This window comes from Schistocerca serialis, chromosome 7 (genome assembly GCF_023864345.2).
Source record: "Schistocerca serialis cubense isolate TAMUIC-IGC-003099 chromosome 7, iqSchSeri2.2, whole genome shotgun sequence".
In the NCBI taxonomy this organism is placed as follows: Eukaryota; Metazoa; Arthropoda; class Insecta; order Orthoptera; family Acrididae; genus Schistocerca; species Schistocerca serialis.
Window position 1 is genome coordinate 207,950,946 of NC_064644.1, and position 144,179 is coordinate 208,095,124.

The following is a 144,179-nucleotide window of genomic DNA, read 5'->3' on the forward strand; positions in this document are numbered from 1 at the left end:
GAATCGAGAAAGGCCCGTAGAGGACCTCCAACACGCGATCGTGCATTATCCTGCTGAAATGTAGGGTTTCATAGGGATCGAATGAAGGGTAGAGCCACAGGTCATAACACAACTTAAATGTAACGTCCACTGTTCAAAGTGCCGTCAATGCGAACAAGAGGTGACCGAGATGTGTAACCAATGGCACCCCATACCACCACGCCGGGTGATACGCCAGTATGGCGATGACGAATACGTGCCTCCAATGTGCGTTCACCACGAAGTCGCCAAACACGGATGCGATCATCATGATGCTGTACACAGAACCTGAATTCATCCGAAAAAATGACGTTTTGCCATTTGTGCACCCAGGTTCGTTGTTGAGAACACCATCGAAGGCGCTCCTGTCTGTAATGGAGCATCAAGGATAACCGCAGCCATGGTCTCCGAGCTGATTGATCATGCTGCTGCAAACGTCGTCGAACTGTTCGTACAGATGGTTGTTGTCCTGCAAATGTCCCTATCTGTTGACTCAGGGATCGAGACGTGGCTGTACGATCCGTTAGAGCCATGCGGATGAGATGCCTGTCATCTCGACTGCTAGTGACACGAGGCCGTTGGGATCCAGCACGGCGTTCCGTATTACCCTCCTGAACCCACCGATTCCATATTCTGCTAACAATCATTGGATCTCGACCAACGCGAGCAGCAATGTCGCGATACGATAAACCGCAATCGCGATAGGCTACAATCCGACCTTTATTAAGTCGGAAACGTGCTGGTACACATTTCTCCTCCTTACACGAAGCATCACAACAACAATTCACCAGGCAACGCCGGTCAACTGCTGTTTGTGTATGAGAAATTGGCTGGAAACGTTCCTCATGTCTGCACGTTGTAGGTGCCGCCACCGTCGCCAACCTGTGTGAATGCTCTGAAAAGCTAATGATTTGCATATCACAGCATCTTCTTCCTGTCGGTTAAATTTCGCGTCTGTAGCACGTCATCTTCGTGGTGTAGCAATTTTAATGGCCAGTAGAGTAGTTCGATCCGACTGGAAATACCAGTAGCTCTGCACGGCTTAAGGGTTGGCACAATACGTAACCTTCCACGTACCACTCGAACTTATTTTCAAGCATATCGTCGGTCACAATATGAATTAACAAAGATGGAACTAATTATGGAGTGGAGCTCTATTATACGTACACTCGGGAAAGTTAAAAGTTGCTAATATTTCTCTGGTACCCTTGCCACATCCAAACTACCATTTAGACGCAGTTTTTTCATCATCAGTAGATTGTAGGTCGACGTTCTGTGCCCCATAATTCAGAAATCAGTTGCGTTGTAAAGTTACTATTTATTTGACAAGAATGAAATCTCAGCCAACAGTTGAAGTCCGCTTTCATAGTTATTATTACATCTTTAACTGAGACTTGTGCAATTCTGGTTTATTACCAAATACAAACTAGCTAACCTTTCATCTAGATGTAGATTCCTCACGCTGTTGTTACCCTTCATTGCTTGAGTCACACTCATTCACAAACGAACTTTTTAATAACTTCCTATCACAATCTCTTCAGATGTATTAGCAATTAAGTTCCTCGCCTTTCATCACCAGTCATCTACATTACTGTCACACTTCATTTCAGTTATTGCTCACTACCATTGCTCGACTCTGATACGTAATTGATGACGACTGAATCAAATTGAAGATACACATGATTTCGAATGGAAAACGTGCATTGTCAAAACTACAATGTTCAAGGAATATCGGCATGAGTACCATGAGTGCTTGACTCAGCAGATATGCTACGCTTATAAACTTCGGCTTCAATGGAATAATTTCTGCATAAGATCTAAAAAGAATGAAGGAACGGTATACATGGGCTGTGCACTGAAATGAACTAGGAGGTAGAAAGGGCGCAGGAATGAAAAGAAGACGAGGTGGAGATAGGGTACTGCGAGAAGAGTTGGACAGGGTAATGAAGGACCTAAGTCGGAACAAGACCCTTAGACTGGATGACTTTTTCTCACAATTATTTAGGTCGTTGGGAGAATGAGCCACGAGAAAAATATCCCGTCTGGAATGCGAACTCGTATTATACGCGTAAGAATGGAAATACTGGTAAAAACCGACCTCTGCGAAGATCATACTGAGTTCCTGAAAAATGTGGGAACACTAAGACTTATTTTAAAAAACAGACTTAGAAATATTATTCTACATTTACAGCATCTGATGGTTTAGAGAAAGCTTTTCAGAACGTTGGCTGGAATAAGCTCTTTGGAATTCTGAAGGCACTAGGAATAAAATTAAGAAGAGTAAAAGTTGTCTACAGGTTTAACAAAAAACTACGCTGAAGGTAAAACAGTTAAAGAACAGAAAACAGAAGCAAGGCTTGAGAAAGGAGAAAAGCAAAACTAGAGCCTCTGCCCGACGTTATTTAATCTGTATATTCGGCGAGCGGTAAAGAAAACCAAGGAGATGGAATGAAAGTTGCGCGAGAAAGAATAAAAAATTAAGGTTAATTCTTAACTTGAAACAACTGGTGAAAGGACGACAAGGCAAAGTACAGTGCATACAGATAACTCTGTATGCATTGTAAATGTTCATTGCATAGTTTTGACATCTGTGGAAATGCCATTTTCGACTTCGTTATGATGATTTGAAAATGGATCTCGGCCTGAAACTACTCATCGAGTGAATAAAAGTAAAGATTTGCAATTTGGACTTGTTTTTTTCTACTCATTAACGTAAGTTACCGATCCAAGCTACTCCAGCTTGCTGGAAGTTCGTAAACGAGGCAAAAGTGTGAGTTTGAATTTTGAAGTGCCTCTGGGCTGTGCCAGTCTGACTTCATAATGGCCTTGGAGTTCAAGAAAATGGAGACTGGACATGTCTGGGTGTGTTTTATGCAAATGACTGTGTTTGTGTGTGTTATTACTGCCTAAAATGGCGCGTAAGTGTTAATTTTGGTCTTTTATGAGAAGTTTCAGGTGGTTCTTGGCCTAAATGTTATGAGGCTGTGGGGTGATGTCTGTGTTTTTTCGTAGAATTTGACGGATCTATTTTTCATAAGCATGTAATAGGGAAGCTAGTCCATAGGTCTCGTAAGTGGGTGATTGGGACGTATCTGGCAGAACCTGAAGATAATCAGGAAAATTTTATTCTGGATACCAACGTTGTAGGCTTAGGAGGATTGTGTGTGGTAAATAATTGGCAACCAATGCTGTACAATCGCAATAATGTCATGAGCTGTTCAGTTGACTCTTTTATTAGAACATGTTACTTGTTTCGGGATTACACCCATCTTTAGACTTCGCAAACTTCAACTCCTTCCTAACCAATCAGGCGTACAGCCTTGACAACTCAAAGAAAGTGTAGAATAACATATGACTGCGACACAGGCAGTCTTGAAGCAGAACTCTGCTTGGTTAGGAAGGAGTTGTAGTTTATGATGTCTGAAGATGGGTGTAATCCCGAAACGCGTAACATGTTCTAATAAAAGAGTCAATTGAACATCTCATGACTTTATTGCGATTGTACAGCATTGGTAGCCAATTATTAATATAAAAATGATCGCAGGCCTCAGACGGAATTTTATGTCGTGTATATCATTGTGTCTGGTGCCACATACCATACTTCCGAGCCATACAGGATGACCGGAAGAATGACCTGTCACCAGAGGATGAGTTTGCACTGCATATACAATCCTACACCCTCCAAGAGAGGATACAACCGGTACATGAGAGCGCCAACTTCATTTGTTGTTTTAGTTATGTCCTTGAGTCATGCGAGTTGCCTGTCAGTTTCGACTCCCATTTACGTGATTAAGTCACGCCAGGGTAGGTCGCGTTCGTCAGTCGTGAGTTATCTGTCGGTAAGACTGAGTTTTGTTGTAAAACGAAAGGCATGGCATTTTGAAGAATTAATTTTTACTTTTCAAACATTACAACATTGTGTGATTCTGTTTCCTGTTCCTGTATTTCGCGGTGTGTGAATGATAGGTTTCGGCTGTTCTTGTACATGGCAGTGTCATCCGCGTATGGAGCTATTTCACCACTGTCTTCCTCCGGTATGTCGGTGAGTGAAGGAACAGATTTCTATGTAATTTGGACAAACAAATGCATGTGGTGAACAGTCCGAAAAAAGTAGGGGCAAAGTAGAGAATGGAAGCTATGGAATGTGGTGTGGAACAAGCATATTATTTAAAGTTGAGAAAGATACTGTCTGCTGAAATTTTAGTAAGGGTGAATAATGAAACTCTGTTTGGTCTTGGCCAAAAGTAGTGTTACTTCTCTATCTTCCTTTCCTCTACGGGAGACGTAGTTTTTTCAGTCTCCAAGTCATTTAATGACCAGTTTCTCTAGCAGTAATAGCCATACAAGATTGACCAACATATGATTTGCCACCCACAGTGCAGGAAATCCTATAAACTGCACTCTGTTATAAATCTGGAATCTTATATTTACTGTTGAACAGAATGTGGGCAACAGTAGTCATAGTATAAAAACCTGGTGTATATTTTCTGGATTTTAGTTTTCAGGTAAGTGCTGTGAATTTCTACCTACATATTGAGTGGTGCCCCATTTGTTGTCAGTGAAGACCAATGCTTTTTGAAGAGGATACAGAAGTGCTATTACCTTCTTTATCTGCTTTCCACTTAGTATGTTATCAATTAGAGTGGACGGCTGTATGCAGTTTCTTTAATTATTTTCCATGATTTTTCAAACCCTGGTTTGATTTGTGTTATAGTTAGTAGGTTTTGCTCCATGGAATGAAAGGCTGCATGTTTTGTGTGTGTAGAAATTTCTTTCCTGTGTGTCTTTAACAAATGTTGTTGTTTACTAATGTCCACAGTAAGGTCTAGAAAGTTGTCTCGGAACTCCATTGTAAACGGGATTTCACTGCGATGTGAATTCAAATTTTGAAACAGAAAGATATTTAATTGTCTAGTAGTACCTGTCCAAAAGCGCAGTACTTCATCCACATACCTATTCCAGCATTTCACTTTAGAACTTAAGGGCACTTCGTCTAAAAGTTTTTGTTGAAAATCATCCGCAACATTTCAGCTGATACTGGTCTCAGGGCACCTCATTGCTAAACGATCTGACTGACTGTACAGAAGCTTTTTAAATTTCAAATAATTTTGCCTTAAGCATGTCTCAGTTGCTAATTGTATATCCACTGTCTCCACTGGATTTTATACAGCAATTCCGTTAAAATTTCCGCATCCAGTCCAACAGGAATATTTAAAAATAGGTTGCTGACACCAAACGAGATTAGCACAGCACTGGGTGGAATGGGTACATCTTTTAATTTTTTCACTAATAAAGGGGGAATTAGGTGTACCAAAATTTGGTAGAAATTTATTCCCCGTTTTAATTCGTGAATCTAGTTCTTCGGTTAATTTATGGCGAGGAGCTGGAGCTTAAGACACTACAGGTCTTATTGCAATACCTTGTTTGTGAAGCTTAGGTAGCTCATACAATCTGGTTGTTATTGGATTCATGTCTGTGAGATATTTGGAATCACTATCAGAATAAATCAGCTGGTTTTAATACGGTTCTTCAGTTTCAAATCATTCCTAACAACTTCACAATGAAATATAATATGGACTGAAGAACTTGTTAAAACTCGCAAATTCATATTATAACTTAGAACAAAGTGGAATTTTTAGGATTTCCAGCAATATGTGTGGAAAATTACGTGTATTCAGTAAGGTAGGGCTGCAACTACTAGCCTAACTGAGCATGTTGGGCTTTGGAGACTGAAGAAGAAAGATAACACTTGTACTGAATGTGCTCTGAATGGATGTCATTCTTATGATAATATGTGTGATGTCTTCCTTAATGATGTAGACGTAGAAAATTAGCATTACTCACCTGGTCATTAATAACCAAACACAGTTTCATTATTCATCCTTACTTATATAGCAGCAGACATTTAATATTTTTCTCACCATTAGATAATATGCTTGTTCCCACGCACATGTTCCCTACACTACTATCTCCCTTCTGTCCCTCTTTTTTCGTTCCGTTCATCACATTCACCAGTTTGACCATACAACACAATAATCTGAACGGTGACTCACTTTTACAATGTTTTTGGATTATGTATTCATATACTGTTAATCTTCGAGTATACTGTGATATAAGATTTATATGTCAGAGTTTCTGCTAGTATTACATCATAGATGGATTTTTATATCGATATATAGTCGTAAAATTCCAAGTATATTTGAAAAATAATTTTTTTATGGCGATAAACTCTCGGTAGAATTGTGTGACGTTTGGTATTAGATATCTCCCGAAGCCTAGGAAGCCGAAAACTTCGTCATAAGGGACTATTAAACAAAAATATTGAGGAACATCAATATTATGTATTCAAGTTCTTAGTAAGTATGTGTTTCTGCAAGTACCGACGGATATTCCGTAAATAAATGGAACTTTTTATCATAGAACGTAACTTTACTGCTTAGGAAGTAATTTTTGAAGGTATTTGTCTGGAGTTCAGCCTTGAACAGAAACAGAGACGCAAGATAGTTCAACAAGAAGAGAAAACAAGTGTATGTTTTTGTTGCAGTCGCAGTTTATTTACTTTGTCTGCTGCCTACCGATTTCGGTATACAGTTCCATCCTCAGGCATTCAAAAAAATGGTTCAAATGGCTCTGAGCACTATGCGACTTAACTTCTGAGGTCATCAGTCGCCTAGAACTTAGAACCACTTAAACCTAACTACCTTAAGGACATCACACACATCCATGCCCGAGGCAGGATTCGAACCGCGACCGTAGCGGTCGCTCGGCTCCAGACTGTAGCGCCTAGAACCGCACGGCCACTCCGGCCGGCCCCTCAGGCATTCCCCAGGTATGCAGTAGTCATGCTCGCTTCCGAAGTAGGCCGGTCAAATACTATTTACCCAAATACTTTCCAATGGAGTACGACGATAGTGTGCAAGGAGTTTGCCTGAGAATTTTACTGTGTACAGAAGCCGGTAGCTAGTAGACAAAATAATTAAATTGCGACTATAGACAAAAGCACATACTTTTTCAGTATTGTACTGGTCGCTGTACCATCGGACGGAGGTCGAGACTATGTAAGAAGAGAACAGAAGCTTCTGAAATGTGATACTGTAGAGGGATGCTCAACATTACGTGCGTAGCTGATTAATTAATGACAAGGTGGTGAATCGAATTGGTGGAAAAATAGATCTGTGGCAGAACTTGAGTGAAAGAAGGGCTCTATTGATTGGACATGTCCTCAGGTACCAATGAATTGAGGGTTTAGTGATGGAGAGGTGTGAAGGGTTTAAAAATTGTAGAGGAAGACCGATCCATGAGTACAGTAAGCATGTTCAAATATTAGCGTATATTGAAGCTGTTATGCAGAGAGGAAAAGGCTTCCACGGGATAGCCTAGCTGGGTCAAACCAATCTTAAGACTGAGGACCACAGTAGCACCAAAGTATTCACTTACACTATCGGATCAAAAGCATCCAGATACCCCTATGTAGCGTGGCATTGAGCACTAGATGACAGAAAATTGGGAATGGCCAGTATAAATGAAGGTGGAGGGAACATTGTCAGTAGAGAAACAGTAACAGCAGATTGAGTCGCTCAGGAGGGATCAATGGCTTCAAATGTGGCTTAGTTATTAGACGCCGTCTTAGTGACAAATCCACAGGGAACATCTGTATCCGTCGGAATCTGTCCAAGGCGAATGTTCGTAAAGTGATGCTATGCGGAAAGCAAAAGAATAGCCACGACCAAATGAAGACCAGGAAGAACTCATGTACCGACGAACATACTTTACAACACTGTTGACTACGTGTATTAGAAGAAGAGTCTGGACAATGACATTGCATCGTGTCATAAAGCAGCTTTGAGGTAATAGTCTTTGAACATAAGATCCCTAAAATGGGCGAGCATGCCCAGGCATGAGTTGGAAGGTCGACTTACCTCCAGGTTCCACGTCGATCATCACAACTTACTTGGGTTTAGGTCCTTAAGGAAGAATGCTCTGCCATTTCATCACAGACAATCAGACACCTCATTACAAGTGATCCCAGTATAGTTCAAGCCGCTGTAAAGGGGAATGGTGGCCACATCTCTTATTAATGTCCACTGATAGATGTTCGGATACTTTTGATGAGATAACGTATGAAAAACTCTGACGAACTTAAAATTTTGATATCTTCAGTAAACTGCTTTTTGTTTACGTTTTCTTGTAAACTCTTTCACTATTTTGGTTGGGAATTTCTAAATTTCAGAAACGACGCACGTAGTCAGTGATGTGGGTTAGTGTCAGATATTTGGTGTTATGCAATCGAGGGAATAATAATGCGACCACATCTCAAAAAGGTCTGCCGTTGCTGCAGCCAGTGGAAGCGTGACATGATTGAGTATTGCAAACAGAAGGTCTCACGAAGGTGATGAGTATGCGAGACTAGCGCCACATCGGTTTCGCTCTCTGCTCATCAATGCGGGCGTCGTTTTGAGTAGTGTCGCCAACATGTCCACGGGACTGCATGTTAATGGATCGCAGATTCTCCACAGGAACTTCCAGTTTGGCTAGCAGAGGTATAGCGAACGTGTTTTGAATTGACGAGAATCACTCAGCATACACGTTACTGTGTGTGTGTGTGTGTGTGTGTGTGTGTGTCTAACATGCAGTCCTCCACGGTTTCTTCGTGTGTCAGTAACCTCTCACGTCCTTGAGGCTTCTGAAATACTTCTTCGGCACAATATTTCATGCTGTGCTCTTCATTAGAATAACGCCAGCCAGTTCCTTTCTGGCTCATAAATGACATACTTAACGGCAATGCAAATCATTTTAACTAGAATATAATGCTACGAAACATATACATCCGAATTTACTTATTTCATACTTGTTGCGTACTTCAAACGTTGTTTTTGAGTGAAAGAGCGTTTTTTAATGTTCTGATTATGTCATGTCACGTGTTGAAAACATTGACTATGTTTCATCGTAGTCGACTGCTATTTGTTTGACTCTGAATTTCGTATTTTTCTCTTTGTTTTTCGAAACCTATGTTACTAAAGATGACCACAGAAAGACTTGACACAATTTTTACGAAATGCATTTACAAGGTACAACGAAAAGTGTGCCGCATTGAACTAAATGTAAAAGATAGGGCAGTGTGACCTTCGTATACTTTCAAGCTTTCGTCTCTAGCCAGCCTTGTAATAGAAATTTAATATATTTCCCGATTCCATTTTTAAGTGATGGCATTAATTTTTTATGTACTGCTGTCTTTCTCTACAATTACCAAAATAACGCTGGCAAATTAAATTTCTTATTTTCAAATGTGAAAACATGTAGCAATGCACATCTTGGCCATACACCTAGAAACTTCTGAAGCTTACTTTTATTTTCATTATTGCTCCCTCGATGTACAGATTGAACAGTATGGGCTAAAGATTACATCTCTCTGTTACACCCTTTTAGTACAAGCACTTCGTTCTTAGTCGACCACTCTTATTATTCCCTCTTGACTCTTGTACACATTGTACATTACCGGTCTGACTCTACAGCCTACCCCTATTTTTCTCAGAATTTCAAACATCTTGCTCCAGTTTACATTGTCGAAGGTTTTTTCCAGGACGACAAATCCTATGAACGTGTCTTGATTTTTCTTTAGTCTTGCTCCCCTTATTAACTGCGACGTCAGAATTGCCTCTCTTGTGGCTTTACCTTTCCTAAGGCCAAACTGATCGTCATCTAGCATATGCTGAATTTTCTTTTCCATTCTTCGTTAAGTTATTCTTGTCAGCAACTTTGGTGCATGAGCTGTTAAGCTGATTGTGCGATAATTCTCGCACTCGTCAGCTCTTTCAGTCTTTGGAATTGTGTGGATGATATTTTTCCGAAAGTCAGATGGTATGTCGCCAGACTCCTACTGTCTGCATATCAACGTGAATAGTCGTTTTGTTGCTACTTCCCCCAGTGATTTTACAAATTCTCGTGGAATGTTATCTATCTCTACTGCCTTATTTGACTTAAGCCCTCCAAACCTCTTTCAAATTCTGATACTAATACTGGATCCCCTCTCTTCTAAATGGACAGCGGTTTCTTCTTCTATCACATCAGACAAATATTCGTATTCATAGAGGCTTCTTTCCACCATTCGCTCTCTCCTCTGCATTTAACAGTGGAATTCCCGTTGCACTGTTAATGTTACCACCCTTGCTTTTAATGTCATCGTAGGTTGATTTAACTTTCCTGTATGCTGAGTCTGTCCTTCCGACAATCATTTACTTTTCGATTTCTTCACATTTTTCATACAGTCATTTCGTCTTACCTTGCCTGCACTCCCCATTTATTTCATTCCTCTTCGACTTGTATTTCTGTATTCCTCAGTTTCCGGAACATTTTTGTACTTCCTCATTTCATCGATCAACTGAAGTATTTCTTCCGTTATCCATCGTGTCTTCGAAGTTACATTCCTTGTTTCTATGTATTTCTTTCCAACATCTGCGATGGCCCATTTTAGAGATGTCCATTCCCCTTCCTTATTGCCGTATCTATAGCCTTAGAGAACTTAAAGCGTAGCTCATGATTACCTAGTACTTCTGTTTCCCTCTTCTTTGCATATTGATTCTTCCTTACTAATGTCTTAAACTTCAGCCTACTCTTCATACTACTCTATCGTGATCTGAGTCTATGGCTGCTCCTGAATACGCCTTGCAATCCAATATCTGATTTCGGAATATCTGTCTGACCATGTTATAATCTAACTGCAGTCTTCCCCTATCACTCTGCCTTTTACAAGTAAACTAAAGGTGTGTGAATTCCTAACGGACCATATTGCTAAGGTAATCGGTCCATAGACTTATACATTACTTAAACTAACTTACGCTAAGGACAACACGCACATTCTACATAGTACTTTTTTCTAGGCGTTATTTGGATCTGGTTTCATTGCATTTCTACATTGTATTCATCAGTTATATATTTGATTTCATCGGCTGCTAACGATTACCTACTTTGATTTTTAATGGTCATTAATTTCACAACGTTTAGTTGCCCATGCTGATTGTTTACAAATTTTATTCTTCTAGTTCGGGAACTTTTGCTCTATTGAAAACGTCCTTGACGATTCTGAGTGCTCCATTGTAGTTTTGTACTTTAAACATTAGGCACACTGGATAAAAATATTAATCACCTGCAGGAGACTTCAGGTCAAAGGGGCCCTCACACGCTCAGTATTCTTTGCTTAAGACTGAATAATGCACAGTAACATTGATCACCTGAGAGCGGTGGTCACGGTTTACGCAACAGGGTAAGGAGACTATAGCTTTAAAAATTTTTACCTTCGCTCAATATAGTGTAACGTGTAAGGGTAGTATTACAAAATAGTCGGCAGTTCCTGCTCTGAGCAAATTTCCGCAAAGAACTGAAAAATGTAAATAACAAAAGATCAGGGAGTGCCCTGGAGGATGTATATTAAAGCATTTTGCAGTACTTTAAGAAATTAAATTAATGACTGTAACGGGAACAATAGATACTTAGTTGCCCGTAAGAGCACAGGAAACCGTTGACCGTACTATAAAGAAAATAAACATAAATGCTTATTTTACTTGTAACAGTTTTCAGTTTTCAAAATTGCAAATAAGATAGGATCCGCTGTCCAGTGAACATTTCTGTTTCTTTCCCTTGTAACAGTTGTCACACAACAGACATAAAATCGTGTAAGGTCTCAATTTAGAACCGGGAAATAATTGTTTTATTTCGTGCGCAAGAGCTGTTACACCAGAGAAACATATAGAAAACAGCACGTGTACACGATAAGTTACGTAGTCCACTTGTTTAATTCGTTCATTAGTTGTTATTGAGCTTTTCAGAATTATTTCGTCCGTTCTACTTAAGTTCAGCTTGTGTTTTCAAATGCTAGCAACTCAGTCGCAGTATATACGAGGTCCACTTCCTCGAGTGCCGATATGTTCTTTCTGATAGCAGAGTTCCGGGCATACATCTTGTGCAATAATATTGTGCCTTTGTTGGCCTAGCACTTTTGCGCACTATATTGAGAGAATATTATTGTACAATAAATAATGAACTCCTTAACATAAAATATAACCACCTCTAGTCTTGATAATAGCCTCAGTTCAGTGAGAAAGAGAGTACATAAATTTCTTTATGCATACCATATCCGTTTGAAGCCCCTTACTGATGACTGGATCCCTCAGAGGTAACAAATTATGAGAATGCTGACTGCTACGTTCACACACTATTTCAAATACACTCCTGGAAATTGAAATAAGAACACCGTGAATTCATTGTCCCAGGAAGGGGAAACTTTATTGACACATTCCTGGGGTCAGATACATCACATGATCACACTGACAGAACCACAGGCACATAGACACAGGCAACAGAGCATGCACAATGTCGGCACTAGTACAGTGTATATCCACCTTTCGCAGCAATGCAGGCTGCTATTCTCCCATGGAGACGATCGTAGAGATGCTGGATGTAGTCCTGTGGAACGGCTTGCCATGCCATTTCCACCTGGCGCCTCAGTTGGACCAGTGTTCGAGCTGGACGTGCAGACCGCGTGAGACGACGCTTCATCCAGTCCCAAACATGCTCAATGGGGGACAGATCCGGAGATCTTGCTGGCCAGGGTAGTTGACGTACACCTTCTAGAGCACGTTGGGTGGCACGGGATACATGCGGACGTGCATTGCCCTGTTGGAACAGCAAGTTCCCTTGCCGGTCTAGGAATGGTAGAACGATGGGTTCGTTGACGGTTTGGATGTACCGTGCACTATTAGTGTCCCCTCGACGATCACCAGTGGTGTACGGCCAGTGTAGGAGATCGCTCCCCACACCATGATGCCGGGTGTTGGCCCTGTGTGCCTCGGTCGTATGCAGTCCTGATTGTGGCGCTCACCTGCACGGCGCCAAACACGCATACGACCATCATTGGCACCAAGGCAGAAGCGACTCTCATCGCTGAAGACGACACGTCTCCATTCGTCCCTCCATTCACGCCTGTCGCGACACCACTGGAGGCGGGCTGCACGATGTTGGGGCGTGAGCGGAAGACGGCCTAACGGTGTGCGGGACCGTAGCCCAGCTTCATGGAGACGGTTGCGAATGGTCCTCGCCGATACCCCAGGAGCAACAGTGTCCCTAATTTGCTGGGAAGTGGCGGTGCGGTCCCCTACGGCACTGCGTAGGATCCTACGGTCTTGGCGTGCATCCGTGCGTCGCTGCGGTCCGGTCCCAGGTCGAAGGGCACGTGCACCTTCCGCCGACCACTGGCGACAACATCGATGTACTGTGGAGACCTCACGCCCCACGTGTTGAGCAATTCGGCGGTACGTCCACCCGGCCTCCTGCATGCCCACAATACGCCCTCGCTCAAAGTCCGTCAACTGCACATACGGTTCACGTCCACGCTGTCGCGGCATGCTACCAGTGTTAAAGACTGCGATGGAGCTCCGTATGCCACGGCAAACTGGCTGACACTGACGGCGGCGGTGCACAAATGCTGCGCAGCTAGCGCCATTCGACGGCCAACACCGCGGTTCCTGGTGTGTCCGCTGTGCCGTGCGTGTGATCATTGCTTGTACAGCCCTCTCGCAGTGTCCGGAGCAAGTATGGTGGGTCTGACACACCGGTGTCAATGTGTTCTTTTTTCCATTTCCATGAGTGTAGTAACACTTACGTGTTACAAATCAACAGTTTTCCAATGAAACCTGAATTAAATATTGACAGTTTCAATTTTGCTGTAAATAGTTTTTACTTTTAAGCAACAGACATGAAGACAACTATGTAGAACAAAAATGTTCTTTAAGTTATCCGGTCCTTTATATACATCTTCACTAGGTTTCTAGACAGTTCCCCGCTTCCAATTTTTAATTGAATGTAGTAAGACACTGGCCGCATATGTGAGGAAAGCGATCGTTATGAGGTAAAGCCCGACATTTGTGCAACGAACCTAACCTTAAGTGCCGAAAGATACTGGGAAAACTGTCCTATTCATGATTGCGGGAGCCTTCGGTAGTGTTACAACTCTAAGTCATAACTCGACCAATTTTGACGAATAATTTATAAATTATACAGGTTGCTTCATCGATAGTGAGCGAGCCAAATATCTCACGAAATAAGCATCAAACGAAAAAACTACAAGGAACGAAACTCGTCTAGCTTGAAGGGAGAAAACAGATGACGCTACGGTAGGCCCGCTAGATGGCGCTGCCATAGGTCAAACGGATATCAACTGCGTTGTTTAAAAATAGAAACCATCATTTTTTATTACGTATTCGTGTAGTGCGTAAAGAAATATGAATGTTTTAGTTGGACAACTTTCTTCGCTTTGTGGTAGATGGCGCTGTACTAGTCATAAACATATAAGTACGTCGTATCACGTAACATTCTGCTAGTGCGGACTGTATTTGCTTCGTGATACATTACCTGTGTTAAAATGGACCGTTTACCAACTGCGGGAAAAGTCGATATCGTGTTGATGTATGGCTATTGTGATCAAAATGCCCAACGGGCGTGTGCAATGTATGCTGCTCGGTATCCTGGACGACATCATTCAAGTGTCCGGACCGTTCGCAGGATAGTTACGTTATATAAGGAAAGAGGAAGTGTTCAGCCACGTGTGAAACGTCAACCACGGCCTGCAACAAATGATGATGGTCAAGTAGGTGGTTTAGCTGCTGTCGTGGCTAATGCGCACATTAGTAGCAGACAAATTGCGCGAGAATCGGGAATCTCAAAGACGTCGGTGTTGAGAATGCTACATGAACATCGATTGCACCCGTACCATATCTCTATGCACTAGGAATTGCATGGCGACGACTTTGAACGTCGTGTACAGTTCTGCCACTGGGCACAAGAGAAATTACGGGACGATGACAGATTTTTTTCAAGCGTTCTATTTTGCGACGAAGCGTCATTCACCAGCAGCGGTATCGTAAACCGGCATAATATGCACTATTGGGCAACGGAAAATCCACGATGGCTGCGACAAGTGAAACATCAGTGACCTTGGCGGGTTAATGTATGGTGCGGCATTATGAGAGGAGGGAAAATTGGCCCCCATTTTCTCGATGACAATCTAAATGGTGCAATGTATGCTGATTTCACACGTAATGTTCTACCGATGTTAGTACAACATGTTTCACTGCATAACAGAATGGCGATGTACTTCCCACATGATGGATGTCCGATACATTGCTCACGTGCGGTTGAAGCGGTACTGAATAGCTTATTTCATGACAGGTGAATTGGTCTTTGATGTACCATACCATGGCCCGCACGTTCACCGGATCTGACATCCCCGGATTTCTTTCTGTGTGGAAAGTTGAAGGATATTTGCTATCGTGATCCACCGACAACGCCTGACAACATGCGTCAGCGCACTGTCAATGCATGTTTGAACATTACGGAAGGCGAACTATTCCCTGTTGAGAGGAATGTCGTTACACCAATTGCCAAATGCATTGAGGTTGACGGACATCATTTTGAGCATTTATTGCATTAATGTGGTATCTTCAGGTAATCACTCTGTAACAGCATGCGTTCTCAGAAATGATAAGTTCACAGAGGTACATGTATCACATTGGAACAACCGAAATAAAATGTTCAAACGTACCTACGTTCTGTATTTTAATTTAAATAACCTACCTGTTACCAACTGTTCGTCTAAAATTGTGAGCCATATGTTTGTGACTATTACAGTGCCATCTGTCACAAAGCGAAAAAAGTGGTCCAACTAAAACATTCATATGTCTTTACGTACTACACGAGGATGTAATAAAAAACGGGGGTTCCTATTTTTAAAAAAAACAGTTGATATCCGTTTGACCTATGCAGCGCTATCTAGCGGGCGAACCATAGCGCCATCTGGTTTCCCCCTGCAAGCTAGACAAGTTTCGTTCTTTGTAGTTTCTTCGTTTGACGCTTATTTCGTGAGATATTTGGCCCGGCCACTATCAATGGACCACCCTGTATATACAGTGTTCCTCGTGAATCAGTCTGTTTCATAGTATCGTATCAAAATCACTAGTTCCTGATCTTAGCCTTAAAATACAGACAGAAAGACGCGGCGGTGGACCATCATTTAGTATAGTACGTATAGATGTGTGTGGTGGCAGAATATTAGCGCGAGTTACTGCGCGCGGATGAGGGGCATCGCTTTGTGTCGGTACGTAAAGGGCAAGTGGCGCTTCCTCAGAACTACAGAGGCGCGGTTAGCGGCCGTGTTTGTTGCCACACAGAGATTCGAGGCGGCCTTTGACGCGGCCGCCTTCCGCCGGACGCACTCTTTGCGCGTCTGTGCGCGCCACGTTTGCCGCTCATTAGGCAGACCGGCGCACAAAGCGGCGACCGTGGGGCGGACGGCGCGGCTTCGCCAACTTGGACCGCACGGCGGGAACGGCCCGTTGTCTGCGCCTCTGCTTCGCCGTTGTCACAGGCGGAATTCGGTAATTAATTAGTGCCTCGCCGTATTCCGCACATTTAATAAGCGCTAGAAAGGGGATAACGTAGTTGACTGGCGTTTTGTGAAATTATGTTACACATTTCCCGAGATTACGTCACGTTTTGTACCCGGAAAAACGTCACAGAGTTTCTGAAACGTGCTGCGTGACAACTCTGAGAATTACACGGTGGTCCACATTACTTGGAGACGCTTCATATTTTACGAACTGTGCAACTTACAGAATGAAATAAGCGTTTCTACAAGTGGTGCACTCTTGATTTAAATTTGTTGACAACTGACGTTTAAGGTCCAAAGTTGCCGCGACAAATACTCTCCGCAGCACTGCCGTCTCCTCGGCGATATTAAATCGCATTAAACTCTCGCTCACACACAAAAATCACATAAAAATTACTTGTAGTACGGAGCTCTATACTGTGTGTTAGCCTTTCAGCTACCTCTTCTCAGTTCTAATTAGTGGCGGAGCTCATATGCGAAGTAGTTTCTTTTTGTTTCATATCAGAGACTAACAGGACTATTTGAAATCTAGTATAGGGGAACTCATGACGTTTCCTGGCTGCTGGTTCAGTCGACAGACCGATTTTAGAAACAGATGAAGGAATGGGCACCACACACCACCATAACCATTGCCCGCCCAGTTGGCCGTGCGGTCTAACGCACGGCTTTCCAGACTGGGAAGGAGCGTCTGGTCTCCGGCACGAATCCGCCCAGCGGATTTGTGTCGAGGTCCGGTGAACAGGCCAGTCTGTGGATGGTTTTTAGGCGGTTTTCCATCTGCCTCGGCGAATGTGGGCTTGTTCCTCCTATTCTGCCTCAGTTACATTACGTCGGCGATTGCTGTGCAAACAAGTTCTCCCCGTACGCGAACACCACCATTACTCTACCACGCAAACATAGGGGGTTACACTCGGCTGGTGTGAGACGTTCCTTGGGGGGTCCACCGGGGGCCGAACCGCACAATAACCCTGGGTTCGGTGTGGGACGGCGAAGCGGTGAAGTGGACTGCGGTAGTCGTCGTGGGGTTGTGAACCACTGCGGCTACGGCGGGGACTGAGCCTCTCGGTCGTTTCTAGGTCGCCGCTTAACAAACAATACAATACCATAACCATTTCCTAACATTCTCCGCTGTTTCTGTTGTTATGAGACAAGACGTTGTGTTTTGTGCAGTCTTTTCAGACATTACGAGTTCTACATATTTTAGAGCTTTACTAGCTGACAAACCCGGCATGGCCCGAGTATTAGTTTCGATAATTTTCGATTAGAAACAAAAATAAGCAAAGAGCTGTACTTGTTGCGTAATATCCTGGACAGATTCTCTGCGCTGGGTACAGCCGCTTAGCGTATCTACAACGCAATTTTGTAAATGTCCCTACGGCAACGCCTCTTCAAAGTTTTGTTTACGCCTGTAGCTATCTGCATTCCACAGCTGTTAAAAGCGCTGCCAGGTGTCAGTGTTTTCCTTAAGCTGACTCGACTGTATGAGTGTCTAAGTAGTAAGGAATAAATGTATTAGAACTTAATGCATGATGCGACTTTTTAGCTCATCTCGGTATTTATGATGTCATAGCCCTTAAGCGATGTGTCAAACAATGATATATCTCTACAGGTACATTCTGTGGCTAAAGTGGACACTGTCTGTGAAATAATTTGCGAATACAGTTAGTAGCAAAGAAGTAATAAAATTAACCGTCACGCACAGTGCTTCAAATTTTCACCCACCTCAGTGTTTCTCACGTTATATCTTTTGAACTACCTGTAGAACTAAGATATAATTTTGTAGGTGCATCTAGCGAAATCTGTGGATACTGCCCGAAAAATTTATTGCGAAAGGTTTAGTAGCCCCGAAGTAATGAATTTAGACGTCAAGCATGATGCAGCAGTTTTCCACACATCTCATTGTTTACGAAACTACGTCTCCTGAACAATGATAGGCATACGTGTACCAATTTTTGTTGAAATTGGTGGACTCCCGAGGGTGAAACTACCACTCTGCAGCAGAGTGTGCGCTGATATGAAACTTTCCGGCAGATTAAAACCGTGTGCCGCACTGAAACTCAGACTAGGACCTTTACATTTCACGATCAAGTGTTCTACCTAGGTTTTTTTTTTTTTAAATACACTACCCATCATTTTTTCGTGGAGCCTCTAGAAATTACACTTTTTTGTGTAACACGAACATGATATGTAAATTTCATTTGCAAACAAAAAGTTGTGCCAAATCAGCAGATAACGTCAGAAGATAAAAACTGGGGAAGCTGACAATTCGTTGTAACCAGATGTAAGGTAGGGATGATGGGATAAGAGTACGTTAAGTCGTCTCTGGTTCAATGGCAGGGTACGGGGGTACGGGGAGGGGTATTGGGCAGGGTCGAGCACGAGATACTTAGTCTTGGCGTCTCCAACACCACGACCAACCGGAAGACGACAAGACGGGACAGTCAGGGAAGGAGGTACTTAATTGTAACCATGAAATTTCATCTTGTGACACGACAGTGGTAGGTAGGGCAGAGGGGAAGGGAAAACAAGGACAATGTAGCAGCAAGTACTGCTCCCGCCAGGGGCTTCAAATAACGTAAGGAGATGTTAGTGGTGCACCTCGACAGCAGTCGAGTCCACCACGCCAGACACATTCCAGCTGAGCGGGGGATAGCGCAATACCCCATTGAAGTAGTTCGGTAGCGAGTGAGACCCAGGGTAAGGATCGGGATTGATTCATCGAAAACACGTGGAGGTATGGCCCAGCTTTATGCATCATCTATCATTCTCAAAAAAAATATTTTTATTTTATAACAGTGCTATAATAAGCCAATTAACACACAAATAATTGAGGTTTTTAAATTCAAATCACGATGCTTAACCACTTCTTTCTTTTGCTTGTGCCTTTTTCCCACAGTGACGCAGGGTCGGCATGGTTAATCAGACTTGGCAAGGTTAAGGGGTGGCCGGATGCCCTTCCTGCCGCCAATCCGTACCCCTGGGACAGAATTAGTGTATCCCACCTGTCTGTGTCTAGTGTAATCCATAGAATAGTGTGAATGTGTCCAGATGTCTGCGAGCCTTGTAACTGAGGTGGGACGTGGGGACCAGCCCAGTATTCACCTAGTAGGATGTGGAAAACCGCTTAAAGACCACATCCAGACTGGCTGGCACTCCGGCCTCTATCGTTAATCCGCTGGGCGGTTTCGATACGGGGCCAGCGTGCCTACCCGAGTCCAGGAAGCAGCGCAATGGCGCTCTCGGCTAACATGGCGGGTCAAATCACAATGCATAACCACATTTGCATTATACATAAACTTACAAATAGTATCAGAAGAAGTTTTCAGCTTTGCAATACAATGGTGACCAATTACAAACAGTTAATTTATTAAATAAACCTGCGGCTGCACATCGCGCTACTAGCATCACAACTGTGCGCTAATCCCACAACAGGCCTTGAATATAAGTTCAACAAATGACAAATAAAAGTAATTAAAACGCAAGCCTCTCCACTGGTTATTCCGCTCTCATACTGAAAAGACAGGGCCAGGCTGGTCAAAAGCTACGCACGTACAAAAAGCAAAGAAAACAGTGGTACTTCACTAACTGACCACAAGCCTGTTTCACATAAATCAAGTTAAGTACTTAAATAAATTACTGGGCTCCTAAAACTCTATTAAAGTAATGATGACAAATAAACCAACTCATTTTAAGAAATCGAGTACATTGAATGTTCAGTTTACCCACAGGCTTTCGTCAATCGTCCACAAGGACCTTACGATAATAGAAACACTGTGTAAAATACTTCCTAATCCGGCGACACTCCCACCGCGGCACGATACCTAAAGAATGGCAATATACTACTCAACTTGAGGCTTGAATTAGAGATCGACAGAAGTGCGTGTGACCCGCCAACACCTAGGCCTCGTGGAATGATAGGAAAGCCCCCGAAGCAGAAGAAAAACGTGTCGCTGTCCCGGTCCAATAGCAACGAGTCAACCGCTGCCGATAAAAAGCTGTCAACAAATACCGAACAATAAACAGAACACAAGTTTGATACACAGCAATTCTTAAACGGTCAATTAAAGATTATTTTCAGGGAAAACCACTACTAAAACTTCAGTATAGGAGCGCCCTGCTCATAAACCTTGCGCTTTAACTTTTCAGGAAACAACAAGAAACAATGTGCAAAGTCATTAAAAAAACAATTACGTAATAATTCAAACAAGGTTAAATAAGTCAAGCTATACCTCTACTAGGGCCTGTTAGTGATTAACAGAAATTTAGATAGTCACCAAATGGCAGACGCCCGTTTAAAAAGTACACCTATAACCCGAAGGGCTCCTCAACACGGAGTAAGAGAGTGTGCAAATACACATACGCATACCTCTACGCTTAGTGCACACAACCTCAGTTACAGGCCAACTCTAATAACTCACTCAGGAAGGGCCATTAAGTCTACAACAAACATAAATTACAGCCAGTAGCATCAAATACTCAATGCTAATAATGATTACAAGTACCAGATTAAAAATAGAAAAATACTAACTTGTCGCTTACAAAAACATCAAGACTGACACACGCATCCCCGGCTCATTGATGGAGATTAACTAACCGGATTCCTGGCCAGCTCACACTGGAGCAGAATTAACAGTCTTTAAGTAAAGTCTTCATACAGAATTTCAAATAAATGCCAAGAAGGCCAATAGTTTCAGGACTCTAGGTAGGCGCCGCATAAGACTGCCCTCCTGCTCGTAGCTGCTAACAAGTTTTCCAATACATATCGGCGAATTTAGCATACCACAATCGACTGATGCACTCGTAACCAGGTTGCACGCGACGAGAGCCGCTGCTTGCCCACTTGAACACGCCGGTAGCAACGGTTAACGCTGCAGGAAAATACGGGTCCATATATCCCAACGGCTTCAACTCGGTGCAATTGCCAGGATGCGGAGTACTCAGACACACCGTTCTGCTACGCGTCCCACACGCCACTCACTACCACACAGGTCAAGAGGGAACACATAACGAAGTAAAGATGATACGGGGGCGGCCAGAATCTACGGAACGCGCGCGCAAGTGGCGCCAGTAGGACACCGCGCGCCCCGCAGAAGCCTCCACTTCTCAGAGAGGACGTCGTTCAATCATCTCATGCTGACGCTGTAGGAGTGTCCAAAGACTGAGCAGCGATTTGTCCCCGTCCGCCGAAAGGTAGGTGACTGTCCATAACTTGACCCAGACTATCACGTGAATCTTGCTGCAGAGAAACACACATCCTACAAGAGAACGAAAGTATACAGTTCGACCACGTATGGAGGGGTGTATAGCAAACAGGCGACCTTTTGCCGCTCTAGCGTCCAGACTTTCACGAATACCGGTGCAGGTCAGGCGGTCACCACAATCGTCTACTGAGTGACAAGTAGTAAATGAGTTTCCATTAAACCAAAGCGTGTAAACGTTGTTAGTGACTAATTTTCCACAAACGACGAGATATCACGTTGCTCCGACTGAGGCTGAGTGGTACAGCCGGTGAAGGTTGTGCCATACTGACGTCCACCTCGTTAATCGACACTTGATTTCAATGTAGTTACAAGGTACGTCACGCTGTAATTGAATGTAGAAATGTTTTGAAGTAGACGGTTGCGGACATCGAAGTCCAGCACGTACATTGCTAAGGTCCACAAAAAGACAGGCAGATGCACAACTAGAGGCGAAACCTTGTAATGTCGTTGCATTAATTTGAGGTGTAAGCGATGCTGATATTCATTACCATAAAAGTGGGTTAAAACCTGTGAGCTATCTGAGGAAGTTAACCTTGCATTACCGCGCAACTGTTTCACCGTATTCAGTCCAGCTAACCAAATTCCCAACCAGACTAACATTAATTATAATCTTTTAATAGTCATACGACAACCAGTGATATATATATATAAAAGAGAATTAAAATAAAAAGAAATAAATCAGTTTATATTTGGAAATTTGTTTTAACATTGATCATTGAAATTTCAGCATATTAAACTTGATTCATAACTAAACTGGTGCCTTATTTAGGATTGTGAAAATGTGAGATTGTAATCTTACGGAACACATCAAACATGGAGCCAAGATTGGGAGACTGCATACAACACTGCATTCATAAAATAACACACGAAGAACGTTGGAACATATGCAAGAGGAAATTAACCACAACCAACCGATTCAATTTTCACCCAAAGAAGTTACGTTCGCAGCGCAATCCTGTCCGTCATGTAATTACCACACACTGGTATACTAAATTCATACTAACTCTCTGTGAAATCTGCCCGAAAAGAATAGCTGAGGGCTAATTTGATGCTTTCACAACATGCTTCACGTGGTCAACTTGGTTTACACAAAGAGTGTAACTCAACAATAATTTTGATAAATAAAATAAATTAGATAGAAAAGCAATTTACAAGAGAAAAACCTCGAACTGGTTACTATCGTCTTACTATTAACCTGATGGGTCAAACAATTGTATAAGCACGTGGCACTGGTCTCACAAAGTACACCCCAAGTGGGTTGAACATAAAGAAAAGTTGCTATATTGAAAAATATTGTCAAGACGAGACGTTATAATCTCACGCACATTCGCATTTATGATTGATGATACTAGTTAGAGTTACTGATCAACACGTGGTTCCACTTTGCTCACAAAGTAATGACAAAGCAACTGCCGGAATATATTCTGAACTTTACGCTCGAATTACTCTGCGTTGCAATTTAAGATAACATTAGATATTTTAGAGCTAAACCCGAAATAAAGGTGATTAAATTTTCAGTTAGGCTGATCTTAAGAAATCCATTGTCCTACGGACTTAGCAGACACGCGCTTAGCCGGAGATCTTACCACTTCAGACACTTGCCGTGGACAGACTGACCTGGGCTCCTACCGAGCGTGCTTCCCAAATACAAACGAAAGTGACCAGAGAGGCAGCTTCCTATACCAACATGACAAAGGACAGACAGGACCATACTAAGAATAGAAACCTCTCTGCTTTTAGAATTCGTAGCTACCTGTTCCAATGTTGGTCCTACTGTTCTCTAGCAGACAGGCTTGTCTGCTACCATCCAGCATGCAACTAGAAATACATTTGCTCATTCATCCTCTCACACAGAAGGGAAGGGGGATGACAGTATCTTATCACATACAGTATATAAAAGAAAGCGGATGTAGGTTCCGTATGAGACTGTGTGACATGAATTACATATGAACTGTGTTTCAAAGTGTAGTAGTGTGACAGATCGTTCTTGTTTATGTGTAAAAGTAACACGTTTCACTGCTCAGTCTCCTCCCAGATAGTCAGAAACACCACAGTAAATTTAGAAGAGGAATTTATGCTGTAAATGACAACAGATTTAATAAATTAACATGAAAGGAATCCAACAGAGACCTTTCATAGCCCCAACGCTCCAGGAAAAGACTGGCCATTCTAGGACATTCCCTAGCAGGTTTCCCACACCCAACTTAAGCCAAAAATGTAAAGAAAAGGCAAAAGGTCACCAGCTACTTGCTAAAACACAATAATTGCAACACATCTTTAGAATCTACCAATTTCAAAGAGGAAAAAACAATGTGTGAACCTATTTAAAGATAATGTAGACCTAATTCGGTCAGCAAGTAAAAACAATGGTTCCTGTGTCATTAATATGAAAACAATTTCTGGTTGTTACCCTTATGGAGTTGACCAGTATTTGCTCATTGCAAGAGCCAACTGATCACAGGAAAATTTATGACTGTTTATTAACAAGTAAAATTTATGAAAATAGCAAAAGTGTCACAGCAATTTAAAAAAAAAACATGAAAATAACTTCAGTATTATAAAGCAGAACATTACAATGCACAATTCACAAAAGCAAAAAAATTAGAAGAGAAAAAAAACATGTTTTACAAAGTGGTTATTGCAAAAAAATTCTGTATCTTATAAAACTAATAATTTGTAGAATTTAAATAACTTTGTGGCACTAATTTAATCACTCTACTATATTTCAGTTAGTTAGCAAACAATGAGCACTGTGTCATTATACTGAAACTACAATTAATTATGTGATTGATATCCTTATGGGATTCCTCACTATAAATATGCCCCAAGCAAAGGCCAATCGATCACAGTACAACGAGAATGAATAGCTGTCTGACTGGTAAACGAAGCAATGCCACAGGAATGAATTTACGAAACAAAATATCACAAATCTGATACATCACACAAGAACAAACATTGATCAATAAAACAGCTCTGAAAGTACAATAGTCAACGTCTAAAAAAAACACCAATAAATTAAACACCTGCAAAATACAAGAGTCAGTCTAATAAACATCAATAAATCGAACCCCTGCAAAACACACAAGTCAAAATTTCTCTGACAGAAACACACGTATATGCATTGAATTAAGAACTGTATAAGCACTGTTCACTGACACACTCAGTAGTTCCACTGTTCTGAGGCACAATATAAGTGGATGGGGGGGGGGGGGGGGGGCTCGTCACCACAGCTGTCGGTAAGGTTTTTTTTTGTCCATCTGCTGCGTGAAATCTCGCCGTCTCTGCCCTCTCATGAAATTTCTCTTGGTGGCTCGTGTCACGTACATCTCGATTTGGTTCCATGTTTGTGTTGTCAAATTCGTGCGGTATCCTTGTTTCACCTGCCAGGTTGATATTCCTGGGCAAGGATGACACTTAATGGCTCTTCTTTGTGCCACCCTTAGCTACCAGAGAACATCGAACTATGATTTACTGTCGCTTGACAGTGGGCATCCGCCAGGAAATGTTGATAGGCGCCGTTGAAGTCTGCCAGTTTCTCTGGACAGTATGTGTCAAAAGGCTCCACGCCCCTTGTGTTGTTACATTCTTGAGTTCTCCTCAATTGGCTCGCCGGTTTGATATTCCTGGGCAAGGATGACACTTAATGGCTCTTGTTTGTGCCACCCTTAGCGACCAGAGAACATCGAACCATGATTTACTGTCGCTTGACAGTGGGCATCCGCCAGAAAATGTTGATAGGCGTCGTTGAAGTCTGCCACTTTCTCAGGACAGTACCTGTCAAAAGGCTCCACGCCCCTTTATCCCCTGTCTTCTGTCGTTTCAATGCGGCCGTCTCATCACGGTCGTGTGCGTGTGGTGCGTTTCCAGCAGATGTATTTCCGCGCAGTGGACCACTCAGCCATCTCAGGTCATCGCCTCCACGAAGGGTCGCATTGGTGCGTCCGGCCATTAGCTCCGGGTGCAAGGGAAAGTTTTTGCCCTGCAGCCCTTCTTTAGTTGGCGAGCATGCTCCAGAAGTGTCCCGGCTGACAGTGTGTCCTGCTGGGAAACCCGCCTGTTAACACCTAGTCCTCCTCCTCGCTGCTCCCGCTGTCTCGTAAGAGTTTAGCCGTTTCGTTTTCACGTTCTCAACTGCATTCACAGAAATTGTTCATCATAGTTATGTGATTACAAAATGTCATACATAATACCGCTTAGTATTGTCTTTCACAATTTTTAAGAACAAAAGTGAAACTTATTCTTTTCTTTTTTCAAATAAAAAAGTTACATGAATCGATAATATAAAAATAAAAGTTAAATGACTTGACAATATAAAAAAATAGTAGTGAAATGATTTGCCAGTATAAAAATAAAAATTAAGTGAACTGACAATATAATACCTAAATTCACATCACTAATGTGGTTCACTTGCGTTTTAATAAATCAAATGCTATTTATTAATTCACTAAAATGAATAAGATTATGCCTTGTGTAAGTATGGGTCAGCACAGCATAGGGTTCACATGTTATTTACACACACACATGCACACCTGTTGTCTATTCTACAAAATAACTACCCATAAACATGAATTATTCAAAATTCTACTTCAATCCACTACTACTTAATCCAACAGGCTACTTCAATGCTACGTCAACACAGTGTTTATACCACTACAACATTGTTCTAATTCGTCCTCCTCTTGGCGCTTGTGTCATATGTCTCGTCACATGATAAATATGGAGAAGCTTTCCTTAAACATACATAGTAAAGAGAACAATGGTTATTTACACGCCAAAACATTTATACCAATTGACACCTGATAAGAGACTCGCAATTATACATTTATCATACTCATATGTTTATACATAAAACAGTAAGAATTTCATCTAAAACTACGTTATCACAAGAATTAATAACATAGATGACTCTGAGAAGGGTAAAAATATTTTCATAATACAGGTTATACTACATTTTCTTACCCATTTTGCTGCAATTTCGTTCCTTTTTTAAGTTACCTTTCGCTTCCAAATCAGTTATTTCGCCTGTGGTGGTTATTCTGGATTCATTTCTCATGAATGGCAAAATTGTGGTCTCCTCTATTCCGTAAAACAGTTTCATCTTAACATCCTATTGAACTTACAACTGACGCAAAAGATCCGAATCCTCCCGTAGTTTAAATGACAAATGTTTTGCTTCATCCTTATTCCATTAAACCAAGCTTTCCTTCGGCCCCTTAGTCAAAATTATTTAATCTTACTCTACCGTCAAGAGGAAAATTTCCTCAGTGCAACTCATATAGGCTACAGTGCATCCCGCACCAGCGAAAACAGTAAGCTGTAATGCTCACAGCATCAGCAAAACACATAAACGTCACTTTTCTAGGACAAGTATTAACGCAGAGTAATTTTTCAGGCTCTGGCTCGACATCAATCAAGACTACAAAAAGGATCCATATTTCTGTTCAGTTCTCCATTTGCTGGCAAACTGCTCGTCATTTGACTACCATAATAATATTTCTGGGCCACGTAAATTACACAAACCACAACTCTTCTTTGACCTTTAAGCGAATCAATATACTGACGAAATCCACAGACAGCACTTTACATACTCAGCTATAAAGGACAAAAAAGACGTATATCATCAATATTAACATATCATCGCATATTGGGAAGCCACTGGTAAAACAATCGTATTATCGCATCCTGTTTTCAAGATTCCAAACTTACTCATTCCTTTCTCAGAGTTCTCCTATCTTAAAATATTCATACAGCACGCATACTATAGTAAGAGATCCTCATTTATACTGATGGATATAGAATAGTAATAGATAGATAGTAGCACTGAAAGCATAAAATCGGAAACAAGGCTACTAACAGCTGGGGACCCTATAATACCCACAGATCGGATATTCCCCTGAGTTTTGCATTAATTCAACACAGATCTTGCTTCTCTCAGGAGCGACTCTTTTCAACTTACACAAAAAAAACCATAAACAGCATTTCACTTGTTCACAAAGAAACCTTTTATCTTCACATTTGAACCAACCTAAATCCTAATGACACAAGGAAAAAAAAAACCGCGAACATCACTTCAATCAATCACACGGAAACATCTTTATCATTATTTTTACCAACATATTATTCAAAATGCATATGTCACAAATTTAAACTAATCAATTCTTTCTCCTCACCGTTCTCTCTACTCCTCACTGGTACTCATTTGCCACGTCGCCCAATTGTTCCGACTGGGCGCCTTCTGCGCTGATCATTTGTCATTGCCGGTTTTGTGCATTTCCATTTGCTGCATTATGTCTAGGGTTGGCCGGCCGAATTTCAACATCATGTGGTGCTCCGCCTACAATCCTATTCCCATCGTGTTCATCGTAGTATCGATTCTGGTTGTCGTACCTGTAGCGCTCACGATCCTGTCCACGTCCTCTATCATTTCCGTTGTTCCACCTGTGTTCGCGACTGTTACCCCAGTTTCTATACGGCCGGTCCCGATTATTGTTCCGTTCGCGTCGCGACGACCAGTCACGCCATTGATTTGTACTACGGCCACGACTGCGATCGCGCTGCTGTGCCCCGTAATAACTTTGTGCCTAATTAGGCGGGCATTCTCCTGTATTGGTGGGTGCTGATAACCTCGTTGTTGTGCGCCCTAAAACACTAATCATCATCATCATCATCATCACCATCCTGTATTGTATTCGAACTCTTGGAGAAGTGTCTTAAGCGTTTCCACGTCCTCTTTGCATCGTCCCGCAAGAATGACGTGGCGCAAGTGCATCGGCAATTTGGTGATGCATATCCTAATTAGTTCTGCAGGCCTGTATGGGTCGTATAAAAATTGATTTGCCTGCAGCATGTGGTCGAATAGGCGTGCTGGGCTGCCGAAACCAGACTGGTTCAAATTTGGCATCATAATTAGGCCATGATTGACCCTATCTTGTGCCGCTTCCGACCAATAGGTGGACAGAAAGGCTTGTCTAAACTCCCAAGTGGAGTTGCAGTGACGCGCTGCCGACCTCATGTGAATCACTGGTTCACCTTCCAAATAATCACACATATATTCTATCTTTTGTGAACTTGCCCAGTCAGGGGGAAGACATAATTCAAATTGCTCGAGCCATGCTCATGGATGTATTCCTTTTTGCGAATTTCGAAATATCTCAAACTTTCTCACCATAAGGAAATGTATGAAATCAAATCCCCGCATTTCCTCCCAGTGAGGCCCTTGAATGTTTCTATTTTTCTCATGTCTACCCATCAAAATACATTCTACCCTGTCGTCAAAATCTCCCTCGTGGCCGGAGTCCCTCTCTGCACTATTCGTATGGCTATTTTTAGTGCTATTGGCGAGTTCGGAATCACACCCAATGCGGCTTTCCAGATGCGCCACACGTTCTTGTAATTCGCCTGTTACAACTTTGTGCCGCCTGTTCACTTCGACCTGTCCCTTCTGAAATTTAAGAAGCGAACGCACTTCTTCAGTCTCTGCGACCGCTACCTGTGTAGTATTGTTGTCGCTCTCCATCACCTTCATCGTGCCTACGATGTCCGCTAATGCCGCAATGTTATCATGTATTTGTCTGTTGTCCTCCGCCCCAGTCTGCTTCAATTGTTCTACTTGCTGTTAGAGTGCGTGAATCGCTTGACTGTTGTCCGCTACTGAGTTGCTAACAGACGCGGGACAATGCGTTCCGCCTCCTGGACCCTCGAGAGTACCTGCTGGCGTTCCCTTTGGCATTCTTCTCTCAGCGCTTAGAAATTCCTAAGTAGCTGTTCCTCTCTCTCTTTCGATTCCGCAACGCGACTCTGCTTGCCCTGTTCTAAGGCTTGCAGATGGTCACCGATTTGTTCAAATGTATGGCCTAATCCTTTCATAATATCACTTTTTATTTCACTTGCCAGATTGTTTATTCTTTGTGAGATATCACCGGACACTCTCTGCATCGACTTGTCGACTTTGTCTGCTGGATGTTTTTTCGTCTATTTGTTCACCTAGCTCGCGGATCGATTTCTCAGATGATTCTTTTTGTTCTCGGAACGATTTTTCTGATTTCTCTACGTTTTCTTTATTTTGTTGCAATAAGGCTTTCATGAGTTCTGCCAAATCAATTTGGTAAGTAGGAGGCAAATTAATTTCTGGCTCTGCTGTGAGCTCGTTCGTCCTGTTCTGCATTTCGTCTGAAGTATTCCCCATTGCATTTTCGGAACCGTCCGACGCGTTAATATTCGAAAACAAATTATCCCCTTGGTCCATGTTCCTTAATTTGTTGGACCACCTACTTTTAGCTTGGTTACGTGTCTGCATTCGTTCAATTTATACCCAGTACGCAACACACTAATCACAATAAATGTATCCCCCAAAAATTACGACAGTTACACGAAAGGTACCCAACCTAGAACGCACTTTTTCACACGCAAAACAAATTTTTAACTTTGATCGAAAAAGTGCAATTTACAAGCGAGAAAAAAAACATACACACATATAAAACAAACAAATATAGAGAACAAAACAACAAGACAAACAACACAACGCCAGTCACCAACGCCGTGAATCACTTGAAAGTCTGCTCAGGAACAACGCAGAAGTTGTTTGAGCGCTGCAGGGAAAAAAAAAATTAAGATTATACAACGCTCGCAATCTAACGTTTCAGAGATTCCAGAGTCTAGCGTTATCACAAACCACTGCCACCATGTCTAATGTTGTTGCATTACTTTGTTCTTAAATCGGTGCTGATAGACAATAAAAGCGGGTTAAAACCTGTGAGATATCTGAGGAAGTTAACCTTGCATTACTGCGCAACTGTTTCACCAGGTATCCAGGGTAGCTTACCAAATTCTCAACCAGACTAACATTAATTATAATCTTTTATTAGTCACATGACAACAGGTGATATATATACAAAAAAGTGAATTAAAATAAAAGAAATGAATCAGTTTATATTTGGAATTTTTTTTAACATTGATCCTTGAAATTTCAGCATATTAAACTTGATTCATAACTAAACTGGTGCCTTATTTAGGATTGTGAAAATGTGAGATTGTAATCTTACGGAACACATCAAATATGGAGCCAAGATTGAGAGACTGCATACAACACTGCATTCATAAAATAACACACGAAGAACGTTGAAACATATGCAAGAGGAAATTAACCACAACCAACCAATTCAATTTTCACCCAAAGAAGTTACGTTCGTGGCGCAATCCTGTCCGTCATGTAATTACCACACACTGGTATACTAAATTCATACTAACTCTCTGTGAAATCTGCCCGAAAAGAATTGCTGAGGGCTACTTTGATGCTTTCACCACATGCTTCACGTGGTCAACTTGGTTTACACAAAGAGTGTAACTCAACAATAATTTTGATAATTAAAATAAACTAGTTCGAAAAGCAATTTGCAAAAGAAACACCTCGAACTGGTTACTATCGTCTTACTATTAACCTGATGGGTCAAACAATTGTATAAGCATGTGGTACTGGTCTCACAAAGTACACCCCAAGTGGGTTGAACATAAAGAAAAGTTACTATATTGAAAAATATTGTCTAGACGAGACATTATAATCTCACGCACAATCGCATTTAAGATTGATGATCTTATAGTTACTGATCAACACGTGGTTCCACTTTGCTCACAAAGTAATGACAAAGCAACTGCCGGAATATATTCTGAACTTGCCGCACTCAGAGTGGATCTTGGGTTAACCGTCTTATATAACGACCGCGCGACAAATACTGATGTTTAAATACGACATCATGTGACAACGAAGATCGAATGCGATCTGATGCAACTCGTTTCAAACGGGAAACGTACTGAACACCACCCAGAGTTCTGCGGTGTGACCGTGAACCACCCCGTAGGGCCGGAAAGCCGCTAAGACTTCTTCCACCGACAGCTCGAAAGGCAACTCAAACACGCGTGTGGTACGAACGCCCAAACCTACATGTGCCTGCGTGATCACGCAGACGTTTCCGTCAACGTGACAAAACCGGAATGCATACTGAGCATATTTCAAGAACCTACCGCACGCCGCATTGTCAACGACCCTGACCTATATGACACTTCAAAAAGTGGTAAGATGTATTCCCAGTATCTCCGAAGGTGATATCTTTCACTCACCACGGAGAAAGTGTTCTGCTTCCAGGGCTTTTGGTCGTGTATATTCATTGTTAAAAGTGAATCGAAGTGTTTCTACCCTGAAGCACGTTCTTGCTCAAAAGTAAGCGAAGTGTAAGTTCTCCAAATAAACAACGCGAACTGTGCGCTTCGCAGGCGGGATACAGCGCGAGTCCGCATTGCTCGGATTTTAAAGCCAAACTGTCCGACTTACCTGTCCAGGAAGACTGAAAACTTGTCCTTAAAGCTTATTCACCGGTTTCTGGCTTCCAAACTTCACAAACGTGCGAGGTGCCGGGGCTAGCAGTGTATTTAACACTAAATTCTTCTAGAATCTATATATGTAAATGATGCTCTAAGCCCCCCCCCCTATTCTAACTCCGACTTTTGTTGTTGCACAAGGATTAAAAAAAAAAAAAAAACGCGAACTGACTCTAATCAACCCTGCCAGTGGAGTAGAAGAGAGTTTGGCACCTGCAATAATTTAATTTGATAAATAAGTTGAATAAACGAAGGTTTCATTAACATAGTGAGGAATGATAGGGTTGCTCTACCGATTAACAGAATGAAAGTTCTGTCCAAAATAACAATATGATTTATTAAGACTAAACACAAAATAATAAACAAAAACACATGAAACATTTACAATACATCAAATTGGCTCAAATTGGATACTCAAACAAACGCTGTGAATGTGAAGTTGTCCCTAAACTAGATTGTGAGGATTATGACGAAGTGGTATGTGGAGCCAATTCCTTGCAAGTCAAATCTTAAGCGAAAACACATAGCCAACCCAACATTAATTGCTGCTACCCAAGACAGAACAATGTTAGAAAAAGACGAACAGGCACGCTCTGCTGAGCTCTGCTTATCACCTAGGAAAGTCCCTGTCTGCCGGTGCTGTGGACATACCTTACCAATCTGTCTTCTTAACTGCAAGAACACGATTTGGTGTACCGGAGGCGATGGCTGGTTGCTTCGACGTCCTCGACCGAAAAGCAAGAGCTGACTCCCTAGAGCACCCGTACAGGCCGAACACATAACATTCCCGCCCCCACGACAGTGGCCGTGGTTAAACGTTCCAATCAGCAACTCGAAAACCGGCGGAAAATTCCACTCTATTGCCAGAGCACTACCATTCCACCAATGGAGATTCTTGGCGCCAATTTCTGCGCTGATTTTGCTACGTCACGGACCTATGCCCTGAGCAAGCCAATCACAGTTACTATTTTGCAGAAAGCGCGGGAATTTTTCCGCCACAACTGCCTGGGTACACAAGTCATTGCCACGCCTCGCTGGTAGCCCGCCAGAAAGTGTTTTCGCTAAGTTTCTGCGAAGTAACGGAACCTCTAGCCCAGCCACTACTTCAGACCCCTCCGGGTGTGTCTTTTGACAATGTCGGCGTCTGCAAAGCATTCACTCGACTTCCTCACACCCGTCGGCTTAACCCTATCCAGATCAGCAGAACCCGCCTGTCACCGGACCACCCGGGTGACGAGAGACGCCGCGTGGGAAATCCGCGTGTGAAGGAATAGCGACTTTTCACTGCATGCAATTAGAGAGGATAATCGTAAGATAGAAATTGAGAAGTGGCTCATGCCCCCTCTCAAACGTTCTCCTCCGAAACTTGCAAGACTGGCACTACTGGACGAGAGGATATTGAGGACACATGGGTTAGCCACAGCCTGTGGGGTATTTCCAGAACTAGATCTTTCACTCTGCAGCTGAGTGTGCGCTGATATGAAACTTCCTGCAATTTTTATAATGTGTATGAACTGAAGCAGTTTTGAGGATATTGTTAATTCTAGTTACAGAGTTTTATGGTGAGTAAAATTTTTTCCATGCTTAAAACTATTTATATACACTGATTAGCCAAAACACTACGACCACCTGCTTAATAGCTTGTTTGTTCGTATTTGTAACAAAATACGCCACTGATTCAGCGTATCAGGGATCCAACAGTTTGTTGGTACGTTTATGGAGGGGTGTGGCATCAGAAGTCTATGCACAGGTCACGTAATTCGCGTAAATAATGGGCCAGTGATCTGCGTACGCGGCCACAGCGCCCCACAGCGACCTAGATGGGTTGCATAGTATACACAAGAGGTGAATTTCGTCAGTGTGACATCAACAAGAGTTCACTGTAATGCTCCTCGAACCACTGTAGCACGGTTCCGGCTCCAAGACACGAACAATTATACTACTGAAAGATGACATTGCCGTCGGGGAAGACATCAAGCATAAAGAGATGCAGGTGGTCCGTAGCTGTCAGAGTGTCATCGAGTACTACCACCGGACCCATGCAAGCGCAGGAGAATGTCTTCCGTAGAATAAAATTGCTCCCATCTGCCTGTGTCCCTGGCGTGCTGCACGTTTCCAGCCGCCGTTAACCTCGATGATGGCATTTGTAGAGACTACCATCTACCTAGCATACCAAAAATATGATTCAACAGAAGAGCTCGCAAATTTTCATTGATCGACGGTCGAATCCCAATGGCCCCGTGCTCACTGGAGTCGTAATTTTCGTTGAGTCAACATGTGAACGCGTAGCGGGAGGTTTCTGCTGCGGAGCTCCATGTTCAACAATATACAATGAATGGTGTGCTTCGAAACACTTGTACGTGCACCAGCATTGCGCTCTTTCGACAGAGATGCCATCCTACTTTATAGAGCAGGCAAGCCTCCGAACCAGACGTTCTGTGAAGAGTGGTGGAACTGCAGCATTTAGCACCTAGTGATAGTTTCACCGTCCTACCTCTTTGCGTAGGTAGTTACGACAGTAGTGAACATTCAATCATCTTAGCCGTTTTCGAGATACTGGTTCACAAGCTCTGCGTAGTAATAATTTGCCGTTTGTCTAAGTCGCGTATTACAAAGTATTTCCCCATTGGCAGCCCATATCTTTGCTATGGTGTCCCACGCCGTGTCTGCTCCGCTCACAAGTTTTTGTCATCGCTTCACGTGTCCGCAACGCCACCAGGTAGCACACAGCGTAGCTGTGGACAGTGGTCATAATGTTTTGGTTGATCAGTGTAACGTGTGGACGGTCGTGTACCACCCTGCAACCTGAAACGGAAGGTCTCCTTACGATGGAACGAATGAATCTCAGCGTCAAATTTCAATAGATTATTTGCTCCTAGATACACGAGAATGCTGCATCTTAGAACATATTTTCAAGTTTAGAAAACTCTTTCATTTTCTGGAGTAATTATTGAAATTTCAGAGAAAGACTTCAACACGTGAAATGAACGCTATCACTTCAGAATAGAATAAAAATGCATTAAGCTTCTACTACAGGGCTGGCAAGTCGGCCAATGCGAATTAATTACCATAAAAAGCAGTTGATACTTCATTGAACTCCAAAGACAGTAAATACAAAGCGTAATAACTACAAAGGCGTAGATTTATCTGCTGATCACATATGTTATGAGTCACACTCATACTGCTCCCAACTTAGTCAACTACTAAGTAGATTATCGGCTGAATGGGGCATTACATCACTAGGGCGCGTTTTTCCATCTCGTCCTTTCAGCGCCGGCCAATATGGCCGAGCGGTTCTAGGCGCTTCAGTCTGGAACCGCGCGTCAACTACGCTCGCAGGTTCGAATCTCGCCTCGGGCATGGATGCGTGTGTTGTCCTTTGGTTGGTTAGGTTTAAGTGGTTCTTATTTCTAGGGGACTGATGACCTCAGATGTTAAGTCTCATAGTGCTCAGAGCCAGTCGTCCTTTTAGCAACTGTTCAAAACGGGCTCATTTCCACAAGTGTCGTACACGGACTATCTTTGTGCAATACAGCTTCGTAACCATTTCTTCGCGCTGTGAATCTTTTCTTCTGTCTAGCTGCGTGATCGTAGCGATATAAGGGATTCCTTCACCCACCACTCTCTGAAGTTCTCCGTAAGTTCCTGCCTCTAACTGTAGCCTTGCATGACGTCTGTCACCATGTCAGGATTGCTCCAATAAGAAAGCCGGTGTAAAGGCGGTGTAGAGATTGCCATCACCCTGAGTGCAGATCATGACTTAGTCACAGCCTCGATGAAAACAATATTGTTGAGGCACATCTCTGTCACCTGGGAAACTTCCGTAGGCAGCACTTAACTGTTGCAATCATTCGCTCCCTGTCCTCCCCATAATGCTGCCCACGGAACGACGAACACCCATGAGACATTATTCTGGGCAAGGTATGTATATATGTGGACAGAATAGTTCGGCCAATTTTTGGGGGGCGGCGTAAAACGTCAGACGTTGTTCATATATATGGTTTGTGGCAGCCATCTCCTTCCCACAAACCACTCAAATGCCGACAGAAATTCGCTTGTAGAGTTATAGGTAGATAGCAGCGTCGGTAGCGCAGGCGAAAAGAGCGATGTAGCAGTGTTAATAATGCAGCCGTGCTTGGTGAATAATGCAACTACGAAATTTATTTCTGTAATAGCGAATAAATTTCGTATTAGTAAGCAACTCGCGGGGAGCGGGGCTTCCATTTGTTGAAAATATTTTTTTTTGTTTTCTTTGCTGAAATCGAGTGGCAGGCACATTGAAAGTTTCAAGAGTATGACGAGCAGTTGTAACTGATTAAACCTGGTATTTACAAACATGTTACTAATGTTCATTATTTGGAAGAACGCTTGCTGATACTGACTGCCTAAGCATATCTGTCTAAGCTTGGTATTTAAGAACAAGTGATGAATGCTGAATATACAAACGCAAAGCAACGATAGTGAATACGCACATAATCTGTCATAAACAAGGTCCGGTCCACGTAGTTACCAAAACTTAAAAAACCTTCTTGTGTAAACATATGTGACGAAATCTTCAAAAAAGAGCAACAAAACACAAGAGAAAATTACGAGAGCATAATATCAGTAAACGGCATAGTTTATACAAAACTAAAAGCACGCATGTTCTTTATATCTTGCGGGGAAAATCATTCAGGAACAAGAGAAATTTCTAACCAAATCTTATCAATTCTAGTTTCGCTTAGACCGTGTATCCAAAAAACCAATTAACAACAGAAATTATACGATACAGATACGCTAAGGCGACCCTCCCAGCTTTATCGCACGCTATCAGCAAGTCGTAAAGAAAAAAGTGTTTATACCAAACACACACACTCGCCACGAGGGAAACGGTTTATCATGATATCTATATACAAAAGCTAATGTACCGACTGACTGACTCACTCACTGTTTCGTCATATCCGAGCCCAAACCACTAAGTATATCAACTTGAAATTGCCAAAGGACTTTGCGTTTTTTAAATTTCAATAGGGGTACCACAGTAGGCGTCTTTCAAGAAGGGGTTTTTCGGTATTTCACACCTAAGGGGTGAAATAGGGGATGAAAGGCTTTTTGAAATTATGTCACTATTACGGAAATTTCGAAGCTAGACCTATGAAAATTGCAATTTGTTTTCTTGATAAGAAATAAAGAAATATGTGTTCCAACATTTTTTGAAAATTGAACACCTATGGGGAGACGAAAAAAGGGATGAACATTTTTATACAAAAATTTCGTAATGGAAGCATTTTTGAACCTAAATCAATGAAAATTTTTATTTGGCTTCTCTCTAAGACACTAAAAACAAACGCCTTTCACTGTTTTTTAAAATTCAAACCCTAAGGGGTTAAAACACGGAGCGAAATTTTTTATGAACATATTCCTTTATGAAAGTATTTTCCAAGCTAACTCTTTGAAAACTGTTATTTGGCTTCTCGCTTCGAAATGAATCAATACGTGTTTCACTGTTTTTGGAAATTCTACCCCTAAGGGGTTGAAACTTGGCAAATCTGAATCACTGACTCATCTTCACCCAGCCCTCACCCCTATCGATAAAACTTGAAATTGGAAGAGGCTGTTGATCTTAAACTGTCAATATCGTTTAAGAAGCGATTGTTCGATAATCTACTCCTAATATGATGAAACAAGGGATGAAAGGCTTTTTGAAAATGTGTCGCTATTAAGGTAGTTTTGAAGCTAGAACAATGAAAATTAGTGTCGGGTTTCTCAGACAGGAATAAAAAAAAAATAAGTAAAGACAACATGTTTCAGCGATTTCGGAAGTTCGACCACTAAAAGGGTAAAAGGGGGAAAGCTTTTTCAAAAATAAATCATTATTAAAGAGCTACTAAAGCATTTTAAAGGTACCTTCTATAAAAATTGGTACTTAACTTCCCCATTAGGCATAAAAAAGTACGTGTTTGAATATTTCTGCAAATTCAATCCCATCAGGAAGTGAAATAGGGGATACAAAGTTTTATGTAAGCATTTTTAAAGCAATATCTAAAAAAATTTGAATTTGGCTTCTCGGTTGGAAATAAAAAAATTACATGTTTCACTGTTTTTGGGACATCAACGCCTATGGGGATGAAATACGGGATGAAGTTTCTATGGAAATATTTTACCACATAAGTATTTTTGAAGCTAAATCGATGAAATGTATGGTTGGCTTCTGTGTTAGGATAAAAAATACGTTTTTGAAGGTTTTTTAGAAATTCAACCGAAAAGGGGTGAAAAAGCGGATGAAAATCCTTATGAAAACATTTCGTTCCGTTAAAAAATTAACGCTAAATCTACGAAAACTGATATTTTACCCCTCTGTTATGTATGAGGAAATATGTGTTGGGGGATGAAAATCTCTGAGGAAACATCACAACAGGAACGCAAAATGTATGATTACAAACGCCCTGGTCAAAAGTTACCACAATCGCTTTTTGGTCAGAAATACATTCGGAGAAGACCACGTTTCTAAGGTCTTAACTAGCCGAAAAATTTAGAATGTATTCCATTTTGCAAACAACAAAGAGATTAAAGAAAAGAAAATCTGTGCAGATCGTACAGTCTACACGAGCGAAGTAGCGGGATCTAAGCTAGTTAAAAAAATGAAAAGCATCTCGGCCTCAAGTAATAATAACTGGCGATGTCAGGTGAGAGAACATTATTATCTCATAAAAGCCACACGGATACTGGCCTCTTTAATCACTATCTAATACTACAAAGGACTCAGGTTGACCAGCCAACATGTGTTGCGCAAAACCGCGAATTTACTATTAATTTTCTCCGCACGAAGTAACTAACTAAACACAAATTTCAGCGTAGCAGATTCCCGAACATTTACGAAATGTAAACATTTTGCTTAAAATTACGAATAGAGCTTTGCAAGAACAAATGTTCAAAATCTTTGTTTTAGAAACGCCATACAAATTTACCTAGCAAAACTGACCAATTAAAATTCCGAACGTTAATGACACACACACTAGAACGCGCAGCACTGGGCACTTCACTGTACGAGTGACCAAAAAGATAATTTTGAAGTGCAATGATTGACTGTAAATAATCTTATTTTGTCGCATTAGCTTTGTTAAACTGGTCCTACAAACTTCCGTGGCTTACCATGCAGTATCAGAAACAGTACTGCTCGAAATCGATCTCTGGCTTAGAGAAAGGAAACCTTGTCCAAGTGCAATGCAAGAAAAGGAACTATGGTAGGCACATTCTACTACAATCTTGCGCAACTGTGTTCCGTTAAGTGCGGTGATACTCGATTATAAAATATATATTTAGTTAGGGATCGGTGGAAGGAACCGAACTTACTGAATTATATGGAAGAGACTGTAATTTAAAAACTGTATTATGAAACTGACCTTTAGCTGTTACAACAACATTTACAACATTCACTTTTTATAGAACAACTACACCTCTGCTATGTAATTTGTTAATGAAATGGTAAACGAATGGTGTAATAGTAACTTTGAGTCCAAGCTACGTGAGAGGATGATTTTGCTTAATCTCTTCTCTACAGTTAAGGTAGCCGACCTGAATCAATAAAGAGAAGTTATACCGAAAGTTTGCTTTTCACAAAATCATCATAAATAATTCGTGATGAAGCAATCCAGCGACAACACTGCCTGAATATCTTGACACTTCTATGATCAATACTTACAAAATCATATTTCAAAAATCAGGATCCTCAGCGTTTTCATCTCTCTGTTCTGCTAGTTACCCACCAACCCGCTGAGCAGCGTGACCAATACCGGGCTCCCTCACCTGATACTCTCGAGTGCTACACAGGCAACAACAATACTACTGACAACCAAAGACCACACTGCTTGTTCTCAGAACTTATTCATGTCTGGGGTAATAATAGAGGGCTATTTGCCTGGGTTGTCTGCTAGCGCAGTGAAATGTGTTTGTTACTGCAAGGAAGGTCTGGTTTGTTTTCGGTTCTAATCTCGATGGAGGCAGATAGACTATCAGTAAAGCAATTTTAAGAAATTATCGCACCCCCAATACGTTTTATTGCTACCTTTATTCTGTACCGGCGCCCTGTGGATATCAATATGAATTGACTTAAGTGTGGCACTGAATGATTTTTAACTGAATTTCGTTATGAATCTTCACGCACTGCTAAATTTGCACACTTTCATGGTAGGTCAACAACGGTACTCCAGTATGACTGGTCTGAACGTTGACACAGACGGTTTCGCGGCCGAATGCGCATGTTATTTTGCTAATTCGTAACGATCTGGGGTACTTTGTATTACTAAAACAGTTATGTTATCTCGATAAGCTGAAATTCATTTTTATTAGTACAGTTCATACTAATTAGCGTTTCTTCTTTCATTTATATCTTTTGTTTACGGGTTGTGTTTCACACACTAATCAGCTTTAATATAGTCTTACACATGATTGAAAACAGTCTGAAATAGTTCGGATGGTTTTTCAATTTCACGCCTGTGCATAGTATGTTAGTAACACTTCGTCTCCTTGCCCGTTATGCTGTGTAGCAGACTTTAAAGCTGTGCGGATCAGCAGAATGAAAAGGCAAGGGGTCTCGCTCGTTTTGTTCACGACTGTACCTGGGTTCTATTGGTAAACTTCATTTTTCAAAATCCCTCGTAGGCAGAAGTCATGACATGGGAAGTCTGGAGACCGTGGACGATATCCAACAGCTCCTCTTCGACCAATCCATCGTCCACGTAGGTTTTCATCCAAGAAGGCTCTAACATTTCTGTGATATTGAAGCGGACTGCCGTCTCATTGCAGGTAAAATCTTTCATTTCCAAAAAACTCTCGAATGGGAGGTAAAATCTATGTTTGCCGCATCTTCAACAGTTACGGTACCTTCAAAGAAGAATAGGTCAAACAAACCACTCGATGACAGACCGCATCACCTATTAACACTCGTTACATTAGTACAAACAACAAGAAAAGTTTTGCATCACCCCGATTCCCAGAACTCCTGAAGAGAGACGTTGACTGTGGATACTGTATCACAGACACAGTCCCACAGTCCCTTTGACTCTTCAGAGATGTCACTAAAGGCACAGACAGACGTAAACAACTATGCATGAGCAGCGCCTAAAGAACGGAGAGTCATTCGACCAGAAAGGAGGTACATGGCTCGTGTTTCTGTAGTTCAAACGTGCCTACATGGTCAATACCGCGGTTCGATTGCGTCCGCATTGTTACTTTGTCCCAGGAAGGGCTCTCAACAAGGGAGGTGTCCAGACGTCTGGGAGTGAACCAAAGCGGTGTTGTTCGGACATGGAGAAGATACAGAAACTTTCAATGATATACCCCGCTCGGGCCGCCCAAGGGCTACCCTGGTAGCTACGCCCACCGTGTTGAATATTGCTTTTCGTGCAGCCACAGAACGTCGTGTTATGACTCAAACTGTGCGCAGTAGGCTCCATGATGCGCAACTTCGCTCCCGACGTCCATGGTGAGGTCCATCTTTGCAAACACGACACCATTCAGCGTGGTGCAGATGTGCCCAACAATATGCCGAATGGACCGCTCAGGATTGGCATCACGTGCTCTTCATCGATGAGTGTCGCATATGCCCTGAACCAGAGAATCGTCGGTTTGAGGCAACCCGGTCAGGCTGTTTGAGGCAACCCGGTCAGGCTGAACGCCTTAGACACACTGCCCAGCGAGTGGCATAGTGGAGGTTAACTGCTGTTTTGGGGTGGCATTATGTGAGGCCAACGTGCGCCGCTGGTGGTGATGGAAGGCGCCGTAATGGCTGTACGTTATGTGAGTGCCATCCTCCTACCGATAGTGCAACCATATCGGCAGCATATTGTCGAGGCATTCGTTTTCATGGACGATAATTAGCAGCCCTATTGTGCACATCCGGTGAGTGACTTCCTTGAGGATAACAACATCGCTCGAGTATAGTGGCCAACATGTTCTCGACATGAACCCTATCGCTCATGCCTGGGATAGATTGAAAAGAGCTGTTTATGGACAACGTGACCCACTAACCACTCTGAGATATCTACGTCAAATCTCCGTTGAGGGGTGGGACAATCTGGACCAACAGTGCCTTGATGAACTTGTGGATAGTTTGCCACGGCGAATACAAGCATGCATCAATCCAAGAGGACGCCCAAGTGGGTATTAGAGGAACCGCTGTGTACTGCAATGTGGACCCCACCTCTGAAGGTCTGGCTGTATGGTGATACAATAAGCAATGTGTGGTTTTCATGCGGAATAAAAAGTGCAGAAATGATGTTTATGTTGTTCTCTACCCGAATTTTCAGTACAGGTTCCGGAACTCTCGGACCCGAGGTGATGCAAAAGTTATTTTGACGTGTTTATGTTAGCCCATGTGAACGTGAGGATGTTCAGTTTCTCACTACATGTAGTTGTGGTTCATAGCACCATTCAGTCCGAATTGCGCCTCGTCAGGCCACATAACCATCCCTGCAAACCGTTCATCCTCGCAAAGCATGCCTCGAAATTGTGGGATCCTGCCCAATTGTGTCTTATAGGGTAGCTAAGAAGCTGCTTTCTCGGATACCTAGACAATATAGAAGCAAATCATATTAATGGAGTTTATTACAGTAATTGAATTGATAATGCGTAACTTTCGTTTCTAGATGATGGATTGCAAGCAAATAGTCAGTGTCCTTTGATATATACAATTTCCATGTAAGCGAATCACGTAAGTTCATAAGTCACTGCTATCGATAATATCACTGCGGCTCTTCTAGTCCTCTCTTCTAGTGCTCTCTTCTAGTGCTCAGTTTCTAGTGCGTCCGAGCTAGGCGGCGCGTCGCTTTTATTCTCTTCGTGTAGATGTCGTTCCTGTCGTGGTGACGTCCTAGTCAGCGTGCTATTGGCTGGCGTCACCTCACAGCGCTCTCGGCTGTGTCGTTCTTGATCTTCGTGCCGTAACAGAAACCACTCGCAGTACTGCATCCTTCTGTCCGGGTCGTCCTCGTTCATAGCGTGCACCAATCTTGGAATATATTCTTTCCACTTTGCAGCCTTGAGAATTCGCGGTACGCCGATCGGCTTTCCGCGGCTTCACATGCACCCTGCTTCACAGATTTTTGAGGTCACGTAGTAAAATCGTGCAACACAGCAGCGCTGGAACCTGGAGTTGCTGATGTTTTTCGTCAGCCTGATCTTTCCATATTCACATCCTGAGTATAGCCTCCTAATTTATTCCGGATACGATAAATAGTTACACTTGTTGGTGGCTAAGTGCCGTACACATTATGCAATTGACGTTGTACCTCCATCATGTTTCCGTTTTTGCAGTACCTCTTCAATAAGGCGATACGATGTTCAGAAGAAGTTCTTGCTTCACTCATTGCTGCACTGTCATCTACTGCGAGGTCCGCCCCGATAGCTGGGACTGCCGCTCTATGTGGTCCTGGTTTGATTCTCGGCTCGGGGACTGGCTGTTGTCTTCATCATCATTTCTTCCCCATCCGGCGCGGAGGTCCCCCAGTGTGGCGTCGAATGTAATAAGACCCGCACCAAGGAGGCCGGACCTGCCCCGTAAGGGGCCTCTAGGCCAATGACGCCAAACGCTCATTTCCATTTCCATCTACTGCGTGTAAAGTAGCAACGATAGGTCATTTTGTGCCAAAGATTTTAACTGTGAAAGAGCGTCTACAGTTTTATGGAGCCTTCTGGACCTGTATTAGGCAGGCAGTGTAAATTTTGAAGGTAGTTCGCACCCTCCCAGTCCAGGTGCATGAAGAAGGTACCTGCTACGTTATTCTCGATCCTTGGATTCCAGTTGGGCAACGAATATAAAATGTTGACATGCAATCAGAGGGCGAGGCGTTTCCATTTCAGTTTTCTTTAAACATCCGCCGCACGATGAGTTCTTCGCCACGCCATCGGTTATAGCGTGGCGGGCCAGGTGTCGTTAGCCATGCCCCACCGCGCATAACGAGAGGAGTTCCGGCGTAAGAAATGCTCGCCTGCCCACAGAGCCACCCAGCACACCGGGATGGCATGGCCGACACTTCGTGCTGCCGCCCACACCGCAGCGCTCAGAAATATGGAGAGGCCACTCGTAAAAACCATCGACTCCAATGAAGTCTAGAGCAGAGTTTCCTTTAAAAAGGTCCTTTACCTCAACCGACGTTGCTCATCTGGCTGACTTTGAAGCTGGTCTCTTTCCTGGCAATGATAAACGCCTTGTTACAAATTCCACTAAATACGAATCAGGAGTATAATGAATAGGGACGGCGGACAGCGGCCACTCTGTGGGAGTGTGGATCGCCTATGAGGCGTACCGAGATATTCCGTACCACAGCGCTGTGTCCCGGATGGCGCAGTGGTTTTCGCACGTACCTAGTAAGCAGGTGATCGTGGGTTCGAATCCTCGTCCGATACAAAATTTCGCTCCTCGCCATTGACTCCCCACCCAAGATCACCTTGCAGACATTTATTTAAGGGACTCGGAATATTCACAGTACCTTCGCAATACATATACTCACTTATGAAATTTGTCATTAATAACCCATTCTAATTCAAAAGTAACAGGGAAGTGCACAGCTGCAACACTAGAAGAAAGGGTGCTGTTCACTATTCTGGATTAAGTCTCACTTTGGCACGGAAAGGGGTGAATTATGCTACCATAAAAGTATTTGGTTATTTTCCAAATAGTATGAAAAGACTGACAGGTAGACCACCAACATTTAAAAGTAAACTAAAAGAATTTCTGAATGATAACTCCTTCTACTCGATAGATGAATTCTTAGATGTGAAGTAGTACTGCAGAAAAATAAAAATAAAAAGTAAAAAATTAAAATAATCAAAAACTAAAAAAATTAATTAATTATTTTGTGTAAAGAAAACTTATGTTAATGTGACACGTTCTACATCATTTTGAAGTGTTGTATTCATGATCTATGGAACAAGGATTAATGTATGTATGTATATGTGCATTTCGTTTAATATCCCACTGCAGCTGATGGAAGTGATGCCCCTTCTATCTACAGCTGCAGGATCTGCGTGGTGTCTGTTCTTTCGAAGGAACAGACACAATGAATTCAAATAACGATGACCTTCCACTCAGATTCCCTATCGTGACCTACGCTACATAGGGCTACTCAAAGGCGCAGGGAGAGAAATGATGAATTAATTTATTACGGCTTCTTAGTGTATTATTTTGTAATGCGACAATTAAATAAGGCGATGAGATTTCCAGATACTCAACAAGCAAGTAATCTGGTTAGAAGTCACGTCTGGGGAACGACGTCTACAGCATTGTAAAAACTAGAAACTGGAAGTTAACTTGTCGTCCCCTGTCGATAACACTCATTACTTCGTGACAATAATTATCAATAACTGTTTCACACAAATCATATTTTCTGAATCCGTGAGGGTTGTGTGTCATTCTTTTCCTTCGAGTACCCACAGTATGTGGCGTATAACTGAATAAAGTGTCATGATGATCTCTCCATTGGCAAAGGAATCAGGACTAGTCCCCCATTCGGAACTACGGTAGCGGATTGCCAAGGGGGGATGACCATGAGAGTATGACAGAGTAACGTTATCCATGGAAACCATTTTCAACATACTGCAGCTTTCCTGAAATAGTTGTTGTGCCTCAAGGCAGGCGTGTACGCGCTGCATCATGTTCTGTCTCACGAGTTCACATCGGCCAGGTTGCATCCGAACAGTGTCAAATGTAGCATGCGTAAGCTGCTCCAGTGTCTCCACACATGGAATGGGCTCTGCATACACGATATTTTTGAGGTGGCTCCTTAACCAGAAATCGCACAGCTTGTGATCCGGTGAACGAGCAGGCCATCCAACTCGACCAACGTCCTAGACCTCGGACACATACTGCAACTGTAATTTGTTCAAATGGTTCAAATGGCTCTGAGCACTATGGGACTTAACATCCGTGGTCATCAGTCACCTATAACGTAGAACTACTTAAACCTAACTAACCTAAGGACATCAAACACGTCCATGCCCGAGGCAGGATTCGAACCTGCGACCGTAGCGGTCGCGCGGTTCCAGACTGGAGCGCCTAGAACCGCTCGGCAACACTGGCCGGCTATACAAGAAGACAAAAGAAGTTTTTTAAGTATGCTGCTACAAAAGAATGTTCAAGATTAGATGGATAGATCACGTAACTAATGAGGAGTAACTGAATACAATTGGAGAGCATAGCAATCTGTCGCAAAACCTGACTAGAAGAAGGGATCGTTTGACAGAACACATTCTGAGGCATCAAGGGATCACCAATTTAGTTCTGTAGGGAATCGTGGTGGGTTAAAATGGTAGAGGGAGACAAAGAGATGAATATAGTGAGCAGATTCAGTGGGGCGTAGGTTGAAGTGGTTACTCGGAGATGATGGGACTTACACAGGAATAGAGTAGCGTGAGGAGTTGCATCAAATCAATCTTTGGACTGAAGACCACAACAACAGCAGCAACAACAACAACTGAAACTGGGGCTGCATGGTAGAACGCGCATTGACCGCAGTCTCCGTAAGGAAGTATGATTGAATAAATGGTCTGTAGAACGACAACCACGCATTTCCACATGTAAGTTTTCATTAGACTTTTTTGTTCCGTATCCTCTCGTCGATCGGTCCCTAGACTTTGTACACGGTGGAAAAAATAAAAAATCTCCTTCTTTATCTAGCCTGAGCCTTAATTCATTTCTATCATTTTCTGGCTTCCCTACAACGTTCTAACTTCTGACATTCCACGCCCCAATTCGTAAACTTTAACCTTTCGTTTGTATTCAACCTTCTCCCATGATCACTTCCCTCCAGGCAGTCCTCTCATGGCGATTCAAATGAAGAAGAAGTCGTGAATCTTTTTCCAAAGGAGAGATCATCATGGCACTTTTTCAACTACAGGCCACATGTCCTGACGATAAACATTGTGTGTCATTAATGCAGTGGTTCACATTGCCTTCTGCATCCTTATCCCGCTGGTAATTGACATTCCTCCTCCTCTTAGTGGCAGTTCCCCTCTCTTCGACAACGTTGTTGACAGAAAGAGGGTGTCTTCTTATGATGGATGTTGTCGGCTGGCGTTGATGGTGATTTTTGTCCAAAGTTTAGGCAGTAGTGAGGTTCGAACCCAGGACCGAAAGTGATTTGATTAGTAGTCAAAGACGCTACCCCTAGACCAAGAGTGATAGTACTGTTACTGATATGGGTCCCTAATTACCTGATTTCTTCTGTTTCCTTTCTTGTGTATTCGTGTGACCTATGTACTTCCCCAGTCCTGGGTATGAGTTTTTAGTCTAAGCAGCGGTTGACTTGATTGTTGAAAACTGAGCTATTTTGCGGGAATAAACTGTAAGGAGCCTTCCGGCGCAAACTTTTACTCTACTAAGTCACTTATGTTTCTTCAGTACAGCTGTTCTTGAGTCTGTTCCTGTCATAGTTACAGTACTTTTTTTTTATTGATAGACGTGTCAGTTGGTTTTCAAATTCATGTGTGAAAATACGGATCGTATTACTAGAAATAGTGAAAGAGCAACTATTATTAACAGTTTCAGCCTTCTTCTAGGCTTCGACTGTTCATACATACATACTACTTGAGTTGAAATCATCAGTATTTCTCTTTGCAAAACCACCCAGAATACTGCATAAAAAACCACGTTATTCTCTTAGCTGCAGTTAGGTTAGTTTAGATTAGATTACACTCAGTTTTCGTTCCATAGGCCAAAAATTAGATGAATCTCGTGAGTGTGGAACATGTCAGAAACTATAACGTAAAGACACAGAACATCTGAATATAATACTCACGTTATTCTCTTAGCTGCAGTTAGGTTAGTTTAGATTAGATTACACTCAGTTTTCGTTCCATAGGCCAAAAATTATATGAATCTCGTGAGTGTGGAACATGTCAGAAACTATAACGTAAAGACACAGAACATCTGAATATAATACTCACTCTCCTGATAATTTGTCAGGAGATTCCCAAAGTATGTGAGTACATTACAGTAAACTGGAACTGCTAGTATCCAAAACATTACACTTTTAATGAATTTTTCATACTCGCAACACCTAATATTGGATGTTGAGATAAAGTGCTGTTAAAACTGAAATCTAACAGTCTCTGTTAAGGTAAACATCCGTAGAGTAGAAGGAGTTTCCTACCAAAAAGTCTTTCAAATTCTGTTCAAAGTGTGCTTTCCTTCAAACCAAGCATTTAATGGTTGCTGGCAATTTATTGAAAATAATTGCCAAGCTAAATGATTTTTAGGTCTTTATGTAGATTGTTCTTATTGTAAGTATTGATAGTGTATTGAGCTAGTGTTTGGACATACCGACATATTATTGGCATCAAATTTCATTATGAAATCAGTCCGCCCCAGTAGCTGAGTGGTCAGCGTGACGGATTGCCGTCCTCTGGGCCCGGGTTCGATTCCCGGCTGGGTCGGAGATTTTCTCCGCTCAGGGACTGGGTGTTGTGTTGTGTTCATCATCATTTCATCCCCATCCGGCGTGCAGGTCGCCCAATGTGGCGCCGAATGTAATAAGACCTGCGATATGGCGGCCGGACCTGCCCCGCGAGGGGCCTCCCGGCCAATGACGCCAAACGCTCATTTCCATTTCCATTATGAAATAAATGTTTGGAGATGCAGTAATTAGAATACCTACACCCTTGAAGGGTTTTCTACATGATGTCCTCGAATTAACAGCACAAATGAATCTTATTACATGCTTCTGCACTCTAAAACGTTTGCTCAGTTTGACGAGCTACCCCACAATATGATCCCATATGACATAATACAACTAAAGTAACCAAAGTGTGCAAGGTTTTTATATTTATATCTATTACATCTGACATCACTCACATTGCGAATACAGACTTGTTTAAGCGCTTCAGCAATTCTGTGGTGTGCTTTTCCCTACTGAAGTTATTATCGAGTTATAATCCTGGAAATTTAACACTGTCAGCCTCTTCTATCTGAATGTCTTCATATGTGATACATATGCAGGAAGGAAATCTCTTACAGGATTAAAATTTTGTATAGTGTGTCTTTTTGAAGTTTAAAGACAGCAAATTAACTTTAAGCCATTTATTAATATGAGACAAAATTTGGTTAGCAGCCATTTCTAAATCTATACTTCTCTTTTCCGTTTATTGCAAAGTTTGTATCATCTACAACCAAAACAAACTTATCATCTGCTAACGTAACAGACGCGAAGTCATTAATGTACACAAGAGAAAGCAAAGGACCCATGATGGAACCTAGAGGAACACCACATGTAATTAATTTCCTGAAGAGCGATCGTTTGCCTGACAAGTACAGGGTGAGCAATAATGAACTATATGGAACAGAATCGTCATAAATTCTGAACGGATTGTGTTGGGACGTTCAAACTGCACTGTTGGCAGCCGGGGATGACGGGAATTAATATGCGCATCTGTACACACATTGTTGCTGTCGGCCTTTTTCTTGTCACATGCGTTGTCGGCGTATAGTGCTTGTGCGGTCCCGTATGCGAGCTATAACAGCCTGACTGCGGCTCAAAGGAAGTTTTCGACCGATTTCAAGCTGAAGGCAACCGGTCCAAGTGTGCTAACAGTCAAGAATTAGATTGGCAAGTTTCAGAGGACGGGTAGCGTTCGTGATGACAGCTTTGGGAATTTCGGTCGTCCAGAAAGGGTGAAAACGACTGAAAAAAATCAATAAGACATGCCCTGTGTTTCAGATCAGCCCCAGGAAATCGATCAGACGAGCTACATAAGAGACACTGTGACAGATTGTTGTAGATGTCCTGAATCTTTTCCCATACAAAATTCAAACGTATCAGCCATTATGCCCCAGGGCCATGGAACAGTGGTTGTTCTTCGTGAACGCTATTATCGACAGAACTGCCGAACAGGACGTTGGTGTGAATACGATTTCATTTAGCAACACAGCCTACTTTCCTAGGGACCGGTTCGTCAGTAATCATAACCAGCACGTTTGGGGGACTGAGCATTCGCATTTCTCCATCGAGAAGTCTCTTCGCCCTCAACGGGTGACTTACGTGGTGTGAGATATCAAATGGTTCAAATGGCTCTGAGCGCTATGGGACTTAACTTCTAAGGTCCCTTAGAACTTAGAACTACTTAAACCTAACATCACACACATCCATGCCCTAGGCAGGATTCGAACCTGCGACCGTAGCGGTCACGCGGTTCAAGACTGTAGCGCCTAGAACCGCTCGTCCGCCAAGGCTGACAGTGTGCTATATCCATTCACGGAATAATCAGTGCTATATTCCTTGATAGCATGGTGACTATCGAATGGTACATGAAGGTTTTGTAAGATGATTCAATCACCATTATGCAAAGTGACCCTAATTTCGACAAGATATATACACTCCTGGAAATGGAAAAAAGAACACATTGACACCGGTGCGTCAGACCACCATACTTGCTCCGGACACTGCGAGAGGGCTGTACAAGCAATGATCACACGCACGGGAAGCGGACACACCAGGAACCGCGGTGTTGGCCGTCGAACGGCGCTAGCTGCGCAGCATTTGTGCACCGCCGCCGTCAGTGTCAGCCAGTTTGCCGTGGCATACGGAGCTCCATCGCAGTCTTTAACACTGGTAGCATGCCGCGACAGCGTGGACGTGAACCGTATGTGCAGTTGACGGACTTTGAGCGAGGGCGTATAGTGGGCATGCGGGAGGCCGGGTGGACGTACCGCCGAATTGCTCAACACGTGGGGCGTGAGGTCTCCACAGTACATCGATGTTGTCGCCAGTGGTCGGCGGAAGGTGCACGTGCCCGTCGACCTGGGACCGGACCGCAGCGACGCACGGATGCACGCCAAGACCGTAGGATCCTACGCGGTGCCGTAGGGGACCGCACCGCCACTTCCCAGCAAATTAGGGACACTGTTGCTCCTGGGGTATCGGCGAGGACCATTCGCAACCGTCTCCATGAAGCTGGGCTACGGTCCCGCACACCGTTAGGCCGTCTTCCGCTCACGCCCCAACATCGTGCAGCCCGCCTCCAGTGGTGTCGCGACAGGCGTGAATGGAGGGACGAATGGAGACGTGTCGTCTTCAGCGATGAGAGTCGCTTCTGCCTTGGTGCCAATGATGGTCGTATGCGTGTTTGGCGCCGTGCAGGTGAGCGCCACAATCAGGACTGCATACGACCGAGGCACACAGGGCCAACACCTGGCATCATGGTGTGGGGAGCGATCTCCTACACTGGCCGTACACCACTGGTGATCGTCGAGGGGACACTGAATAGTGCACGGTACATCCAAACCGTCATCGAACCCATCGTTCTACCATTCCTAGACCGGCAAGGGAACTTGCTGTTCCAACAGGACAATGCACGTCCGCATGTATCCCGTGCCACCCAACGTGCTCTAGAAGGTGTAAGTCAACTACCCTGGCCAGCAAGATCTCCGGATCTGTCCCCCATTGAGCATGTTTGGGACTGGATGAAGCGTCGTCTCACGCGGTCTGCACGTCCAGCACGAACGCTGGTCCAACTGAGGCGCCAGGTGGAAATGGCATGGCAAGCCGTTCCACAGGACTACATCCAGCATCTCTACGATCGTCTCCATGGGAGAATAGGAGCCTGTATTGCTGCGAAAGGTGGATATACACTGTACTAGTGCCGACATTGTGCGTGCTCTGTTGCCTGTGTCTATGTGCCTGTGGTTCTGTCAGTGTGATCATGTGATGTATCTGACCCCAGGAATGTGTCAATAAAGTTTCCCCTTCCTGGAACAATGAATTCACGGTGTTCTTATTTCAATTTCCAGGAGTGTAGTTCATGCAGGACGGAGTTCGACCCCATCGAGGCAGAAGAGTGATGTGCTGGAGGAGCACATTGGGGACTACATTCTGGCTCTGGGATACCCAGAGGCCACTGGCATGGGCCTCGATTGGCCGTCATATTTTCCGAATCCGAAATCATGTGACTCCTTTCTGTGGGCTTATATTAAAGACAAGGTGTACAGCAATAACCCCAAAAGCAGTTCTGAGCTAAAAACAGCCATCCAGGAGGTCATCGACAGCATTGATGTTCCGACACTTCAGCGAGTCATGCAGAATTTCGCTATTTGTCTGCGCCACATCAAACATGTCATAATGTAAATTTGAATATCGGTAGTGACGTTTACATGCTGAATGAAGTGTGTAACTAATTTAAGTTTTTTTTCATATAGTTCAGTAATTGTCACTATCTCTCAACGAAACCCTTCGTTTCCTGTTAATTAGGTAAGATTCGAAACATTTTGCAGCACTGCCAGTGGCGCCATAATAGTGTAATTTACTTAAGAGAATGCTGTAATTCACACAGTCAAATGCTTTTGACAGCTTGCAGAAAATGCAAGCAATCTCTAATTTGTCATCTAACGAATTAAGTACATTCTGACAATGCATTAAAGTAGTCTTTTCTGTAATGGAACCCTTAAGGAACCCAAACTGTGACTTGGAAAATATATCATTTGCAGTAAAATGCTTAAGAAGACACTTGAACACAACCGTTTCAAATATTTTTTTTAAAAACCTGGTAAAGTGAAACTGGCTGTTAGTTTGATGCTATCTCTTTATCCCCCTTCTTGTAAATAAGCTTAACTTCAGTATATTTTATCCAGTCTGGAAATGTTCCACTGGTAAGACATTGATTATACTAATAACTAAGATGGAACTCAATCCACAGAAAAGCTCTTTGTTTAACTTTGTTGATATGTTGTCTTAACCACTAGAACACTTTAATTTTAAGGATTTTGTATTGGATGCTGTTTGTTTGGGAGAAATGAGTGTCACATCAATTTTAATGATTTGTAGAGACTAGTCGCAGATATTCTATTGCACTCTTTTTGAACCTGATAACTCCAAGTTCTGTAACAGAAACAGAGACTAATTTAAGAGGTTTGCAACAGTACATGTACTTGTTACCAATGTTTCATTAATTTTTAGAGCTATCTGTTTCTCTTCGTTTCTGGTCCTGCCTAATTCTGTATTCACTATATCCCATATAGTTTTCATTTCGTTGACTGATGAAATTATATTATTCCCACAATAAAACTTCTTAGATTTCTGAATTACTTGCTTCAATATTTTGCAATATTCATTGTAATGAATTACAATGTTAATGCAAGAGCTGTTCCCAGATAGTAGAAGTAGTTTCTTTTAGTGTCCCACATGATACCTTTATTTCTTGTGTAATCCATAATTTATTTTTGGCTTCTTTCTGCCTGAGTTGCCTTTAGAAGAAAACAATTTTCAAATGAGGAAGTAACTTTATTAATGAATGCTTCGTGTTTTTCATTTGAGTCAGAAGTATTGTAAACGTCTAACCAGTTCATGTCTTTGAGCAATCTCCTAAAACTCTCAACTTTTTACAGATTTATTACCCTCCTGCACTCAGATTTAATGGATTTTATATCCTAACAAGTTTCGACATTAAACATAGGATGCTGTATGTCTTGATCAGACAGCCCATTTACTATTGGTCTTGTGACATGACTTTTTTTCCTCACATTTGTCATCAGAGATATTATCAAGAACAGTCTCAGATAATTTACATACTCTAATTTCTAAGTTCACAGTAGGAATTAAATGATAGTGTTACTGATTGGAATAATTTTTCACTGACAGAACATTTCAATAAATCCACAGTAAGATCACCAGAAACCACTATTTGTATTTTTCTACTGTGAGATAGAGCAACAGAGGTTCCAGATTTTTATGAAGAGGTTAAAGTTTCTTGAAGATACTCTGTGTAAACTTACTATTAAAAAGGATTTATTATGAAATACTACTTCTGTATAGCAGGATTCTAAGTGCTGGTCTGAGCAAAATTTATTAATAACAGTATTCTTAAAATTAAAACGGATTCTGACAAATGAGGCAACTCTTCCTTTCTCTATATTTTCTCTACAAAAGTAAGAAGCTAGCTTGAATCCTGTAATACTTAACATATCTATATCAGTTCAGAAATGGAGTTAATGTCAACTGAATTTTTCCACTCTAATTCTTCAAAAGATATAAGCAAATTAAACTAACCTCCCAGTTCTAGGATATTCTGAAGCAATAATGGTAACGGATTTTGTGCACTGGTTGAATTACAACTGAATGGACCTAGCTTTTCTGTCAGCTTCTCTACGTTTCCAGTATCAATCGTGTATATTAAATGAATTGTGTAAATTAAAATTCGGTTTCTGGTTGCCTATTTCATCAATGGGTAATGTCTTTTTTAATCTTGTTTCTGAACATCTTTTGTTTCTGAACTACCTACACTACAAACCGGCTGTTCTGTCACTTGTAACCACCGGTACTTTACCACATATGGTAGTGAACCTCCCTCCCCCCCCCCCCCACACACACACAAACTTTAAGATTTTTGCTTTGAGTCCAGACAGTTTCCTTTCCCTTTCCTATTGACGCAAAGGCCACGCCTAGTATAGCTCCAGCTACTGATAGTTAACAGGAACCACACCCATGTGAGGCTCCATACCTGATCAAAGCAGTAGTTCCAACTTCAAATTAACTCTCCTAATAGAAGAGCTTAAATGTGGTCAGTCATTGTGCCTCAGAACAGACACAAGCTCAACACCAGTATGTCTCATTGCTGAAGCTGTCTTTATCAGGTCACTCTTAATTTAATAATTAGGGTTCCTGTGTGTGCTGTTGCCCACCCCTCCCACTATTACCACGGTGTCTTCCTTTGTGAAGGCTTTGCAAAGTAAACCTCACCCAGTCTTACACTAGTTTAAAAAAAACTTGTGATATAGTAACCTCCCCGAAGTTCATTTTGCAACAGTTGGACACCAATACCTCTGCATTGCGAACTAGCTAACAACAAAACTTTCTTTTTCTTCACAACTTTTCCAGACTTCTTACTTCTCAAACACTTTTTGAAAATTTGTAGGGTCCTGCCAACTCCTACATATGTTTGTGGCTCATCAGTTTCCAACTCTAACAATGGATCAAACATGTTATCCACATGTGGAAGTTTTATTTCGGTTTCTTCTATAGTCTGTTGTCACGTCCAACGTCTTTTTTCCCTTCTCCCCTGTTAACCTTTCTTATCGCTAGTTGTTATCCCTAGTTTAGTTCCGCCTGAAGGGCAGCAAACTTCTCCTTCTGTTCCACTATCTTCTTATCTCTGCAGCAAATCCTACAAAACGAATAAGCTCTGTTTGTTTCGCCAATTGCCTGGCCAATACAGTCACCCTACATGAAAGAAACTGCAACAACTCTCACACCAAAATCCGGAAATAACAGTCCTATGGCAAGTCATCACACTTGTGGCAAATACACTCCTGGAAATGGAAAAAAGAACACATTGACACCGGTGTGTCAGACCCACCATACTTGCTCCGGACACTGCGAGAGGGCTGTACAAGCAATGATCACACGTACGGCACAGCGGACACACCAGGAACAGCGGTGTTGGCCGTCGAATGGCGCTAGCTGCGCAGCATTTGTGCACCGCCGCCGTCAGTGTCAGCCAGTTTGCCGTGGCATACGGAGCTCCATCGCAGTCTTTAACACTGGTAGCATGCCGCGACAGCGTGGACGTGAACCGTATGTGCAGTTGACGGACTTTGAGCGAGGGCGTATAGTGGGCATGCGGGAGGCCGGGTGGACGTACCGCCGAATTGCTCAACACGTGGGGCGTGAGGTCTCCACAGTACATCGATGTTGTCGCCAGTGGTCGGCGGAAGGTGCACGTGCCCGTCGACCTGGGACCGGACCGCAGCGACGCACGGATGCACGCCAAGACCGTAGGATCCTACGCAGTGCCGTCGGGGACCGCACCGCCACTTCCCAGCAAATTAGGACACTGTTGCTCCTGGGGTATCGGCGAGGACCATTCGCAACCGTCTCCATGAAGCTGGGCTACGGTCCCGCACACCGTTAGGCCGTCTTCCGCTCACGCCCCAACATCGTGCAGCCCGCCTCCAGTGGTGTCGCGACAGGCGTGAATGGAGGGACGAATGGAGACGTGTCGTCTTCAGCGATGAGAGTCGCTTCTGCCTTGGTGCCAATGATGGTCGTATGCGTGTTTGGCGCCGTGCAGGTGAGCGCCACAATCAGGACTGCATACGACCGAGGCACACAGGGCCAACACCCGGCATCATGGTGTGGGGAGCGATCTCCTACACTGGCCGTACACCACTGGTGATCGTCGAGGGGACACTGAATAGTGCACGGTACACCCAAACCGTCATCGAACCCATCGTTCTACCATTCCTAGACCGGCAAGGGAACTTGCTGTTCCAACAGGACAATGCACGTCCGCATGTATCCCGTGCCACCCAACGTGCTCTAGAAGGTGTAAGTCAACTACCCTGGCCAGCAAGATCTCCGGATCTGTCCCCCATTGAGCATGTTTGGGACTGGATGAAGGGTCGTCTCACGCGGTCTGCACGTCCAGCACGAACGCTGGTCCAACTGAGGCGCCAGGTGGAAATGGCATGGCAAGCCGTTCCACAGGACGACATCCAGCATCTCTACGATCGTCTCCATGGGAGAATAGCAGCCTGCATTGCTGCGAAAGGTGGATATACACTGTACTAGTGCCGACATTGTGCATGCACTGTTGCCTGTGTCTATGTGCCTGTGGTTCTGTCAGTGTGATCATGCGATGTATCTGACCCCAGGAATGTGTCAATAAAGTTTCCCCTTCCTGGGACAATGAATTCACGGTGTTCTTATTTCAATTTCCAGGAGTGTAAATTTTAGCTTTAGCCAAAATTAAGATTAACTTCCTAGATTACTCACATAATAGAGTAGCTCAAAGTTCGGATACTAATTCAGAACTCTCAGGTAAATAGAAACGATTACATCTGTATTGTTTATGTGACGAAACAAGATTAAACAAGGAAATGAGCGTACAATATATGAACTTTTCACTTATTTCCGAACTTTTTCACTTTGGTTACTTACTAGAGAGTCCAATGGATAGCGTGTAAGATTACACTAACAATACAAACTTGGCTTTATTGAATTAATCACGTAGCTTACACTGTAAGATAACGTTAATAAAACGTAGGACAAAATGCGCGCCTATGAAATGTTTTCTTTTTCCATAAAATACGCAAATGAAATTGAAATCTTCAATAGATAACTTGCAATATATACTAATTGACTAATATATGATATAATACTGCCTTAATTAATTGTTATTACATAATTAATTAAAACTTATCTTTACTAGAACTCTAAATGTACGCGACTCGTGAACCAATGATGCTACTGCATATTCATTCTGTTGTTTCGTTTTAGCACTATGACTGATATTTACGTTCAGAGTAGCCTTAACTTTTGTGCAGAAAGTCGCTGGGTCACGGTCACCCTCTCTGCCATAAGTCAATATTTTGCAGGGGTTTGTGACCTCAGGGGGCTCAGCTAATTAGGCTTGAGCACGCGCCACAATAAGGGAGAGGGCTGTCCTAAGGAGATCGCTGCTGGAGAGACACGTTCCCAAGGAAATCGCAGAAGCAAGGATACAGCGGGCTACCTCTGACAGCCTACCACAACTTGAGTCTTTTGAAGGCTCTTGGAAATTCAGTCAGGTTCACTAACCGAGATTTTTTAGCCCTAGCCGCTTTCACTAACTTACAGTAACATCACCTCACGAAAGTTCAATATTAGACTAAAGGTGGACAGAGGTTACGTAGAACTAGCTATCGATTCTCTAAAACTATATGAATTCTTTATTTTATTACTTTTCAGATTAATTACTCGTGTGATTGACTGAATACAGACTTCTGTTGATACTACAATGGTGTGCAAATACACAAATAAAAAAAAAGTTTCGCATCAGCCCGTTTCTCAGAACTCGTGAATAGAAACGTTGAGTGTGGACATTGTATCACAGACACAGTCCCTTTGACTGTTCAGAGATGCCACAAAACCATCCCAAAGATGTAAACAACCTTGCATGAGCAGCACCTATTAGACAGACAGAAAAGGGCTGTTTATGTTGACGACGTGACCTACCAACCACTCTGAGGGATCTAAACCGAATCGCCGTTGAGAAGTGTGACAATCTGGACCAACAGTGCCTTGATGAACGTGTGGATAATATGCCACGAACCGAGTTGCGCTCGAGCAGCGGAGGGTCGCGCATCACTGGTACAGCGCGCTACCTGTGCTGAGCTAGAAGAAGAGCTGTGAAGCCTTGCTCCGCCTGTGGCGTGACGCTGTGCAAGTTGTCGTGCGTCGTTATTACGACACAGCAAAGTTGTCGTGTTCTCGCGCCACAGAATGGGCAGAAACGGGCAGGCGAAGAAGAAGGCAGAAACAGAGAAGCAGCCTTCGACACCGCAACCCCACTAGGAATGCGGAACGCAAGCTCGACGAGCGTCATGTATCTGTTCCCCCTCGTTCCCCCTCTGTATATTCAGTGCAGTAGAGGTTCGTGGACAGGAAGGTATGATGTCATAGCCAACTGCTGCAGGGAAGAAGTAGGCGTAGAGTCCCTTGACTCAGACGCCATCGTACAACCTCCAGGCAGCAAGTGTGTCCGACCACCAAGCACTGAAGAGTACTGTGGCCGCCTACATTGTTGATCCACCTACTGTGGTAAAGACGAACACGCAGAAACAACGCGAGAAACAATCTAAGTACCCGATCAGTGGGTTAAGTCCCATAAGATTTCACACATTTGCACTAGCCGACGGTAATGCACATGATGCTCGACAGTTGTATGAGGAAAGGCAACCAGCAAGAGTTTCCTGGTGTTCGTGGATGTACATGACTTAAGGATTTCCCCGTGCCCAGTAAAGAACGTTTCGAGTATTTTAAAGGCCATCCCGATGGAAGGTGCACTCGTCGGAAAACACAATGGCGGAATCTCGTGCAACACGTCGCAGAAACCACGGCAAAACCCTAGCCTGTGTTCATAGGTCTTGGACAAGGGGAAAACAAATGGATGTTGGCCGCCATCCGTCAAAACCTCCCAGACTAACTGATGAATGGCCCCCATGTCGTGCCGGCCGTAGTGGCCGAGCGGTTCTTGGCGCTACAGTCTGGAACCGCGCGACCGCTACGGTCGCAGGTTTGAATCCTGCCTTGGGCATGGATGTGTGTGATGTCCTTAGGTTAGTTAGCTTTAAGTAGTTCTAAGTTCTAGGGGACTGATGACCTCAGAAGTTAAGTCCCATAGTGCTCAGAGCCATTTGAACCAACCCCCATGTCGTGTTCAACCGCTCGAGTACTTGCCTCAGGTTTTTCCTCGAAGAGCTCAGGAACAGACTTTTCAAGGCAACATCCCATCGTGTTCGAGGACAGCATGATGTTCCAGCATCACCATGATATCTCGCTAACGAGCCTGTTTCGCCAAGTCCCCGGTGAATTACAGTAAACGTTTGCGGAAGTTGATGACGTCTTGCTGGGTACCGTTCCTCATACAACCGTCGAGCCTCATGTGCATTACCGTCGGCTAGTCCATAAACCAAAACCATATATCGTTGTTCTTCAAACGAATACTGTGCCACCATGCTTACTGTATGAATAAATGACACGTGACGAGTGTGTGCTCCAGAGAGAAGCTTACATGTGAATGCATCTGACGTGAGGTGGTGACAAACAGCAAGACCTATTCGACACGTGTGCGTACCACGTTGGGGCAGTGACGGGGCGAGGGACGTTTGTATGTGTGAACCCACAACAGTAGTGCTGCCCATCAACTGACGGCAACAGGGCAATCGGAGGGCGTGGCGCCAAATTTCCGTAGTTTAAAAATGGTACGTTGTCGACCAACACAACATTAGTAATTTTGGTTCCTACTGGCATCACCTATCCAGGGTTAAAATTTAGTGACACAATTTTTCTCTACCCTGTATACTGACTGGTCTCTCGCCTTCAGCAAGTAAGAAACGAATAACAGAAAGTTGTTTAACTAACGTGGAAGTTTCAAGCGGACTCTCCATCTTGAAATGAATTTTTGAGGTTATAAACAAAACAATGACGATCCATCAGCCGATCAGGGCTCATCCCAGTTAAGCCAACTTAAAGCTAAAAAAGCACCAAACATGCTGTACTATCAGTTTTTTCCCCAGATCAATTATTGAATGCCCCTCGTACCCTTGAAACTGGTTTATTACTCATCAAAGCCTTCTGGTTGAGAGAACATCGATTGTGGTGTGTGCATCTAGAAGGTGAAAGACGGGTGAAAGACACGTTTGCTTGTTCTCTAGACATGGGAACCATCTTAGATTACTTTGTAAATTACAGGGATCATTTGGAATCTGTCATATCACCGACATCGGTATTCGCAAGTGGAAATATCAGTTTCCGCTATTTTTTCGTCTTTCCATGTAAAGATCTTCCCAGAAGGGGTACGTTTCTAGTTACTCAGCGGTTTACAGCACGCTGCACCTAGGTAAAGTTTCGGTTTTCTTGAGAAATAATGTCCGCTCTATATCTTAGGAATTATACTGTGCAAGCAATACTGCTACGCAAGCGATATTGCTATAAACTTGATATGGTATGATATTCTGGCAAACCATGTGCAAGTCCATACACTCTTGTAATCCCAGAGTCTGTAGATGGGTGTAGAAAGCAAACAAGCAAGCAGGTCGGGACCAGAAACAGTAACGCCTTTGTGAAAAGCAGAACTGGCGCAGCCTTTGTACAACAGTTCAGAGAGTGACCTCGGTCCACTGAGGTTGCTCTGGTCACACGTCGGGGCAGTGTGTGTGGGTGGGGGCTGATGACTTGTTCGTTAGTTTCGGTGGATGACCTACCTATCTCACAGGAAATATCTAGTACTGTGAGGACTATATATGGTCCATGTGCTTTCTCCCACCTGTCTTTGCAGTATATATACAAGTGTCTGGTGGTCGCTAGTTATATGCAGGATGCTGAAGCGATGATTTTATTTGGTGCAGGATACGAACTGCGTGTTTACTACACTGAGGTGAAATGTGGTGATATATTGCCGGATTGGAGATCGGTTTCATCCTGAAATGTTCAAGCTTTCGTCGCCAGTGGCTGATCAGTGTAGTTGAGCAGCAGCAATAATTTGGCAGCTAAATTCAGAAAGAGCCAGTCAGAATGCTCCATTCATTCCCAAGAAATCCTTTCTACTGGGACATAGGAGCCTCTACATAGCAGTGTGAACGTTTACCGTTTTGGAGACATTTGTTGACAGCATGACGTTATGATTTCCAGAGGGGGTAACACTGATGGGTGGTGTGCCTCGATAGGTCCATCAGGAAGAATGCATTCGTTGTTATTCTGGACTATTTTCGTGAACAGGTCCTATTAGAATAAGAATCTCCATGCAGACAAGCTGAGACATCATGAAATCTCCTACAACAACAAAAGCCACCATTACCTGTTTCTGCGACACTTAACGATTTCGGAGAGCGAGACTTGGCTCTTATTTACGTAGACATGTGACTTCACTATAACACTGACAACCTTTTAGATGTGCCTGCGAGGGTGATCTGCTATGCAAACGTCTCGCTCGGCGCTGGACCTGATGTTTACACGTGCACGGCCAGACGCATCTTGCATGTGGGATGGGCTGTCCCTTACGGATCACTAGGAAGAATGCATCCGTTCATCAGTCCACCTCGGAACTCTGTAGGGAACAGTTCACTGGTATGTAGCGATCGAATGTCTTACTCAAAATCTCAAAGAGTTTTTACATGCAATGAGTATTTGTGCACTGCATTATTTCAGCTGTTTAAGTGTTGTGAGCGTGTTTTCATAGCATAATACATGTATTATTTCACCAATTTTATGCATAGTGAATGTGTCTGCGCATCAGAATACTGTATTACTTCGGTAACTTTCCAGTAGTTTGCCGGCTGAAGTGGCCGTGCGGTTCTAGGCGCTGCAGTTTGGAACCGCGAGACCGCTACGGTTGCAGGTTCGAATCCTGCCTCGGACATGGATGTGTGTGATGTCCTTAGTTTAGTTACGTTTAACTAGTTCTAAGTTATAGGGGACTAATGACCACAGAAGTTGAGTCCCGTAGTGCTCAGAGCCATTTGAACCATTTTTTTTGAACCAGTAGTTTGTAGGTCTGGGGGCTGTGCAGTGCATTATTTCAACAGTTTACAACTAGTGACCATGTTTGCAGAATGGTACACATCCATTATTTTGATAATTTACGAGTTGTTTGTCGTGTCTGCACATCACTGTAGTGCATTATTTCGGTAATTTACGAGTAGTTACCATGTCTGTAAGCTGTTTACTGTGACCCCAAGCACGCCAGGGCGAGTGTTTTGTATCAGCGTAATAAATATACAGCGCAAAATGCATCCCTAAATAAATTGTTCCTACTTCCCATTGAAAAAATAAATAAAAGTGCACTCTTTCCTCTCTCCAGTAGCTGGTTACAAACTGAGTCCTTTTCCCACAACTTTGCCCCAGACCGCCACGGGACATCAGCTCCCCCCGGTAGCAGTACTGTTACTAGGTCAGAGGGACTCTGCACCTCATGGTGAACATACTAGATGGAACTACAGCCTATGACAACTGAAATTGTTTAAATAAACACAGCATGTAAAATAAAGACTTACATCCATTGTATCCAGCAGCCCAGTACAGGCTGAACTCTTTTCCCATTAATTTCAAGGAAGAGGTTGTGGTCAGATAACTTAGGTTAGTGGATGTGTTCCAGCTGACCTATTTTCCTCCCAAAATTTTCCCGCCACTTTCTTAGGTTAGTGTAGGTAGCGTAAGTGACCTTTTTCTCGCCAAAATTTGAACTTCCCACCATTTTCTTGTGGAGGGTGGTGGGAGGAGAGGGGGGCTTAGGTTAGTGGAGGTACCCCAATTGACCTATTTCACCACCAAATTTTGAACATCTCATCATTGCAATGTTGCTACATCTATCGCTGCCATTTTGGATCCGCTATTTTGAATAAATTTGGCAACAACGCAGGGTGGGGCGATGTCCTTGTTGCCTCACAACTGAAAGATGTAAAGTTTATCGTAGTCACATGTCTGGCCACTTTGTAGAAATCTATAAGGTGGTTGCTGATAACTTTGGGGCCACACCTGGGCTTGTGATCCGACATATATAAGTTTATTGCTATACGTTTGGTGGTCATCCAATATGAACAATGTATTCCAGTTACTGTTTTCTTAGATCCCAGCATTTCCATGACGACTTTTTCACATATTTCTCTTGCTGTCACAAACTACTTCCCATGTAGAAAAATTTTCCTACACCAAGCAGAGATGTAAGTATTCACTCATATCCCCCCAATTTTCCTGCATTTTGTCGTATTTTCCCTCAATTGACGAGTATTTTCGGTCAGTTTTCGTACTTTTACCGATTTTATGTTACATCTGCTCACGTGATCATGAACTGACTTCCGGCCACGTATTTTAAAATTGACTGCAGATATAGAATAGTTGTCAACACAGGCGAAGTGTGGAGGACTAGACAGTCCTCTAACTAATGGAACAGTCCTGAGATTGCGAAAGAATTGTCACAGGTCTGTGACTTGGCAGGGACTCGTCGAAATCAGGTGGATTCAAAAGCTACATGTTGAAAATATGTTTTACTATTAAGAAGGATCATCATAAGGTAGAGGTGACCGTTTTAAGTGGCCTATTTGACTCTTGTAAATTTTAAACAATTAATTTGGTTAGGCAAATTCACTATTTCTCTCGATTTTTGATATCGCAGTAGCGCGAACTCTCCCATTGCCCCATCATTAGCCAAGAGGAACACGGTATTCTGATGAGTGATAAAAACCTCCATCCGCCTGTTTGGAGACTATTGCTGGCACAGAAGCAGGAAGTAGCCACTTGAGTGGTGGTGGTTTGGAGAGAATTCCCCAGGTATCAAATATCTAAGGGTTCGTGGTACCTGATGCTTTGTTTGACAGGATGTAGCCACCAGAGAGGTGCTGATGCACGTGTAGTCCTCCAGTCCTATGCCAGCTGTCGAGTGCAGGAATACGAGATGTGCTTGCTGGCATGGTAGCGGTTCCCAGTACTCACGCAGTCAATAGCCAATGAAAAATGGCCTGCACCTTTAGCAGCATTCGCCATGCCCTGAAATATATAGTATAACCTATCAATATTTTTATGATCGGAATTTAATTACTTACTTATATATATATATATATATATATATATATATATATATATATATATATGTGTGTGTGTGTGTGTGTGTGTGTGTGTGTGTGTGTGTGTGTGTGTGTGTGTGATGCTCAAGCGTTGCTGAAGACTTCATATTTGATTAGTGCTAGGACACATTTGTAATTATCTGTTTTAGATGTGGGATTCTCAGATACGATTTGTGCGCAAAGATATGCCCAACAAGGCTGGTAATGTGACATCCTCCTGCAAATTATTTAAATAAACTATATTCCACACTGTATTCCACACTGTCTTCGCTTCTGCAAATAAACATCGATATTATGAGCACAAAAATTTCCCCCTCCCCCAATTTGCAATACTTGGTAGTATAAACAAAATGTTTAAATAAATTGAATGTACAATGTGAAGTTCACCCCACAAATCGTTTAAACAATGTTCCAATGTCTTAAATTATTTAATGCAACGTGATTAACTATATATTATTTTCGTGATATCCTCCCAGTCTAGCAGCCCAACACAGTCTGTTGGGAGTCTCCTGTAATTTTTTTCCAGGAGGGAGAGTCTAGGGAGAGGAGGGCAGGGGTGGGGATTCCTAGAGGAGTGGTTGGTGACACATAATGGCTGGCGACAACACATGGTGCCATGAAGGCGAGGATGTAATTAATTATCATATGAATTTGATATTGAAGGTGCCCTTTTATCACCTTTACCCCGCTTTGGCCTGATGTAGGAATGACGTTGAGCATCATTTCTTGTGGTCAGTATTTGTGGGTCTCACTTCGCGGGATAACATCGCCCTTGTTCAGTCACTTCTGAAGGTCATCTGTTATTTTGACAGTTAGCTGTTCAGAGTCGTTGTACTGGCTGTGTTTGGCCGATATCTTTATCTGAATCAGCATCCTGGCGACGATAAATCTAACTAAAACTAATAGTTAGCTAATTGCAAGACTGTACTGGTTTCAGAAGATGTATATGTTTTCAATTTGTTCTCTGTGTATGCGCTAGAACTTGATGAGCAACTGTCGGGGATCTTGGCCGAAAGTGAGCCCTTATTGTACTTGCCTAATTAATGTACTATAGGCCCTTAAGTTTTGTTTTTCCTATGTTTACGCTTATTGGTGAAAAATTAGTTCTCTTTGCCTGATTCATAACCGTGTATCTAAAGTTTTAAAATGTTTAGTACTAATTTTCTCATCTATTTTATTGCCATTTATTGAGGCAAGTGTCTGCTTCACAGGCATTTACATTACTTCAGATTTCCTACTTTCCATGATCGTGCAAACTAATCAGACAATTCCGTCTGGTTAATTTGTCGCTATGCGTGTATTTTTTTTTAATTTTTGTGACTAATGTCTACGTGGTTGGTAGTTATTGATTTTACAGTTTGTCCTGTCAAATTCACAGATGTGTATATTATTTCGAGTTTTGGGTATCTGTTAATTTATATCACAGAAATTGTTATTATAGGGAATAAGTAATTTCCTACAGTGCATATTGATGGGATACAAATTCCTTCTGGCCTGTTATATTTACTTCTTAATCCTTTGTCTATCTGTTTTGGTATTTACTGATTCTACAACCTATTCTGTCAGCTTTACAAACGTATGTATCATTTATATTGTCAGGTATTTCCTGATGCGCATTGCAGAAATTGTGATTGAGAAAATTATTGATAAAATTTGGGTGTTTTACAGAAGCCAGAGAATTGTTTTAGAACTACCTCAGTTGTGAACAATAAGCCTCTTAACTGCTTTAACGATTTAAAGACTGGCCTCTGTCGTAAACAAATAATTTTCTTTCAATCATTGTTTTGTTTTCTCTCATCAGCTTTCTGTTCACAGATTCCAGCACCATAATAGTTCAAAAACTTTATCTTAATAACTTCGTAATGAATTTTTGGTTATTGGACTCTACTTTCTCCCGACGTGGAATCAGAGCTAAGATGTACAACATTTTATAGTTTAGTGTTTATAACAAATTATGGTTCAATTAAAATCTTTTTATACTACATACGAGCTTTGTTACACCACTTTTATATGCTGTAACTCCCCGGAAATTTAAACGGTCGATATTCAAATGATAGAGAAAATATAAAGAATCAACGAACGTATGGCATTCAGTTTTATAATTCTATTAGTTTTATAATTCTGTTATGTAACGTACCATAGTATTGTTTAGTGTGAAGAATGTTCCAACTTCAGAAAAAAGTTATAGATTCGAAACAGCTTACATGTCCGATACCGACCGACTTTCTAATTATAACTTTCCTTAGTAGGAACCGCATATAAGATTCTCTATGCAGGAGTGCATCACAGCTTCTGCAAAGTTTTCGAGTACGGGATAGCATAGGGAGCTCTGAAAGGAAGAGTTTCTGATTTGACTCGTCATCGGAAACACAGCTTTAATCCAGCATGAAACTTCAAAACAAAGTACACTTCGCTACAGAGTGAAAGATTTATTCTAGAGCAAAATATACTACATGAAAAAGAAAGTAAAGCCCTTTGAAGACATGATAGAAATTTCAGAGTAGCTTCCTATGCACACTCTTGGGTATGTAAATGTTTAGAGTTGGTATTCTCTGTGACAGATACAGGAATGTCTTATTGTTGTTTTGGTTTTGCGTTACTAGAAGGCGGAGCAGGGTATTTAAGGAGAATAAACAGAATCAGATGCTTAGAGATCACTGTGAAGGATGTGGAGATGCTGCTTACTTTTATGAGCCACCGTTATTAGCACCTGACAGTGTTCGAAAAGAGGTTCGTTGTGAGTCTTCATTTGGTCGGCTGACTAAATCGTGCACTATCCATATATTTGGGGCATTTGGATGTGACAGTGGCCCAGTGATGGACTGCATGTGCAAGTGCCGCAGATATACTTGATGTCAAGTTCCTGATCGACCATGTCTGACCATCACAAGAGAGGACTGTCATAGTGTGTACCAAGCGTATCGTAAATCCATCATATCTGCATGTGCCGTCCGAGAACAGGTAATGGACTCCCTGCAACATTCCGTGATATCCATCACCATTGGTCGGAATCTAGGAGCAGCCAGAACACGGAATTACAACCTCACACACATCACAACACGAATGGCTGCACGTGTTATGGTGCCACGACCAAGCATGAATTGCTGATAAGGACTGTGCATTGTTTTCATCGACGTATCGTTATTCTGCACTGTTCCAGATGATGAGTGAGGTGGCATTATGTGGAGATGTCATGTTTTTCTAATATTTTGGAGAAACTGAGTGCTCTCGGCGTGTGGAGCTGTCGGGTACGACTTCAAGTCATGTCTGGTATTGGTTGTTTGAATTATGATGGTAAAACGTTTCGTTACAAGCATCCTGTGTCCTCATGTGCTACCTCTCACGCTATAACATCGTGGTGCCATTTCTCGATAGGAAGTGCTCGTCCACACACGGCACACGGCTCTATGAACCAACGTTGTGAAGTTGAGGCTCTTCTGTGACAAGCAAGATCCTCAGATTGTCCCGCATATAACACATTTGGGGCCAGCACCGATGTCGGAACAGTTCCAGTGCCAGTATTTATCGTATCAGATACCAACTATAACAGTTTTGGGTCAGCTTGTGTCAGGAGGGAACACACAGCTTTGTAACAAATCTTCCAACAGAGTGAGGGAACGTATCGAGACCAGAGGTGGTAAATGTGTCTCGATTTTGCAATCCCTGAGACAACACGAAATACCCTGAAAACCAGAAAAGTTTCGTTTCGATTTCTCCTCCCCTTCTGGGTCATTCACTTCTTTGTTAGGGCTGTGAACATTACGTGTAACGCTTTCAATGGTACCTACGCTGGCAACAGCAAACAGCGGCCGATTTCGTGACAGACAACATATACACACACATATATGAAAACTCTTACAATAACCAAAACGACGAAAGGAAGTCAATCAAGATACCATCCCTACACGTTGGCTGGCGATGCCATACAGCAAACCAGAGAGAGAGAGAGAGAGAGAGAGAGAGTTTTGGTGTTAGAGAGAGGGGCGGGGGGTGGGAGAGAACCGCAGGTAGCGACCACAAACAACGGGACCGGGCGGCGTTTAGCTCCCTCACAAACACGACTCAGTTCCGCCGCCGCTTCGGCCCCAGTTGGCCGGGTGTCGGCCACGGTAAACAGCAGCCCAGAGCGGACACAATAGGCGCCTTTCTCAGCCACAACGCCTTCCCCCTTCCCCTCCGCCGCCCCATCCACCTGCAGAATAACGCTTTCGGCTCGCGGCACATAATTTCCAGTGGGAGCTGCGTCACGGGAGAACCGCTACCCCCAGTGTAAAGGTACTGTGACCTGTCCTCAAAGGCGCAGGTTAATTTAATATCAGGCTGCCCAACTACTTGATGCTAAGCAGGCTAACTGAAATTGCAGCATCCCAACAGCAGGTAGCCAACTTTAAATTAAGCTCAAGGCCCTCCAAATCTCTGGGTACTGTTTCACAGATAAAAGCTTCCTCCACGAGAAGAGAACTGGGCAGGTCGTAGACTGCACTTAGCGAAAGACTGACACGCAAGTTTAGAAACTGCACCGTAGAGAACTTCACGTTATTAAATTATGAGGGAACGTCCATACGCCTTTCGGCATAATATACAGGTGGTTATAAAAGATTCTTCCGATTTCAGAAGACAATATCATGGACATGAATGATGATAAAAGCTTATGTGAATATTAAATCTCACATCTAAATTAAAAGTTTACCACGGCGTCAGTTGTATGCTGCCTGTTAACGCAGGTCACGGTAATGCAGCTAGCTCGCTCAATCGTTCCGTTCATTGCCGTGTGTGTGTCAAGGATAAATAGTGATAACAAAGCGCCAAAATTCGTTTTGCGTTCTCCGTTTCAACAAGTCCAGCTGAGTTACATCTGGGCGGCATGATTATCTCCTTGAGTCTGCTACTGTACGAGGGACGAACGGAAAGTAAGGCACAATAATTATTTTGTCCTTTGGTATTGCAGATGGAATGCTGAAATTTGACAATGATATAGTTTGACGTTTGCGCTACAGATTTGTTTTAATTCGCAGCTCTAGTGGGAGAAGCATGAAGCACGCCGCAAAAAATTCACACATCTTCTCAAGATCACCGAGGTACAGTTCGATATTTGTGGGCTAAAGAACATAAACTCACAGGTGCACGAGTGGCACGTATGGGGACGACTGTATGAACCGTAGTAATTTCACCAGGTGATGTGCATTCTTCCAAGAGGGCGGTGTGAACCTTTGTGATGCGCCACGCTTCGGACGGCCGGTAACAGCTACAGCGCCACACAATGTCCGAGCCATTGAGGAGCAATTTTGAACGACCGGCGTCTGCAGTTGTGAACCTTATCGCAGCAGTTCAACATTTACTATGGTGCGGTGTACGATCTTGTTCATGACCCGTTAAAATTTCGTGATGTTAATGGTCGCTAGTTGCCTACGGACATGATAGACAACCCCAAGGGCCAGCGAATGATGACAAGTTCGGATCAGTTAACGCGCTCTGCCGTGAAAGGGCATGACTTTCTGATAGGAATCGTCCCGGGTGATGAGACACGGGCGCAAAGCTACACGTCCGAAACCAAGCTGGTCTCTGTGTGCTGGAAACATGGTGGTTCCAAGCACGAAAATCGTAGAGAGCTACTCGGTCAGCTAGGAAAGTGCTGGAGAGAGTGTTGTTGGTGGACTTTGCTGAACATGGGATCACTCTGAATGCTGCAACCCACTTTAAAATTCTGGTTAAGTTGCGTCGCGCCCTTCGTGACAATCGCCACAACACTAATGCAGATGCTGTTAAACTTCTTCAAGACAATGGTTGCCCTCATGCCGCTGCTCCTGTACGCTACAGCATCCACCATACAGTCCGAACCTTGCGCCGCCGGACATTCATATATTTGATCCCATGAAGATATTCCTGGCCGGCCAACGCTCTGCGACAGATGTGGAAGTGAAATCAGCAGTGCATAGAGGGCTGTGCTCCAACCAAACGGTCTTCTAGGAAAAGCAGATATTGAAAGTGATACTATGATGGGATAAATGTCTTAAGAACGTTGGTGACTATGTAGAAATGTACATAAATGATGTATATTCATTTGCGGTCTTTTTGTTTTGTTATTTATTTAACGTTCTAGTAATAAATTCATGTGTTACTTTCAGATCTTCCCTGCGTAGTGAATGGGAGCACATGGCTCTCGCATTGCACCACTGGCATCCAATGTCGCCCTTTTTGCAGGAATGTGACTTTTTATTTTTGTGACAGAACCCGTCAGTGTGCCTCCCCTGCTAACAATCTGGGTGATATGCTACGTCGAAGACTAAGATTGGCGAATGGAATGACTATCGGAAAGTTCACCAACGTATATGGGACGAGCTTGACCATCTCGATGTTTGTCTTGTGACCAGAAGAAGTCACAGTGAACAATTGTGTAAGGTATATGAAATCTTTGAACCTAAAGTTAGTTGTAAAAGGCGACCTTACGTATTAAGTACGAAAATGTGAAAGATGTACCCTTGTCAAGTCGCATGATTCATTCGAAAATTAAAATTTACTACTCGTGTGTGTAAAATTTTATGTTCTTTCCTATAAAAGCTATAACTTGGTGAAAGTGTCAGCATTGTGTCGAGTCCAGTTACTATACCCATCTGGCCATATCGTAACTGAGCTCGTAGCACAGACAAGAGACGGCAGAGTAATCAGTGACTGAGTTTCAGATGAATCTCCCCTTTCAACGTAAGTCGAAGTGTCTATCGACATTGAACTCAATGATTTTGGTGGTATGATTGGGTTAAGTCTCGGGGAACTTCAGGATTAAGATTCGGAAATTATGTTATCCATCTGCAGCGTCACGAAACATAATATCTCACCCTAGACGAGCAACTCTATTTAAGATAGCTATCCTGTACAGTGATGTTTGGTTTGTGGGCGCTAAACTGCGAGGTCATCAGCGCCCGTACAAAGTCCCATTTTTTACACATCCCATTTTTTTTTTACATAGTCCAAACTAGCCACTGTCATGAATGATGATGATGAAATGATGAGAACAACGCAAACATCCAGTCCTCGGGCAGAGAAAAATCCCCAACCCGGCTGGGAATCGAACCCGGATCCTGTACAGTGCTATGTAAACATCTCCTACCCATAACGGAGGCTGTGTTAATGAGAGTTTTACCAGCAATGGCTGTAATGTGCTTGGAACTGCAAATTGTTAGCTGGAGATGCCAACATCCATACGTTCCATGAATACCAACGTCTGACCCACCCGAAAAAGTTATGCGATGCTACTGAAAGAGAAAGAAAAAATATTTTTGCCTTTAAAGCAAGGTCGTTACCACTTTCTATGTCTGTGGTTCGTGTAGCCTTCAACCACCTACACAAGGAACTTTGCGTCCAACGTCCTACATGTTGGCGTAATCTTCATCTTGTTGCTGAACGCTCAGAAACGATCCGGCTTGTTCTTACGTTATGCGTACCGCGACCTCTTCATATGCGACCTCAGCAAGCTGCTGCAGCAGCAGATGAAGGCTACGGTTGACCGGCGCGAACTAAATACGAGTTCTTGAAATGTAGACTAAAATTTCACTTTGCCAAAGACACGCGATAGAGCCTTCGCTGGCACTTTTTATCAGGGTAATTTGTACGTTTGACGTAGTACAGGCATTGCATCATTTTAAAAGTGTATCAGTATGCACAGTATGCATAATTATTCCCGTCTACCATGATGCTCACCTCGTACTGAATCCAGAACCGACATTCATGTGACGTAGGTGCCGTTCTTAAGCTGAATTGGTTTGTGTTCCAGTGTGGGTTCAATATGTCTGGATATTGCTCTGCACTTTCGGAAACCACAATGTGCGTTTTGCACGCTCTGCCGTCAGAGACTCTAAAGCACCATGTTCTCAGAATTCACGTGAAGTGTGAGGACGGCATTTCAGGGCAGCAGAACCTATTTGTCCTCTCCCCCTCTCACCTCTCCGCGTGGTTTAGACGATTTTTTTACTTTAGCACTCTGACTCGCGATCCGTCCCCATTTACCCTAAGCACCACTGACACACGCCGTTCCGTAATTTCTACATCTTCCTTTACATTCGGAAAGGCACAGTACGGTGTGTGGCGGGGGGTTCTTCTGCTGCAACTATCTGTTCCTCTCTTCCTTCTTCATTTGCCGAATGACGCATGGGAAAGATAAATGTTGATGGCAGTCGTTTAGAATGTTAATAGTACTCCCAATAAGCACCATGCCTCCCTCGTAGGTCTGTAACGGTAAATTGTTGGGCATCTCCGTCAAGTTTACACGCCGACTCATCTCATGATGAAACGCGCCACTCTTGATAGTATCTCCTCAGTCATAATCTTTTCTACTAGGTAAAGCACGCGGACTGACTAACAATACTCAATAATCGACCTTACAAGTGCTTTTATATGCCACATCTTAAGTGAAAGCATCGTACTTCTTAACAATACGGACACTGGAATATCATATTAATACGCCGAAACCGAGCAACGACTTTCAAATAAAATGTCGTTCCCTGAACGGGAATCACGTAACATGTGCATGAGTACAGGTTGTGACGCAGGAATGACGACATATAGAAATTTGCGTTTGGCCATGGGTCCTGCACGAATAGCGAAAGCGGGTAAGCGACCGTCGCGTAAAGCCAGAAGTACGGGTCTGAATCCTGACACAGCACAGATTTTCATTTCCGTCATACCACTATACAGCTGATGGTTGTTCGTATTCGCAACTACGAATGCATTTCAGGTATTTTGTGGGATGATTATGTTTCCTGAACCCGTGGTCTAGGGGTATGGTCTTATGTTATTAATACGTCCTCCGTCCAGTGTTTGAACTCAGCCACCTCAATTTTGAATAAAAAACATCAGTTTCGGCGGCCGAACACTTCCGGTATTAGCTTCATTATGCCAACGGCATTCTCAAAGAGGGCGGAGGAGCGGACAGAGGTTCAGGGCACTCTCATGCCATTGGGGTGGGAAACTGCTACTAAAGGCGGCAGAATCAGCAGTGATCAACGGCACGATGATGCAGAAGGCAAAGGAAACCACTGCATTAAAGACACATAATGTGTATCCGTAGATATGTGGCCTTTAACTGAAAAAATGTCATCATGATCCCTCTATTGGCAAAAGATTCCGGAATAGTCCCCCATTCGGATCTCCGGAAGGGGACTGCCAAGGGGGAGGTGACCATAGAGAGGGACTGAATAGCGAATGAAAGAATAACGTTCTTCGGATCTCGGAGTGCAATATCCGAAATTATAAGGTGATACGGAAGCTAGAAAATCTGAAAAGGGAAATTTAAAGACTCAATCTAGATATAGTGGGGGTCAGTGAAGTGAAATGGAAGGAGGACTAGGATTTCTGGTTAGGTGATTAAGTTTAATATCAACAGCGGCAGCAAATGCTATATCGGGAGTAGGACTCGTTATGAATAGCAAGGTAGGGCATAGAGTGCGTTACTGTGAACAGTTCCGTGATACGATTGTTCCCATCACAATCGACAGGAAATCAGCATCGACAGCAATAGTTCAAGTACATCTGCCGACGTCGCAGGATTGAAGATGAAGAGACGGAGAAAGTACCGGTACATAAGGAAATTGAATGAGTAATTCGATACGTAAAGAGAGATGAAAGTCTAATAGGTATGTGGGGCTAGAATGTGGCTGTAGTGGATAGAGTAGAGGAAAGAGGTGCGGGAGAAGATGTGATTGGTGCTAGGAATGAAAGAGGCAAAAGACTAATTGACTTCTGCAAAAAAATTTCTGCTAGTAATAGCCAATACTCCGCTCAAAAATCACATGAGGAAGAGGTATACTTGGAAAAGATCGGTAGATACGGAAGATTTCCGTTAGATTACATCAGGAAGGGATACCGAGATCGGATACTGGATTGCAAAGCGAACCCAGGAGCAGATATAGGCTCAGTTCGCAATTTAGTAGTGATGAGGAGTAAGAAGTCATTTAAGAGACTAGCCAGTAGGAATCAATACGCAAAGAAGTGGGATACGGAGGTACTAAGGAAGATATACGTTGAAGTTCTCCAAGATGTTGTGACAAGGCAATAGGGAACAGCTTAGTGGGCAGTTGAGTTGAAGAGGAATGGACATCTCTAAAAAGGGCAATCAAAGACTTTGGAAATAAAAACATGGATACAAAAAGTAATTGCGAAGAAACTATGGCTAACAGAAAAACTAGTTTATCTGATTGCTGAAAGATGGAAGTACAAAAATGTTCAGAGAAATGGAAGAATACAGACAAGCAACGGTGTTAACATTAGTAACGCAACGGGAATTCTACAGCTAAATGCGAGAAAGGTAGGTGGTATGTGCATTAGAGGTCTCTGCGATAGGTATGACTTGTCTGATATGATACAAGAAGAAACGGAATTCGATATAGAAAAGATATAAGATCCAGGTTTAGAATCAGAATCTGAAAGAACACACAAAGACTTAAGATCAAATAAGGCAAAATGGATGAATAATATTCCATCAGCCGCGCGGGATTAGCCTAGCGGTCTAACGCGCTGCAGTCATGGACTGTGCGGCTGGTCCCGGCGGAGGTTCGAGTCCTCCCCCGGGCATGGGTGTGTATGTTTGTCCTTAGGATAATTTAGGTTAAGTAGAGTGTAAGCTTAGGGAATGATGACCTTAGCAGTTAAGTCCCATAAGATTTCACACACATTTGAAAATTTTTGGAATATTCCATCAGAATTTCTAAAATCATTTTGAGAACTATTCACTTTGATGTGTAGCATGTGAGCTGCGTAGCATCACCAGAGGGGCAGTTCTGACGAAAATGGAAGAAAGACTAAAGACAAATCAAGACGCGTTCATAGGATTTGTCGACCTGGAAAAAGCGTTCGACAGTGTTAAATTGTGCAAGGTTTTCAAATTCTAAGGAAAAGATGGGAAGATATAAGGAGAGACGGCTAATATAGAACATGTAGAAGAGCCGAGAGGGAATAGCAGGAGTGTAAGATAAAGAACGAAGTACTCGAAACGGGGGCAACACGGCGATGTACCTTACTTTTTAGTCTATACATCGAAGAAACAATAATGGAAATAAAAGAAAGGTTCAGGAGTGGAATTAAAATTCAAGTTGAAAGTATATTAGTGGTGAAATTTGCTGATGACATTGTATCCTCAGTGAGAGTGAAGAAGAATTACAGGATCTGCTCAATGGAATGAACAGTCCACTGAGTTCAGATTATGGATTGAGAGTGAATCGAAGAAAGACGAAAATAAGGGAAGTAGCAGCAATGAGAACAACGAGAAATTGACATTAGGATAGATGGTCACGGAGTACATGAAGTTAAGGAATTCTGCTACCTAGGCAGTAAAATAACATGACGGATGGGACAAACAGGACATAAAAAGCAGTTTAGCACTGGCAGAAAGGTCATTCCCGTCCAAGAGAAGTCTAGTAGTATCCAAGATAGGTCGTAACTTGAGGAAGAAACTTCTGAGAATGACCGTTTGAAGTATGGTAATGAAATATAGACTGTGGGAAAAATAGAAAAAAAGAGAATAGAAGTATTCGAGATGTTGTACTACAGACGAATGTTGAAAATTAGGTGGACTGATCGGATAAGGAATGAGGAGGTTCTGCACAGAATCGGAAAGGAAAGGAATACGTGGAAAACACTAGCAAGAAGGAAGAACACGGTAGTAGGACATGTGTTACGACATCAGGGAATAGTTTCCATGTTACTAGAGAAAGCTGCAGAGGGTAAAACTGTAGAGGTAGACAGTTATTGAAATACATCCATTAGATAATTAAGAACGTCCGTTGCAAGTGCTACTCTGAGATGAAGAGGCTGGAACAAGAGAGGAATTGCTGACTGGCCGCATCTAACCGATCAGAAGATTGATGATTCAAAAAGACTTGATTTTTCCAAAAATTTCTTTTATGTGATAACTCCATGTAGCTTCGGCTCATAACTCCTAAGTATTCTACAGTAGCACGTTTGTCGCGAATAAAGTAATCACACAGTAGTGCATTTCTGTGCTTAATTATTCACACTACGTTATATTTATTTACTGTCGGGGTCAACTGCCAGTCTCTCCACCAATTATAGATCCTCTGCTGGTCTTCCCGCTATGCACTGTAGTCTTCTGACTTCATGCTCTTATTACGACCAACCGCATCATCTACGATCATTAGTAGCTCCTTTATCAAGACTGCAAGTTAGATACCCACAGATGAAAACTCATGTCACAAGATATTCCAGCCTTATATTTAGTCGCATTTAGTTTCTCCAGAACCTTCAAGCCCCTTGTTCTGGTAAACTGCCCACTTATAAAGAAGAGACTGCTGGCCCTGCAACCAAGGAATATTCTCTATATGCGAGTGTGGCTTAATTTAGACATACAACTGAGCTTGTGACAACCTGTGACGACATTCCAGACTCATCAATTTAGCCCTGCAGTCCAGTTCCATAGAATCCCCCCCCCCCCCCCTCTACCCTAGTGGACACGTTGTAGAGCGTCCTCCCTGCCCCGTCAGACGTTGAATACTCAAATCACGTCAAGGACAGCTAGAGCAGAGTAGAGCGGGTTCAGGAACGCATTGCAGCTCACCTTTGCGTCGACGGTAGTTTGTCAGTGGTGGCAGCGTAATTACAGTAGCTCTATCAGCAGCGAATGTGTCCCACAGCTTGAAACATGTTTCTCCAGGCGGTGATATAGTCACTGCTGTATGTATTCAAAGTTGTACATGCACGACAATAACGTTTCTCAAAACAAGCAGTCTCCCGTAAGGGTTACAAAATACTGTAGCATTCACTTTCATACACCGATTGCGAAACTACAGTCCACCCGCTTCTAACAATCGCTATCGCAGATTCACAGTTCTTGTGAAAACCGTACCACACGCAGTAAACAGTCTGGAAGTCTCCGCGGCGACAGCCATTCTTTTAAAGTGTGTGGCTTTCCATTAAGACACAAAGAAGATAAAAACTTTAAAACAAAATAGTCTGTGTAACTCAGTTAAATGCAAAGAATTTGGATCTAGCAACGGCAATTACTGTCCATTCACGTATACATAGCCACTGCTGTTTATAGCACTCCGCGAAACTCACATCATTCACATAGTGTAACATTTTGTTTGATAACGTCCACTTTAAAATTTTGTCCACGCTGTGATCGAGAAATAAGAATGCGGTCATAACATTTACCGTGTTTCTGTGTAGCACGATTACACGACACACGCGCGTCCACGCCACGACACTGCTCAATTCTGACTGTTCGACCGCAACTATCGATATTTCTCTCTCATCGTAGTTCATACAACAGCGCTACACGTTACATTTAGTTTCAAACGATGCATTTTAAAAAATGAACACAGAGAAGAGCAAACATAAATTGGAACTTTTCGTAATTAATATATATATATATATATATATATATATATATATATATATATATATATATCTTATTCTGCACTTATATCTTCGATGGCTTACAATATTTTTTGGTTTGTTCTATAGTGTGAAATATATATATATATATAAGCAGAAAGCGTTTATAATTCACACTATAGAACAAAACAAAACATATTGTAAGCCATCGAAGATATAAGTGCAGAATAAAAGAAAGTAACAGAAAAGAAAGCAGAAAAAAATTATCTATCACAAATAGCAGCGTCTTCACAATCTCCACTTATGATAAAGTGTAGATAAAAGAGGTTTTTTTTCTTCAAGAAAAAAGAATCATTCATAGCCAGTGGGAATGTTTAATACGCACGGCGGATAGGAGTGAGAAACAGGAACAATTAAGTAACGGACTCTCTGCAAAGTCTGCAAGGCAGATTGAGGAGTTTCTGTCAAAAGCGCCTTTCCACTTCAAATCTCTGAATTTTGAGGGCGACTACTATCTTAGAATGCACCTGGTTATCCACTCCCAAAAATGCTATTGTTGAGATTTTCAGTCCAAAGACTAGCTTGGAGTAGCTCTTCGCAGTAGACTATCCTGAACATGCCTCTTCGTCTCTGCAAAGCTATCGAAACCTGTATCCATTTGAACCTGCTCCATTTGGCCTCCCTCTGCAGTTTTTACCCCACCCACTTCCATCGGTTTCCGGGCTTGTAAACTGTCACACAGCCGGAAGAGCGGTGTGCTGACCACATCCATGTCCATATCCACATCCAGTGGCGCCTGAAGGGCGAGGATGACACAGCGGCCAGTCAGTGACATTGGGCCTTCACGAACTGTTTGGGCGGAGTTTAGTTTAGTACTTCCATCGGTTGTCTCGCGAAGTGTCGTGTCAAGAGATCTCACCTTTCAGTCAAGTCGTGCTTTGAATTTCTTTTTCGCCCATTTGCATTCATTAGCAACTCATTAAGTTTTAGATCTATCCATCTAATCATCCACATTCTCCTGTAGTATAAAAATTTCAAGAAGCTTCTACACTCATCTTGTCTGAACTGCTTATCGTCCACGTTTCACTACTGTAGAAGACTACACTTCGGACAAATACGTTCACAAAAGACTCTGTAACACTGAAATTTATATTAGACGTTAACACATTCCTCTTTTTCAGAAATGCATTACTGGTTGCTGACAGTCTCCATTTCACATCTTCTTTACTTCGGTCATTATCAGTTATGTTGCTAGACCACTTTTTTCAGTTTGTCTGATTTAATTCGAATACACATGGATGGGTATTGCCCAGTTTCTAGAGGGTGCTGAAGAGTATTTTTGAGTTATATCAGTTATTACTACTCGATCGGCTTTACACTGTCCATGGACGATGGGTGAGAGAACAAAGCTACACAGGAGTGAAATAAGTGGGCAATATTGCCACTTTTAACGATTTTTGGAAGACCGAAAAAGTGAATGCTTTCAGCACCAAAGAATACAGGTAATTTTTCTGTGATGGAGAGAGCCTTTGTGCTCCAGGTCAGAGAGTTTGCATTGCGAGTGAGCAATCAGCAGCGGTAAACAGTGTCTTACTGTCGTGTCACGCATTAGCAATCAACATTTTTCTGCCCCTGCGCTAACTGGACAGATGTGAATACCGCTAATTAGGCACTGGTAATCCCAGAGCTTTTGAAAAGAATTCGCATGATCGGAAGAGAATCTAATCATCTTTCCAATGCATTTTACAACATACTGTATGTACGTAAAATCGATCAAAATTTCATTATGAAGGTCAACTCAGGAAACCAAAAAGTTTATATTATGTTAAACAGCATTTTATCCTAAGATTAATTCCTGACAACATTCATGATTAGTAGTAATGTTACTAGTAGCATATGTTTGCGATGCATTATTCAGTTTTGCAAATTAAGCCCGCCGATATTAACCCAGAAACCTAAATTACCTGCTGCAAATGTTCTTCCAGGAGACTCTTATGTAAGGACGTTTATTAAATTGTTTGTAACCATCGTGTATTGCACGTTGTGTTTGAGCAATAAGTATAATGAGTAATAAATACAATACATTCTCCGTTTCAGTTACTACAAAGTTTCAAATTTTTAAATCCTCTTTTCATACAGCAAAATGAAGTTCGCATTGACTATCATATAGCGAAGGGTGAGAACTTACGCTTTAAAATTAATTATGCCTGCTGATAATTTAATCAATCTCTTACTAAGTAGTATTTAGATAGGACTGTAACTGAACTTCCATAAGTGACGGTAGTGTGTATTACATTGACTTTTCCCAGCATACAGCTGGGTTTTGAACGACAGACTGTCACTGGATTTACCCAAGTTATTTTCATGTTTTCCTAACATAAATATTCGCCTGATTGGAGAGATCTGTCAAAGTGTGCGTATGATCACTCAGCTGATTACTCCTTAGTCAGATTTTGCGTAGCAGAGTGCACAGTGGTCGCAGCGATGAGTGACCAATTGAAGATCGCTACTTGATGTCTATAAGCGCACCAGTTACTGACATACGTTTTACCAGTAAACACTAACAGAGATATAAACACCACACGTAAGTGAGTCAGCTACTTTTTCTTTGCGTATTGAAAATGGATGTCAGTACTTTACTTTTGTAATGATATCACTATATTGTCTAAAAAGATAAGTACGGAAATTATTAACCAGGGAAGAGGTCCTACGGGATTCCGCATCATCTCAAGTAATTCGTGTGGGAGATACGTTCTGGCAGCACAGTAATTATCTCTTTAATACAGTTTCGATACAGTTAACGTATCATTGTATACGTACCGTCTTCGGATAACCATCATCTTTATACTGAGCTACCTATCAAGATACGGCAGTGCTGAAATAGTGTACCTATGGTAAGCAGAAATTGGAGCCTCAGATGGTGGCCTGTAACTCCTTCTCACGACAGTATGTAGTCAGAGCATTCACTGTTGGTGAACGTGATTTTCTCGTGAGCAGTTAACGTGTTATAGCCCTCCAAAACAAACATTCTAAGTTAGCAAAATAATAAATTGGTATGTTTCTTTCACTATACTGAAAACAGTCTAAAGTTTTCTTAAACGCAACTTGCCATAATTCTTGACCCCACATGTAGTGCTACAACGATGAAAATTAATATTACGACGATGTCAAACCTTATTTTCATGATTGAAAGAAGTATTCATGATATCAAAAATGTAAGTATAATTTTATTATTTTCATTTTTGAGCTCAGTGTATCAAAGACTTTCCAGTGCACGGAATAAATTAGCATTGTTTGTACTACGAAACTATATATGACTGTTAAGGGTTAAGGATGTAATAATTCGATGTAAGACATTTTGTTGAGTCTGAATTTTGTTCTCGTACTGGTCGTAGAGAAGGAAAAGTTCATTAATCGATGTGAAGGTATAAAGGCTGTAAAAAGGAGAGAGAGAGAAGGTAAATACAATTTATTCAAAACAAATATCTCCTGTGTAATGTCTTGTGGTTTCCTATAACTAAAAATTGCAAGGTCTAATCTGAGCCTGTCCTGAATAACAGCGAAGAACATTTATGTTATCGTATAATTTCTTCGTTTGACCACGGTTGTGATTCGCATGTTTCTTTTTTGTTACGCGACGTGTTATGAATATTTTCATTATACGCACAAAAGTGCACACAGCTTTAATCGAACCAGCGTCTTTCGGAAACGATAACTTTTAATCAGTACAATTACGTGAATACCGTCTAATCGCAACCGTGATCGCCAAAGTGTTTCCTGGACCAAAAAATTCTTATAAAATGTGTATTTTCCAAAGCGAGCAGCATTGCACTATCGCTGACTCACAACAAATAAATAGCAATTCAGTGGCTACACAATCAATAAACAGAGGGGGCAATTCAGTGGCAATCTATTGACAGGACTAGCTTATATGGGTGTGCTAATGTGTGGTTTTTTTCCTATTTGTTTCATGCTGTAAAGAGCGGAAATCTACGACGACCCTAAGCACGATATTTTTGCTGTACCATTCCATGCCAGCGGCAGCAGAACGAAGCACTACACACAGACGGTCTTCATGTAGCCATTATGTGAATAGTCGGGATTGGTCAAGGGTCACTTCGCCGGCCGGTGTGACCGTGCGGTTCTAGGCGCTTCAGTCTGGAACCGCGTGACCGCTACGGTCGCTGGTTCGAATCCTGCCTCGGGCATGGGTGTGTGTGATGTCCTTAGGTTAGTTAGGTTTAAGTTGTTCTAAGTTCTAGGGGACTGATGACCACAGATGTTAAGTCCCATAGTGCTCAGAGCCATTTGAGCCATTTTTTTGAAGGGTCACTTCGAGCACCGGTTTGTTGGCGTGCAATTGGTCGACATGCTATTAGGGTCGTTCTGTAAGAAATACAACACTGTATTTTCTCGGCCAGTATCGGTTGAAAAAATGTGAAACTTTTCTGAGACATCTTGTAATATTTTTGCACTTCGGCCAGTACAATTTCATGAAGTTCCTCTAGGTGCGGCACTATACGTAGCCTTCAAAATAGGGTCTGTATTGGAGGTGCGTTCTAAGTAGAGAGCTATAATTGAATTCCTTTTTGCGGAATACCAGAGCACCACAGGTGTTCATAGGCGCTTGCAGAATGTCTACGCAGACCTGCCAGTGAACAAAAGCACTGTGAGCCGTTGGGCCAGACTTCTGTCATTATCGCTACGGGGTTGCGCAAACCTGTCCAGTCTCTCTCACACATGTGTGACTCCTGCACTGTTGTAACGTGTGGACACTCCCATTCGGGGTAATCGACGGATCACAGTCAAACACCCCGCTGCTCAACGAGACGTCTCTTGTTGGTAATGCTGACACACTCATCCACTTGAGGGTGTGTGCCCGTTGGGTTCCTCGCCGCATAACAGAATACCGTAAATAGCAAGGAAGAGACATCTGTGAAGAAATGTTTGCGCTACGTGGCTGGTTGTTACGTTTTTTGTCGAACAAAGTCACATGAGATGAAACTTGGATTCATAACTTCAATCCGTAAACAAGACGCCAGTCCATGGAGTGGCACCACTCCACCTCTCTTCCGAAGAAAATGTTCATAGCCCCACCCTCACTGATAAAGCCCTCTTCTGGGACGCTGAAGTGGTTATTCTGTTTGAAGACCTCCCTCATTGTGCAATGATCAACTCTGAAGAGTACTGTGCTACCTTCAGGAAACAGACTCCATGACAACGCAAGGCTGACACAAGTCTGCGCACCGCAGTGGAGCTACAAACTTAATTGGCCTGATCTTTCCCATCCACCCTACAGCAAAGATCTCGCGCCTTCGTTCTGTTTGGCCCAACAAAGGATGCACTCTGCGGGAAGCAGTACTTCGTGATGCACCAAGATGTTGGCTCCGACGCCGACCAGGAAAGTGGTACCATGCGGGCATACAGACCGTCCGAGGGCGTTAGCCCCTTGCATTGTAGAAAAATAGAGTTTCGTAGCCAATAATGTCGTATTTTGTGATCCTGAATGAAAACAACTTTCTCTCAGAAGAAGAGTGTTACATTACATACTTAAGGCCCATTGTACAAGGAGAGATTCGATGTCAACGATCATCTCCACTGCCACGAGATCTGTACACTCCTGAAAGCAGCAGGATTTTGGAACATGTATTGTGTTCTGACATTATGAATCACCTCAAACAGAATGGTCTATTGACGTACAGTCAGCACGGGTTTAAAGTAGATCGTTCTTGTGGAAACCAACGAGCTCTTTACTCACACGAAGTGTTTGACTGTTGTTGACAATGTATTTCAAATCGATTCCTTATTTTCAGATTTCCAGAAGGCTTTTCACTCTGTAACTTACAAGCGGATTGTAATCGAGTTGCGTGCTTATGGACTGGATTCGTGATTTCCTGTCAGAGAGATCACAGTTCGTAGTAATTGACCTAAAGTAAAACAGAGGTGATCTATGGCGTTGTTCAAGGTAGTGTTACAGACCCTCTGTGGTTCTTACCTGTATAAACGATTTAGGAGACAATTTGGGCATCCGTCTCAGGTTTTTGCAGTTGATGCTGTCGTTTATCGTCTAGTGAATCATCAGAAAATCAAAACAAATTAGAAAAGGTATATGTCTGGTGCGAAAATTGGCAATTGAGCCTAAATAATGAAAAGCGTCAGGTCATACAAAAGAGGACTAAAAGGAATCCGTTAAACTTGTGTTACATGATAAATCAATCTAATCTAAAGGCCGTAAATTGAACTAAATACCTATGAATTACAATTACGAACAATTTAAAAGAACGCATATAACATGTTGCGGTGAAGGCAACAAATGACTGCGATTAATTGGCAGAACACGTAGAAGATTGAACAGGCCTACTAAAGAGGCTGACTGCACTACGCTTCTCCCGTACTGTACTGTAGCCCGGTGTAGGATCCTTACCAGATACCATTAATGAGTATATCGAGAAAGTTCAAAGAAGAGCAGCACGTTTTGTATTATCGAGAAATAGCGGAGAGAGTGTCATGGACATGATAGAGAGTTTGGGGAGGACGTTATTAAAACACGGACGTTTCTCGTTACGGTGGGATCTTCTCACGAAATTTCAATCACAAAGTAATCCGCCCCCGGTAACTGAGTGGTCAGCGCGACAGAATATCAATCCTAAGGGCCTGGGTTCGATTCCCGGCTGGGTCGGAGATTCCCTCCGCTCAGGTACTGGGTGTTGTGTTGTCCTAGTCATTATCATTTCATCCCCATCGACGCGAAAGTCGCCGCAGTGGCGTCCAATAGAAAGACTTGCACCCGGCGAACTGTCTACCCGACCTGGGGACATAGCCACACGACATTTTAATAAAAACTTTCTCCTCTGAATGAAAGAATATTTTATTGATCCCGACCTACACAGGGAGAAACGAACTTCATAATAAAATCAGGGAAATCAGAGCTCGCACGGAAAATTATAGGTGTTCGCTTTTTCCGCGCGCTGTTCGAGAGTAGAACAATAGGGAGATATTGTGAAGGTAGTCCGACGGACCCTCTGCCAGGCACTTAAGTGTGATTTTCAGAGTATCCATGTAGATGTAAATGTAGGTGAACAAAATCTTACCCAGCGTGTAGCAGCAACAGACGCTCTGTTCCAGTATCTTATACATAACGGGGCTTTGCTTTCAGCGCTCACACGTGAAGAAAGAAAAACAAACAAAAGGAAAAAAGAGATACCTTACGTGCAAATTCACACAGATGTGGCAGAGTACTCTGAAAAATAATTTTAATTTCGGCAATGCAAATTCTTTAACGAAAGCCTTTTACTTGCAGATGAGCTAATTATTTTAGTTACCCAGAAGAAGATTTCCAATTAGCAGCAGATCAGCGGGAAAATATTACCCTGTTCTGTTACCGGAAGATTTTAGTAACAAGATCCGTAACAACGGGTTTCAAGTAAAACAATATCTGAGAACTAACGTACAGCGCTTGGACAAAAACACGAAAAAAAGCGCGAGGAACCCATGCTTGAAAATCAATGCAAATGGCAGCCAGAACTCCAGCTTGCACTGTTGGATATGACTACTACGAACAGCATCTGTGCAATGCCCTCAATACGTTACAAATGTCAGCCGTGGACCGAACAGTGCTCTTCGCGGTTCTGAGTGCATTATGTCGGAATTAAGTAAATTCAGAAATGGACAAACTGTTAATGCTCGTATTGTAGGTGCTTCTGTAAACATCGTAGCCGGTGTTGCGTGTTTGAAGATTCACAGTACCGAAGATTTATGCCGCATAAAGGGAACGTGGAAAAACATCATCCAGTACGTTACAACGCGGGTGAACGTGTGTGTTGAGTGATCGTGTGGCAGTCATGGAAGAAGATCGAGACGAAAATTACGAGTTAGAAGACAGCTGCAAAAGTCACTACAGAGCTAAATGTTGCTCTCGCGAACGCGGTAAGCACCAAAACAACACGAAGGGAGGACTATAATCAGAGAATTGCAGGGCAAAATGGAATTCCAAAATAATTTATCACTGATGCAAATGCCTTTATCAGGAAAACGTGGTGCCGAAGCCACAAAACTAGGACTATTGACCAATGGGAGAAAATCATTAGGTCTAAAGAGTCTCGTTTCACACTGTTCCCTTCTTATGGCTGTGTTTACGTTCCAAGAGCGAAAAATGGTGAAAGTGGATTGGGCAGCCATATCGTGGTTCTCTTTAGGCCCCACGGTCAGTCAGCAAAGTCACATTACTGCCAAAGGTTATGTGACCTTGTTGGCTGATCAGGTCCCCCGCATTGTCAAATATTTGTTCTACAATGGTGGTGAAGTGTTCCAAGATGACGAGGCCCGTTTCCACACAGCTCGCATACACCGAGATTGGTTATGTAAGGGCGAGGATGAATTGCCGCATCTCCTCCGGCCGCCAAAGTCACCAAATTTCAGTAGTATTGAACTATTGTAGTCTACTTAGGTGCACCTCCTTCACTGTTGTCTCAGTTTGCACTATTTTGCAAAAAGAATGGTATAAGGTTAACTTGGAAGCCGTACAGAACCTGTTTTTATTTATACCGAAACGACTGGAACCTGTTTTGAATGCCAACGGGCTTCCTAAACCATATTGGCCACGGTAATAATTTTTCTTCCATATTTTTGTCCTTCCTCTGTATCTACTGAGTGTTTAACGTGAGAAAGAATCGTAAGAAAATTTCAATCATTGTGTGCTCGACCTGCCCTTCTGCTGGCAAATGCTCTATCGACTGAGCTACCCAAGCACGACTCACGGTATGTCGTCACACATTATTTCCTTCCAGTACCTCGTATCCTCCTTTCCAAACTTCACAGAAGTTCTGCTACGAAACTTGCAGGACTAACAGTCCCGGAAGAAAGGATATTGAAAAGACATGGTTTAGTCAAAACCTGGATGATGTTTATAGAATGAAAATTTCACTCTGCAGTGGCATGTGTGCTGATATGAAATAAGCAGGACCAGGACTCGAACCCAGACATTATTTCTTTTCACGGGTGAGTATTTCACCTACTAAGTTACCAAAGCACTACTCGGTTGGTTGGTTTGTGGGATTAAAGGGACCAGACTGCTACGGTCATCGGTCCCTGCACTACTCGGGACTCATCTTTACAGGTTTAGTCTCAAGTCCCAACTTCAAAATTCCACAGACGTTCTCCAGCGAAACGTGCAGAACTAGCACTCCTGGATGAAAGTATTTGCGGAGTCATGGCTATGGGCGGGTCGTAAACCGTGCTTGGGCGTGCTTGGGTAGCTTAGTTGGTAGAGCACTTGCCTGCGGAAGGCAAAGGTCCAGGGTTCGAGTCTTGGTCTGGCACAGAATTTTAATCTTCCAGGAAGTTTCGTATCAGCTTGAGGAGGTGCTCTACCGACTAAGCTAACCAAGCACGATTTACGACTCATCTCTCCGCAAATACTTTCTTCCAGGAGAGCTAGTCCTCCAAGTTTCGCAGGAGAACGTCTGTGAATGAAGTGAAGATGAGTCCTTAGTTGTGCTGTGATAACTCAATCGATGGAATATTCGCACGCGAAAATAAATAAGGTCCTGGGTTCGATTCCGTGTCTGGCATACAGTTTTAATCTGCCATTTTTCGTATCAACGCGCACTCTGCTGTGGTGTAAAATATTCATTGTGGAAACATAAGGATAAAAACATTCTGATTTAATGAAGAAAGTAGAAATGTTCAGTATGAATAATAAAACAAAGGACTCTAACATAAAACGAGAAGAGGATTTTGAACGAATGGGTAATAACACATTCCAACGATTTTGCTGAAGATTCCGTCAACGACGGAATGCAGGAAGAACCATGAACAGACGGAGGAAAAATTTTCGTCGAGGAAGGAAGAGGACGATAGGCATAAAGCTAGAGGATGATCGCCGTGGAACAAAATTCGAAAAGAATGATACCGTCTAGAAAACACGGCTTCGATTTCCTGTGTTTTTCGTAAATAACATCGGGAGAGGTCCAGCTTTATTGCTTCCGTAAGATAACAAAACTTTTCATTTTCCACTCCCGTAAAATTGTATTAATGCACCTATGTATTCACACTGAAATCAAAATTTATTGAATCTAAACCACCTTTCAGCCTATTTTCTCAGCTTTCCACCTTTTCTAAATTATTCTTAATTATGGAAACAACACTTATAAGGAGTCTGTTCTATTTTTCACTGCTTCCATCTTGTTGCAGATCTTTGCAGCATACAGATGAAGCTCTATGAGTCCTTCCCACCATTTGTTGCAAATCCACTGGTGTGCAAAACTTAAAAACACGCAGAAACAAACAGAAATGACACTTTTCGTCAAAGTCAGTAACAATACAGGAACGTTATCTCGATTTGCAGGGGCAGATGTGGACTGTGTCCTCAATCTATCGGTTAGGAGCTGTAGATTAAAACTGAAGAAACTGCAAAAAGGTGGGAATTTAAGGAGAAGGGACCTGGATAAACTGACCAAACCAGAGGTTGTACAGAGTTTCAGGGAGAGCATAAGGGAACAATTGACAGCAATGGGGGAGAGAAGTACAGTAGAAGAGGAATGGGTAGCTCTGAGGGATGAAGTAGTGAAGGCAGCAGAGGATCAAGTAGGTAAAAAGACGAGGGCTAGTAGAACTCCTTGAGTAACAGAAGAAATATTGAATTTAATTGATGAAAGGAGAAAATATAAAAATGCAGTAAGTGAAACAGGCAAAAAGGAATACAAACGTCTCAAAAATGAGATCGACAGAAAGTGCAAAATGGCTAAGCAGGGATGGCTAGAGGACAAATGTAAGGATGTAGAGGCTTATATCACTAGGGGTAAGATAGACGCTGCCTACAGGATAATTAAAGAGAGCTTTGGAGAAAAGAGAATCACTTGTATGAATATCAAGATCTCAAATGGAAACCCAATTATAACCATAGAAGGGAAAGCAGAAAGGTGGAAGGAGTATATGGAGGGTCTATACAAGGGCGATGTACTTGAGGACAATTTTACGCAAGTGGAAGAAAATGTAGATGAAAATGAAGTGGGAGATACGATATTGCGTGAAGAGTTTGACAGAGCACTGAAAGACCTAAGTCGAAACAAGGCCCCGGGAGTAGACAACATTCCATAAGAACTACTGACGGCCTTGTGAGAGCCAGTCCTCACAAAACTCTATCATCTGGTGAGCAAGATGTATGAGACAGGCGAAACACCCTCAGACTTTAAGAAGAATATAGTAATTCCAATCCCAAAGAAAGCTGGTGTTGACAGATGTGAAAATTACTGAACTATCAGTTTAATAAGTCACAGCTGCAAAATACTGACGCGAATTCTTTACAGACGAATGGAAAACTGATAGAAGCAGACCTCGGGGAAGATCAGTTTCGATTCCGTAGAAATGTTGGAACACGTGAGGCAATACTGACCTTACGACTTATCTTAGAAGAAAGATTAAGGAAAGGCAAACCTACGTTTCTAGCATTTGTAGACTTAGAGAAAGCTTTTGACAATGTTGACTGGAATACGCTCTTTCAAATTATAAAGGTGGCAAGGGTAAAATACAGGCAGCGAAAGGCTATTTACAATTTGTACAGAAACCAGATGGCAGTTATAATAGTCGAGGGGCATGAAAGGGAAGCAGTGGTTGTAGCCTCTCCCCAATGTTATTCAATATGTGTATTGAGCAAGCAGTATAGGAAACAAAAGAAAAATTCGGAGTAGGTATTAAAATCGATAAAGAAGAAATAAAAACTTTGAGGTTCGCCTATGACATTGTAATTCTGTCAGAGACAGCAAGGGACTTGGAAGAGCAGTTAAATGGAATGGAAAGTGTCTTGAAAGGAGGATATAAGATGAACATCAACAAAAGCAAAACGAGGATAATGGAATGTAGTCGAATTAAGTCGGCCAATGATGAGGTAATTAGATTAGGAAATGTTGTTGTTGTTGTTGTGGTCTTAGGAAATGAGACACTTAAAGTAGTAAAGGAGTTTTGATATTTTGGAAGCAAAATAATTGATGATGGTCGAAGTAGAGAAGATATAAAATGTAGACTGGTAATGGCCAGGAAAGCGTTTCTGAAGAAGAGAAATTTGTTAACATCGAGTATAGATTTAAGTGTCAGGAAGTCGTTTCTGAAAGTACTCGTATGACGTGTAGCCATGTATGGAAGTGAAACATGGACGATAAATAGTTTGGACAGGAAGAGAATAGAAGCTTTCGAAATGTGGTGCTACAGAAAAATGCTGAAGATTAGATGGATAGATCACATAACTAATGAGGAGGTATTGAATAGAATTGGGGAGAAAAGGAGTTTGTGGCACAACTTGACTAGAAGAAGGGACCGGTTGGTAGGACATGTTCTGAGGCATCAAGGGATCACAAATTTAGGATTGGAGGGCAGCGTGGAGGGTAAAAATCGTAGAGGGAGACCAAGAGATGAATACACTAAGCAGATTCAGAAGGATGTCGGTTGCAGTAGGTACTGGGAGATGAAGCTTGCACAGAATAGGGTAGCATGGAAAGCTGCATCAAACCAGTCTCAGGACTGAAGACCACAACAACAACAGCACATCTCGATTTATAATAGCCCACTGGACAGTACAAAAGCCGAAACATGATTCTTGGTTGATTTGAGGAAGGGGACCGAAAAACGATGTCATCTGTCTCTCCGGATTTGGGAAGGATTGGGAAGGAAGTCAGCCATGTCCTCTCAAAGAAATGATTATAAAGGATCCGCCTCGATTGCAAATAGAAACTGGATGTTGACGTAGGTTTCGGCTCGGATAACCACGCCTTCTTCGGAACACACTGTAACTACAAACTGCCTAAAGAGGCATGGCCCTACATTAATACAGAACGCCCAAAAGGGCAAAAGACTCACATAAAATGTAATATAAACGGTAGGTGTGTACCATTCCAATGGTGTACTTAGCTCAAACGTCAGAAGCGTGCTTCCTCACCCCAGCCAACGTTCGATGGGCCGCGGGCACTCAGGAAAACTCAGGTATCCTGGCATTTGCCTGAAACGATTCAGGAAAATCACGGAAAGCCTAAATCAGTATGGCCGATCTTTGTCAATCCGAATACGAGTACAATCCGCTGAGCAGTACGCCATCTCGCTCGATGAACATGAGCCTTAACGGTTTCTTTTACGTATTTATTTATTTCTCAAATAAGGACCTGCTGACTGTTATTATAAAGTAGCTCAGAGATTGCATGATTTTACGTGTTATATCAAACAAATTCAGTTTTATTACTGGTACATTGAAACTTTTACAAAAGGACAAATCAAAAAATAACAGAATATATATTATTACTATTACAACGATTGTCCCCCTTTAGGAGCCCAATTGAACTTGAATTCATAATTTCATCTCCGGACGTTTTTCTTCTTTGCTTCCCAAAAACACTTCATCCTCTCACAATGCTCCTTCTTCCGTTCTTCTGTCCAATTTTTACATGTCTGCGCGATGTTCTTTCCTCAGACTTCACACTTCTGATTTTATTCCGGTACTCAGAGCAGCCTTGGAGATTTTTTATGTTGATATGATGCAAATACCTCTGGTCTTCTTTCAGCCATTCTGTGCTGCGTCTACTCTTTGTTATAATATTGAAAATTTTCCTGGGTGCTCTGGAGTCTTTGTCGTATAGATATGTATATAAAATTTGGCTCAGCGTTTTCTGGTTTCGTCTGTTACTTTGTTGGTCGTTATATAGAGCTTGTTTTGTAGTCTCTTCATCCAAATGTAATTTTTGTTGATTGCCCGGTAAATCTTCCTGATAATTTTTCTTTCTTGCTTTTCTGTTTCCGTAATTTTTGAATGACCATCAATCACCATTGTTTCAGCTGCGTAGATTGCATCTGGAAGAATCACTGTCCTATAGTGCCTTAATTTTGGATTTGTCGAAATGCACTTATTGTTGTAATGCGTCCATGTTAGCTTGTAGGCCTTCTGGAGATTGGTGATTCTTTGTTCATTGGAGATTCGGTTTAATCCTGGAGACTGTATAGTTTCTCCGGGTTATTTAAAATGGCAGACTTGTGCTATTTTACCATGTTTTGTGATTAAGGAGGATTTATTTATTGGCTGTCTTTCCATATATTTTGATTTTTTTTCATATCTGTAGTCCTGTTTTTTGTGAAATTTCATGTAGTTTTTCCACTGCGTTTATCGTTTCTGTTCTGTTACTGGTGATAGTTGCAATATCGTCAGCGAAAGCAACGCACTTGAGCTTAATTCGGTTCTCTTTTTTTATACAAATTTGGATGCCCTTTATATGAGATTCCCGGTCCCTGATGATCTTTTCTAGATCAATAATGAAAAGCGTTGGGGCTAGTCCGTCCCCCTGTCGGACTCCAGTTTTTATTTCGAAGGGCTTCGATATTTCGCCCATGAATTTCACTTTGGATGTTGTTCCTGCAATTGTCTGTTCTGTGATTTTTCGGGTCTTTCGGTCTATCACAAATTATTCTATGATTTTAACAGGGTTTTATGGTTTACTGAATCGTATGCTTTCATGAAGTCGATGAATCTAATTACTGTGTTTCTGCATTTCCTCATTTGTAATATCGTCTTTAAGCACCCGACCTGTTCCGCACCTGATCGTCCTTTTCTGAATCCGGCCTGGTATTCACCAATTAGCGGATCTGCTTGGGACTCTATCCTGTTTAAAAGTGCTTTGGAAAGGATTTTGTAAGCGACTGGGAGCAGGGAAATTCCTCTGTAATTGTTGATGTCTGTCTTGTCGCCCTTATTGAGTAGCGAGTGAATTATAGCGCATTTCCAGACCTCTGGTATTTGCTCCGTCATCCTTAAGTCTGGTACTATATGACGTAGTTTCTGCATACGTATAGGATCGTTTAGTTTCCGGAATTCAGCGATGATCCCATCTTCTCCTGGTGCTTTGCTGTTTTTCGACTGTTTGACTATCTCCATAATTTCCTCGAGATCCGGGGCATGTGAGTCTGGCTGTGTGAATACTGGAGAAGAGACGACAAGTTTTATTTGGGGTGGTTCGCAGTTGAGGAGGGAACTGAAGTATTGGGCTAAGGTTATGCAGTTATTATTCGTATTAGTTTCTAAAGAACGATCAGGCTTTTTAAAGCGTAAGCTAGGTGCTTGGTACCCCAAGTTTTCTCTGAAAGTCTTATAGAAATTACTTGTATTATTTTTGATGAAATCTTGCTGATTTCGCAGGATCTGTTGTTGTCATATCCCCGTTTTCCTTTTCTAATTATTTTTGAGGTCTGTTTTTAGGTTTTAAGAAAGTTATCAACGTTTCCTTCAGTTTTGTGACTGCAAAATTTTTTCTACGCGGTTATTCGGTTGTCGACGACCTGATCGCAGATTTCATTCCACCAACGATGTTTCCTGGTGGAGAGGGGGTTGTCCTAATTTGATGGCTTCCTGAATTCTCTCTGTTAGTTTCTTCCAATCTGTTGATTTTTCCTGATTGATTTGCATGATGATTTTTTTCTTTGTTGAGTTTGAGATATTCCGGAACTAGTTTGATACTTTTGGATGGCCTTTTTAGCATTCGGTTGGGTTGGAATTTTGTTTCTATTTGGAGAAGATGATGATCTGATTCAAAGACACCTTTGTGGGTTCTGATGTTTATAGTTTCATTTATGTTTTCCTTAGAAATTGAGACATGGTCTATTTGGTATTCACTCTGTCTAAGACTGGGTGATCTCCATGTGGTTAATTTATGTGCACGTTTTTTGAATTGGGTACACATAATTGTCAGTCTGAAGTTTCTGCAAAAGTCGATTAGTTTTTCACCATTCTTGTTGGTACGTTTGGGTTTGGTATGGAGACCAGTGCTATCTCTGAATGTTTTTCCCTGCCTAACTGTGCATTAAAATCACCTAATAAGATTTGCACATGGTGCCTTGGTATTTTATTTGTTGTTTCTTCCAGCGTTTCCCAGAGATTGTCCACTTTTTCAGGGTCGACTTTATTGTGGCAATTTTTGGGCGTGTGCACATTGATAAAAGTGTAGGCTTTATTAGCTGGTTTTACTGATAGCAGGGAAACTCTTTCATTGGGAGACTTGAATTCAATACCTGTGTACGGCGAATCCAGTTCCGAAAAGTGGTAGTTTGTCTCTTACCTTTATGGCAGGTTTGCCCTTATGGATCTTGTAATTTTCTGTTTTAAAGTCCCCTTCAGCCATGAATCTTGTCTCTTGCAGTGCAGCCATTTTCATGTCAAATTTTCCCATTTCATTGGTGAGGTGCTTTAATTTGCCTGTTTTAGTAGGGGTGTTCACGTTAATTGTGCCAATAAAGTTTTTACGTTTCGTTTTGAGAGTGTGAGAAGTCTTTGTGGAGCTCCAAGTCTTCTCCGCATGGTATCCCTGATGCCCCAGAATACGATCATCATGTGAATCCAATCTATCGACTGGTGCCTGGTGCCGTTTTTTCCATCATGAGTTCAAGTTGAATTTTGGTTTTTGAGTTCGAGAAGGTTTTAGTGCAACCGCCTCAACTAGAAGAACGGACGCTGACCATTGGTCGCCAGATGCTGAACTGACACCTTTGGGTTTCTCGTTTTTTGTTGGTTTTTGATCCGCCCTGGCCGGCCGCAGTTGCTGTGCGGTTCTAGGCGCTACAGTCTGGCACCGCGCGACCGTTACGGTCGCAGGCTCTAATCCTGCCTCGGGCATGGATGTGTGTGATATCCATCGGTTAGTTAGGTTTAAGTATTTGTAAGTTCTATGGGACTGATGACCTCAGAAGTTAAGTCCCATAGTGCTCAGAGCCATTTGAATCACTTGGTCCACCCTGAGTATTTCATTTCCTCTGTACCACCTATACCTAGGAAGCTTCCCCTATCCGCCACCCTGGGAGGCGCCCGATGAGGATATCCACAACCGCGTAATAGTACAAATGCATATACACAATTCTGTTTAAACTTGTTGCTAACGTAGACAGTGATAATAACTAAGATACATAATAGGTTGTGGACGTATTTAAAATTCATTAAAAGGGCATTTAATGGAAGAAACGGAAATTTGACTTTGATGTGATGGGACTGTTCTTCTCTTTACATTTTCTGCATGTATGATTACACCTGTTACATATGTTGTCTTTACCATGGTAATAATTAATTTAATGTATTGATTAGTGAGGTTATAATGTGTTGCCGAACGTAACAGCGGTACAGCACGGGGTAGCCGTGCAGTCTTGGGCGTCTTGCCACAGTTCGTGCGGCTCCCCCCACCGTCGGGGGTTCCAGTCCTCCCTCGGCTATTGGTGTGTTAGTTGTCCTTAGCGTAAGTTAGCTTAAGATAGATTAAGTATTGTGTAAACCTAGGGACCGATGACCGCCACAATTTGGTCCCCCAGGAACTTACAAAAAATTTCCAAATAACAGTGGATATTGGGAGTAGCTGTAAAACGTAGTCAGCTGCTTCAGGTGCGAGGGATTGGTAAAACTTCGAGCCAGTCACACCTGATGCAGCGAAAGAAGAAGAAATGATGCAGTGTTGTAGATCATTCCCTTACTTTTGCTATGTTTGTATGTTTATGGTTCAAATGGCTCTGAGCACTATGGGACTCAACTGCTGTGGTCATAAGTCCCCTAGAACTTAGAACTACTTAAACCTAACTAACCTAAGGACAGCACACAACACCCAGCCATCACGAGGTAGAGAAAATCCCTGACCCCGCCGGGAATCGAACCCGGGAACCCGGGCGTGGGAAGCGAGAACGCTACCGCACGACCACGAGATGCGGGCCGTTTGTATGTTTATCTCGTCTCCACCTCCTGTGAGTGATATAGCATCCGGTTCCGTGTCCGTGCTCATGTTTGTGTCGGTTACTACGCCCTAATGATCTGCAGTATAGTCTAGCCTGCTTGTATACTGCATACAGTGCTCTTCCCCTGCGATGTTGCTTATTAACTCCCGTATGGCCTGATTTCCTAAACACGATCTTATGTGTCCCAGAGCATGGCAGATGAGCACTATGTGTTCAGATGTGCCGTTCCCACCACAGGAACAACTGTGAGTCTATTTTAGATCAAACCTGTGGAGGTGCAGAGGACACGGGACATGGCCCTTCAGAAACTGCATCATCCCGCATGTTGGATTTATGTACTTCCAATTCATCCGGTCTCGTGTACTGCGGGCGAAACAGTAGACTTCCCTTACCAGTTGTGTCTCATTCTGCCTACCATGTATCAGTTCTCCACTCGTTTCAATTCCGCTTGGCGGCTACGTCTTAAATAGTTACTTCTTTTATTTTGTCGCGTCTTCCCCCATTCAGCCAGTATGCAGCTGCTGTGAGGTGTGTATGATCACTGCCGACTGCAGTGCATGTTCTGCAATATGCTCATGTGTTGCCCACAAGGTCCATGAGAAGTTATTTTGGCAGGGCGTTCCATTACTCCACAAGCGCGGTTGACAACCGCAAGATGGTCGTTGGTGCGTGGACACGTGGGTCAATACGTGTCCCTAACGCATCCCACAAATGTTCGCTGGCATTTCAGTCGGGGGACCGAGCAAGCGAGCCCGTTCACCAAAGCTGTCTTTTAAGAGCTTCTGTATCTGCGCTGTTCGTTGTGGTCGCGCACTTTCGTCACTAAAAATGAACTCGGGATCGAATGAACCCTCAAAAACGCACGTGGGAAACGAGTAAAGTGTCACTGTAACGTCGGCTGGTGAGTGTACCATCTTCAGAGATTTGGAGACGAATACGCCCATGCAACATTATTACTCCCCACAAGTGGTTCAAATGGGCCTGAGCACTATGGGACTTAACTTCTAAGGTCATCAGTCCCCTAGAACTTAGAACTACTTAAACCTAACTAACCCAAGGACATCACATACGTCCATGCCCGAGGCAGGATTGAAACCTGCGACCGTAGCGGTCACGCGGTTCCAGACTGTAGCGCCTAGAACCGCACGGCCACCCCGGCTGGCGACTCTCCACACCTTAACGCTTGGAACACCAAAACGATCACACTAGACTATGTTTATGGGTACATTATCTGTTCCCGCGTCTCTCCATATGGTGGTATGTCTTGAGGCAATGTTAAGAACGTATGTGGTCTTATCCGAGTAGAGCATGCTACCCCCACTCCCGGTCGGTGCAGTGTGTATGATCGGGCACAGTCGTAAATGTTGCCGCCGCAAAAAGACTGCTCCCATGCATTCACCATACCACTGCTGAGTGTGCGATTTCGTGCCTTGCAGTCCTGTTAAATATTGTTCCAATAGCACCTGCTGTTTAATGTGACTCCCTTCTTCAGTGCTGCACAGTGTTGAGTTTGTCTGCTGCGGTAACTGACCATGATATACCACCACTTCTCCTTATAAGAGCAGTGCCTGTGGTTCGGAACGGCCCCCATACAAGTGAAGCAATACCAAACGCCTGGATGACACTTGTCCTGCTTCCATTTTTCCGATGATACGTCCTTCTGTGATGTTATCCAAATGTGTCTCCGGGCGTGTGCCAATGACAGGGCATCGTAACTACTCGCTAATTGACATACTGTGGTGTGCGTACTGTAAGACCTTCGGTACACACACCATCAGATTATTTGACTTGTCGCTCTAGCGAAGTAGGCGAGTGTCAGCAATATGTCTCGTGGTCTTATCATGGCGTGTTTATCTTCTGCCGTTAGGTCAGACGATAGAAATGCCACTTGCACACTTAGAGTAGCAGATTGACGGTGACCAACTTTAAACAGAACTTGATTAATTTTCACACACATTTATTAAAACAGTAAAAATCATAGATATTACGTAACTTGATTCTGGATGCTGTTTACTATTGACAATCTGAAGTTCCTTTGGTCTTGGTATCTTAATCTTATTCTCACATATCTCTGATACTTGACAAAGTGTCTATACATTTATCTTCATGGCTATGAACAGGAATATGATAGTCTTATTATGTGCAGACTGAAAGTTGACTATAGACTAATGCAGACTAATGCACACTAATGTAGACTGACTAATCGGAGGTCTGTACACTCGTTATAATACCTCGAGTGTTCAGGTATTACTGCGTGAGTGTGATCCACGAGAAAAAAAGGTTCTACGGTAGCAGCAATCTCATTGGCTGCGTTACATATTAATACGCGGATCGGCGGAAGCAGAATTTGGTCCGTCTCTAAGACGGCGCCATCTCGTAGTGCGGAGACGGACGCGCGCTGTGCCTGCGCTGTTGTGCTTAGCGGGGTGCGCTCTAGTGGGAATGTTGCGTACGCGCTGACTACGCGGAACTATGTACACAACACATACATAGCTTTTTTTCCCTGTTCCTTCAACTGCCTCGTGTTCTAGGACCACTCACGCTGACCTCAAGCCGTGTGACATCCACCACTGGGTGACCTCTGGCAACACGCTCCCGCACTTTCGTTCATTTCCACCGTGTAGTTAATACGTCGCGGTACTGTATCTATCTCCTTAAGTTTTTCAGATCAGTGTACACGGTGATTATAATTAAAGTTACACTTTCAAACCGCTGTAGACGTAAGACCACTGGTCAGGATGACGTCAAATAGCAACGGAATATTTTCGGAGAAGGGAGAAATTGTGTGGGAGAAGAAAAATAAATATTAACAAACCATAACAATAGATGGCACTGTAAGCACCATCATTTAATAGTGATCGTCTACAAACGACAAATGAATCATACAACAATGCTTAAGGTTTATGTGTGACGTTAAACAAACTGTACTACTCAGTATGCATGGGCATACAGGTATGATATTGCTAGTTACGTAAGCCCATCCACCACGGCAAGATCTTATCACATTGAGTGGGAAAAATCTGTTTTTAATTGTCTTGAGGTCAAAAACAGCTTAAATAGCATCAACCACATCGGTTTTGCACTGCCCTAGGGCCAAAAACCGCATAAAAAGCATCAATAAAAATCAGATCGAATTATTAATTTCCATGTGACTGGCACAAAGTATGTTCAATATGCTGTCCACCGTTGTCTGCAACAAGTTGAAATCGAGAAACAGCATGTTCCACAACTGATCGAAGTGTTTACGGCGTCACGTTCAGAATGTGTTGCGTAATGCGTGCCTTCAGTACAGCTTTGTTTGCAATCGGAGCACTGAACAAAACATCTTTCAGATAGCCCACATCCGAAAGTCACACTGATTAACATCAGGCGATCGCGACGGGTAGGCTGTGGGGACATGGCAATTGATAATTCTAGCATTTCCAAAATGAGGCTTCAGCAGGTGCTTAACTGGATTTGCAATATGCGGAGCTGCACCATGTTGCATAAAAATGATCACATCCACACATCCACGCTGTTGGAGACAGTGTGCGATTTGCAGGGGGGGGATGGGGGGGATTTCCCCCCCTCTGCATCAGACCATCCCCTCCTCTGGCTGTAGTTTATGCATCCCAACTTGGGATGTTTATTTCCCACGCACTGGAGTAAAACTTGAAATATAATTTAAATTTGTGGTGCCGAACACTGAAAGTTTTTAATACTGTCTTACTATTAATACTATTAATATGTTTGCTTATTAATTTTGAAAAAGTGTTATGTAGAAGTTAAGCATTTCAAAACATTTAGAACTAAATCATCATTCTCATGTTGTCATTGCTGATTTCGTCTAAGGTGCGTCATCCGTTTACTTGCGAGCTTGCGAGGGAAGTAGTGTGGCAGTCATACCGGAGCAGTCGCACCGCAGAGTTGGGTGAGCTGGGCGCTGCAGTCTGGAACCGCAAGACCGCTACGGTCGCAGGTTCGAATCCTGCCTCGGGCATGGATGTTTGTGATGTCCTTAGGTTAGTTAGGTTTAACTAGTTCTAAGTTCTAGGGGACTAATGACCTCAGGAGTTGAATCCTATTGTGCTCAGAGCCATTTGGGTGAGCTGGGGGCTGAAAGTCCCACCCCGGGCCCAGAGACAGGGTGGTGACCGGCCCGGTTCCTGTGCCAACATTTACCGTTAGGCCACCTTTTGGCAACGGTATGGCGCGGACTAACGCGCCTGGGACGAAAGCACACATTACTAAATAACGCACCATCGTCTGCTTCTAGTTCCTAGGATACTATTTCGTGGACCTTCTTTAAATACTCTTCTCTTCCACCGTCCTTTTCTTTTCCTTTGGCTTTCATTTCCGATGTTAGCTGCATGTGCAAGTACCAAGTATGCCGCCGCTGCGATACTTTATCATCCTTTATATTGCAAGACCGACACATGTGTGGCACAAATTCTGTTGCTTTGGTATAAATTAACCTGCCGCATGCTACATACGCCGCAAGATGTTGCCTGTTGTAGCATGCTACAAGACGACGCACGCCACATTTCCGTAGCATGGCACAATGTTGCAAGTCGTCGCCTCAGCGTAAACGAGGCTTTAGAGCGAGGTCTGTATTGTATGGTGGATGTGATGTGCTGCGAACGAAACTAAAACCTGCAATCAGATCCAAACGTCGTGGAAAACTGTGAAGAGGTGTCATCCTGCAGCAAGATAACGCTCGCCCATATTCTGCTAAACGGACAGCCGACGCAATAAAGGAGTTGAGATTCGAGGTGCTGGAACAACCATCATACAGTCCAGACTTGGCTCCAAATGATTTTCACATGTTTGGACCCTTAACGGAAGCACTACAGGGAAGAAGATTTGAAAGTGATGAAGACGTCATTGCTGCGATGCAAAATTGGTTACAGATGCAAGCGATAAACGTATTTTCTGAAGGAAAAAAAAAAACCTCGTAAAATGTCTGGAAAACTGCATTGAAGTCCAGGGAGGTTACATAGGAAAATAACGCATGTTTCAGTTTTCTATCATCAGAATAAGCACAGCTTTTCACAAATGTGCCTTTACTTTTTGAATTCCCGTCGTATACCTGTATGTAGATGATCTTGTAAATAAGCTTTACCTATAATGTAGTTTGAAAGATATAACAATGGATGGCTTTTGCCATACGCGTGAATAGTGAGTTTCGGCATTAACATCTATTTATAAATGACTGTTTAACCATGGGTAACGCCACGGTCCAAGCTAGTAACATATGTAATTATACTAACCCCCTAGGACAACCCCCCCCCCCCCCCCCCCCACTGGTAAAAGTACAAATCGCACACTGGTTGGTTGGAGAGCTGGAATGAAGTGGTTGCGCAAAAGAAACTCATAGCTCATACCAGTGATGGTACAGGTAACAGGAAGGGAAGCATCTGTCTCTTCGAAAACAAATGGCCCTATGATAAATTATGCCCTAAACCGGCGCCACACATTGACCTTTTGAGGGTAAAGTCGATTTTACGTTGCTCATATTCGACAATTCTGTATACTGACATATTCCGTCAGGTCGTGTGACTAGGGCCTCCCGTCGGGTAGACCATTCGCCGGGTGCAAGTCTTTTGATTTGACGCCACTTCGGCGACTTGCTCGTCGATGGGGATGAAATGATAATGATTAGGACAACACAACAGCCAGTCCCTGAGCGGAGAAAATCTCCGACCCAGCCGGGAATCGAGCCCGGGCCCTTTCTGTCAGAAGAGAGTGGGCTTCGTCTGTCCACAAAATCTTGCACGGCCAGTCATTGTCCACTTCCATACGAGCAAGATATTCTAAAGCAAAGGTCTCTCTTGCTGGCAGGTCAATAGGTAACAACTCGAGCACACGGGTAATTTTGAATGGATACCAAAGAAGGATGCTTCGTAGGATTTTACGCACGGGTACGTCCAATATTCTGGCAATTCTCCACGCACTACGCGTTTGCACACCACCACTCGTCTCCTCCTGCATTGCTGTGGCCACTGCTTCCACTGACGTCGAATCAATTCGTTTCCTCCCTCTACCTGGTTGCACATCAAAAGAACCGTCTCTTCGAATTTCCGAATCGTTTTCTCCGGCCCCATGGCAGTCTTTATTCAGACCCATCAGTGTCCTGAACTTCTGCAGAGCGATGTGTGCACAGTCATCATTCCTGTAATACTGCTTTAGAAGCAGAGCGCGATCCTACATTCAGACAGTCATGGCGAACGTAGCATTCGCGAAAGGAGGGAAAGCTGTGTAGCCGGCGTGTTTATACCAACTTCAATGGCTCGCGCGCGGACAGGTGTTTTCATTTAAGTATGACGTCATTCTGACCAGTGGTATTATTTCGACAGCGTTTTGAAAGCTTAACTTTAATCATAATTACCCTGTATATAGACTGTCGCTCGGACGTACTCATTGCTTCGAGGAATCGCTCTGGTACTTTTTTGTAATTGAGTCTTTCAGCTGCATCTGAATTTTGAACTCAATGCCTAGTCACTCGTTCGGTCTTCGGCGATTGGTTGAGTTGACCCCACCTCACAAGGAGACTTACATATTTTATTCCAAGAACATTAATATTACAGCATTATTTTCACTAAAGTGGCGCCTTCAACTACAATCTATTTATAACTAGTGCACGAATAAATGCATTAAGGGGACCGTGCAATTAAAACTCATCATCTTGAATGTTTTTCATGTGTGGCAGATGTGACGCAAAGATGTCAAAGAACAAACCAGAGGAAATGTGACAGTCGTTGCAAATAATTTCTGTTCTTGTAAAGCAACGGCGGAAAACCCTTGAGAACAACACAAAAAATGTGGTGAGAAGTTCTGTGTTGGACAAAGTAATTTAAAAAAGTATTTTATCTTTATTAAAAAGTATATGAAACAGCAAATCGTCTTACGAGATGGATGATTGTGATCATAAGCTGTCATACTAATACGATGTTTCCCTCCGAGACTTTTAGAGAGAATCGGGAAATCCTTGTAATTCAGTTTGTATCGCCAGCTGTAGAAATTTTCCTACACCGGCAAATATAACACTCGAGAGGCAGTTTTTTTCTGTCTTCAGAGGGAACGAAATGAGGTCGTGCCAGGTTCTCCGCCCGAAGAAATGTATTTTAGAAATGTAATAATTTCTGCCCTTTGCTGGTATTTATGCTCTTGTGTACCGGAAAGAAATTCTTCGGCGGCAACTTCATCCCCTTAACTCGAGGAACGGCTCTGTCAAGGGCAACTTTTAATCTTAGTATCACAGTGGAAGTTACGAGAGAGAACGCGTTTTGTTTTACTTCGCCGTACTCCGTTTTTAATTTACGGGCGAATCTCTGGGCACTTGGAGAGGAGAAATGCAAAACGTAGAGAGAACCTCCAAAGCGCCGCCAAATACTTGGCTGTCATTACGAACGTTCCTCTGGATCTTTCGCTGTCGCTTTAGGCTCGGAGTTTACAATAAGGTTTATTTCTGTTGTTACTACAGAAAAAAAAATTGAACACTACACAGATTTCATACTCTTCCTGTCAAAAGTTTTGTATAGAATACGAAATAGAGAAACAGCGCTGAATTTCGTTTATATATGTTGCCTTGTTGAACGACATAAGCCTCACTTGTGCTTCGTGAACCGACTTAAATAATTAAAATCTACCCGGTAGTTGCCGCACTGATTTTGCTGGTATGATATAAATTTTATTTCAGTGGGAAAGGATTTATAACGAGCCTTTTACTCAAAATTTCAAATTTCTCATTTAGGTAACTTTGTATGCTAACTTAGTCCTCAAACTCTAAATATTACAAACCGAATATTTTGAATAGTCATACAAAAGTAAAATTAATTATCTGTACATATAAAAGGAAATGTCCTGACTTATTACTAACAAAACATGTCCATCTCAAACCGCCAAGGGAAGACAGCTGAAATTTGGAGAGGTGTTGATCTTATACTGTAGGCATTGTTTATGAAGGGATTTTTCAGAATCTCCCACTAAGGTGATGAAGTAGGGGCCGAAAGTATTTTCGAAAATATGTAGCTATTAAGGCAATTTTGTAGCTAGAATTACAAAAATTGGTATTTTGTTTCTCGCTCAGAAACAAAAAGAAGTGTCTCAGTTTTTTTGGAAATTCAGCTCCTACGCAGGAATGAATTAGTGGGTGGAAGTTTCTTTTAAAAAATAAATCGTAATCAAAGAACTACTAACGCATCTTTACACCTGCATGTATGAATATTTCTACTTGGTTTATCAGTTGGACATAAAAAAGTAAGTTTTCCATATTTTCGAAAATTCAATTGCTTGAGGGGTGAAATACGGAATGGAAGTATTTATAAAAATATATCATTATGAAAGCATTTTTGAAGCTAAATCTATGAAAACTTCTGTTTGATTTCTCGGCTCGGAATAAAGAAATTCACTGGTCGAAATAATGACAACACTAAAAGAATTAAGATAGAGTCATGAAATTTCGGGAATTCACTTCTCTAGGTAACGTATTTGAGTGGTTATCTTTGCAAGATCACAGTTTAATGTAAGTGCAAGATAAGCCATTGAAAATGTGAAATACAGTACAAATGGTTCAAATGGCTCTGAGCACTATGGGACTTAACATCTGAGGTCATTAGTCCCTTAGAACTTAGAACTACTTAAACCTAACTAACCTAAGGACATCACACACATCCATGCCCGAGGCAGGATTCGAACCTGCGACCGTAGCAGCAGCGCCTAGAACCGCTCGGTCACACCGGCCAGCTGAAATACAGCACAATAATAACTGATGTAACCGCCAGAATGTTGATTACAAGCTTGCAGACGTGCAAGCATTGTGTTTTACAGATGGCAGATGTCAATTTGTGGGCTGCAGTTCCATGCCTGTTGCAATTGGCCACTCAGTACACGGACGGTTAATGCTGTTTGTGGAGTTGTCGTTCGATGATGTGCTATATGTTCTCCATTGGATACAGATCTGGTCACCGAGCAGGCCAAGACAATGTGTCGACACTCTGTATAGCATGTTGGGACAAAATAGCGAAATGTAGGCGAGAGCTATCCCGTTAGATGATGTGCTATATGTTCTCCATTGGATACAGATCTGGTCACCGAGCAGGCCAAGACAATGTGTCGACACTCTGTAGAGCATGTTGGGACAAAATAGCGAAATGTAGGCGAGAGCTATCCCGTTAGAAAACACGTCATGGGATGCTGTTCATGAATGGCAGCACAACAGGTCAAATTACCAGACTGACGTACAAATTTGCAGCCATGAGAGTGCTCCTGTTCTCATATGAAATTGAGCCCCTGACTATAGCTCCAGGTGTAGACCCAGTGCGTCTAGCAAGCATAAAGTTTGGTTGCAGGGCGTAAGCTGGACACCTAACCAATACATGACCATCACCGGTCACGAGGCAGAACCAGCTTTCATCAGAAAACAGACAGACCACTACCCTGTCTTCCAATTAGCTCTCGCTTGCCGTCACTGTTGTCGCAAATGATGGTGCTTTTTGGGGTGGATGGATGCACCCTGCAGGGTGCCTGACTCGGAGTGTCCTTAAAGTAACCGAACTGTAACTGCTCTTTGTGTCACTGTGGTGCCAATGGCTACTCAAATTGCCGCTGCAGGTGCCAGAGCCATACGCCGAACACTATGGTCTTCCCTCACGGTAGTAGCAAGTGACTTTCTGGAGCTCGGTCTTCTTGCGACTATACATTCCCGTGATCACCACTACCAGCAATCGTGTACAGTGGCTACATTCCCGCCAAACCTTTTGTATTACCACAAAAGGAACATCCAGCTTGTCGTAGCCCTGTTACACGACCTCGTTTGAACCCAGCGAGGTGATTATAATGGCGCCTTTGTCACTTTAAAGGCGTTCTTGCCTAATATCAACTCAACACGACCAATCTCAATGGTAACAACCGTTACAGCGTGTATTTAAAGCAAACCTGACACGGATCCACATAGTAGGGCTACTAACGTCACACTTATGCCACTGCGCGAAACATGAATAAACTAATTTCAGACGTAGAAACACGCCTACCATCTTTCGTTTGTGTCTCGCAACTCCTTCTTGGTGTTACGATTTTTTATCCGTCACTGTATGTGTTAGAGAATAAGAGTTTCTATGGAAGTTTCACTACAGACACTCGAAAGCCAAGGTTAACAAGAACATATTACTGCAGCTACCTGAGCGGCTTTCGGAAAAGACCACGCTTCTATGGCCTTAGTTATATAAGTGGGATGCTTCTGTGTTGGCAGCGCTGTGTAGCGCTTTGCATTGGATCTCTGACTGCGCTTTCTTTGTAAGAGACTCTGTGGCTGGTCGAACTCGTTGTTGGAAGTTAATCGCCAGAACTGTTGGGCAGTTGGAAGTTAGTCGCCAGCAGTGATGGAAGTACTGTTGGGCAGCTGTAAGTGAACAACTAGCAGTGATGGATGTTAAATATGAGAAGTTAGAATTGATGGAGGGTAGAGGTCTTAAGTATAAGTGTAAGCTAACGATCTGGAAGTATCAGACTTGAGAGATTGGAAATTATTCATGGTTATATATCTTTGTACTGGATCTCAGTGACGATTTATATTCGTGTTTGAACTGGATGTCACATTATTAAGGTAAAAAAAACTTTAATTGGTATGCAACAAAATCTTTCCTTTGCTGACCACATGCCTATTAGTAGTTAGTGGCTTTAGTAGTTAGAATCTTTTATTTAGCTGGCAGTATTGACGCTCGCCGTATTGCAGTAGTTCGCGTAATGAAGATTTTTATGAGGTAAGTACTTAATGAAATGTATAGGTTATTGTCAGGCTTCTTATTCAGGGCCATTCTTTTGCATTAATCGTTTGAAGTCAGGTTGTAATTTTTTTGAGTAGTCAGATTGCGTTGCGCTATTATATTGTCATTGTTGACACGATAAGGAAAAGTAAAGAGAAAGTAAGTTCAGTATGTTCAGTTTTACTCAGCTGTTTCAGAATAAAATAGCGTAAAAGTTTCAGCTTGTCAGTCATTCAGCAATTTAAGTACAGACACACACATTTAAATAAAGAAGTTTCATCATGAATTTTCAATCTCCATGTGGGATACTTCCAGATCGTTAGCTTACGCTGACACTTCAGACCTCTACCCTCCAGCAATGCTAACTTCTCACATTTAACAACCAACACTGCAGGCTGTTCACCTTCAACTGCCCAACAGTAGTTCCATCACTGCTGGCGACTAACTTTCAACTGCCCCGTACTGGCGATTAACTTCCAACGAGTCTGACCAGCCACAGAGTCTCTTACACAGAAAGGGCAGTCAGAGATCCAATGCAAAGCGCTACACAGCGCTGCCAACGCAGAAGCAGCCCACTTACAGTTAGCGTGAAAAGCTTAGAAAGTATTGCAGTATGAAAAGTAAATCAAAGAAAGTTATTTAACAGAGACCAACGCAAAACTGGTTTGTCAGAATGGCATAGAAAAAGATACAGCTCTGTAGTACATAATTTTTTCAGTAGGTCTGATAAATGATAAAAAATAATTTTTGTTGTAATTACTACACAAGCCCTAGCGAAGCAGAGGGCGCTAAGCTAGTAGGCGTATTCTGACTTCTGGTGGTTTTATATATGCAAAGATGCACATCAGCAATTCACTCTTGGATTTGTTGGGGAACAAATGCACATAACATGAACACAGTTTTCAAACTTCAGAAAAGAGCCATAAGAATAATAACGAAAAATACTAGTCGAGCTCATTGTAAAGATCACTTCAAAACACTGGGGTTTTTAACTGCTCCATTTGAATACATTTACCAGTCAGTTATACACATCAAAAATAGCTTTGGTAATTACCGCACAAACAGCTCTGTCCATGACCATGCAACAAGAGATAGACTCAAATTACATATACCAAGAAAAAAATAAACATAAAACTCAAAACAGCATTTTCTACCAAGGAATAAAACTGTACAATAAATTACCAAAAGAGATTCAAGAAATGGCAAAAATACACTTATTTAAATGGAAAGCTAAAAAGTAACTGTTATACAACACATTTTATACATTGAAGGATTACTTAGATAAAACAGAATAGAGGTTTCATAAAAAATGTTGTACAAATAAATAGTAATAATAACAATTATAATTATAAAACATCCAACATTAGACATAAGACCTTCACTTTATGTTTTTTTCCTTCTTTTTTCCTTTCTAGAAATACTTACCCTCAGGCTATGCATAGCACAATACTAACACCTTTACCTCTTTCTGAGTTCAACATCTCACTCATTATGGAGGGATGCTGACTCAGTTTTTCAGGGTAGCAAATTGGAAGTTGCGGTACAGAAAGTGGCCCAGAGGTCACCAGTGTGTGTGTCTGTGTAGTAAGTGAAGTGTTATGAAACAATGTGTAGTGTGCGCAGTGACTGATAGTGAGATATGAGTGAATGGTGTGGCATTACATTATTTTTGTAAGTTATTTGTAGAAAAAGTATTGATTGACGACTCCATGGAGTGCTCTGTGCACAACGACCATGTATGTCAAATTAAAAGGAAGGTCAGCATTGGCCGTAATATTGATGTTTTATTGATGGCAGAATCTATTTACGATCACATAGTGATCATCTTCAGTGCTGATATGTACAAATTAAACTCAGACGCTAGTATCAAGTTATCAATAACCAAAACTGAGAAGCGATCACGTTGTTGTTATTATTGTGATCGCTTCTCAGTTTTGGTTATTGATAACTTGACACTAGCGTCTGAGTTTAATTTGTACATATCAGCACTGAAGATGATCACTACTTGATCGAAAACCGATTCTGCCATCAATAAAACATCAATATTACGGCCAGCGCTGACCTTCATCTTAATGTAAAAAATTTATACTAGGAGTAAATCTAATGATTATGTCTAACTAGAAGTCAGTAAATATATATGTATGATATGTATGTATGTATGATATGTATGATCTAAACTTGTAAATTATTTGACTTGTCCTGTGCCCTTGTAAAAAGTGATCTACGAATGAATAAAGCTACTACTACTACTACTACTACACTACTAATACTTTCATGAAAACAACGAGGAAATTAGTGTCATAGAGATATTCCTTGTATCTCTTGCACTTCACCCTGCAGTTTCGCTATCACGCAGCTCTACGTTTATGACGTCATATCTCCTGAATTATGAGTCGTACATTGATTTAATGTTTCGCATACATCCAGTTGTGTATGTAAATACTGTCTACGAAATATGTTGCCTATAAAGTTAGTAGTAAAGTCATGCATGATGTGACAGTTTTTCACGTACTAAGTGTTTATGACTTCATATACCCTGAGCTATGTGTCGTACTATTATGAATTCTTGCCGGTACATTCAGTGGTATATTTGAATACTGTCTGCAAAATATGTTGCAAATAGAGTTAGTGGTATAGAAATGATAAACTGAGAGATAATGACTTATGCGGCTGTTTTATTACATGAGCAGCGAATATGTATAAAGCGATGCACTTCTTCCCTTGCAACATTTTGTCGTGATGTCAGTGAGAAAATGCCTCGTAAGCGCTCTCATTCTCAACTCGTGTGCCGTTAGCTGCGCTCCTTTCCCACATTCCTTTGAGATGTAGTTGGTCCTTAACCGCACAGTGCTTCTTCCCAGGCAGTAAGCGGTATGTGCCCCAAGTTTGGGTGAAATCGGTCCAGTGGTTGAAGGGGAGATGTAGAACGTACACACACACATACATAAATACTTTTTTACTATACACACGTACGGATTAATTTATCATCGGCGAATTAACAAGTTTTTTTTATGAATGTTTCATATGACATGTTAAAAATGGGTGAACCAGAATTTTGCACGTTCAAAAGAATCGTACAATTGTTTATTACACAATTGGCCATTAAAATTGCTACACCACGAAGATGACATGCTACAGACGCGAAATTTAACCGACAGAAAGAAGATCTTATGATATGCAATCGATTAGCTTTTCAGAGCATTCACACAAGGTTGGCGCCGGTGGCGACACCTACAACTTGCTGACATGGTGAAAGTTTCTAACCGATTTCTCATACACAAACAGCAGTTGACAGGCTTTGCCTGATGAAACGTTGTTTTGATGCCTCGTGTAAGGAGGAGATACGCGTACCATCACTTTTCCGGCTTTTATAAAGGTCGGATTGTAGCCTATCGCGATTGCGGTTTATCGTTTCGTGACATTGCTGCTCGCGTTGGTCGAGATCCAATGACTGTTAGCAGAATATGGAATCCGTGGGTTCAGGAGAGTAATACGGAACACCGTGCTGGATCCGAACGGCCTCGTATCACTAGGAATCGAGATGACAGGCATCTTATCCGCTTGGCTGTAACGGATCGTGCAGCCACGTCTCGATCCCTGAGTCAACAGATGGGCACGTTTGCAAGACAACGACCATCTGCACGAACAGTTCGACGACGTTTGCAGCAGCATGGACTATCAGCTCGGAGACCATGGCTGCGGTTACCCTTGACGCTGCATCATAGACAGGAGCTCCTGCGATGGTGTATTCAACAACGAACCTTGGTTAAACGTCATTTTTTCGGGTGAATCCAGGTTCTGTTTACAGCACGTTACATTTCAGATGTGTTATGACCCGTGGCTCTACCCCTCATTCGATCCCTGCAAATCCTACTTTTCAGCAGGATAATACACGACCGCATGTTGCAGGTCCTGCACGGGCCTTTCTGGATACAGAAAATGCCTGCCCTGGCCAGCACATTCTTCAGAACTCTCACCAACTGAAAACGTCTGGTCAATGGTGTCCGAGCAACTGGCTTGTCACAATACGCCAGTCACTACTCTTGATGAACTGGGTATCGTGTTGAAGCTGCATGGGCAGCTGTACCTGTACACGCCATCCAAGCTCTGACTCAATGCCCAGGCGTATCAAGGCCATTATTACGGTCAGAGGTGGTTGTTCTGGCTACTGATTTCTCAGCATCTATGCACCCAAATTGCGTGAAAATGTAATCACATATCAGTTCTAGTATAATATATTTGTCCAATGAATACCCGTTTATCATCTGTATTTCTTCTTGGTGTAGCAATTTAAAGGGCCAGTAGTGTACGTATACAAAACGAGCTGTGCCCTCGTCGAACCCCGTGATTCACTTACATTTTATCAGACTTTTTGAGCCTGTTTCGATCTTTAATGAAATACGAGTGTGGAATGTCTGGGGTAACATTTCTCTGCCATTATGCTCCACAGAAGTTGTCTGTTCGCTCACTGCTTTCTAAATAAGAGCAATGGGTAATCTGTACGACGTTCTGTGTAAATTAAGGCACAGTGCAGCGTGTCTACCCCTAGAAAACGGTACCAAATGTTTAATTAGCACTCTAGCCGGTGATTTCTTGTTACTTCACGGAAACGTTTCGTCCCTCGGCGCTCCTTACCGTTTGCCACAGTTCGACGAGCCTAAAAATACGTCCTCCGGCGCAGAATCGTGACGGCGCAAACGTATTTGAGATAGGAACGAGACGCCTCGGGAACCTCCGGCCTCCGTCAATATTTGCCGAAGACCAAGCGGCGGGGAACAAGCGCTGGACCGTGCCGAGTCGCGGTCCCCAGTTAAAGGCGCTGACGTGCGCCTAGAGCCGCGTGCTGTGTTTGCTGTGACAAGTTCCCGCCCGGGCGCGGACCACTGTAACGACACTGCCAAATGGAACGAGCGCGTTACGTCTGCTTGCACGAGCAGCTAGTGCAAACGACCGTCACGGGTGTGAGGCGGGAACTTTACTGCTGCTGAACTGTGGGCTGTAGTTTATGCAGCATTCACTCGGTATCTATGTCTATACTCTGGAAACCACTGTGCAATGCGCACTTAGGGATTTGCCGCCAGTTAGGGACTTTTGCCGCTCCAGTCACATACGGAACGTTGGAAGAATGACGGCTTAAATGCATCCGTACGCGATGTAATAGTCTATTTTTCTCTTCGCGGTACCTACGTGGGCGGTATATAGGAGACTGAAGTCTATTTCCAGGTTCATCACTTAATATTGGTGCTTGAAGTTTCTAACCAGGTTTTCGCGGAATAACTGGCGTTTGTCTTGAGTACCTGCGTTTCAGCCATTCCGTAATGATAGTACATGAAATTTACACGCATTAGCGAATAGGAAAAGCCATCAGCTGTATAAGGGAATGAAACGTGCACTGATAGTCAAATGTTTTGACTATGGTCTACTGAAGTTTCATGATAGTACGAAGTCGCTCAGATAATAACAAAAAAAAACGGTTTTGGCGACCGCTCGCGCGAAGTGACAAATCTGGGTTCGAGTCCCAGTCCCGACAAATTTTCACTGTCATCATGCCTTTATTCCTGTTGCCGTTCTTTGAAAACGTTCGGTGTCTCTTTTTAGTCCTAATTGGTATCTGTCCCACAAACTTCAGTGTTATTCTAAACAGGCACGTAAAAACTCCTAATAAGCCCACCCGACAGGAGCCATCCAGCCGTCACTGCTTCTCTACTGGCTGCACAATAATTTCCCCCTTCCATATATTACACTCGCGGGTCCCCTTTCGTGACTTCTAGTGGTCCATGCCGCTTCTACGTTACATTTTAAACAGGTAGTGTGTCTTTTAAGTATCCGCGACAGCACATGAATCAACCTGCGCGATAAGTGCACCTCAGAACACGAATTTCAGTGAGCTGGTAGTTCTGCACGGAAAATACTAACTTGCAACTCGTTGCAGTCATTTACAATAAAAAACTACATTTTTATAACAAACTGTTTTGTAATAATAATAATTTCCATTCATATTAATTTTTTATATTACTTTCAGTTACGAATAAATTAAATGAACTAAGTTCATTTTTAACTTTAAATACTTAACTGCAGTCAGTACAGTAAAGTTCTAAATATATTTCTTACGTAACTGTTGCTGTTAAAAATTTAACTGGATGTGTTTTTCGTATCATCTTTCGCATGCATATGCCTTATGTAGTAATTAATTATATTCTTTACCTTGTGTGGGATGATATTGTATCTAAGAACTCCTCAAAAGTTGTTTTAAGGAAAGTTATTTCTTAAAATTCCACTGATCAGTGACTAAACTTAAAAAAAATGTTTAACATGAATGTGTGATCGAAGTACAATGAAAATCAAACAGTAGACGGAGCTGCGGATGACTGTAAAAGGTAAGAAATTTTTCTGTCACAATTGGCATTTGTGTAGCTATTTTATTTCATAAAGGCGATAACGCAAATACACTCCTGGAAATTGAAATAAGAACACCGTGAATTCATTGTCCCAGGTAGGGGAAACTTTATTGACACATTCCTGGGGTCAGATACATCACATGATCACACTGACAGAACCACAGGCACATAGACACAGGCAACAGAGCATGCACAATGTCGGCACCAGTACAGTGTATATCCACCTTTCGCAGCAATGCAGGCTGCTATTCTCCCATGGAGACGATCGTAGAGATGCTGGATGTAGTCCTGTGGAACGACTTGCCATGCCATTTCCTCCTGGCGCCTCAGTTGGACCAGCGTTCGTGCTGGACGTGCAGACCGCGTGAGACGACGCTTCATCCAGTCCCAAACATGCTCAATGGGGGACAGATCCGGAGATCTTGCTGGCCAGGGTAGTTGACTTACACCTTCTAGAGCGCGTTGGGTGGCACGGGATACATGCGGACGTGCATTGTCCTGTTGGAACAGCAAGTTCCCTTGCCGGTCTAGGAATGGTAGAACGATGGGTTCGATGACGGTTTGGATGTACCGTGCACTATTCAGTGTCCCCTCGACGATCACCAGTGGTGTACGGCCAGTGTAGGAGATCGCTCCCCACACCATGATGCCGGGTGTTGGCCCTGTGTGCCTCGGTCGTATGCAGTCCTGATTGTGGCGCTCACCTGCACGGCGCCAAACACGCATACGACCATCATTGGCACCAAAGCAGAAGCGACTCTCATCGCTGAAGACGACACGTCTCCATTCGTCCCTCCATTCACGCCTGTCGCGACACCACTGGAGGCGGGCTGCACGATGTTGGGGCGTGAGCGGAAGACGGCATAACGGTGTGCGGGACCGTAGCCCAGCTTCATGGAGACGGTTGCGAATGGTCCTCGCCGATACCCCAGGAGCAACAGTGTCCCTAATTTGCTGGGAAGTGGCGGTGCGGTCCCCTACGGCACTGCGTAGGATCCTACGGTCTTGGCGTGCATCCGTGCGTCGCTGCGGTCCGGTCCCAGGTCGACGGGCACGTGCACCTTCCGCCGACCACTGGCGACAACATCGATGTACTGTGGAGACCTCACGCCCCACGTGTTGAGCGATTCGGCGGTACGTCCACCCGGCCTCCCGCATGCCCACTATACGCCCTCGCTCAAAGTCCGTCAACTGCACATACGGTTCACGTCCACGCTGTCGCGGCATGCTACCAGTGTTAAAGACTGCGATGGAGCTCCGTATGCCACGGCAAACTGGCTGACACTGACGGCGGCGGTGCACAAATGCTGCGCAGCTAGCGCCACTCGACGGCCAACACCGCGGTTCCTGGTGTGTCCGCTGTGCCGTGCGCGTGATCATTGCTTGTACAGCCCTCTCGCAGTGTCCGGAGCAAGTATGGTGGGTCTGACACACCGGTGTCAATGTGTTCTTTTTTCCATTTCCAGGAGTGTATATGGCAAAACTTTAAGGAAACATTCACCACATGTTGAGGAATAAAATGCGTTACATGGACATGTGTCCAGAAACGCTTTATTTCCATGTTAGAGCTCATTTTCTACTTCACTTCATGATCATATTAATCATAAGAAACAAATAGAAAGAGAACGTACTAGCATTATGAACATTTTCTTTTATGATATTTTAAAAATGATCCCTTGGTTGCGTTTGGGTAGAATTTATACTAAGTTTTTTTTTCTTATGTTCTCTGCCACTGTTTGTTGTTCCAGTGGAACTAAGGTAATGTTGACATGCAACCCACTTCATTTCTTGTCTTAATATTGGTGTACTAGCGTCTGGCATGTATCGTTAACGGATTAGTGTTTATCACGGACTGCGCAAGTACGTAGCATCAAGTGTTTAATCTTCATCACAGACTTGGTTTCCGGTACAGTGCCATCGAAGTACTCTCAAATGCGGAAGTGGCAGATGCTCTTTTGCTGTACGAATTAGCAGGTGATGATAGCTGTGGTGCTCAACGTTCCTATCGGGAGAGACTTCCAGAACGGCGGTGCCCCTAAATATGGATTTTTGAAGCAATAGATCGTCGTTTTAGGGACGAAATCCCTGTGTGGAAAGTGCTACGTGAGAACCTGCAGTATCCTTACTATGTACAGCGACTGCAGGCACTATCAGCAGTTGATTTTTCTGCACGAGGACACTTCTTCAAGTGGTTCATTCGACATCGTGTCGCCCGCTTTTAATGCTGCTCACAAACGAGACTTCGTTTCGGCGTCATCAGACGGTAAACTTTCACAAACGGTACTCATGTGCTGTCGAGAATTCTCACGAAATACTGGAATCACGTCATCAACAAAAATTGTCTGTCAACGTTTGGGCCGCCATTGTTGGCGACTGTTTGTTAGGGCCAAATGTTCATCCAACCAAGTTCAATGTAAAACTTGACCATGTTTTCTTAGACACTACAGTACCTGTTCTGTTAAACAAATGCCTTTACGAGTGCGACGAAACACGTATTTTATGCAAGTTGGAGCTCCTCCTCGTTTGAGGGTTAATGTTCGTACAAATCTAAATACGAGAACTGTTCAAAAAATTCCGGAACTTTCCCCACAAAATTTTTCAGCCCTTACCTTTTATTTATTGTGCAAGGTCTCCTTCGAAATACTCTTGTGCAACATTGATATAGCGCTCCCAACGCCATTTCCATTTTCGGAAGCAGTCCTGGTACGTATCTTGCTGGATCGCGTGAAGCGCTGTCTGAGAATTTTCTTTTATGTCATCTTTCGTTCAAAATCTTCAACTTTGGAGATAAGACGTCCCGAAAGTACCATCGATTAACAATGTTTCCTGTGGCACGAATTTATGGTGAACTAATCCTTGAACGTCAAAGAAAACTGTCAGTATTGCGTTGACATCTGAACTGACCTGAAGAACTTTTTTCGTTCTTGGAGAACCTTTCCCGACCTATTGTGAAGATTGAACCCAGTCTCAATGTCATAGCTGTATACCCACGTCTCATCACCGGTTATGATTCTATTAAGACACATCTCGTTTTCATTTGCGCGATCCAAAAGCTTTTCACATATTGCGAGATGAACGTGTTTCTGGTCTTGACTCATGAGCCGTGATACGAACTTGACGGCAACACGATGCATTCCCAGATGTTGTTTCAGGGTTTCATGACAACTTAAATGTTGCAATCTTAAGCAGTCTCTCGGACAGCCAGTGTTCGCTTAAAATGAAAGGTTTCTTTGATGTTCCTGACATGAACGTCGTCGCTAGCCCTCGAAGGCCATCCTGGACATGGGTCCTCTTCAACTCTTGTCCAGCCATTTTTAAATCGTCTGAACCATTTGTAACGTCGAGTACAGCTTAAGCATTCATCGCCGTAGCCTTCCTGCATCATTCTGTGTGGCTCTGTAAGCACAATACAGCTCTGGAACAATAACTAACAGACATAGAACAATGACACTTACGGGGTTAAACATTAAACACAGGCGTGTGCATTGATGCCAACCACGTTTCGCTCCTAAATATCATCGGCGGGAAATTACGAATGTTGCAGAATTTATTTGAAGAGACCTCGTATATTTTGTAAGAGATGGGATAAGTAGAGGTGGACCAGTTCGTTGACTTTCACGCTCGCCAGACCTGCACCTACAAGACATGTGGAGGCCTTTGAGAGCTCTTCTGTACGGGGCCCCAGTTCTAGATGTACAGAGTCTTTGTCCCCCCCTTACACAATTCTCCAGGGATACATTAGCACAAGTGATTTAACGTTGTGGTGGGTTCAGCATGTATACTTGCTAAAAGAAGGCATTTTGAACATTTCCCTTACGGAAGTGTTTCATACTGTGCTGATACATTGTTCTCGTGTGTGTTTCGCATGATTAATACGTCTAAGGGATGTAGAAACTGAGTTCTAGCATGGTAATAGAGGGTTTCTCGACCCATGTCCTCGTAACATATTTTCTCTGTCTACGTGTGACGGATGTTTCCCGAACATTTGACTGTACCTTTTCGTGTAACTAACTTCACATAGTGGGCACTTTCTGAAACGGCGCAGAAAACGATTACTTAGCTGTTCAAGTGGATATAAGGAAGTTACAATAGGGACATTAGTGACTGTCCTATAGTCTCGCAGTTTTCAGTCACTGAAAACATGCTTCCAGAAAGAATTTCTAGGTACTGATGAGCATTAGACCTTCAGTAACGGAATTACAATCGGAGAGACGTGGTCGAAATCCGTGGAGTGTTTTGTTGAAACCTCGACAGCTATTGCGCCCGGAAGAAAACAGCGTCCTATGAAATTTTCAATAAGGCCCATGCTCTGGCGTGCTCATAGAAGAGCGAGTCGCGCGTGCAGAGTGGCCTGGCGCTGTGTAATTAAATAACGCAATTTAATAAGTCCCGTGCTTACACAAATCGAGGAGGCGACGAGAGGGGTATTAATTATTGCGATTTCATCAGAGTGCAAGATTAAAGCGAATTTAAAGCCTATTAAAAGTGAAAAACAACTCCCGGCCGCTCGACTTTTAATCAGAACGCAGCTCTGGTGGCCTTTTGTTAGGCGAGTGCCAGGCCGGATTCGCCGATGAAACGCCGTGTTTTCGGCGGCCAGCGGAGCCGAGAGCTGGCCGGGGCAGACTTTCAGCGAGGCAGATCTTGTGTCGTGGGCTCTTTGTGGCCAGAGGGGCTCTTTGGCGCTTGTCATCAGCTTCGCGTACCGTGAGAGAAATAAATGTTTTATTGCGGGTCGCATTACGCTATGCGGCACCAGAAAATCCTGTATAATAAACAAAAAACAAAAATACCACAACAAAGCAAACGCCGACCGACCGACCATCAAACAAAATTTCACTGAGGAAAATGTATAATTTTTCTTTCATTACTTCTCTCTCATTTTCTTCAACCACTCACCTGTTGTTATTGATTAAAGAACTCGATTTCCCATTGTGTGCTACACGTGCTCTACAAATGACAAATGATGGGACTTTCAATGTCAGACAAGGGTTCTCACTTTCTTCATGGTAACTGTGGTGGGAACTCAGTGTACAATCCTGAATTATCTTGTTGGAATACGCCATGTGGTACCTAGCTGATAAAGGTTATGACAACAAAGGTTTACCAGTTCTTCCTCAGCCTGCCGGTGTGGCCGAGCGGTTCTAGGCTCTCCAGACAGGAACCGCGCGACCACTAAGGTCGCAGGTTCGAATCCTGCCTCGGGCATGGATGTGTGTGATGTCCTTAGGTTAGTTAGGGTTAAGTAGTTCTACGTTCTAGGGGACTGATGACCTCAGATGTTAAGTGCCATAGTGCTAAGAGCCATGTGAACCATTAGTTCTTCCACATACTACGAAACATTCAGCCTCCTCTCGACAGCTACCTGTAATATCCAAAATATCTCGACGCACGAGGGTTATTCGATAAGTTTTGTAATAAAGAAAGAAGAGAGCCGTTTGTTTCGTGAAGAACTCACCTTACGTCTCCACATACTCTCCTTTGAAGGATACACACTTTGTCCAGCGATACTCCAGGTTTCTCATAGTGAAGAAGTAGGTCCCGTCAGACTCCGAAAAATAGTCGTTGACTACAGCTATCACTCCCTCATTTGATGAAAACTGATTCCCAGGAAGCCAAAGTTTCAAGTTATGGGTTGAGGCTAAGTCTGGTGAATAGGGTGGACGAAGAACCAGTTCAAAGCCCAAGTCATGCAATTTTGCTATTATTATTGCTGGCGTATGGGACGGTGCATTATTCTGGTGAAAGAGCACCCTTTTTCGTGCCAGCCTTGGTCCTTTTTCAGCCAACGTAAGTTTCAAACGGTTCTACAATGCAGCATAATAGGATCCAGTTATGGTTCTACTTTTTCGAAGGAATCTATGCAGATTATTCCTTGGGAATCCCAAAAAATAGTGGCCATCACCTCACCAGCTGACAAAATAGTCTTTACCTTCTTGGGTGCACTTTCACGAGACTTTTTCCACTGTATTGACTGCCGTTTTGATTCTGGTGTGTAATAACGATACAGGTTTCAGCAACAGTCGCAAAGAGGCTTAAAAACTCTTGCCGATCGCGACTGATCATCGCTAGACATTGTGTAGAAGTGTCATACTGAACAGCCAAGGTCACGTAACCGTGTTGTATAAACGTGAATACCGAGGTTGCTATGAAATGTTGTGCCGGATGACTGTTGGCTGTGAGCACTTGCGGCACCCATCTCACACAGAGCTTCTTGATGGCAAAATCTCCGTGTAATATATATTACGCACTTGCTCAATTGAGATGCCTACAGCTTCGAAAATCTCGCGAATTTTTATTCGGCAGTTACGCATTTCCCTATCATGGATTTTCTCAATGGCTTCCTTTATAGTGACCTCATTTGGCTGGCCGGAGCATGCTTTGCCTTCGCTGCTTGTCCGACAACGTTTAAATTCATTAATGCAAAGGTAAAAGGTCTTCAATGATGGATAAGAGCACGAAATTCATATAGTTCTGTTTTCATTTGTATGGTAGTGCAACCCTTCAAAAGAAAATATTTAATAACAGCACTAATCTAGGTTTTCTCCGTTTTGAATTGCAGTCCACACGCTGACCAATTCAGAGCTGTCAACAATGAGTTGCATGCTACGCTTTGTTGAAATTCCTTAAACGATTCTTGGAATTATCAAGCTAACCAATCATGAAAGCACAACAAAAATATTCCATACTTTCATGGAAGTTTACCAGACTTACCAAACTACCTACGCAAAATTCGTAACGAGGCAGTGTAGATGCCTAAGGGCTGCAAACGGAAACGAGACTCATCGATGAATACTACAGACTATCGCACAACGTATCAGTAACTCTGTCCTTACAGTTCACCATCCAAGTACCTACTGTCGCGTTGTGTCAGTGATAAACGATGCATGGCAACCTGAGGTTCCTTGGTAACCTATTCTGTTTCTGTAAAACTTCGAACAACGCTAATAAGATTTGAGCTACAGTGTTGGAACTGTCGTCATAGGAAAGCTGGACAGGAGGAAAAATGATTAGTGGAGAAAGCAGATTTGCTTAACTTGCGTTTCTCCAAGCAAACGAAGACTAGACTGCCTCTGCATAGCTTCACTTGGTGATGTGGCTCCGTGCAAAAGTCGGCTGCGGTTGACGTGGGCTGTCCTATATTGCGGCGACAGAGTGCGCTCGTAGAACAGAGCCACTGGAGGCGTGGCTCGTTGGGTCCGCCAGATACCGCGCGACCGCTATCCAGACGGGAACATACGATTCCAGTGCTAAGGCGGCCGTGAGGTGGTATCAGTAAGCGATACCATAATTCCTCACGAATAGGAGTGACATGCAGCCTGTATCCTGTGCCTCTACTCCAACTATTGTCACCCGTATGTTCAGCAGAGTCTCCTGAATATTCCTACGATCCTCTCGTGTTGAAGTCGTTTTATAAAGTTCTTGTTTCTGCTCTCCTGCCACAAGTCCATCTCGTCACAACTCGTACTGCAGTCATCCCACTAAAGTTTAATGCCTATATGCCTTGTTGGTTGTTGTTGTTGTTGTGGGCTTCAGTCCTCAGACTGGTTTGATGCAGCTCTCCATGCTACTCTATCCTGTGCAAGCTTCTTCATTCCCAGTACGTACTGCAGCCTACATCCTTCTGAATCTGCTTAGTGTATTCATCTCTTGGTCTCCCTCTACGATTTTTAACCTCCACACTGCCCTCCAATACTAAATTGTTGATCCCCTGATGCCTCAGAACATGTCCTATCAACCGATCTCTTCTTCTGGTCAAGTTGTGCCACAAACTCCTCTTCTCCCCAATCCTATTCAGTACCTCCTCTTTAGTTATGTGATCTACCCATCTAATCTTCAGCATTCTTCTGTAGCACCACATTTCGAAAGCTTCTATTCTCTTCTTGTCCAAACTATTTATCGTCCATGTTTCACTTCCATACATGGCTACACTCCATACAAATACTTTCAGAAACGACTTCCTGACACTTAAATCTATACTCGATGTTAACAAATTTCTCTTCTTCAGAAACTCTTTCCTTGCCATTGCCAGTCTACATTTTATATCCTCTCTACTTCGACCATCATCAGTTATTTCTCTCCCCAAATAGCAAAACTTCTTTACTACTTTAAGTGTCTCATTTCCTAATCAAATTCGCTCAGCATCACCCGACTTAATTCGTCTACATTCCATTATCCTCGTTTTGCTTTTTTTGATGTTCATCTTATATCCTCCTTTCAAGACACTGTCCATTCCGTTCAACTGCTCTTCCAAATCCTTTGCTGTCTCTGACACAATTGTTGGTATGACGAGCGTATGTCGCTCTTGCCAATGCTCCAACCTGTCTCAAAGTTCCAAAGACAGCAGTAAGCTGCATGTGCACATCTTCTATACTGGCTGTGTAGCGATCTCCAGCTGAAAACTTCAGTGACGATAAAGGTGTCTGTATTGTGCATTGAACCGGGGACCTAGAAACGACAGAGAGGCTTCGTCCCGTCGTAGCCCTCAGTGGTTCAAAACTTCATATCTGCCACAGCAGCCCACCTACCTCATCACCGCCCCACACCAAACCCATGGCAATTGTGCGGTTCGGACCCCCCCCCCCCCCCCTCCCGGGAACTTCTCATATCTGACGAGCGTACCCCAAATGTTTGCGTGGTGGAGTAACTATGGTGTATGCATACGTAATGGAGACAGTGTTTGCGCAGCAATCGCCGACATAGTGAAACTGAGGCGGAATAAGTAGCAGCCCGCATTCGCCCTAAAAGCCATCCACAGAATGGTCGGCACACTGGATCTTGACACTTATCCGCCTGGCGGATTTGTGCCGGGGACAGGCACGCCTTCCCCTTCGGGACGCAGCGCGTTAGACCGATGGCCTCAGCAGCCGGGCGGTCTGACGACAAAGGTATTCAGCAGCCATCACGTACACAACGTTCTTCACCTTCCTGAATATCTTTTTTTCCCTGCTGTAAACTCTGAGAGTAAACTCGTACAAAGATGAAATACTAATCAACACATCCCAAGTGATTATGGACACAAGACATCTGGTTCACTTTTGTATCAATATGAGAGCAGGAATTATGGACACTGAATCTTCTGAGCGTACAGTTTACTGGGCAGTTTACTAGTACTGTTTATCACTGATTTCTGCACATCATATCACCTGTACAATTGGAGAGCTTTACATTTACAGAAGGTAAAGGTCTTCTGGGACCAAACTGCTGAGGTCATCGGTCCCTAAGCTTACACACTACCTAATCTAACTTACGCTAAGGACGACACACACCTATGCCCGAGGGAGGACTCGAACCTCCGACGGAGGACCGTGGCAAGACGCCCCAGACCACGAGGCTGAGATTTATGGCTAAGGGGAGAATTAAAGTTGTGGGCAGCACTGGGCAGTAGGATAGAAGGCTAGAACCGATTGACAGAGTTGAGTTACAAGTTTCGAAATTTTGTACATTTAATTAAATGACAGCTTTTAAAATACTTAACAAATCGCAAGAAATAACAGTTCTCAGACTAAAACTGAACACAAGAGCGAGTTTTAAGTAAGGTACCACCGATTTGACAATAAACTTAGATGATTCTGGGTTTGGCTCAGAGGCAATCTTCTTCGAAACTGCTTGGTACTAAACGTCGGCCGGATTCCATTCTATCTGTCGACTATTTACACCATTATTGTAGCTGAACAATCAATTTAAATCATAATTAGGCATGACTCAAGGGTTTACATGAAACAACAAACTGTTAACAACACCAATTTAATGTAAAGAAACCTCTTCCAAATTCGTAACCTTTATAAAACCACATAATGATGCAAAACGGTAGCTACAGTCTCTGAATAGTTTCACATTTAAACATGCCAGGTACACTTCATTCAGTACGAAATGTAACCTGATTGCTAACGGCCAGTTAAACAAGTTACCACAGTTTCCAGCGAACTAACAGACTTCAGTCACTCCCGTTAAGGAGTAAAGAATTAGCAAAAACTTTTTCTTACAGTACTTGGTCTAAAATAAGTCTTTCTAGGTACATCGCACTCCGCCACATACCTCCGCTACTGAGACCCTAGGCCCGGCGCAAATTACCGCCCTACAGCACAGAGCTCAGCTCACAGTCCACCTGACCCACCCGGCTGGGAATCACATCACCTTTTTTCGGGGGAGAGCATACATCATCTCTGTCCATCGACTCATAGACCCAGAGTGATGTCATTTTTGTATTATACATTCTAAGATGTACCACAAAGGAAGTATCTGAATGGGACGGAAGTCGGTAAATTTAATGTACATGTACAAACAAAAAATGATTTACAATTTCACAAGGACTGAATGATTTATTGAAGAGAAGAAATTTCAAAAATTGCGCAAGTCCGTAATGGATTCGCCCACCTCTAGCCTTTACGTAAGTAGTCATTCATCTCGGCGTTGATAGAGTTGTTGGACGTCACCCTGAAGGAAATCGTGCAAATTCTGTCCAATGATGAGTTAGATCGTTAAGATCCCGAGATGGTGGAAGAGTCCTTCCTGTAATGCTTCGCCGGCCGGGTAGGCCGAGCGGTTCTAGGTGCTACAGTCTGGAACCACGCGACCGCTACGGTCGCAGGTTCGAATCCTGCCTCGGGAATGGATGTGTGTGATGTCCTTAGGTTAGTTACATTTAAGTAGTTCTAAGTTCTAGGGGACTGATGACCTTAAAAGTTAAGTCCCATAGTGCTCAGAGCCATTTGTAATGCTTCAAAGTTTCCCAGTGACGCTGTAAGCCAAGGCAGGGTTTGTCAAGCTTGGATTGAAGAAGGAACTTTCGCTGTGTGTGGATGACCATTATCTTGCTGAAATATAGAGCAAGATGAATTTCCATGAAGAGTAACGAAAAGAGGCGTTGAATACCGGAGGCGTACCGTTGCGCTGTAAAAGTGTTGGGTATGCTAAACAAAGGGGTCCTGCTATGAAGGGAAATGGCACCACAGATCATCACTCCTGGTCTGGGGCCGTATGACGGGCGACAATCAGGTTCCTATTCCACTGGGCGTCTCCAGACACGTCTTCGCTCGTCGTTGGGACTCAGCTCGAAGCGGGACTCATCATTCAAAACAATTCTACTCCAGTCGGAGATTACAGTCCGACGATGCGTCTGGAGACGCCTCAGGTGGCAGTGAGGTAGCCATCTTACTGTTGTCCGCCATAATACCCGATAATCAGGAGGTGCCATTTCTTCCCTTAGCGGGACCCCTTTGATTGCCATTCACGGCAACCATACAGCACAGCACAGCGGTACGTCGACGGTATTCTTCGCCCCCTTTCGTTGTCCTTCAGGGAAATCCATCCTGGGCTTAAACCTTCCTTGGCCTGCATGGTCGCCGGACCTCTCCCCAATGGAGAACGTTTCGAGCATTATAGGAAAGGCCCTCCAACCGTCTCGGGAGTTTGACTACCTACAGAATGGGGCGTGATAAAGCTTAGAATGACAATCAACAACTCTATAATGCCGAGATGACTAACTTCTTGTACAAGGGCCGGAGGTGGACCAACGCATTATATATTGCCCAATTTGTGAAACTTTTTCGGTTTGATAAATTATTAAATATATCTGAATTTTTAATCCATTTATGCACATAACATCTACCGAATTCCGTCCTGTTCATAAAATTGCTTTGTGGTGCGTCACCTTGCGGCAGTTCCAAATCCACAAATGAGCTACCTGACACAGGGTGACACACAATTTAAGCCTGTCTAGAAAAACTGCTAATTAATGTCCTTAGAGTGCATTTTTCTGGCTGTTAATCAGCTGTAACTTACACATCTGTTTGTGGCATCCCCCAAGGCTGTTTCCTATAGCACATCGGGAATCTTGTAATGTAAATCAAGATCAGATGAGAGGCCGACGCTCTGGCCTGTCAGACAGTAAGATCCACCTTACAGGACCTAATAGGTGGAAGGTATGAAGGAACTTGACTGTGTGATCAATTTGTGTTCACTTTAGTAAAATACTTGCACTCTCAGCGGCTGCTGCGTACGCCTCATGGTGCCCCCTTGATATATGTGGCCCAACTAGCACTGTAACATAGACATTCTCCTGGTTTTGCTATCAGCCTAACTTTCCATCTTATAAGGAATGTCTCTCAGTACGAAGGGCATTTGCTGTTGCATTTGTATTTAGAAGCTTTGCGTACCACTGTGATTAAGCTGGTGAAAGCATTGGATTGTGTTACCCTTAGTTAATCCTCTACCGGACTTTGAAAATGCGCCTCAAGCTCCTCAAGAAAATGCAAGAAACAATAGGCATCTTTGCCGAAAAAATTTTCTGGGCAATCCTCAAAGTCACTTTCTTCAGCTGCAAAATCAAATGCCACCTGAATCACATTTCTGAATTCACCAACAAGTGCGGGGGTAGAGTGTACCCAGCCGCTTGCCAGAAGTGTTGAAGCTTCGCCTGTTACACTGCAGTAGAGAGCTGGTTATGCAGAACAGAGGGCATTTTTATTATGATTCTTCCTAACTTAGTCACTGCAGACAGTCCTTATAGAGTCTCTTATCTTTGTTGCATATATCTTAAATGCTGGAAGAAATCCCAGAGTCTGTACGTAATTTGTTGTTCTTGGCATAATGATCGTACATACAATGCCTTGACCCGAAATTGACTCAGTTACTATTATTGTATGTTTGTGACCACTCTAAGAATCACCAAGTAATGTAAAAATCTGGTTATTTACGGTATTGTCAGTAACAACACGAAAAAGGTTTTTAAATGGTCGATCGTTGACATTTTTCCACTTGGGCTAATCTCCAAATGTATGTTTAGTGGATGGGTATCTTCAACAGCCTTTTTAACTTCCGGACCGAAATCTTTATCCTGAAAAGTACGGTTATATTGTGGGGTGCCCAATCACTAAAAGCCCAACATCTGTCGTATACCTTTGAATTGTATTTAGGTGATTTTTCTTGTTTTGTAGTCACAGTATCTCCATCACCGCCGCCTAACCGTGGGTCGTAGGTACGTGGGGGACATAAAAGGCTTGTTTGTAAATAGGTCCAGAAGGGTGATTTTGCTACCTCATGAAATAGGTAACTGACCGCCCAACTCTTGACACAAGTAAAAGCATGATATAAGGCGAGAAAATAAATTAGCGGTTCGATTGCTTCCGGAGGCACTTGAATGTTGCAGGCTGTCATTTGCTGCACGAATCTCCATATATCTTCCGGAGAGGTTTAGTTAGATGGTGGTCATCGTTGCCGGCTAAGGAGACAAACAGGGAATTCTGACAAACCAATGTTGTGCAGTCGCTGCCTCATGGCAAATCTCCTGTGATACAACACTGCCCGGACGTCCTTAGAGAGGAAGACTGCACATTATGGACCACCAGATGGAGGGTTATTTGACCTCCAGCACGTTACGAGGAACACGATGCAATAGTAAGTTGCGAAACTCCTTGGTCCTGGGCGCACACGTGTGTGGGAGGCTAGTATGTGCGTAAATGTAGTCGACGAAAAAGGCCGATAAATGAGACGTGAGGTGTGACGTGCCCGACAGACACTGGTTGTGAGTCCCTCAAGCAAGCTGCGTGCTAAGCATGTGCCCCATCCGACCTATTGTCTTCTCACAGTGTTCATACACAAGGCTGCAGCTCGCATTCGGACGTTGACGAGTCCGAGGCCGCGATGCCGTGGGGGCAGGGTAAGAGTCCCATAACGGACTTTAAACATGGAAGCAGCCGTAACATAATAGCCGAGGGCCACCTGAAGGTTACGCTCAATTATGCGACATTGACCTAATTTGATGCCATATAAGGATTTAAGGAACTCAAGGCGTTGAAGGGTATCATGGTGCGCAAGAGAATGTGGCGGACGTCGTTGCGAATGAAGTGTAACAGCCGACAGAAATTCATAGCAGCTTTACTTGCGACGGTGGGATAAAGCTAATTCCTATGTTCCAGAATGCCGCATTAGTGCTATGGGTACCACCTTCCTGGAGGCCTCGTCCAATATACATAGCTGAAGACTTGACCACATTCATAGCATGCCTGCAACAGCCCTACAATTCGTAGTCAGATCAAGGACTGCTCGAATCTCCGAACCGGTGCAGACGAGGAGGAGAAGTCGTTAGCGTATGCCCGGCAGCGAAAAGTGTGATGGTAGAGAGTGAGTCCGGAGCGCTCCATCCATAGGGCCCCATATAGGGGCTCTAGGGCAATAGCGTACGAGAGGGTAGAGAGTGACATACTTTCCCATTAAGTGGCCAGTATGTACGAGCCTTGCTAAACGACTGTTGACTTGGACTAGTGAGCTGGTAGCGCTGTAAAGCCGCCAGAGGACGTCGAGCAAGAGAGACAGGAGGCCCATGCGGGTTGTCACCGAATATAGGAAACGGTGGCGCGCTTTATCGAATGCGCTATCGAAATCTATAGCAACGGCCGCTGCACGGAGTCTGCAGGTCGCCGCCATTGCAGTTACGTAAGCAGTTAAGTCGCGGCATTGGCCTGTGGCGTTCTGTATGTTAACATGCCTCCAGGCATCGTTTGCTCCAGGGATAGGATACGAGGGAATAGCGTCCGGTGACGTACTGCCAGTAAACGGGTGAAGACTTGTAATCTGCTTTGAGTGAGCGGTCAATAGTTTGTAACAATCGAACCACGGGCTGGTGTGTGGACCGGAATGTTGCTGCCCTTAGTTAAAAGGTGGGTGGGACTGCTTCGTCAGATGTCGCCAGTTCCTGGAACATAATTGTCCACCGCTTCGCTTTGAGCCCACAGAAGGCTCCGTAAAACTCAATCTCTAAGCCGTTGATCTCGGGAGATCTGTTGGCTGCGTCGTCGACTTCGTTTCGCATGATGACCTCGTTGGGTCATCGACACTCTGGTCACGCCTCATGACCTGTATGTGACTAACCAGGAAGATATCGTTAAGGCTTACGTCGAACACTACTGGCGTACTTGCAGGGAAAAGGATTCCGACGCTGATACGGAAGACACCATCTTGAATTACGTTACGCGCACCCTCACACTTACAGAGGCGCCTCCGCACCAGCGTCGGGATCCTTTTCCCTGTAAGTACGTTAGTAGTGTTCGACGTAAGCGTTAACGATATATTCCTGATCAGTCACTTACAGGTCATGAGGAATGACCAGATTGTCGATGACCAAGCGAGGTTGGTTGGTTGGTTGGTTTGGGGAAGGAGACCAGACAGCGTGGTCATCGGTCTCATCGGATTAGGGAAGGATGGGGAAGGAAGTCGGCCGTGCCCTTTCAGAGGAACCATCCCGGCATTTGCCTGGACTGATTTAGGGAAATCACGGAAAACCTAAATCAGGATGGCCGGACGCGGGATTGAACCGTCGTCCTTCCGAATGCGAGTCCAGTGTCTAACCACTGCGCCACCTCGCTCGGTCCAAGCGAGGTGGCGCATTGGTTAGCACACTGTACTCACATTCGGGAGGACGACGGTTAAAACCCGCATCCGGCCATCCTGATTTAGGTATTCCCTGATTTCTCTAAATCGATTCACGCTATTGCGAGGATGGTTCCTTTGAAAGGGATCGGCCGACTTCCTTCCCCATCCTTCCCTCATTCGATGAGACTGGTGACCTCGCTGTTTGGTCCTCTACCCGAAATTAACCAACCAACCAACGTGTCGATGAGCTGATGAGATACCCAGAAGAATTTTAATGACAATGACACTGGCCCCGAAAGCTTACGTACCGATACGCATGCGACAACATACATACCAGTTTGCTTCAAAACACCGCGCATAAAAACCGCATTTTTCCGCAGCTCGTACCTCGGGTTTTGTGGGTGACAGAAACGTAGGGTCAAGTGTTTTGTGCAGTCCTTGAACTAGGGACCATTTGTCTCTCTCAATCGATGCATCTTCCTACTGTAATTATCCTACAGTACAGGGTCAAAGTTTGAATGTTAGACATTTCCTTTAGTTTAGATAAATGGACGAGGTTGACAGTGCACCTTAAGGGGCGTAAGGAGGAACCATTTAGTTCATGGGTGGTTCCTGAGAATACCTGGAAAAAGCATTTTTCACCATTTTATCGCCGTCGGCAGCGGATATCTAAATAAGTATCAGATTGATCAGGTGTTAACGGTTTGATTGATAGGCGTTTATCTAGAACTGCCAGCTCCCTGTTTTCAAAAATCTTTATCCGCTATCGACTCTAAAAACATTTTTTGGGTACCAAAACCAACCGTGAGTTACTAGATGGCTATATGCAGCAAATGGGTGAACTTTTTTACAATATATTCCTGACATCACGATTCGAACTACCTTGAAAATTTTCTTGACATCTTTATCCGTTTCCGAGGTGCAGAGGTTCCAAGTTACCCTAGTTGTACACCTAAAATACTCACGTAAAATCCAGTGTGAGGCGAAAACATAGAGTATAAAGCAACGTAGACGGAGAAACATGTTGTAAAGTGTCTCAGTCTTCATCACACGTATTCTGAAAACCCCATGTTGTAGTACTGAAACTTCGTCCGAATGGATGTTGAAATTCCAACGGTACCGACCGACCACCGTGTCATCCTCAGACTACGGGCCTCCATATATGCATTCCACTGGATATGGAGGGGCATGTGGTCAGCGCACCGCTCCCCGAGTGTTTTCAGGTTTCGTGACCGGATACGCTACTTCTCAAAGAAGTAACTCCTCTGTTTGCGTAACAAGGACTGAGTGGACCCCGCTTGCCAATAGCGCTCGGCAGACCGGATGGTCATCAATCCAAGTGCTAGCCAAGCACTTAACTTTGGTAATCTGAAGGGAACCGGTGTTAGCACTGTGGCAGGGGTGTTGGCTTGTAGTACTGAAGCACATGCAAGCAAAATTTTTGTGCATGTAAAATCCGGTCTGAGATGTAAAACTAGTTTTGCGTTATTTAAATTTCACATACGTGGATCAATAAAGTTATTTTAATGTGAGTGGCATTCCCTACTGTGGCAGGGAAAAGTAGTGAACAGCGGGAAAATGCTCGCATCGGAGCACAAAAAAGGCGAATGTGCTCCTCTTCAAAAATGTCTGACAGAAAAAATGAGTTACTGACTCCCTCATTGCATCTTCTTCAGCACTTCTAAAAAATTTTCCCAAAAATTTTTCATGCGAGCACATTTGCGCTTTTTTATACTGAGAGAAAGAAGGAGACAATGGCAGTGGGAAATTGGCTGAAAAGTAACAAAATTCTGGAAGATAGTAGGCAGTGGTTTTGGTACTGAAAAAACGAAGTGACAGTGGCAGAGAAAGAGGAACGCGGTGACAATGGAACATACATTAGTTGAGTCTGACATAACAGTGCTAGCAAAAGAGTGAAGGAGACAGTGCCATGGGAAGAGGCATAAGAAGAGAGCAGTGGGAAGGAATGAAAGAGTTACGAGCAGAAAGTGAGAGGTAGTGACAGTGAGAGGAGGCACTAGTAGTAGGACAGAACGAAGGAGACAGTGGCTGTGAAGTAATAGATAGTTAGAAAGACACAAATAGAAAAAAAACAAGATTTGGGCTGAATACATGAGTGATAATGGGTAGTGGGAGAGAAAAGGTGTGAGCGACTTACAGAGAAGGATTAGTGATCGTGAGCGAGATGCAGTTATACAGCTTGTGCGAGTGAGAGGTGAGCTGCATATTAAAAAGAGCGCGAGTATATTCGTAAGCCAAAGATTTTGGGAAAATTTTTAAAAATGCTGCTGCTGCTGATGATGATGATGTTTGGTTTGTTGTGCGCCAGTACAAAGTCCCAATTTTTACACAGTCCATATTCTTTTCAGAATCCAATCTAGTCACTTTCACAAATGATGATGATGAAGTGATGAGGACAGCACAAACACCCAGGGCCGGGCAGAGAAAATGTCTAACCCGGCCGGTAATCTAACCAGGGACCCCATGATCTAGAGGCAGCAACGCTAGCTCCTAGACCACTAGCTGCGGACTAAAAGTGCTCAAGATGGAAGAATGAACAGCTCGTGCCCCAGTTTTCGGTCAGAATCTATTAGGCAGTAGAATGTTCGCCCTTTCTGTGCTCCGATAGGAGCATTTTTCCGCTAGTTTATTTTATATTTTAACAAGTTTTCATTTCTCGACGTATGTTTTTAGGACTTCTTTCCATTTTGCTAATACAGAACCCTTTTTTTTGCCACCCAGGTTAAATAGTTGACTAGTTTCCTATAAATCAAATATTTGTCAGATAATCAGAGGTGTAGTAATTATAGTAAATGCTTGTGAGTGTAACTGCAGGTTACTAAGAAGCAGAATTTACTTACGTGTTCGATGAATACAATTAGCAAAGGTCAGATTTACCAAGTGAGCGGTGAAATACTAAACCTAGCTAACGACGGGAGAAAACGGAGTCTGTTATAAGAAATTCGGATAATTTTGACACGAACCATAGCCTGAATCTAAATAGCCAGTCTTAGTTTTCACTCCATCACTCGCATCATGTTTAGGAGTACATTAATAGACTTCCACTCCTGGAATAAAGTTTGATCCAATTGTATATTAGCTTCAGTTGTCACCTGACAATGAGCAGATAAACCGAAATCTGTCCCTTAGTACGTGGGTACTAGTAAAACAATCGCATGTCTTTAATCTTTGGCAAAAGCATTAATGGCGGATATTTTTAGGATTATCGGAACAAACGTGGAGCATAATAAATAACGACAGACTTGGTTTCATTGTTGAGAATATTACGAATAAATCACCCCACCCAGGAAGAGGTTAAAGCTTACCCAAAGGGTTTTGTGGTAGTGTGAATCCGTAATCTGATTCCAGTAAACGCAGCGCCGTTGATTTCCGCGGTTCCTTTTCATGTGCGCTTCTGCATTTTAAAAAGCGCTCACCTCTGATCGCGTTCGATAAACAGCGCTGCTCAGCAAAACTAGCTGCTTCTGCTGCCTGCTGATTTCTAATTTCCGGCGATGGGTCTGTATCGTTCGCCAGACAGGCGCCTTTTAATTAATTCACGTGGGCAAGAGAGCGCCACACACGTTGGCGAGGCTACAGCCTCTTGGCCCAGCGGACTCGTAAAACTCAGAAATTAAAAGCGCCGCTGCCCGCCGGAAATTGGTATTAAAATTTTAGGTTCGGGTGCGCGGGGAGCAGCCGAGATTACGTATCAAATGCAGAACTGCTTCGCTCATTCCTGACGAAGCCGAAAGCCCAGAACTGTAACTTTTTCATTCCTATTTTCCCCTGAAATTCGATTGCTAATATACAGGTAAACATGGTTTTTTTAGGCCAGAATGTCTGTGACTGCGACCTTTGTGAAGCGGGTGAGACTTATGAAAGGATAGGGTTGTCGGTAAAAAAATAACTATTTGTTTTTAAGTTTGAGATAAAATGCCACTGCATTCTGCAAAACACACTGGGAAGTGACCTTGGGCCTGAGACGAATTTCTAAATTGTGCGCAAGTGTGTCCGTAGTTTTACAAGGGAATAATTCATGTTGTTTGACTTTTTTATGTTCTGTACGTTTAAATTTACTTTCTTTCACTCAACTTTCTTTTTCAAAGATATGTAGCAAAGTTCCAGAAATGTTTTAGGTATTGCTTCTTACTGAAATATTTTTGACCATCTAACATTAATCTTCATACATTAAAAGTTAAGTCTGATGTAACATAAAAAAACTTTCGACTACAACATGACAGTTCTTAAAATATCCTGTTCACATTATGCCCAATAATTTCCATTTGTTTGCTCCATTAGTTATCAATGTTTTTACTTACTGCTATGGGTTTTCTTCTTAGAAATCTTGTCTGAAGTAGCCAACATTTATTGATAGACAGAGCCCCTTTTAATCCACATTGGAATGACAGGTTTTTTTGCAGACAACTTCTGTGAGCAAATTCTGACAAATCTATGGCACAAGAGCACTTTAATCATCGGTATTTGATATATTTAAGGAGCAGAGTTTGAAAGTACGAAAAGAAGTGGGATACGGAAGTACTCTAAGGCTATAGATACTCTGACAAGAAGTAGCTAAGTCGGCAGTTCAGTTGAAGAGGAATGGAAGTCTCTATAAAGTGCAATCACAGAAGTTGGAAAGAAAAACATAGGTACAAAGAAGGTAACTGCGAAGAAACCATGGGTAAGGATTTGTACATCGAGGAAGCAATGACAGAATTTAAAGGAAAGATCAAGAGTGGAATTAAAATTCAAAGGGAAAGGATATCAGTTATAAGATTCGCTGATGACATTGCTATCCTCAGTGAAAGTGCAGAAGAATTACAAGATCAGCTGAATGGAATGAACAGTTTAATGAGCACAGAAAATGGATAGAAAGTAAATCGAAGAAATACAAAATTAATGAGAAGTAGGAATGAGAGCAAAGAGAAACTAAACGTCAAGGTTGATGGTCATGAAGTAAATGAAGTTAAAGGATTCTCTTACATTGGCAGCAAAATAACCTGCAACGGACAGGTCAAGTTGGATATCAAAAGCACAGCAGCACTGGCAAAAAGGGTATTCCTGGTCAAGGGAATTCTACTAGAATCAAAACACGCCTGAATTTGAGGAATTAATTTCGGAGAATGTACATTTGGAGCACAGCAGTCTGTTTCACTTTCACTGTGCTATGAATTCATTTTAGAAGATTGAGGTCTAGTAGAACATAAAAACTAAGCTATGCTGATTTGATACAGCAGCCCAGCACAGACGATCTGATATCATGAATTGAAACAGAGAAGTTGTCAGTGGAATGGTAAAGGAAGATAACAGGAGTATCTGGGAGCTAACATACTGTTCTCTCGAGGATACCCTAATTTCTTAGTCAGCAGGTTACGTGTCAATAGTGACTGCATTTAAACACTGAACGGATTTGACAGAGTCGAAGCTAACTTCAGACTAACGCAAAAGAATTATTTTTGGCTTATTAACATTGGAAAGTCTGATTTTGTTTGCAGACGATGTCGTTCTGTATAGAAAGGCTGCAACATCAGGAGACTGCAGCAAAGAGTAGGAAGATCTACAAAGGATCGACAATCGACATGGTGGCAGGCAATTTACCCTGAACCTAAATAAAAAGAACATATTGCACATTCGTAGGCGAAACCGGCCGAGGCGGTGCAATGGTTAGCCCACAGCACACGGCATGGCCTACTTCCTCGCCGTTCAAACTCACATGCTGGTTTAGATTCTCCGTGATTATCATAAATCAGTTCAGGCAAATGCTCGGATGATTCCTTTGAAAAGACACGGCCAACTTCCTTCCCCACGCTTCCCTAACCCTGTGGGGCCGATGACGTCACTGTTCGCTCCCCTGCCCAAAATCAACCAACAAAACATGCAGCAGGTACGATTAACAATAGAGAAGGATCCTACGAAGAACGGTGTGCTTAATCTATCGTCCGTTTAGGAATCACGAGAATGTTAAGGAGATGTGTTCACACTGGAGTGTGAAAAACATCTCCTTAGGATTCTCCAATGGCAGACGCTGGTAAAGTGCCGATGTGCATGACGAGAACGTACATTTCAAGAGGAGCGGGGCAACCATTGGGTTTCCCAACATTAACCTCGCGAGATGACCGGGACCGGAAAGTCAGAGAAATTGGAGCATGCACGAAGTTGTTGACAGCCGATTTTCCTACTGAGCAGGATGGCTTGTGGAACATAAATGTAGATGTTGATGTTATCGGAACGAGGAAACTAAGTCCGTTTTACACAACCAGAGATTTAACACCATCATCATCGTCTTCTTATTCCTCTTCACTTGCAGCATTAGGCCTTTTATTTGTCTTACCCGTTACGCGACCCATAACTTTCTCGGTCTTCATTGACTTCTTCTCCCAACTGGCTTAAATCTCTTTTTATGGAGAGATTATCTTTCTCCACTCACTTTTTCGAGATGTTCATTCCAGTGTCTTCTATTTGTTCCAGTTTCTCCTACTTCCTTGTATTCTGTTGAGGTAGTGTTAAATACATTCAGTTCTTCCTTAATTTCTTAATTTCGAAATCTGCTGGCTCCTACGCATCAATTCTCTGCTCCTAGAAACCTCATCTCCGCTGCATGCACGCGACTTACTTATAAGCCACGATTCATTTCAGTAAACAATCACTTGAACTGTTTGTTTCTTTGTCGATTTATTGTTTAGACATTTGTTTATCCTTCCACATATATTTCCAAACTTCGCTAATTTCTTCTCTGCGTTTTCCTCATGCTCGTATGCTACATCAGAACCTAAACAGTTAAAATATTTGACCAGTTATATTGTTCTGCTGTTCATACAATTTTTGTCCATAAGCCACTGACTCTTCTTTCCTAAATCGTCAAATATTACCTCTTCGAAAATCTCTCCTAGTAAATTAATTCCCCTTTGTACGTAACCTTCATCATTCGTCAGCAGTGTGGTGTCCTCTACATATAAAAGAAATTCAAACGGGAATTACTGTTAACTTTAATTCCCCTGTCCAGAATCTCCTTCCATTTCCAAGGTGCGCCATCTAAATAAATTTTAAAAAGTGTAGGTGAAGTGGTGTACCCTTCTCTTACTCCACTGTTTGTGACTATAGGATGTGACAGAGTGCCACTGCTGCGCGGTGTAGCCCCGCGGTCTAAGGGCGCCTCGTCACAGTCCGTGCGGCTCCCCCCGTCGGAGGTTGGAGTGTTCATTCGGGCATGTGTGTGTGTGTGTGTGTGTGTGTGTGTGTGTGTGTGTTGTCCATAGCGTAAGTTAGTTTGTTAGATTAAGTAGGGCTTAGGGACCGATGACCTCAGCAGTTTGGTCCCGTAAGACAGTACCACAAATTAAATGAAATTAGAGTGCCATCTGTATCTAAAATTACAATAGTGTATTGCACAGACCGTTTGAAACGTTTATTAGGTTTTGTAGATATCTTCTTTCTCTCATAATTCTCCAAAGTTTCCTTCTACCACCGCCGTCGAATGCCTTAATAAAATTAATCAACGTTACGTGTGTTACCCTGCTACAATGTCTCTGTTTTTCGATTATTTGTTTTATTACAAATACTGCATCTGTTGTCGGTATGACCTCCGAAATATCACTTGTTCTTCCCCTAATAAACTCTTAGCCTTAATCTTTAACCTCTTGTTCACTGTTCTTGCATAAACTTTGTATTTGGTGTCAAGTAAGCTTATTCCTCTGTTGTGGTCTCCTGCTTTAAATGGTGATATCAACGTTGCCTTTGACCATACTTGTGGAATAGATCCCCTTCTCCAGCATACATTAAATAAATACAGTAATCTCTTTTGTATCAAGGTGCCACCATATTTTATCAGTTCAGCGTTTATACCATCCACACTAGTAGCTTTCCTGTTTTTTTGTGGATTTGAGAGCTTGTTTTAATTCGTTCATATATAAATCATGCACACATCCTATTTCAATTTCATTCTCTATATTTTCTGTGGACCACGTTTCTTCATACCACAAGTCCTTGCAGTGTTCTATTCTCTTTGCTTGTTGGATGTTATTTGCTTGAAAAGCCATTTTTTCTGTTTGATTTACCAGTTTCATCGTTTTGAGAGCTGTCATTTGTCTTCGGTGGATGTAGTTTCCTAAGTTTTATGATGTGGAGAATTCATCTTAGTGAATGACTATGGAAATAATTAACAGTGTGATATACACTGATCAACAAGAAGTTTATGATCACCGACCTACCGTCGATGTAACTCCGTCCAGGCCACAGGAGTGTCACCTGGTGAGGAATAACTGTTAGTGACACAGATGCACGGTGCATGTAGTATCAGTGGACGTGCTGACCATCTGTAAAATGGGGAAGGGGCGCGATCTATCTGTTTGACCGAGAGCAAACTGTGATAATTCGGAGGCTCGGCACGAGCGTTTCGGACACCACACGATTTTCGGGTGTTTGAAGAGTGCTGTGGTAAATGTCTTCAGCACATGGCGAAACCAAAGTGACACCACTTGCAGCCTTTGTGGGGTTGGATGGGCACCTCTTATGACAGATGTCGGACGTCCAAAGCTGAACAGACTGCTAAAACAGGACAGGCGGCGTACTGTGGCGGAACTAACATCATACTTTAATGCTGGGCAGGGTACAAGTGTCTCTGAACACATAGTGCACTGTAAACACCTAATGATGAGAGGAGAAGGTGGAGGAGGAAGAGATTAGCGTTTAACATTACGTAGATAACGAGGTCATTAGAAACGAAGCACAGGCTCGGCTAAGGGAAGGATTGGGAAAGAAATCGGCCGCGCCCTTTGAAAGGAACCATCCCGGCATTTAGGGAAATTACGGTAAATCTAAATCACGATGGCCGGGTGCAGGTTTGAAAGATCGTTCTCCCGCCTAATGATTGGCCTCCGCAGCCGACGACCCACGCATGTGCCAATGTTAGCACCACGACGTCGGCAACTATGACTGAAATGGCCACGTACCATCGACAGTGGACGTTGTCGCAGTTGCAGAGAGTTGCATCATCTGATAAATGACGTTATCTTCTTCGATGGGAAGGCACGAATTCGTCGTCTTCCAGGGGGAGCTCCTTGACAGCAGTACTGCCTGGCGGAGACAAGCAGGCGGCGGCTCATGTGCCCTGAGGAACATTAACGTGTGCATCCATGGGTCCAATCGAGCTCATGCAAGACACCATGACGGCCAAAGATAATCGTATTATGGTTGCATGTTTTCCGACAGCAGTGCCATTTGCAACAAGATAATGCACCATGCCACAAGACCAGGAGTGTGATCGAGTGGTTCGAGGAACACAGTGGCGAGTTCCAATTAACAGTCCCCCACCTCGCCAGAGCGAACATATCTGGGACTGACTGAACGTGGAGTCAGAACACATCTCTCCCCTCCCCGGAATTTACGACAATTAGGTGACTTGTGTGTGAGCAGATGTGATGCCAACTCCTTCCTGCGACCTACTAACGCCTCTTTGTTTCCATGTCACGAGGCGTTGCGTCTGTTATCCGCGCCAAAGGTGGACTTACTGTCTATTAGGTAGGTGGTCATAATGTTCTGGTTGATCAGTGCAGGCATCTCCTGTGACTTCTTAGTGTTCAGTTTGACAACCGGTATTTGTGCCCACACTGATACGCAATAAATATCATTCCAGATGTTTATGGTGGCAAAAGTGATGTTTTGGTGCCGTTACTACTGTATAACTGAATGTCTTCAGAATGTTTGAGAAAGTTGCCTGTTTCCATCACATGCAATAATCGTATATCGTTTTTTTATTTGTTGTTGTTGTTGTGGTCTTCAGTCCTGAGGCTGGTTTGATGCAGCTCTCCATGCTACCCTATCCTGTGCAAGCTTCTTCATCCTCCAGTACTTACTGCAATCTACATCCTTCTGAATCTGCTTAGTGTATTCTTCTCTTGGTCTCCCTCTACCATTTTTACCCTCCACGCTGATCTCCAATGCTAAATTTGTGATCCCTTGATACCTCAGAACATTTCCTACTAACCAGTCCCTTCTTTTTGTCAAGTTGTGCCACGAACTCCTCCCCAATTCTATTCAATACTTCATTATTAGTTATGTGATCTACCCATCTAATCTTCAGCAATCTTCTGTAGCACCACGTTTCGGAAGCTTTTATTCTCTTCTTGTCCAAACTATTTATCGTCCATGTCTCACTTCCACACGTGGCTACACTCCATACAAATACTTTATTTATTTTACTTTTTTATTTATGTTGGTATGTATTGTACCGGCGCTGCTTTAGGTACTTAGGGCTTAGCCTTGAGTGAGTAGGCTGGCCATATAAAGGGTAATATACTGCTTTTCCTAGAGTAAAGTCCTCTACAGAAATTAAGAACGCAGTTCCAGGACGTGTAGCAATACCATTAGTGCTAGTGGTAACAGAGAAAGCCAAAAATAATTGTCCTAAGGAAACGGAGACGTGATATTTCTGCTACCGGACAAATCATTGTAAACGTAAAATTGTGTATCAGTGTACATTCGATTCCTGATTGTCAATGAAACTAAATATTACGTAAGATCAACGGTTTGAAGAATCAGTAGGGCGATTATGATCACCAAGTTTACAAAAATCAGATGAGGATTGTTTTTCATAATGCTAAACATTTGATTTAAACAGTAGTCTATATGAAAACACACGCAGTACTTACGGAGTGACATTTACCAAAACACAAGTTGCTGTGCTGTCGTACGCTCTTCCATTATTCGTCATTGAAGTGCAGATGTGGCGTTTTCAATGAAGTAATTAAATCACAGCGGAATGAAGCCGCATGCACACTTCACAAGGGGCACGTCTACACACGATACATCATGTTATGTGCATCTGCACTGCGATGACACAGAGATAACATTATTAAGCGATGCAACTACAGTGTCACCTTCGTAACCAGATCTTTGCCACGCATGAATTACCACAGCTCTCCATCTTGGTGCAAAACGACTCGTATACACGACGAAGTCACTTTAATATTAGACATCAACGTGCAATAACCACTCACACACGGCAGGTGGCAGCACTAGCAGTGGAGGGTAGATAAAGCGTGTCAGGGGGACACTGAAAACAGTGCAGTCGTTATCGTAATGCGAATACAGAGCGACTTATCTGACGTCAGAAAGCCTACCATCATTGGCTTTCGTGCCAGCGTTGGAACTATTTCCGAAACGTCTAAGCGTGTATACAGTTCGCGTTCCGCCATGGTTAAAGTATACTGTGCATGACAAAATGGCGCTATCCAAAACCTGCGCCGAGGAGATGACGTCTGGAGATGACGGGGGCGAAGGACGACTGCGGATCCCCAAAGACTGTTGAACGAACGTTGCTGTGTATGGGCTTCCACAGCAGGTGTCTGGTTCGTGCATCCATGCTGACAACTGTTCATCGGCGACGAAGGCTGAAGTTTGCACGCCTATACGGCAAGTGGACGTTCACTGAGTGGTGATAGATGACCATTCCAGATGACAGATGACCTTTGTAGGTTTCCGCCCTCTCTTGGAGGCCTGACGGTATCGTTTACTTGTCATGGTTGCGGTTGATTGTCTTCTTCTCGTGTTGACCGGCGCCACTCGGTTTCGCAAGCGTTACCTGTCCGCTAGTGGCAGCAGCAGCGGTTATCGATATGTAGTAACTGTTGCCCTATCTTTGGGGTGACATCTTTGTTCTGCTGGGTCGTGTGAGTGGCGAGTTCGGTTGGGGACGGAGGAGAAGCCAGGTCCGCGCAGTGCGAAAACACGCCAGGACCGCTGGCGGCACGCATGGACTGCCGGATGAAAGGGCTGTGCTCACGAGGGTGCACGACTTCGTCGTAAACCGGGTCCAGCAAGCTTTAAAATGAGTGCATTGTAATCCAAGAAGAGAAACCTCCACCACTGCGTATCCCGCGATTCTCCAGTGGCTTGAGTTCGTGTTGCTACTTGTAGTGTCGCCGAGGTGAAGAGCAGGGAGTGGACTGCTTGGGAAAGGCGGATCTGATCAGCTTTCCTTGACTTCTTATTACTATTTACTGCGTTCAGCTTGTCACAATTTGTTACGTTCAACCAGCGGTAATTTTTCTTACCTGGTCGCCACTAACGCCCAAGTTACCTGCCCTGGGGTTAGTGTATGTAACGACAGTGTACATTTTCTCGCCTTACCGCTGCTGTCCGGTAAGGCGTGTACTTTTCACAGCTTTCTTGATTGTAGGCTGGTTGATGATTCCCTAACTCTGGTGATATTGATTCCTTTCTCGTTCTGGGGGCTCTAAGGACAGTAGTCTGGACGTAGTACAGACCCCCGGTTCCCGCTTTGGCATATTGTTCCATCGTTGCATTTGGTTTATCGGACGTTAGGTAGCTTTAGCAAGATTATCATTAGTCATTCGTTAGACTGCCACTTGTCTGAGTTTCCATCTTGTGGAGTGAATGCATCTCTTGGCTGCCTATCTCATCGCTCGCGAAAGCGTTTGTGGCCGGACCTTCTCAGACGTCGATTCCTGGAGCACTGTCTGGATCAGTCGCTCGTTTCTTAAATTAACTTTTGCTCTTGTATTTGCTGTTTTACAGCAGGTTTCAAACTTTTCTTGTATTATTGCCACTCCTGGTGTGTAAGGCCTTCAGGCGTGATTGCGGTCGTTTGTCTTAAAATTCTAATTTGGTATTTGTATTTTAGCAGTAAGCCTTAAAAACCTTATTTACTGCCATTCCTGGCGTCTGGTGCCGTCTGCAGTGTTAGTGGCAACTTGCATTGAAATATTTTTCAATGCATGTAGGTAGTAAGTTGAAGTGGGTTTAAGGAATTCGTAATTTATTGCCATTCCTGGCATGTAAGGCCTCCTGCCCAGTTCATAGTGGCTTTCTTTTAAAACATTATCTGTTGTATCTGTATTTTAATGGTGATTTGTTAAATTGTAACTCACTGAAAACACTGTTATTTACAGTGTTGTTTATTCCATCATTAATAACGTGTGGTATTTTTTTGATTTATTGTTGAGTCTGGAATTACTGGTTTAAAATAAATTTTATGTTATTGCAAAAGGCAACCAGTAGTAACTGATTATGTCCCCGTCCACAATCGTAACAGAATCCTGGCTTCCCTCAACTGCCACCAGGTTTCAAGCACCCTGCAACAATCGTCGGAATTGACCAGGCAGGGAGAGGGAGTATTATGGTCTGGGGAATTTCGTTCCATTCCCTGGGTTACGTCGTCATTATTTATGGCACGATGGATCAAGATAAGTAAGCATCTATCCATGGCGACCTTGTTCAACGCTATTTGTAGTTTGCTTTTCCTCGGCACAATAACATCCAGCAAGACAAAGCAAAGTATCACACAGCTCGCAATATACGTCTGTGGTTGTAAGAGCACCTGGATGACTTTAGCGTGCTCCTCTGGCGACTGAACACCCCGAATTTTAACCTAATCGAGAATCTGAGTGTCTACCTCGATCGGGCTGGTCGTGGCATGGATCCTGAACTGAGAATCCTGGTGCAGCTGGCTACAGCACTAGAGTCGGCGTGGCTCCACATTCGTGAACGGTTCCAATCGAAACGAGGTGTTCGGGAAATGATAGTATGTTGAGGGGCGTGTATCAATTGAGATATTGAAGCAAGTATGACTTTGAAAGTCAATGAAATAATTTTTGTAACAGCATCCGCAAGTGCTTGAAAAGACTATTACAGTGATAGCTTGTTAACGTCGAGGTTGAAATCCTTCGCAAAAGAATCGAAGAAATTTACTAAAACTGAAAGGCACGTCGGACGAAAACGGTATTGCGTTGTAAACACGGTAATGCTAGGCTGTGCCGTTGTACAAACCTTGCAACTGTTTATTTGCTTGCGGCGGAAAATTAGCAAGAGCTGTGTCACTATAGGCATGTCATTTCTGCTTCAACTTTCCTTGGAAGCAGACATGTACACCGATGAGGGGAAGTTAAGCAAGATACTTTTATACGGCGAATAGTGGCACGAGACATATTGCCAAGGAATGTGGGATCAGCCAGAGAAGTGGCATTAGCATCTTGCAATGACGTAAATTCCACCATTATTATCTATCACAATATCAGGTACTCGGAGGATGTGGAGTGGAAGGTCGCACTGAACTTTGTGATTTTGCTCTGCGGCGCTTGGGATAAGAAGCTAAGTTTTCCCTGGTGTGCTCTTTACTGTCCTTTACTGGACAGCTGAAAATCGACGAAGGCTTCGTCAAGTACAACAACAACGACCGTGAAGTGGAAACCTATGGTGGGATATCATAAGAAATTCCACTGGGGGGACGTTACTTCATCCCAGAGGTGTTAAATGGAAGTATGTATGCACACTTTCTACCGAACACTGTAACCCTTTCTAGAAGATACACCAGTGGATAAGCGACGGTTTATGTTGTTCCAAAACGACCGCTGTCCTGCTCACCCTCTCCATGTAGCAAAGAAAATTCTGAATGAAAAATGTCCTGACTGTTGGATGGGGTGGAATGCAGCTGTCTGACAGCAGGTCGTTTACTTTGAAAAGCAATCAGACGCCTCCTGACTAATAAAGGTCAACTATAACTTTTTTTTCTAGTTTAAGCAAGTTAATACAGTCGCTACCTTTTTCCTATGAACTGGGCTCTTTACTATTATGAGATATGGAACGACCAACGGGTAGGCTTTAAACGGAAAACAACGTGACGAAACTGTAGTTGTTTCCACAAACATCAGGAAACGTACAAACCTCTGAAAATGTATTTCAAAGTCCCAGTTGATGCTCCAGAAATTAACATATGCCGTAGTTCCATATAAGCAATCATTGACACTTTGTCACGTACACGAAATGAGGCCTCCCTCGCTGCATAGAACGACGGAGACTCGCATGAGGGCTCCGCTTCGCGCTGTTCACAGCGCAATAGCTGACACCGTCATGATGATTTCACGATTGGCAAAAGATTCCGGACTAATTCCCCATTCGTGTCTCCGAGAGGGAACTGCGAAGTTGGAGTTGATTTTGGGGAAAAGATTGAATAACCAACAGAGGGATAACGTTTTACAAGTCTGGAATTGGTATGGAGTTTGAACTTGGTAGGAAAGGTAGAAAATCTGAAAAGGTAAATGTTAAGGTTCAATCTAGATATAGTGGGGGTCAGTGAAGTGAAATGGAATGAATGAAATGTGTGCCTGCTAATTTTTTAGGCATTTTTCTTCTTTTGGATGACCAAAATCGGGCTTGACAGATGTGAATTGCTTAGACATATGTGCCCAGCCTCGACGTAGATTCTGCGACGCACGGAGTCTGAGATGATCTTTGCTCCGCGGGGATGCGCGTCAGATTTATGTGTTGTTGACGAGGAGAGGAGACGGTTATTTTAGCTTTGGGATTATATGTCAACAGTCGAGTTTTGTTCTAGTAGCAGAAAGAGACAAATAATGGAGAGTTTTGCAATTATTTTAAGAAACAGTGAAAGAGTTATTCCGGGTAGAAAAAGAATTAATTTTTACATTGGTGCGATAGTTTTTTTTTTTTTTAGAATGGATTACAGGCAATGATTAAGTTAGTTTTACTTGTAACAACGGTTTGATAATGCAGCTTTCTTGATTCGTCACCAATCCAGAACAGGAATCCTTTCGCTTTTCACTTTGCTTTTGTTAGGATTTATCAGTGGTTGAGAGAAAAATGGAGTTAACAATTAGATTTTGAAATTTTGTTTAACAGGAGAAGAAAGGAAGAAAGTAGTACAAAATCGTTCACGGAATAGTTCACTATCTAAAAGGAATTATATATTAACATATAGCAGAAACACTGATTTAGTCAGGGAGATTTACTACTGAGAAGCCAGCCGTTGTGCCCGAGCGGTTCTAGGTGCTTCAGTCTGGAACCACGCGACCGCTACTGTCGCAGGTTCGAATCCTGCCTCGAGCATGGATGTGGGTGATGTCCTTAGGTTAGTTTCGTTTAAGTAGTTCTAAGTTCTAGGGTACCGCTGACCTCAGATGTTAAGTCCCATAGTGCTCAGAGACATTTGAACCATTTGAACTACTGACAGGGGAACCTCCCCATCGCATCCCACTCAGATTTAGATATAAGTTGGCACACTGGATAGGCCTTGAAAAACTGAACACAGATCAATCGAGAAAACAGGAAGAAGTTGTGTGGAACTATGAAAAAATAAGCAAAATATACCAACTGAGTAATCCATGCGTAAGATAGGCAACATCAAGGCTAACGTGAGCGCAGGAGCGTCGTGGTCCCGTGGTTAGTGTGAACAACTGCGGAACGAGAGGTCCTTGGTTCAAGTCTTCCCTCCAGTGAAAAGTTTAATTTCTTTATTTTCGCAAAGTTATGATCTGTCCGTTCGATCATTGACGTCTCTGTTCACTGTAGTAAGTTTAGTGTCTGTGTTTTGCGACCGCACCGGTAAACCGTGCGATTAGTAGACGAAAGGACGTGCTTCTCCAATGGGAACTGAAAACATTTGATCGATTCCTCCACAGGCAAACGCGTCTG